Source organism: Rana temporaria, chromosome 7 (genome assembly GCF_905171775.1).
Source record: "Rana temporaria chromosome 7, aRanTem1.1, whole genome shotgun sequence".
Classification (NCBI taxonomy): Eukaryota; Metazoa; Chordata; class Amphibia; order Anura; family Ranidae; genus Rana; species Rana temporaria.
This window is the reverse complement of record NC_053495.1, coordinates 37,661,836-37,783,731: the sequence shown is the minus strand read 5'-3', so window position 1 is coordinate 37,783,731 and position 121,896 is coordinate 37,661,836. Positions and strand designations below refer to the sequence as shown.

At 44.7% G+C, this 121,896-nt stretch overlaps 3 protein-coding genes across 4 annotated transcripts in view; 1 reads left to right on the top strand and 2 right to left on the bottom strand.

Annotated features, from left to right (window-relative positions):
* Positions 1-4,740: 4,740 nt before the first annotated feature.
* On the top strand, positions 4,741-64,122 carry APPL1 (adaptor protein, phosphotyrosine interacting with PH domain and leucine zipper 1). The gene is made up of 22 exons (XM_040359241.1): positions 4,741-4,904; positions 11,444-11,542; positions 18,375-18,434; positions 21,048-21,119; positions 22,746-22,833; positions 24,219-24,260; positions 26,428-26,486; positions 29,029-29,175; positions 30,752-30,834; positions 33,994-34,152; positions 37,626-37,814; positions 41,365-41,407; positions 45,051-45,107; positions 49,657-49,745; positions 53,269-53,457; positions 53,709-53,755; positions 56,177-56,351; positions 58,726-58,762; positions 60,925-61,071; positions 61,264-61,314; positions 61,399-61,488; positions 63,638-64,122. Exons 1-22 carry the CDS (start codon positions 4,851-4,853, stop codon positions 63,785-63,787), a joined length of 2,127 nt encoding a protein of 708 aa, XP_040215175.1. The 5' UTR covers positions 4,741-4,850; the 3' UTR covers positions 63,788-64,122.
* Positions 64,123-78,752: 14,630 nt separating this feature from the next.
* On the bottom strand, positions 78,753-110,291 carry ASB14 (ankyrin repeat and SOCS box containing 14). Of its 2 annotated transcripts, none has more exons than XM_040359239.1 (10): positions 109,977-110,291; positions 104,197-104,350; positions 101,311-101,363; positions 96,349-96,480; positions 92,692-92,850; positions 92,371-92,616; positions 89,281-89,452; positions 88,193-88,736; positions 81,964-82,117; positions 78,753-79,216 (listed from the first exon to the last, which is right to left on the bottom strand). In XM_040359239.1, exons 1-10 carry the CDS (start codon positions 110,023-110,025, stop codon positions 79,038-79,040), a joined length of 1,842 nt encoding a protein of 613 aa, XP_040215173.1. In that variant the 5' UTR covers positions 110,026-110,291; the 3' UTR covers positions 78,753-79,037. The 2 variants fall into 2 exon arrangements, with proteins under 2 accessions (XP_040215173.1, XP_040215174.1); XM_040359240.1 differs by having other exon boundaries at positions 104,197-104,337; positions 109,977-110,280.
* Positions 110,292-119,594: 9,303 nt separating this feature from the next.
* Positions 119,595-121,896, bottom strand: part of DNAH12 (dynein axonemal heavy chain 12) — a 156,725-nt gene continuing 154,423 nt past the window's right edge. Inside the window, exons 69-70 of the mRNA XM_040359238.1 lie at positions 121,440-121,507; positions 119,595-120,267 (exon numbers count right to left, since the gene is read on the bottom strand). Of these exons, the coding sequence (XP_040215172.1) occupies positions 120,077-120,267; positions 121,440-121,507 (259 nt within the window). The 3' untranslated portion in view covers positions 119,595-120,076. The remainder of the gene's footprint in view (positions 120,268-121,439; positions 121,508-121,896) is intronic.

Genomic DNA, 121,896 nt, shown 5'->3' with positions numbered 1-121,896 from the left:
AGAAAAAGTGCACTTGTAAGACCGCTGCGTAAATACGGTGTGACAAAAAGTATTGCAATGACCGCCATTTTATTCTCTAGGGTGTTAGAAAAAATATATATAATGTTTGAGGGCTCTAAGGGTTTTCTAGCAAAAAAAAAGTTTTAATCTTGTAAACACCAAATCTGAAAAACAGGCAAGGTCCTTAAGTGGCTAGCCACCACCGCCTGACACATGGGACAGAACATTGGCCCAGATTCAGTAAGAATTGCCCTGCGCCCCCGCAAATTTGCGCCGCTGCCCTCGATTCACGGAGCAGTAGCTCCGTAAATTGCGAGGGCGCGCCGGCAAAATTGCCCGGCGTAAGCGCACGCAATTTAAATGATCCCGCAGGGGGCGGGAATCATTTAAATTAGGCTCGTTCCCGCGCCGATTGTAATGCGCATGCGCCGTCGGGAAGCTTTCCTGACGTGCATTGCGGCAAATGACGTCGCAAGGACGTCATTTGCTTCAAAGTGAACGTGAATGGCGTCCAGCGCCATTCACGAATCACTTACGCAAACGACGTGAAATTCAAATTTCACGACGCGGGAACGGCGGGTATACTTTAGCATTGGCTGCCCCTACTATTAGAAGGGGCAGCCTTACGCTAAAGACGCCGTACGGAAACTCCGTAACTTGCGTACGCAGGGCTCGCGCAACATTGTGAATCGGTGTTAGTATGCAATTTGCATACTATACACTGAGCACAATGGGAGCGCCCCCTAGCGGTCATCGCAAGAATGCAGCCTAAAATCTGCGTGGCATAAGAGCCTTATGCCACGCAGATTTTAGGCTGCAGTCGGCGTTACGATGTTCCTGAATCAGGAGCATTCGTAACGCCGGCGCAAGCAAGCAATTGCGCTGCGTAACTATGGTTACGCAGGCGCAATTGCTCTCTGAATCCGGGCCATTGTGTTTTTTTTTGGAATGCCCACAGAACAGACGGAGTTCCGTGAATGACCAAGGGGAGGTGTGGCTCATGAATAACATTAGACCCATAATTCTCATATCCAGAGCAGGCTGGAAGTACCAGAACAGTGACATGGACATTCATTAATACTGAGCAGAGGTAACATTTGCTTTTACATAATAACTAACAAAAATCTCTGTACCTAAAGGTGTGCTTTAAAGCGGAGGTCCACACAAAAAGTGAACCACCGCTTTTCGGAACTCTCCCTCCCCCTCGAGTGTCACATTTGTCACCTTTCAGGGGGGAGGGGGTGCAGATACCTGTATAATACAGATATTTGCACCCACTTCCAAGTCACGCTTCCCCCCCGCTGTCTTCTGGGAAACACACTGGTCCCAGAAGAGAGCGGGGACTAGTGAGGACGTGCCGCACCGCTCGCGCATGCGCAGTAGGGAACCGGGCAGTGAAGCCGCAACGCTTCACTTCCTCGCCGAGGATGGTGGCGGGGCAGCCGAGAGACGAGCGTTTGCTTGGGTTCGGCTGCCGACATCGCCGGCACGCTGGACAGGTAAGTGTCCATTTATTAAAAGTTAGCAGCTGCAGTATTTGTAGCTGCTGGCCTTTAATATATTTTTTTTCGTGGGACCTCCGCTTTAAATAAATGGTATTATACCGTGCAGTTTTCTTAGATGAGAAAGAGAGAACACCAGTGTGTAAACTACAGAAAAGATCTCGGGAATCACAAAATTCAAACAGGACACCACCTACTGATAAATCTTGGTACTGCAGCCTCCTTCCAATATTAATCATTTTCATTTGTTTTAACAAAGCTAGGGCAGTTTATTTTCCATGGGTCCATGCACACAGCTTTGTAATAGTAATTAAACTTGCGCTGTGTTCACATCTGTAAAAAAAAAAAAAAAAAATACGATATACGCAGTAACTCTGTACACAGGGACAGGGCTGGGACAAGGGGTGGGCAGGAGGAGAAGCTGCCCTGGGCACTGTAGTATCAGTGGCGTCACTAGGGTTGGTGTCACCCGGTGCGGTAAAACATGGTGTCACCCCCCTCTGTCTAAGCTGCCCAGCACCAAGCAGGCAGCGCACGGGCATGGGGCGCACCCCAAACCAGCCCCTGTAAATGATAGTATAGGGCAGTATAGTGGCAGGTTAGGGTAGTGGGGTGGTATAGGACAGGTTAAGGTGGTATAGGGCATGTTGGGGTGATATAGGGTAGTTTGGGGTGGTATAGGGCAAGTTAGGGTGGTACAGGGCAGGTTGGGGTGGTATAGTGCAAGTTAGGGTGGCATAGGTCAAGTTGGGATGGCATGGGAAAGGTTGGGGTGGTACAGGGCAAGTTAGGGTGGCATTGGGCAGGTTGGGGTGGTATAGGGCAAGTTATGGTGGCATAGGGCAGATTGGGGTGGTACAGGGCAAGTTAGGTTGGCACAGGGCAAGTTGGGGTGGCATGGGAAAGTTTGGGGTGGTACAGGGCAGGCTGGGGTGGTACAGGGCAGGCTGTAGTGGCACAGGGCAGGCTGGGGTGGTACAGGGCTGTTTGGGGGGGTACAGGGCAGGCTGGGGTCGTATAGGGCTGTTTGGGGTGGTACAGGGCAGGCTGGGTGGTACAGGGCAAGTTAGGTTGGCACAGGGCAAGTTGGGGTGGCATGGGAAAGTTTGGGGTGGTACAGGGCAGGCTGGGGTGGTACAGGGCAGGCTGTTGTGGCACAGGGCAGGCTGGGGTGGTACAGGGCTGTTTGGGGGGGTACAGGGCAGGCTGGGGTGGTATAGGGCTGTTTGGGGTGGTACAGGGCAGGCTGGGGTGGTACAGGGCAGGTTGGGATTGCACAGGGCAGGCTGGGCATGTCAGCTAAAAAAAAACGGGATGGTGTCACCCCTCTAGCGGGTGTCACCCGGTGCGGACCGCACCCCCCGCACCCCCCTAGCAACGCCTCTGTGTAGTATCATGTGAGGTGAGGGGGGGAATTGTGTTGAGAGGGGGAATTTGGGGGGGCGGCAGGGTGTTCGAATTGTTCTAGGTGGGAAAATTTAGGAAGGTGTGTTGAAAGTGGCGAATTGGGTTTTTTTTTGTTGGGAGGGGGAGAGGATTTGTGCTAGAAGTGGGATTTGGGGGTTTGTGCTATAAAAGTTATATGGTAGAGGGGAATTTTTTTTGGGGGGGGGGGATTTGTGTTGATAAGGATGATTGGAGGGTATTTGTGCTAGGATAGGGGATAGGAGGAGGGGAATTTGTGCTGGAAGGGGGATTTGGAGTGGAGACTAGGGCCCGGATTCTCATACGAGTTACGCCGGCGTATCTCCAGATACGCCGTCGTAACTCCGAGTCCGAGCCGTCCTATCTATGCGCCTGATTCTTAGAATCAGTTACGCATAGATTTGTATTAGATCCGACCGGCGTAAGTCTCTTACGCCGTCGTATCTTAACTGCATATTTACGCTGGCTGCTAGGGGCGTGTACGCTGATTTGCGCCTAGAAATATGTAAATCAGCTAGATACGCGAATTCACGAACGTACGCCCAGCCGACGCAGTACAGATACGCCGTTTACGTTAGGCTTTTCCTGGCGTAAAGTTACCCCTGCTATATGAGGCGTAGATGCGGCATACCAAAGTTAAGTATGGACGTCGTTCCCGTGTCAAATTTTGAACATTTTACGTCGTTTGCGTAAGTCGTTTGCGAATAGGGCTGGGCATCATTTACGTTCACGTCGAAAGCATTGGCTTCTTGCGGGTTAATTTGGAGCATGCGCACTGGGATACTTTCACGGACGGCCGTTCGTAAAAAGCGTCATTTACGCGGGGTCACATAAAATTTACATAACACACGCCCACATCTACCACATTTGAATTAGGCGGGCTTACGCCGGCCTATTTACGCTACGCCGCCGCAACTTTCGTTTGAGAATACGGCACTTGCCTGTAAAAGTTGCGGAGGCGTAACGTAAATAGGATACGTTACGCCCGCACAAAGATACGCCATTCTACGTGAATCCGGGCCTATAACTAAACCAATCAATAAACGCTTATTGCGATTTTTTTTTACCAAAAATATGTAGAAGAATATATATTGGCCTAAACTGATGAAGAAATGTGTTTTTTAAAAACATTTTTGGGGATATTTATTATAGCAAAAAGTTAAAAAAAAAAAATATTTTGTTTTCAAAACTGTTGCTCCTTTTTTTGTTTATAGCGCAAAAAATAAAAAAATGCAGAGGTGATCAAATACCACCAAAAGAAAAGGACGCAACTTTTGTTTGGGTACAGCATCGCACGACCGCGCAATTGTCAGTTAAAGCGACGAATTGTGAAAAGTGCTCTCCCAGAGCACTTTTCACAATTCGTCGCTTTAACTGACAATTGCGCGGTCGTGCGATGCTGTACCCAAACAAAAGTTGCGTCCTTTTTTTCCCCACAAATAGAGCTTTCTTTTGGTGGTATTTGATCACTCCGGGGCTGAAGTAGTTAATTAAGCTTTGGCAATAAACCCTGGAAGCTGATTGGTTTCTATGCAGATTTTGCCCTCTCCCCCATGCATTGTGTCTCCCTGGTAAGGCCCTCCCTCCTCCCCCCGGAGTCTGGCACCCTCCCGGCTTGTTGTGTCGGCTCTCTGTCACGTTGTATCAGCTGTCATTCCTCACCCAAGCTCCTCCCACCACCCTTGGCATTGGCATCCTCTCGTCATCGCGACAACTTCCTAGTATCCCCGCCCCTTAGTTACAAGAAAGTGATGGACGCCTCCAGGAACCAACAGGATCGCAGATCTTCTGAGAGACAGCTCTGTCCACCCAATGAGCGCCCGGCGAAGCGGGACATCCGCCGTGTGTGTTCCTGGATGCAGATCAGCTGCTGTGACTGTCGCCCCGGTTCAGGTCTCGTCTAACCCCGGTTTGCCCCCCGCCATGCTCGGTATTGACAAATTACCCATCGAGGAGACGCTGGAGGACAGTCCTCAGGTTAGAGGCGTGGCTGGGCGGGGTTCCCATGGCAGTGGGCTGTGTGTCAGTCTGTGACTCAGGATGTATGGAGGGGAGAAGTCATCTGTTGTGTCTGGAAGGCTATTAGAGCCTTTATATGGCCTTGTAGAAGGCGACTGTCTGTGCTGCTTTGCTTTCCTGGATCAGCCAATCACAGCTGAGCCATGGGAGCAGACAGCCAGGGGCCCAGCCTGACCCCCAGGGGCCCCTCACCTGTACTGAACACTGGACTAAAGCTTCTTTATCCATTAACTTCTTGCAGCCCATATATGTGTGCCCATGGACCGCTGCGGGTACTTGCCGCACCCCCCAGCACAGGGACTGAGCTGTCCTAGACAACTGGCCGTCTCCAATCAGGAGTGGCTTCTGATCACTGTGACAGCCAATCACAACGGTGAGAGTCTGACCTGCCCCCAGGCAAAAAGACCCACCCCCAGGCAGAAAGACCCACCTAGAGGGACTAGAAGGGGGTTAAAGCCGGGGTCTCAAACTGGCGGTGATCTGCCGATATGGTTTCCGGCTATCGTCAGGCCCGTTGCTACAAGGCAGGCAAACCAAGCAATTGCTTGGGCCTCCGTGCTGGCCTGGGGCCCCAAGCAGGGCCCTTGCCGCGCTTCCTATATGCTGCAGCCGCCTGAGCGCTCTATAGAGAGCCTGCAGCACTGCTGCCTCCAGTCGTCACTTCCCCTTCTCTGTAGCGTGGCCGAGCTCCTCTTTCTTCCTCCTGTCAGTCCGGACTCCGGCCGGGTACCACGCGGTACAGGAAATTCAGTTTCCTGTTCCCGGCCGGACTGACAGGAAGTGCACACTGAGTGCTCACTTCCTTTCAGTCCGGCCGGGAACAAGAAACTGAATTCTCCTGCCGCGCGGTACGGACCCGGTAGGGAGGGGGGGCGTAAAAAGAACATAGGGAGGGGGGGCCTGGGGGGAGTAAAAAGAACATAGAGATGTGGGGGGAGTTAAAAAAAAGGGGGGGCTTTGGATGCGTGTGGGGGGGCCTCCATGTCCATTTTGCTTGGGGGCCCCCAAATTCCTTCAAACGGCCCTGGCTATCGTGAAAGTTCCTGCGCAGGCGCAATCTGATCTGCCGATATGGTTCCGGCTAACGAGAAAGTTCCTTTAGGACTGCGCAGGCGCAAACTTGCCGACGGAAATCTCCGAACCTCGGCCGGCATCCTGGGCGACTTGGAAATTGGGGGAAAGTGGCCAGTCGGCCACACGTCCTCGCTGTGCTCGCTCGGCCTCCTGGCTCTTTTTTTATCATCTTCCAATCCACGTGGATGTTAAAGAATGAGCCTGGATGCCGGGCGAGGTTCGGAGATTTCCGTCAGCAAGTTTGCGCCTGCGCAGTCCTTGAAGGAACTTTGGCCCAGATTCACGTAGAATGGCGGCGGCGTAACGTATCGTAGATACGTTACACCGCCGCAAGTTTTCATCGCAAGTGCCTGATTCACAAAGCACTTGCGAGTAAACTTACGCTGGCGGCCTCCGGCGTAAGCCCGCGTAATTCAAAGGGGCGTGTGCCATTTAAATTAGGCGCGCTCCCGCGCCGGACCTACTGCGCATGCTCCCTTTTGAGTTTCCCGCCGTGCTTTGCGCGAAGTGACGTCATTTTTTCGAACGGCGGCGTGCGTAGCGTACTTCCGTATTCCCGGACGTCTTAGCAAGAAGGAAAAATTTTAAAATTTCGACGCGGGAACGACGGCCATACTTTATACAGCACATACGTGGGCTGTGTAAAGTTAGGGCACCCAAAACGACGACTAACTTTGCGACGGGAAACTAGACTAGTGGCGACGTAGCGAACGCGAAAATCCGTCGTGAATCGCCGTAACTCCTAATTTGCATACCCGACGCTGGTTTACGACGCAAACTCCCCCCCCAGCGGTGGCCGCGGTATTGCATCCTAAGATCCGACAGTGTAAAACAATTACACCTGTCGGATCTAAGGGCTATCTATGCGTAACTGGTTCTATGAATCAGTCGCATAGATACTCTGAGAGATACGACGGAGTATCTCTGCTGTGAATTTGGCCCTTAGCCGTTAGGGGAACCTTAAGGACAAGTCAGCAGCCCTCCAGCTGTTGCAAAACTACATGTCCCATCATGCCTCTGGCTGTGCGAGTCACGCTTGTAATTGTCAGCCTTGCAATGCCTTGTGGGACTTGTAGCTTCACAACACCAACTTTGTGGCACCGCGCTAATTTGCAAAAGATTGCCGATTTCGGGTGCGGCTTCAATAGACATCTGTGTATGATAAGTCATTCAGGTCGCCCCCCCCCCAAAGTCACACTGAAATGCGGCTTTGGTTTCAGAGCAAGTCGCACAATTTCCATGTGAACGAGGGCATAGTTTGGATGGAATGGGTGATGGTTTTGGATGCGTTCACACCATACAGGTGCCACCCAGCACACCCACATTAATTTTCATGGGCTGCCCTATGCATAAGGAACGTGCTAAAGACCCCAGCTTTATGTGTTTTAGCGGACACGGAAATGTGCGTTAGTAGACGCATGAGAGTGCCATTAACCATTAATGACACCGCTGCGCATCTACTAAAGCGCTGTTTCTGTGCGTGTCATGAAAGTGCTTGATTTTGCACATACCTGGCACACACTTTTTTTTCATTTTGGTGTCTCTGATGCATTGGGGAGATTTCTCTTCACTTCCTGTCCTGTAGATCTATCAGGAAGTGAGAGAAATCTCTCCATAGTGAGGGAAAGCCCCACTCTTGTGGCAGACCTTGCCGCAGTTCCTAAACCCACAACAGTAAAATCGGTGTGTATATGCAGTAAAGCATGCTTGTTATACTCACTGGGGAACCTGCGGTCCCTTTCACACGGGCTGTCCAATCAGGTCTGCCTGTCAGTTTTTCAAGCGGACCTGATTGGACATTGCACTCTCTCCATCCGCCGCTATCCAATCCTGTCTGCCAAATCCAGACAGATGGTGGTTCTATTTTTTAAATCCGTCTGGCGGATCGGCTGAAAATTGACAGGCGATCCGTTTTGACCAAATTTCCCCATACAGGAGAGCGGGATTGGGTCTTTCTCCCCTCTGCCCAGTGAGCAGACATGGACCTGTCACCCAGCTGTTCATCAGTGATCAGCAGAGTGATCCCCCCCTGAGCAAGCAGAGCCTGCCAAACAGAGGCACCTGTGTGAAAGGGGTTAATTCTCTACATTGTGTAAAAAGGCTGTTTGATGCTGACTTCCCTGATCCTCCCCTTCTTCCACTGTCCCCAATCCATCTGCTGATAGTGTAGGGCCTTGGGGCACCCTGCACATGCTCATTTTGGTGTGTATTGCTAGAGTGCTTTTTTATTTATTTTCCTTGGCGGGTGCATGTGTGATCAGCACTGTCCAGACAGAGGGTCAGGGGTAATGCAGCCTCATAGGACAGTCAGAGTAAAAAGTTAAACTCCTCCTGCAGGGGAGGGCTGGCGGCGTTAGGCCTGGGGGGCAAGTTCAGTCAAGTGGCCATTGAACCGCCAAATCAGCTCACCATCTATGGCCCATCTGGTTTTTCAATGCAGCCTCACCAGTGCAGTCAACTCCAGTGCCCATCAATGCAGCCTGATTGATCACTGGGGCAGGTTACATTGGGGGGTCAGCTATGGGTTTCAGGGTCTCACCCCAGTGATCTCAGCAGGTCCTTGCATGCCACAGCCTCCTGGGGGGGTAATGCTCCTGGCCCCAAGTTGCAGCTTGTAGCCAGCACCCAGCCCTGTGTCCCGACTCCCTGAGACACCCTGCCTCTGCCTGCTTACAAAAATCCAGTCTCCGGGAGTTGTAGTTTACTCTGCGCTGCTCTGTTTTCCTCCTACCGGGAGCTTGAGCGTGGATTACAACTCCGGGAATGCGACAGCCCAACTTCCTAGACCAGAATAAAAAAAATGGTAGTGGGCAGCGGCTGCTGGACATTTTAAACATAAGTCAGGGCGGCCTGGGAGGCAATTGCCACCCTGCCCCCTGGCCCAGCCCTCCCCTGTCCTCCTACAAGCTTTAACCAGACACTGATAGGAGTCACAAGACTGCTATATACTGCTGATGAGAAAAGGTATTTAGCAGTTTATAATTTATTTAATTGCATGTTCTGTGTACTGTGGGAGACCAGATATAGTGAGCACATTAATCGCTTTTCAGAGGCGGGGAGAAAGCTGCATGTCATCTCCTCGTCGCCTGTTTTAACCCTGTAAAGTCCTCAGCACCACACTGCAGCGCAGCTCCATTGACGTGAATGAGTCGTGTTCGGCACAGGGACTGCCCCCCACAAAATGCTAGAGGCTGCGGCCTCAGTATGTTTACCTCAATCCTGCAAATTCTGGGATGGGCAGTAAACATGAGGCTCAACCACCTATTTTTACCACCCGCTGACCACAAGTGTAAAGGAGCACTTCCTGGCAGGATCTCTGCTGTGCAACAGATTCATAAAAACAATTTGTCTCAGGAAGTACACAGTAAGGCTTGATGTCGGAGGAATAGATTTTGGTATACATAGTAGAGCTGCACGATTCTGGCTAAAATGAGAATCACGATTTTTTGGCTTAGAAGATAGATCACGATTCTCGCGGCGTAACATCATCTTTCACAGTAAAACAAAAGAAATTGAAGTGTATTTTTTCCCCAAAAAAATGCATTTGAAAGACCCCTGGGCAAATACAGTGTGACATAAAATATTGCAGCAATTGCCATTTTATTCCCCAGGGTCTCTGCTAAAATATATATAATGTTTGGGGGTTCCAAGTAATTTTCTAGCAAAAAATATTGATATTTAAGTTAAGAAACAAGTGTCAGAAAAAGATTTACGTAGAAGCACGCATCTTTGTCCGGGCGTAACGTATCCTATTTACGTTACGCCTCCGCAACTTTGACAGGCAAGTGCTGTATTCACAAAGCAAAGTTGCAGCGGCGAAGCGTAAATAGGCCGGCGTAAGCCCGCCTAATTCAAATGTGGAAGATGTGGGCGTGTTTAATGTTAATTATTGTGACCCCACGTAAATGACGCTTTTTACGAACGGCGCATGCGCCGTCCGTGAAAGTATCCCAGTGTGCATGCTCCAAATTAACCCGCAAAAAGCCAATGCTTTTGACGTGAACGTAAATTACGCACAGCCCTATTCGCGAACGACTTGCGCAAACAACGTAATCGACGGAAAATTTTACGCTGGCCCGACATCCATACTTAACATTGGATGCGCCTCATATAGCAGGGGTTACTTTACGCCGGAAAAAGCCTTACGTAAACGGCGTATCTGTACTGCGACGGCCGGGCGTACATTTGTGAATAGGCGTATCTAGCTGATTTACATATTCTAGGCGTAAATCAGCATACACGCCCCTAGCGGCCAGCGTATATATGCAGTTAAGATATGACGGCGTAGGAGACTTACACCGGTCGTATCTTAGAGAAATTTTGGCGTATCTGATTCTTTGAATCAGGCGCCAAGATACGACGCATCACACTCAGAGATACGACGGCGTATCTCCTACGTGAATCCGGGCCACAGTGTTTTACTGCTAACTCCCGCATCGCCGCAGTGTGAAAGGGGCCTTACTAAAACTGGAGAGTGCAAAATCTGGTGCAGCTGTGCATGGTAGCCAATCAGCGTCTAACTTCAGGTTAGACAAAAGGTTTGACAAACCTGGAAGCTGATTGGTTACCAAGCACAGCCGCACCAGATTTTGCACTCTCCAGTTTTAGTAAATCACCCCAAATCAATGGCCCGGATTCAGATAAATTTTCGTATCTATCGGCGGGCGTAACGTATCTCAGATACATTACACCGCCGCAATTTACGGTGCAAGTTCCGTATTCAGAAAGAACTTGCGCCCTAAGTTACGGCGGCGTAGTGTAAATGTGTCGGCGTAAGCCCGCCTAATTCAAATGTGGATGATGTGGGCGTGTTTTATTTAAATTACTTGTGACCCCACGTATTTGTCGTTTTTTTTTACGAACGGCGCACGCGCCGTCTGTGAATGTTTCCAAGTGCGCATGCTCCAAATTACGCCGCAAACTGTCAATGCTTTCGACGTGAAGGTAACTTACGTACAGCCCTATTCGCGAATGACTTACGCAAACGACGTAAAATACGACGCTGTTCGTTCGTTTGTTTCCGACGTTCATACCTAACATGACTTACCCCTGCTTTATGAGGGGTAACTTTACGCCGGAAAAAGCCTTACGTAAACGAAGTAAAAAAATGTGCCGGGCGGCCGTACGTTTCTGAATCGGCGTATCTACCTACCGTAATTTGCATATTTGACGCGGAAGTCTAGGGAAGCGCCCCTAGCGGTCAGCGCAAATATTGCACCCTAAGATACGACGGCGTAGGAGACTTACGCCGCTCGTATCTAGGCAACATTGAGGCGTATCTGATTCTATGAATCGGGCGCCGAGATGCGACGGCCCGCACTCAGAGTTACGACGGCATATCTGCTTTCTGAATCCGGGCCAAAATCTTTCTTTGTAGAACTTGTGTTGTTTTCATGTATCTCATCGTATTCTTCCTTTTTTAGACCCGGTCTCTGCTGGGAGTTTTCGAGGAAGATGCAGCCGCGATCTCCAGTTACTGCAGTCAGCTGTATAATGCGATGCGCAGGATTTATGATGCTCAGGTACGGAATCTAAACTGCTTTATCTTCAGCAGATTCTTCGTTTATAGAATCAGAAAATGGAACTTGTAAAATTGCTCAATATAGGGCCAGATTCACGTACTTGCGCTGCGGCGTAACGTATCCCCTTTACGTTACACCGCCGCAAGTTTTCATCGTAAGTGCTTGATTCACAAAGCACTTGCATGTAAACTTGCGGCGGCGTAGCGTAAAGCCGTCCGGCGCAAGCCTGCCTAATTCAAATGGGGCGTGTACTGCGCATGCTCCGTTTTGAAATTTCCCGCCGTGCTTTGCGCGAAATGACGTCGCCCTGACGTAATGTTTTGAACGGCGACGTGCGTTACGTACTTTCGTATTCCCGGATGACTTACGCAAAAAAAAAAAATTAAATTCGACGCGGGAACGACAGCCATACTTTAACATGGGCTGTCTATTGTTACACCACCTAAATAGCAGCCGTAACTTTGCGACGCGAAAAGCCGACTAGCGACGACGTAAGAGAAAGCCGACTAGCGATCACCGTAAACAGCCAATTAGCATACCCGACGCGGAAAACGACGCAATCTCCACCCAGCAGCCGCTGAAGTATTGCATCCTAAGATCCGAAGGCGTACGCCTGTCGGATCTTAGCCAAATGCCGTCGTATCTTTGTTTGTGAATTACAAATAAAGATACGACGCGGCAAATTTGAAAGTACGCCGGAGTATCAGCAGATACTCCGGCGTACTTCTTCTCTGAATCTGGCCCATAGTTTATAAGCCATTGGATCCAAATCTGATATTGTAGACTTGAGCAGGCGCCACTTGATGAATAAATGACTAGGTTCTTGTATCTCTCTGACACCCCAGAGTCATCATTTCCCAACAGGGGTTTGTTTCAGTATCCTTACAAAGCAGGAACAAAGGGCTCTCCCCCCAAGGAGGGGTCTCCCCAAGGATGCTGCTCTATAATTTGTTATTTTATAGAAAGTTCAGCAGTGCGGAGTGACATCATCATTTGGTGCTATTATGGCTGTAGCATTTAGGGGCATCCAGTCATTTTTTTTGAAACATACACTATATTGTCAAAAGTATTGGGACACCTGCCTTTACACACACATGAACTTTAACCACTTAAGACCCGGACCAAAATGCAGGTAAAGGACCCGACCAGTTTTTGCGATTCGGCACTGCGTCGCTTTAACTGACAATTGCGCGGTCGTGCGACGTGGCTCCCAAACAAAATTGGCATCCTTTTTTCCCACAAATAGAGCTTTCTTTTGGTGGTATTTGATCACCTCTGCGGTTTTAATTTTTTGCGCTATAAACAAAAATAGAGAGACAATTTTGAAAAAAATGCAATATTTTTTCCTTTTTGCTATAATAAATATCCCCCAAAAATATATAAAAAAAAAATTTTTTTACTCAGTTTAGGCCGATACGTGTTCTTCTACCTATTTTTGGTAAAAAAAAAATCGCGATAAGCGTTTATCGATTGGTTTGCGCAAAATTTATAGTGGGGTAGATTCAGATAGAATTTACGCCGGCGTATCCGTGGATACGCCGCGTAAATTCAAATCTGCGCCGGCGTATCTATTTTCTGTATTCAGAAAGCTAAATACGCCGACATTAGCCTAAGATACGACTGGCATAAGTCTCTTACGCCGTCGTATCTTAGGGTGCATTCTCACGCTGGCCGCTAGGTGGCGCTCCCGTAGTTTTTAGAGTAGAGTATGCAAATTACCTACTTACGCCGATTCACAAACGTACGTGCGCCCGGCGGTTGTTTTTTACGTCGTTTGCGTAAGTCGTTTTCGTCGTAACGTTGCTCCTGCTATTAGGAGGCGCAGCCAATGTTAAGTATGGACGTCGTTCCCGCGTCGAAATTAGAAAATTTTACGTCGTTTGCGTAACTCGTCCGTGAATGGGACTGGACATCATTTACGTTCACTTCGAAACCAATGACGTCCTTGCGACGTAATTTAGCGCAATGCACGTCGGGAAATTTTAGAGACGGCGCATGCGCAGTACGTTCGGCACGGGAATGCGCCTAATTTAAATGATCCACGCCCCCTACGCGGATCATTTGAATTAGGCGGGCTTGCGCCGGGGGATTTACGCTACGCCGCCGCAACTTTACAGGCAAGTGCTTTGTGAATCAAGCACTTGCCCGTAAAACTTGTGGCGGGGGAACGTAAATGTCATACGTTACGCCGCCGCAGATTTGCCCGATTCTACGTGAATCTGGGCCAGTGTTTACAAAATAGGGGATAGTTTTATTGCATTTTTATTAATCATTTTTTTATTACTACTAATGGCGGCGATCAGCGTTTTTTTTTTTTTCATGACCGCGACATTATGGCGGACACATCGTACAATTTTGACACATTTTTGGGACAATTGTCATTTTCACAGCAAAAAATGCTATAAAAATGCATTGTTTACTGTGAAAATGACAATTGCAGTTTGGGAGTTAACCACTAGGGGGCGCTGAAGGGGTTAAGTGTGACCTCATATGTGTTTCTAACTTTAGGGGGCGGGGCTGGACATTTGACGTCATTGATCGTGCTTCCCTATATGAGGGAACACACGATCAATGACAGCGCCACAGTGAAGAACGGGGAAGCTGTGTTTACACACACCTCTCCCCGTTCTTTAGCTCCGGGGACCGATCACGGGACTCCATCGTCGATCGGGTCCACGGGTCCCGCGGGCACTTAAAGAGGACGCACAGGTACGTGCTTGTGCCCAGCCGTGCCATTCTGCTGACGTAAATGTGCAGGAGGTGGTCCTTAAGTGGTTAATGGCATCCCAGTGTAAAGCCTCGTACACACAATATGATTGTTGGCCAACCGAGCATCAGATTTTTGCTCTTGTCTTGCATACTAACGATACACAATTTTCGTGCCACAAACATAGGGACGTACTTTGAGGAATTTCAGCTTTTGAGCGCCACCCTTTGGGCCCCTTCTGCTAATTTCGTGTTTGGTGAGCATTGATTCCGAGCATGCGTGTTTGTACTTTCTACTTTTGTGTGACGGATTTGTGTACTGACCATCAGAAAATCTGACGTCAATCCGTTGTCCACCGAAAATTTGTTGTCATCCAACATTTGTTGCCCGAAAGTTGGACAGCAATTGTCAAAAGGAGCTTTACTAATGGTAAGATTTTAGGACAATAGTCTGTTAATAGACAATCCCCTGCCAACAATCGTATCGTGTGTACAAGGCTTCAGTCCGTAAGGTTCTATATTGAGTTGGCCACCCTTTGCAGCTATAACAGCTTCAACTCTTCTGGGAAGGCTGTCCACAAGGTTTAGGAGTGTGTCTATGGGAATGTTTGACCATTCTTCCAGAAGTGCATTTGTGAGGTCAGGCACTGATGTTGGATGGAAAGACCTGGCTCACAGGCCCAGATTCTCAAAGGGCTTACGACGGCGCAGCGCCATGTACGCCGTCGTAAGTCCTAATCTGGGCCGTCGTATCTATGCGACTGATTCTTAGAATCAGTTACGCATAGATATCCATTAGATCCGACAGGCGTAAGGCTCTTGCGCCGTCGGATCTTAAATGCAATTTTTTTTTTTTTTCCGCTAGGTGTCGCCTCCGTCGTTTTCCCCGTCGAGTATGCAAATTAGCTAGATACACGAATTCCCGAACGTACGCGCGGCCGACGCAGTAAAGTTACAACGTTTACGTTAGGCTTTCTCTTTCGTTCATAGACGGACACAGCCTTCATTGACCTTAGGGTTATGCTTCTTCCTACCAGGAGAAAGCGGATATAACCCTAATGTCAATGAAGGCTGTGTCCGTCTATGAACTCAGAGAAATGGATTTTACGGTGAGTACAAAAATCCTTTTTTTCCCGGCGTAAAGTTGCCCCTGGGTCTATGAGGCGCAACCAATGTTAAGTATGGCCGTCGTTCCCGCGTCAAAATTTATAAATTTACGTCGTTTGCGTAAGTCGTCCGTGAATGGGGCTGAACGCCATTTACGTTCACGTCGAAACCAATGACGTCCTTGCGACGTCATTTGGAGCAATGCACCCTGGGATATTTTACAGACGGCGCATGCGCAGTACGTTCGGCGCGGGAACATGCTTAATTTAAATGCTACACGCCCCCTACCCACCTAATTTCAATTAGGCGGGCCTGCGCTGGGTGATTTACGCTACGCCGCCGCAACTTTACAGGCAAGTTCTTTGTGAATAAAGCACTTGCCTGAAAAACTTGCGGCGGCGTAACGTAAATGATATACGTTACGCCCGCCCTAAGTTACGCCATTCTACGAGAATCTGCCGCACAGTCTCCACTTTCATTCATCCCAAAGGTGTTCTATCGGGTTGAGGTCAGGACTCTGTGTAGGCCAGTCGAGTTCCTCCACCCCAAACTCATTCATCCATGTCTTTATGATCCTTGCTTTGTGCACTGGTGAGCAGTCATGTTGGAACAGGAAGGGGCCATCCCCAAACTGTTCCCACAAAGTTGGGAGCATGGAATTGTACAAAATGTCTTGGTATGCTGACGCCTTAGGAGTTCTTTTTGTTGGAACTAAGGGGCCAATCCCAACCCCTGAAAAATAACCCCAAACCATAACCCCTCCCTCCACCAGTGCACAAACAAGGTCCATAATGACATGAATGAGCGAGTTTGGGGTGCCAACTTGGTGCCAGTACATGATTTGGCTCGGGATATAAAGCTGGTCATACACAAAATTCAGTGGGTTATGCAGGGGCCGGACAAATTTCAAACAGCAGGTTGCCACCCCTGCTTGACCGGGTATAACTCTTCCCCACACTTTAATCACTGATGTGTGTGCAACAGCACTGGGCACTAGAAATGAAAGTCGATTACGATGGATCTACTGTAAAGTGCTTTTTTTTTTTTCCCTTCAAAGTAGCAGATTCATGGTGGAAATGTAGTATACTGTGGGGAGAACAATAGCTAGATTCAGGTAGCTGTGTGTATCTTTGCGGCGGCGTAGCGTATCGAATTTACGCTACGCCGCCGTAAGTAAGTGAGGCAAGTGCTGTATTCACAAAGCACTTGCCTCCTAAGTTACGGCGGCGTAGCGTAAATGGGGCCGGCGCAACCGTGCCTAATTCAGATGAGGGAGGCGTGTTTTATGTAAATGGGTGGTGACCCAACGTGATTGACGTTTTTTACGAACGGCACATGCGCCGTCCGTGTACATATCCCAGTGTGCATTGCTCCAAAATACGCCGCAAGGACGTATTGGTTTCGACGTGAACGTAAATTACGTCCAGCCCCATTCACGGACGACTTACGCAAACGACGTAAAAATTTCACATTTCGACGGCCATACTTAACATTGACTAGGCCAGCTATTTGTTGGAATAACTTTACGCCGGAAAACGCCTTACGTAAACGGCGTATCTTTACTGCGACGGGCGCACGTACGTTCGTGAATCGGCGTATCTAGGCATTTGCATATTCTACGCCGAACTCAGCGGAAGCGCCACCTAGCAGACCAGCGTAAATATTGCACCCTAAGATACGACGGCGTAGGAGACTTACGCCGCTCGTATCTTAGCCTAATTTAAGCGCATCTGGTTACCAGAATACGCTTAAATTTAGGACGGCGTAGATTCAAACCTTTCTGAATCTAGCTACAAGTCTTCTTACAAAGCATGTAGAGGTCTGTCGTTTTTATCATAGGTAATCTTCAACTGTGAGAGACAAAATCTAAAACAAAAATCCAGAAAATCACATTGTATGATTTTTAAGTAATTAATTAGCGTTTTATTGCATGACATAAGTATTTGATCACCTACCAACCAGTAAGAATTCCGGCTGTTCTTTCTCTGTCATTGGCTCCTGCTGCTGTCAAATCCAGTGAGGCAGGCCTGAACCGCACTGTGTGTATCTATGGACTCACAAAGCCTGCACATACGCCCCATAGCCAGCGGCTTGCTATGGTGGCGCACGAAGAAGGGGATAAGTCTAGAGCGGTGGGGGAAGGGGGACCCCAGAAGAGGAGGTTATACTTCCCTGCACAGGACAGGTAAGTATACAATTTTTAATATTTTAATTAAAGGGGTTGTAAACCCTCTTGTTTTTTCACCTTAATGCATCCTATGCATTAAGGTGAAAAAACACCTGGCAGTCACCGGCCCCCAGCCCCCTGTTTTACTTACCTGAGCCCCTTCATCTCTCTGGTGGGGGGGCGCACTGTCCCTCTCTCCACGGGGTCCCTTGTCTTGATTGGATAGAATGACAGCAGCGCAGCCATTGGCCCAGATTCACGTAGGGAGCACGTATTTGTGAGCGGGCGTAACGTATCCTATTTACGCTACGCCTCTGCAAATTTGACAGGCAAGTGCAGTATTCACAAAGCAAAGTTGCGGCGGCGTACACACAGAGCCGCGGCTCGGCCCCGCCCCCTCTGTCTTCTGAATGGCTCGCTGGCTGTGATTGACAGCAGCATGAGCCAGTGGCTCCCACTTCTGCCAAAAGCCAATCAGGAGTGCAAGTTCCTGGAGAAGCACGGCTTTTGTGGACATTGGATCGAGGGGGGGGGGGGGGGGTCAGGTAAGTATTAAGGAAGGGGCTGGGGGACTGCTGCACACAAAGGGTTTTATTACCTTCATGCATAGTAATTAAGACTTGACTGACTAGATGTTTTTTCCAAGTCCAGTAGTAAATCCGTGTCAGGATGACAGCTCTGGGGCATGTGGCTAAGTCGGAAGGTTTACTTTCTTATTTTAAACAAATCCACAGACCCTTCCAGTAGCTCTTGGTGTTAATAAACCATCATCAATGAAAAGTCGTTTTTTTTTTTTTTTTGTTTGTTTTTTTAAATATGTTTGTCACTTTTTTTTTTTTTTTTTTTCAACAGAATGAGTTAAGTGCATCCACGCATCTGACGTCCAAGTTGTTAAAGGAGTATGAAAAGCAGGTATGTGGAACCAATTTTCTTCAATGTTGTTGGACTGGATGCTTGCAGCACACTAGTCTCCTGAAGGTGATCTAAGTGCAATGTGACGCTAAACACATCATTGCTGACCATACATATTTATGGGCGAACATATATTTTTTATGCCCTAGGTTTTTTTTAACTCCTCTTCTTCTTTTTTTTTTTTTTAGCAAGTTCAGACATCCCTGCCAGACACCATAGCCAGTCCTTGCCTGCTCTGTGCTCCTAGCGCCCTCTGCATTAGCTAAGCAATGCAGACTGGTGATCAGGGTCAGCCTGTGATTGGACAGTGAGTTAAATGCCACTTGATAGTTTACACTTGTCTAATTTACAGCTATCCAGATCAATTATACAGCCTCAAGCAGAGCCGGCAGGTTAAAGTGATTATAAAGCCTTAAAGCGGGGGTTCACCCTAAAACATCTATATACTGTTACATCCAGCATACTGCTGACATCAACAGTATGCTGTTTTTTTTTCGCTGTACTTACGTTTTTTTTTTTCGTTTTTTTCACCCGGCTTCCGGGTTCTCGCTCCCCCGGGGAGTAGGCGTTCCTAATACGAGGCATAGATGATTGACGTGCGGGTAAAGCGCGTCACGCCTTCCGAAAATATCCGAGATGGGACTCTGCACTTTACGGCGCCTGCGCAGTCAGCTCTACACGGCAGGCGCCGTATAGCGCCGTAAAGAGCCGAGTCCCCCTCAGATATTTTCGGAAGGCGTGACGCGCTTTACCCGCACGTCAATCATCTATGCCTCGAGCACAGAGCGTCTCCTGGGAGGATCAACACTCACTCCCAGGAGACATTGCACAGAGCTCCCCGTCGGGGAAAAGGAGCGACACGCCCACTCCCCGCAAGGAAGAAGACCCGGAAGTGAGGCTGAAGACAGGTAAGTGTACACATTTAAAAAAAAATGACAACGCTACAAGCCTTTATTAAGGCTGCAGATAGGTTAGCTAAAAAGTTCATTTTGAGGGTGAACCTCCGCTTTAAGGGTTTTTACCCTAATGCATTCTATGCTTTAAAGGCAAAAAAAACTTCTGTGCTGCACGTGTCCCCCCCCGCCTCGCCCCCTTATACTTACCTGAGCCTGGTCCAGATCCATTGATCCTCATAAGAGCAGCACCTCTCCCGGATCTATCACGCCTCACTGCACAGATTGATAGCATGGCTGTCAGTCAAATTCTGTGACGAGGGGGCGGGGCCAAGCTGCCCTGTCTGTGGACACAGACAAGGCGGCTCGGAAGCCAACCTGCATGAGTGCCCCCATAGGAAGCGGCTTCCTATGGGGCCACTAGGCGAAGAGGATGATCTGTCACTATTATGAACAAACGATCGGCACTGTTTGTTCATTCTTAATAGTACAAAATCACTTAGAGTTGCTCTGTGTAATGTATCTGCAACTGCTTGTACACACACACACACACACCAGTAACTTTACACAGAGACAAAGATCCGAATGATCTTTTACTATCGTGAATGCACTGCTGATTGTTTATTAATAATAGTGACACATCAATAAGCCTAGAGAGCGGGTGGAGTTCTGTGATGGCTGTACCTCCCTCCACAGAAATGCCAATAATTTGGGGTTTAAAGTGGGGGGCGCTACAGCCACCATACTGAGGTGCAGTTTGGGGACAACAAGGCCACCAATCAGAACGAGACCAAGTATATCCACTTGTTCACATGGGGAGTTAAATACAATTTTAAATGTTAAAGATGGTTCTCCTTTAAATGAACACCTCTGTAAGAAGTAAATTTATATAAAAAAATAGTAATTATATATATATATATATATATATACCTCTATCACTGAGAATCCATTATACATTCCCTATAGGTAAACATTAATCCTATAATAAGAATTGTGATTTTACTTCTACAACTTCTCATTATATCATATAATGTTAATAAGTAGAAAGCAGTCTCAAACTCTTACATTATACTTCCATTATGTTTATAACTACGTAAGTATGGTTTAAAAGAATAAATCTCAGCGTTTTGGTACAAAGTACAATGTACAGGGGTTGCTAAATTGCAGGTTATACTATAGCCATAAACAGTCAGCAGCGCACCTTTTACCAAGTTCACCTTTTGAATCATGTTACAATTTACACCTATATTGAGGGTGTAACATTGAGGGTGGAGGGGAGAAATTTGCACCCTAAAACAGTATAAACCCCCCCCCCCCCCCCAACACGTGATAACAGGTGGGAGTTCTTTCCCCCCAGAGCCATTCTCGCATTTAAAATTGGCACGTCTATGGTGTAGGGCTCCACCCGCACAACAACATCATTAATTGATTCATTCATAGGAATCTGTGAATGAATAAACTACAAGTCCCTTATTCCACAGTTTCAGATGGATTGGTAGTTCTCAATGAACTACAAGTGCAGTAACCAGTTTAGACAGTGTTCCCAGCTGGTATAAAGACAGCAATATCAAGTTGACAAGACTTCTACAGTTCTCCACACTATGCAAAATGGAAAAAAATAATAGCTTTAGATATTCTTTACAATAATATAATATCAATCTTGTACTAATAATGGTAAACTGATAACAAAAGCTGTTTGTTTTTTTTCTTGTGGTTGCAGCGGTTTCCTCTAGGGGGCGATGATGAAGTGATGACATCAACATTGCAACAGTTTTCAAAAGTCATTGATGAAGTAAGGATTTCCCTTTATAGTGCTCAGATTGCTGTTTGCTAAAATGCATACATTGTCCCATATGGCTTAAAGTGCGTGAACATTTTTTTTTAAATTTTCTTTAAATTTGTGCATTATAATGCATGCTTTTAAACTTATATAAAATTACACACGACAATGCATTTTTAGCATAGAATTATAATCAGATTTAAATGTCATATATTGTTTACAATGACAGTTTGCACTGACTTTCAAAGTCTCAGTGTATTTTGCTGCAATTATTTTTGATCCTGTCAGGAGAACTTTTCAGTAGCCACTTCCATGCATAGGGTGACTACACTGTGGCTATCGCATTAAAATTGGAGGTGTTGTCACCTATGTACAGTGCCTTGAAAAATAATTTATACCCCTTGAAATTTTCCATGTTTTGTCATTTTACAACCAAAACATAAATTTATTTTATACGACGGGGCAGATTTCTAGAATAAAAACTTCAGCTTCTGTACAAGTGTACATAATATTGACCCTCAACACTGGTGTCATGCCGCGTACACACGGTCGTTTTTCGGCATGAAAAAAAAATGACGTTTTTAAAAACGTCATTTAAAATCCTCGTGTGTGGGCTTCACATCGTTTTTCGGCTTCTGAAAAACTACCAAAAAAAACATGCTGCATTTTTTAACGTTGTTTTTTAAAATGTCGTTTTTCGTGTTGTAAAAAATGATCGTGTGTGTGGGCTAAAACGACGTTTTAAACCCGCGCATGCCCAGAAGCGAGTTAGGAGACGGGAGCGCTCGTTCTGATAAAACTACCATTCATAATGGAGTAAGCACATTCATCACGCTGTAACAGATAAAAAAGCGCAAATCGTCTTTTACTAACAAGGAATCGGCTAAAGCAGCCCAAGGGCGAATAGAACGTCCCCTTCAGAGTGCCGTCATACGTGTTGTACGTCACCGCGCTTTGTTCATAATTTTTCAAAAACGATGGTGTGTGGGCAACATCGTTTTTAATGAGGAAGTTGGAAAAACGTTGTTTTTTGGACATGCTGAAAAACTAAATTTTTTTTCATGCCGAAAAACGACCGTGTGTACGCGGCATCAGTTTCCAGTTTCCGCACTAAAAACTCACAGCATTGGTGCCATTTCTGCAATAATAGCCCCCAACATTGGGACCCAAAGGCCGCCAGCGGGGGACCTAAAAAGAAGAGGATCAGGTAAGTATAACATGTTTGTTATTTTTTTTTTTCTTTTAAATATTCTTTCCTTTTTAGAATCACTTTAATCCCTTGTATTTATAGCGGAACTAAACCCATCAACTGAACGATTTAAAAAAAAAAAAAAAAAATTCTTTCCCGGCATGCCGGGAATGTAACTGTTACATTTGTTCGTACTGTTAACCAAACTGTCAAACCATCAAATAGCTGGAATCATAATCGATCACATGTGCAACACCATGACAGTTGCAGATTAAACAGACGCTACAAGGACAGCTTCAATCCCTGAAAAGCATGGGAGGGTTTAGTTCCACTTTAAGTATTTCAAAAGACAATTTCAATTTATTTATTTTTCTCAGTTGCACTTGATTGCTACCCAAGTCTATAATTTGATGTGAAAGCTTTGATCTTTATATCTTCTTGTCTCACAGCTGAGTTCCTGCCATGCAGTGTTGTCCACGCAGTTAGCCGACGCCATGATGTTCCCCATTAACCAGTTTAAAGAGAGGGATTTAAAAGGTACTTTGCTGTTGTTTTTTTTTTTTTTTATGTGGTTTTCTGCCAGGACAATTAACTCTCTCCTTTGCTCCCTTTTGGTCTGCTCTATATACCATTAAGAGTGTTTTGGTGTATCTGCTTGAAAATACATGTTGATCCTGCCAGCAGTCTTGTGAGCTGGCCACTTCCTATGCTCTTTGCCTGTGCACAAGAAAGAAATATGGAGATGGCGAGTACAGGAGGAGATGAGGAGAGATCTGTGTCCTGTAATCCATCAGAAATAAGTAGGCATGGCTGACACCATATTAGGATTTCAGAGCTGTGTTGGCATGTGTAAAAGATGTGTAATGTATGTATATCTGCAAACCTTAAACTAATACAGATACATGGCAGACGATCTGGTCTCAGGCAGCTAAAAGCTCTCTCTGTACGCTGTATAAGGAGAATGCCTATAAAGTACTGTATTTTTGGTATATGACACCAGATGTTCTCCATGCTATATATCCATCCAGCTCAGATAGATGTTGGCGTTGCCAGGGAGCCAAGGGTACTTTGTACCACATATACTGGACCTGCCCCAAAATAGTACCGTTTTGGACGGAAACTCAGCAGTTGCTGTCTCGCCTCCTGGGAGTACCGGTCCCCTGGTCCCCAAAACAATTTTTACTAGGGCTGTCACCCCTGCTGATCCCCAAATCCTCCAAAAAATTGATGAGGCATGTATTAACGGCCGCGAGGTGCCTGGTCGCTCTCCATTGGAAGCGCCTGTCCCCCCCCCCCCCTCTCAAACTGACCTGTACGCCAGGATTAAAGATGTTGAACTGATGGAGAAAATGACAGCTAGGCTGCAGGATAGATTGGAGAAGCATGACGAGATTTGAGAAGCATGACGAGATTGGAGAAGCAGGCTCGACCCGTGGCTCAGGGCGGATGAGGATCCGCCCTGAGCCACGGGTCGAGCCTCCCCTTACCCCTTCCCTGCCTTCTCTCTCCCTACCTCCCTGCGTCTGCAGTCCCCCTTCCTGTTCTTTCTTCATTTCCCTTCTGATCCCTTCCTTTTATTTGTTTTTTGTCTCTATTATTCAAGAGTTTTTTTTTTGTGTGCTATGATTCGACTTCCGGCAGAATGTGCTGGTGGTTTAGCCGCCAAGCTCCCCCCGATATCTGCCTTGTAATGTGCTGCAATATCATATGCACTGTTTTTGCTAATGTTCGGAAGTTTTCTTTTTGTATTGTCTCCTCTGTGACTCTGGGGTTACCCTGTGTCTAATAAAATTGTTATTTGAAAAAAAAAAAAAACTAATACAGATTTGGTTCACTGCCCTGTTATTTCAGTGTAACACCAATTATTGTGCTGCCCGGTTTTATGCTACTAAATAACCAGGCCGTCATTTTTCTCATTGCAGAGATCCTGACTTTAAAAGAGATTTTTCAAATTGCCAGCAATGGTATGTATACCTTACTGAAGAAATTAAGTCCAGTTAAATATTACTAACTGACTTTATAAAGACCCTGTCATTAATTTCAAAACATTCTGGTAAAAGCAGAGAAAAATCAAGCATTATAAATGCTTACTTTTTTTTTTTTTTTTTCCCCTTTCTATAAAATAAGTTTTGTGGAGCTGCGGTGGCTCAACGCGATTGGCACTGCGCTGACAAGCCATTCACCTCTGCAGCTAGGGGTTCGGATCCCGGTCTCAGCTACATGTGAATTGAGTTTGGTGGTCTCAGCCCGGCTCCCGGTGGGTGTGCTATGCGAGGTAAGCCTGCGCTTAGTACGCTCACCCCCCTCCCACAAAAACCACCACACTTACACGCATTCGAAATTGGGTTAACATCACGCACTTTGACCACGCGGTCTCTAAAAAGAGAGGCGAAGGACTAACGGGGCTGGTTGAGCGGGCTAATCCTCTCACTCCCTTATAGGGAGTCCCTCTGCCCCGTTGGGCTTCAAAGCGGAGCAGGTAGGGCGGGCTGTGTGGGAGGATCCCCTTACACACCCGCAATTGCCACCCGGGACATGGAGAAAGGTGGCAGATTGCCTCTGGGGGAGGCCTGCCTACTCCCAACTCCTGCAGTCCGGCTCCTCTCTCGAGTACACGCACAAAATACACTTTAAAAATAAAAATTAAAAAAATAAAATACGTTTTATTAACTTGCAATGTGCCTTTGAGTTTGCTTTTGACTACCCCAGGAGAGTCCATTCTCTAGCACAGCCCCTCCCTCCTTGCACACCCTAGCCCTCTCCCCTTCTGGGAGTGTCTAATAACTCTGTGCTGTCCCAGCTCCTCCTCACCTCCCAACATAACTATTTATGTAGCTGCTGGGAGAGGAGTGAGGGGAAATACTATAGCGTCACCTAAATGACAACTCTGAGTCTTCTGGGGCTGCTGACTTCACATCCAAGAAGCAGTGGGAGGTTTTTACAAGTAAAACCTGTTCAAAATATGTTAAATTCACATGTTCTCTTATGGAAAGATTGTGGTTTCAATAAACGGTCTTGAAACAAGGTCTCTTTAACCCCTTCCATACAGGGCATTTTCACCCCCTTCCTGCCCAGACCAATTTTTAGTTTTCAGCGCTGTCGCACTTTGAATGACAATTGCGTGGTCATGCAACACTGTACCCAAACTAAATCTTTATGTTTTTTCCCCCCACAAATAGAGCTTTCTTTTGGTGGTATTTGATCATCTCTGCGGTTTTTATTTTTTTGCGCTATAAACAAAAGAAGAGCGACAATTTAAAAAAAAAAAAAAACACAATATTTTTTACTTTGTTATTTAATAAATATCACAATTTAAAAAAAAATACGTTTTTTTTCCTCAGTTTAGGCCGATGCGTATTCTTCTACATATTTTTGGTAAAAAAAATCGCAATAATCGTATATTGATTGGTTTGCGCAAAAGTTATAGCGTGTACAAAATAGGTGATAGATTTATGGCATTTTTATTTTATTAATTTTTTTACTAGTATTGGCAGCGATCTGCGTTTTTTTTTTTTTTTTATTGTGACCGTAACATTGCGGCGAACACATCGGACACTTTTGACAGACGTTTTTGAGACCATTGACATTTATACAGCGATTAATGCTATAAATATGCATTGATTACGGTGTAAATGTGACTGGCAGGGAAGGGGTTAACCACTAGGGGGCGCTGAAGGGGTTAATATGTTCCCTAAGGTGTGTTCTAACTGTAGGGGGGAGGGGACTCACAAGGGGAGGAGACCGATGTGTGTTCCTCTGTACTAGGAACACGGCATTGGTCTCCTCACCGCTGACAGGAGGTGGATCTGTGTGTTTACACACACAGATCCACACTCCTGCCGTGATTACCGGCAATCGCGGCCACCGGGCACCCGCGCCGGGTCACGAGCGTTGCCGCGTGCGCGCACCCCAGATCGCCGGGAACAGAGGACCACCCGGATCGAGAGAGGGTCCCTGCCGGGGTAATTTTACAATGAGCCGGTAGGGAAGTGGTTAATGGTTATGGTTTTATAGTCTCGTTATGGTTTGGGGGAAAAAAATGGCTGAAGTTCCATTTTAATTCAGCATTTTGTGGGGTCATTTGGGATGCATGGCTTTAGTTGACTGATATGATTTTATTTTCTTGTTTAGATCATGATGTAGCAATCAATAGGTACAGTCGATTGTCCAAGAAAAGAGAGAATGAAAAGGTTAGATGGTTAGACGCATGCTGCTATTGTTTTTTTTTCCTATTGTAATTGCTTATCCCTCCAGTGACTGTTTGTTACCTTGGTTTCAAGTCTTTAGAGAAGAACACTTGATTAGAGCCCATCTCCCGCTTATGAGATTATATATATATATATATATATATATATATATATATATATATATATATATATATATATATATATATATATATATATATATATTGTGTAAATATAATATTTTTTTATTTTTTTTATACTAAACACACACTTTAATTTACATTGTTTTTCTATTTCTGTATGTGGATGATGGCACTGTAATTATTTTAATAAAAAGTACTTTTTTCCTATTTGATATACAGCTGTCACATGTTCCAGCTCTTTCCCAGCCTGTCTGCAGGGAAACATAAGCAGGATAATGAATAATGTTAATAAACATTTGACATTGGCATACAAATATATATTTGAAATCAAATCTTTATTATTTTGTGGAAATAACATGGTGTGGGCAGATTTCTGGCAGTCACAGGCCATGCCTTGCCCCTCCAGCCTGTGCCTTAGAATAAGAGGGAGGTGAAGCCTTCATGAATCTACATGTAATATCCCGCCCCCTATTGTGTTTAGCTAATTAGTGGGCATGGAGGAGGAGGGAGGGTGTGAGCTGTAATTTACCACTTTGTGTACGCCCACGTGTGACTCTATAGTCACATGGGCTACTCGGATGTTATAAGGAGGAAATGCTCAGCATAGAAACTCGCTGACAACTGAGCATGTGCAGAGCTGCCAACACTGCTCTGCAAAATCCCTAGCTGAACTGGGGATCTGGACAGAAGGTGGAGATGGAGAGCAGCAGGACCAACCAGTTTTTTTGCATAATGCAGAAAATGAATCTCATTGACTGAGTGAGTATGAACAGCATGTAATACATCATTTATTGATGTGGGTTTAGTGACACTCTATAGCAGGGATCTGCAATTAGCGGACCTCCAGCTGTTGCAGAACTACAAGTCCCATCATGCAAAGCAAGACTCTGACACAAGGACGACACCCAGAGGCAGAGGCATGATAGGACTTGTAGTTTTGCAACAGCTGGAGGTCCACTAATTGCATATCCCTGCTCTATAGAAAGTACTCCTGCTTCCCAAGTTAAAGCGGAGTTCCACCCAAAAATGGAAATTCTGCTTTTCGGAATCCTCCCTTCGGTGTCACATTTGGCACCTTTCACGGGGGAGGAGGGAGCAGATACTTGTGTAATCCAGATATTTGCTCCCACTTTCGGGCATAGGTCGCGCAGGGACCTACGCCATGTCTGGCGCCTCCTCCACCCCCCCCCCGCTGTCTTCTGGGAGACACACAGGTCCCAGAAGACACAAGCGGCCCGGTGAGATCGCACAGCAGGATTCGCGCATGCGCAGTATGGAACCAGGAAGCGAAGCCGCAAAGCCTAAGATGGCAGCACCTCCAGCCGAGGGGCAGAGTTATGCCTTACTGTACGTCTCGCACCTATTTGCTTACATACGTTCCCCCTTGGAAGTTAATACAGTCTAGGCGGGGTGTGAGGAAAGGGCATGTATGAGGACACTGATAACCAGGTGATTACCTACAGCCATGGTCATAGTGGCGCTCCAAATAAGCATTTTAATAAATAAATAAATAAATAGTAAGGGCTTGAAACATTACACTGGCTCCCAGCTGTTGATCATTGTTATTAAAAATTAAGGGCCAGATTCTGAAAGGACTTACGACGGCACATCGCCATGTACGCCGTCGTAAGTCCCAATTCGACCCGTCGTATCTATGCGCCTGATTCTTAGAATCAGTTACGCATAGATATCCATTAGATCCGACAGGCGTAAGTCTCTTACGCCGTCGGATCTTAACTACAATTTGTTTTTGACCGCTAGGTGGCGCTTCCGTCTAATTTCGCGTTGAGTATGCAAATTAGCTAGATACGCGAATTCCCGAACATACGCGCGGCCGACGCAGTAATGTTACGACGTTTACGTTAGGCTTTTCCCGGCGTATAGTTGCCCCTGCTATATGAGGCATAAGTGCGGCGTACCAATGTTAAGTATGGCCGTCGTTCCCGCGTCGAAATTTGAAAAAGTTACATCGTTTGCGTAAGTCGTTCGTGAATGGGGCTGGACGTCATTTACATTCACGTCGAAACCAATGACGTCCTTGCGGCGTACTTTGGAGCAATGCGCACTGGGAAATTCCACGGACGGCGCATGCGCCGTTCCGCAAAAACGTCAATCACGTCGGGTTACAGTAGTTTTACATAAAACACGCCCCCCTGATCCAAATTTGAATTAGGCGGACTTACGCCGGCCGATTTACGCTACGCCGCAACTTACGGAGGAAGTGCTTTGAGAATACAGCACTTGCCCGTCTAAGTTGTGGAGGCCTAACATAAATCGAATACGTTACGCCGCTGACTGAAAATTTGGCCCTAAGTGTTTTTTTTTGTGGGGGGGGGGGGGTGTGAGAGGTTAAGCAAGTTGCCTGCATGATCAGGGAGTAATATGGGCTCTTTATTCATTTGTAGACCAAGTTTGAAGCCACAGAAGACGTGTACACCGCCAGGAAGAAGCAGCACCAGACGATGATGCATTATTTCTGCGCCCTGAATACCATCCAGTACAAGAAGAAGATTGCAATATTGGAACCACTTTTAGGTTATATGCAGGCTCAGGTACGCCTTATAACTTCAGAAATGAACTGAAAGGCACTTTATCTAAATGTCAGCCTTCTTCTGAGCGATTAATAATATTGATACATCTTAGCCACTTGACCTCTGGAAGATTTACCCCCCTTCAGGACCAGGCCATTTTTGCGATCTGGCACTGCGTTATTTTAACTGATAATTGCGCGGTCATGCGACACTTTGCCAATAAAATGTTCTTATTTTTTGTGCTATTAACCGCTTAAGGACCGCCTCCTGCACATATACGTCGGCAGAATGGCACGGCTGAGCACAAGCACGTATAGGTACGTCCTCTTTAAGTGCCTAGCCGTGGGTCGCGGGCGCGCGCCCGTGACCCGGTCCGAAGCTCCGTGACCGCGGAGTCCCGATCGCCGCTGGAGTCCCGCGATCGTTCTCCGGAGCTGAAGAACGGGGAGAGCTGTGTGTAAACACAGCTTCCCCGTTCTTCACTGTGGCGTTGTCATCGATCGTGTGATCCCTTTTATAGGAAAACACAATCAATGACGTCACACCTACAGCCACACCCCCCTACAGTTAGAAACACAAATGAGGTCACACTTAACCCCTTCAGTGCCCCATTGTGGTTAACTCCCAAACTGCAATTGTCATTTTCACAGTAAACAATGCATTTTTAATGCATTTTTTGCTGTGAAAAAGACAATGGTCCCAAAAATGTGTCAAAATTGTCCGAAGTGTCCGCCATAATGTCGCAGTCACGAAAAAAAGTAGTAAAAAAAAATTTAAAAAAATAAAAATGCAAGCAGATTGGTTCCCCTAAACCAGGACTCCGCCCACATCAGGCAGCTTTGTCTCGGAGGATCTTATAATTCCCCCTTAAGGCAATAAAACTCTCCCCTATTTTGTAAACGCTCTAAATTTTGCGCAAACCAATCGATAAACGCTTATTGCGATTTTTTTTTTTTTTTTTACCAAAAATAGGTATAAGAAAATGTATCGGCCTAAACTGAGAAAAAAATATTTTTTTATATATTTTTGGGGGATATTTATTATAGCAAAAAGTAAAAATTATTGCATTTTTTTCAAAATTGTCACTCTATTTTTGTTTATAGCGCAAAAAATAAAAACCGCAGAGGTGATCAAATACCACCAAAAGAAAGCTCTATTTGTGGGAAAAAAAGGACGCCAATTTTGTTTGGGAGTCACGTCGCACGACCGCGCAATTGTCAGTTAGACACAGTGCCGAATCGCAAAAACTGGCCAGGTCCTTTAGCTGCCTAAAGGTCCGGGTCTTAAGTGGTTAAAGTGGTTGTAAACCCATAAAAAAAAAAAAAAAAACAGTGACAGTAGAGATGCACCATACTTCTCACTTTTTATGGCATTTGCCACTTGCTATTCCCATACATCACTTTCCATACAGAATGATCAATGATTTCCAGTAGGAAAAATTGATTTTTCCATGTAATGACTTTACAGGCCCTAAACACAAATGTATGTATTTTTTCAATCTATTTAGACTTTGGTTTTGAAGTCCAGTTTTAACACAAAATACCGCATCTAATAAAATGTTTATGCTGCTTTTTTATATATATATTTTTTTCCACAGATCAGTTTTTTCAAAATGGGCTCTGAAAACCTTAATGACCAATTAGAAGAATTCTTGTCCAACATCTCAACTAGCGTGCAAAAGTAAGTGTTTTGATTCTTTGAGGTGGACTTCAAGGCTTGAATTGGGCTTAAAGAGGAGCTCTAGTCATTTTTTGTTAAAAGTCAGCAGCTACAAAAACTGTGGATTCTGACTTTTAATAAATTTGACACTCAACTGTCCCAGGAACCAGTGATGTGCTCACCCAAGCCATCCTTTCCCTTCATCTTCTGTGCCCAGCGCCGGGATCTCAACTGTGGGCACCTGGCTGTGACAGCTTGTGGCTTCATAGCCGTGTGCCCACTGCGCATTGTGAATGGTCCCCCAGTCTTCTGGGACCTGTGACGTGTCCAAAAAGACTGCAGGGAGGGAAGGGGAGTGGAGAACTTCTGTGCGAATTGCCTAGGCAACCTGGGGCTCTCCAGCTGTTACAGAACTACAAGTCCCATCATGCCTCTGAGAGTAATTGTAACTGCAAGCCTTGCAATGCCTCATGGGAAATGTAGTTCCACAACAGCTAGAGGCCTACCCCTGGCCTAGGTAATCTTAGCCCCCCCAGTGGCGTCACTAGGGTTGGTGTCACCTGGTGCGGTAATACTTGGTGCCACCCCCACCCCCTGGCACTAAGTAGGCTAGTGCGTCGGTGCGGTTTTCCCCCTTAACCTACCACAATGGATGGAGCTGGGATGGAATTGGCTGGATGGATGGAGCCGGGATTGGATTGGGGTGGTGGATAGAGCTGGAATGGGATCAGGGGAATGGATGGAGTAGGGATGGGATCGGAGGATGGATGGAGCGGGCATAGGATCAGGGGGGGTAGATGGAGTGGGGATGGGATCAGGGGGATGGATGGAGCGGGTATGGGATCAGGGGGGATGAATGGAGCCGGGATGGGATTGGGGGGGATGAATGAGCGGGTATAGGATTGGGGGGTGGGTGGAGCTGGATGGGATTGGGGGTTGGATGAAGCCGGGATGGACCTTTGATTTGGGGGGGTTAAAGGATATGTGCTAGGGGGTGCTTTGGGAGGGGAGAGACATTGCGCTGGTGGAGGGGTCAAACTTCATATCTGCCCCCTCCTACTTTTAGTACAAGTCCGACTCCTCTCTAACCCAAAACAAAGAGCACCCCCTAGCACCTATTCTCAAACACCCCTAAAATAACTCCTGGCAGCATAATTGTTACCTGCAAATGCCCCCGCCAACCCTCCAACCACTATATCCCCCTCCTCTGCAATACAGCACTCCTGTAGCATACCTCAGAGAAGGCGCTGACTGTAGCGTGGATGGTGTCACATGGTGCCTGTGTACACATCCGAGCTGAGGAGAAAGCAGCAGTGAGAACAGAAATCTAATTGTGGCCGCGCTGTGCGGAGGTGTGTGTGGGGACGGTCGAACCCCGGGCACCCAGTCTGTCTCTGCCTCACTCCCTCCCCCCCCCCACTCTCCCCGCACATCGCATGGAGCAGAGGAGATCCCAGGAAGGGAAGGAGGGAGCTGCAGCGCCCCTCTCAATGCGGCGCCAGTCTGAGCCGGGTATCGCCGTGTGTGTGGGGACGGTCGGACCCCGAGCACCCAGTCTGTCTCTACCTCACTCCCTCCTCCCCCATTCTCCCCCCACATCGCATGGAGCAGAGGAGATCCCAGAAGGGAAGGAGGGAGCCGCGACGCCCCTCTCAATGCAGCGCCAGTCTGAGCCGGGTGTCACCCGGGTGCGTGCCGCACCCCCATAGCAACGCCACTGCCCCCCCCCCCCCCAAACAAAGTGGAGTTCTGCTTTCACTCCCTTCTGACTCTTATTCTAACTACTCTGTAAAAAGAAGATGCTTATACTTGCCTATTCCCAGGGCGCTCTCGTCCGGTCACATGGGCTTCACATAATTTTTCAGGTTCTGAAAAAGACAAAAAAAAATTCGAACATGCTGCATTTTTTAACGTCGTTTTAAACGATGTCGTTTTTCGGGTTGTAAAAAATGATCGTGTGTGGGCTAAAACGACAAAAACAGCCCGCGCATGCTCAGAAGCAAGTTATGAGATGGGAGCGCTCGTTCTGGTAAAACTCCCGTTCATAATGGAGTAAGCACATTTATCACGCTGTAACACAAAAGCGCAAATCGCCTTTTACTAACACGGAATCAGCTAAAGCAGCTCAAAGGCGAATGGAACTTCCCCTTTATAGTGCCGTTGTACGTGTTGTACGTCACCGCGCTTTGCTAGATCATTTTTTAAAAACGATGGTGTGTGGGCAACATCGTTTTAATGATGAAGTTGGGAAAACGTTGTTTTTTAGACATGCTGAAAAAACTACGTTTTCTTTCATGCTGAAAAATGACCGTGTGTACGCGGCATCACGGTTTCCTTCATCCATGCTATACAGCACATGTGGACAAATCTTACGCTTTGCCTCATGTTTTCTGACAGGCAGGAGCAGTTGTTAGAATACTTGCACAGCAGCTGCATCTGATTGGATGCTGTCCCCGAGTAGTTCCGAGGCTCTCCGGCGCCCCCCCACCTCTGGCCACATTGCATGCCATAGAAGTACATGCGGAACAAATTATCATAGTTTCCATTGACTTCTATAGAAAAACTCGATTTGATATGCGAGTGCTTTAGATTAAAAGCATTCTCCTGGAACGGATTATGCTCGTAATCCAAAGTTCCACTGTAGTAAATACAGAAGGAGCTAGAACATGCAGGAATGGCAGGAAGATCTCCCTATTGGAGTCTCCATGACCTGTAGGATGCCAGGGGCTGATCTAATTTCCCAGGCTTCACCTGCAAACAAAATATTTATTTTGGTTGGAATGACCCTTTCGGATTTATTTTCTTAATACAGTCATTTATGTAGGATGCTGACTGTACATGCTGTAGGCATGGAAAGGGACAGAAAACATGTCAAAATATAGAAACCTTACCTAAAACATGTTTACATGGCTATAATATTAACAGTGAAAAATGAGAAATATTTTCCTTTCCGGTATTTTAATTTGTGTTGCTTACATTTCCAGACTTAACATTTCACTAACATTTATTTTACTTCCTTTCTTTATTTTCTTTATAAATTTCATAAATTCCAGAAAACCACACTATTTAGTTTATTGTTGAGCTGTTTATGACATTGTACTGAGTGTTTATGAGTTACCCTCAGAGGGTTGTGATTGATGAATAGGAGTGAGAGGTGACCTGTGTGACATTTCTTGGCAGTGTCCGGCGGGAGATGGACAGCGATGGGGAAAACATGCAGCAGACCATACAGGACATGGAGGTGGCCAGTGAGCCTTTATATTTACCAGATCCAGACCCAAAGAAACTTCCCATCAACCGAAATTTAACCCGGAAAGCCGGCTACCTCAACATACGCAAGTATGAGAAAGCTTATGGGCCGTCAGAATAACTTCTAACCCCAGTGGATCTATAATGTTATCATTTGTTTTGGATAGTAATGAAGTGTTAAGACACCTCAACTTATGTTCTGGTGACAACGCCCGTATAATGCAAATGCTTCTTCCTTCTTTCTTCTTTCTTCTTTCTTCTTCTTCTTTCTCCAAAATGCATTTTAACACACATTAAAGTGCATTTTGCATTTTTTTTTCTGTGTGTGTATGTATGTATGTATGTATGTATATGTATATGTGTATATATATATATATATATATATATATATATATATATATATATAAATATATATATATATATATATATATATATATAATATGGGTTATACCGATACTAGTATCGGTACCGATACCAAGCACTTGCCCGAGTACTTGTACTCGGGCAAATGGTCCCGATGCTTCACCCGATACTTGTACTGTCAGCGGTGATCAGTGTGTGGCGAAGTTATAAGCACCGATCACCGCTGATTTTAAAGCAGCTGAAAGCCGCCGTGTATCCCGCCGTGTGTCGCCGTTTGTATCTCCTGTGTGCCGCCGTGTGTATCCCGTGTATGCCGCCGTGTGTATGCCGCCGTGTGTATCCTGTGTATGCCGCCGTGTGTATCCCGTGTACGCCGCCGTGTGTATCCCGTGTACGCCGCCGTGTGTATCCCGTGTATGCCGCCGTGTGTATCCGGTGTATGCCGCCGTGTGTATCGTGTGTATGCCGCCGTGTGTATCCGTGTATGCCGCGTGTTTCTCTCCCCTTCGGTGCTCCTCCACCACCCCTGGAAATATCAGGATGGAGAGCGAGGTAGGAGCCGGTAAATCTGGCTCCTTACTGATCCGAATGGACAGAGTCAGTGATCACTGACTCTGTCCATTCACATAACTGAAACACTGTAACCTGTGTTTACAAATGTTTCAGTTTATGAATGAAGAGAAGACGCTGTCTTCACTCCATTCATTTTCAGCAGAAAGGGACAGGGGAACATGTGTCCCTAGTCCCTTTCCCTATCTCAAAGGGAAGATGTCAGAGGTCTGTTAGGACCCCTTATATCTCACCAAAGCCCCCCCCAACAGGGCTGAAAAAATAAATAAAAAAATAAAGAATAAAAAAACAAAAGAATAAAAAAAATGATTGTAGAAAATAAAAAAATGAAAGAAAAAACACACTGACACAGTCCACCCCCCCCCCCCTTAAAAAAAAGAAAGCATTTTAAATAAAAAAAAATGTAAAAAATTAAAAACAAATTGTTAAAGATAAAAAAACAAAAAAACATACTGACACATGTGCAGCTGTCAAAAGTATCGGTATTCGGTATCGGCGAGTACTTGAAAAAAACGTATCGGTACTTGTACTCGGTCTTAAAAAAGTGGTATCGGGATAACTCTAATTAATATATATATATATATATATATATATATATATATATATATATAATTATTTTTTTTTACTGTATGCTGTTAACAAGCACTGCAATGCTTGGCGATCCATTATTGCATTTGGGTTAACATGTTGTACTGCAGGAAATTGCAACTGCTTTGTGTAATGCTGCTGGTGTTAACAAGCCCACACTTCCAATTTTTCATGTAAGTGAGAATGATGTCCTTCCTGCCGGAAGCCTCCTGGGATACCTACATTGCGCATCCCAAGAGGCTTTGGGCCAAGTTGAAGACACTGTACATGCGCGGTGGGTGTCACCAGGAGGTTGGCTGCTAGGACCTTGGAAGAGACAGCCAGCTTTTTATTGATGTCACCAAGGAAGATAGTGTAGGGCCCAGCATGCCTGCAGGCTTGCAGCTGATGACTGCAGGACGGGAAGGCCAGTAATGGGGTGAGTATATCATTTCAGATCAACCCAGCAGACCAATTAAGAAGGGATTAACTACAAAATTAGCCCCAAGGGGTGAAGTTCTTTTAAGTAAATGTGAGATATTGGGTTTGATATACTAAAACTGGTTCACACAGAATCTGGTCCAGTTGTGCATAGTAACCAGTCGGCCTTCTTTTTTTTTTTTTTTTTACATCTGTGTCCTATTGGGGAGATTTTCTTTCATTTTCCTGTGCCATAGCCAAAACACCAGGGTCTCAGGAACTGTCCCCATTGGAAGATTTCTTCTCTATTACTATTCAGATGACAACCCAAAATTTGGGATTTTCTTTCACCTCTCTGTGATGACCATAAACGGGAGGGGCCAGGAGCTCCGAAAAGAGACCAGAGAAGAGGAGGATCTGGGCTGCTCTGTGCAAAACCACTGCACAGTGCAGATAAGTATAACATGTTTGTTATTTTTAATGAAAAAAAGAAAGATTAGACTTTAGTATCCCTTTTTAAATTGTACTATATATGTATATGTATGTATATATATATATATGTGTGTGTGTGTGTGTGTGTGTGTGTGTGTGTGTGTGTAATATATATATATATATATGTGTGTGTGTGTGTGTGTGTGTGTGTGTGTGTGTATGTATATGTATATATATATATATATATATATATATATATATATATTATACCGTATTCATCGGCATATAACACGCACCCTAACTTTAAGAGGGAAGTTTCAGGAAAAAAAACTTTCTACAGCCCCCTGCGTATAACACGCAGGCACAGTTTACCCTCTATTTTCAGGGTAAAAAAGTGAGTGTTATACGCCAATAAATACAGTATATATGTGTAATATATATATATATATATATATATATATATATATATATATATATATATATATATATATATATATATATATATATATATGTATTAAAAATTTATATTTGTTAATTGCTTCCTAGATATTTTAACCTTCTATATCCTAGTGCCCTAAGACTCCTTTCACACTGAGGGCGTATTGCAGGCGCTATAGCGTTAAAAATAGCGCCTGCAATCTGCCCTTAAAAAGCTGCTCCATTGTCTCCAGTGTGAAAGCCCAAGGGCTTTCACACTGGAGCGTTGCGCTAGCAGGATGGTAAAAAAGTCCTGCTAGCTGCATCTTTGGAGCGGTGAAGGAGCGGTGTGTATACCACTCCTCCGCTGCTGCTATACCGCCCGCAATGCGCTGCTTTCTCGGCCGCTAGTGGGGGTTAAATGCGCCCATATCGTCGGCGGTAAAAATGTTAACATTTTACCGCTGACGCTATGGGTGGCTCAGTGTGAAAGGGGTCTAAAGTTTGGTAATTAAAAAAAAAAAAAAAAAGTTTGGCAATTGCTGACATATTTAAGCAAAGAAATTATGTTTTTCTTTGCATTAAAAATCTATAAACCTTATAAAAGATGATTGGCCTATCAGCCGTTTATTAGATTTTATGTTTTTTAGTGCAGAATGATTACCATAGACAGCAAGTGATCTTTTTTTTTTTTTTTTTTTTCATACAGACACTTTTGATACACAAATTCTGTTGTCTCTGCAGTTTTCTTTTATTTCTGGATTTTATCTAACTGGTTTGTTTTCCTGTTTCAGTAAGACGGGTCTGGTGTCCTCATCTTGGGAACGCCAGTATTTCTTCTCTCAGGGGGGAAATCTCATGAGCCAAGCCAGAGGAGATGTAGCAGGGGGCCTGGTGATGGATATCGACAACTGCTCTGTTATGGCTGTGGACTCTGAAGATCGGAGATACTGCTTCCAGATCACCTCCTTTGATGGCAAAAAGTTGGTATTTTTTTTTAATCTGGTAATAACAACCCACCCATACTGACAAGTAGAATAGGCAAGAATCAAAAGAAACTGTTGAAATGCACACGTTAACGGTTTGAAATTGTATTCAGGCGTTCTCTAGCTTCACACATAGACCAATTTTTCTCCAATTATTTTTTTTAACCCCATAAATATTGGTAAAGGATCAACCTTATCTAGTGGCAGAACTATAAAAGAGCGTCAGTATACTGATGAGTTAAAGTGTTACTAAACCCAGGACTCTGCATTCACTATATCGGGTCTCCCACAGTACACCGAGCATTATTTTAGTAAATATAAACGGCTAAATACCTTTTCTCATTCGCAGTATATAGCAGTCTTTTGACTTCTATCAGTGTCTGGCCGAGCACTGGTTAAAGCTTGTAGGAGGAGTTTTCATTATCTTCTGACTGTCATATGAGGCTGCATGACCCCTGACCCTCTGTCTGAACAGTGCTGATTGGTCCTGTGCTGATCACATGCATCCTTACCAAATTAAAAAAAACTCTCTAGCAATGCACACCAAACTGAGCATATAATGAGTGCCTCCTAGGGCTCTGTAATATCAGCAGATGGATTGGGGACAGTAAAAGAAGGGGAGGATCAGAGATGAAAGGATCAAACAGCCTTTCTGCACAATGCGGAGGATTAACCTCCTAGGTTCCACACTGAGTGCCACAAGCATGCTTTACTGCATATACAGACTGATTTTACTGTTGTGGGTTTAGTAACACTTTAACCACTTGCTTACTGGGCACATATACCCCCCTCCTGCCCAGGTGAAATTTCAGCTTCCAGCACTGCGTCGCTTTAACTGACAATTGCGCAGTTGTGCGACGTGGCTCCCAAACAAATTTGGCGTCCTTTTTTCCCCACAAGCAGAGCTTTCTTTTGGTGGTATTTGATCACCTCTGCGGTTTTTATTTTTTGCGCTATAAACAAAAAGAGCTAAAATTTTGAAAACATTTTTTAATATTTTTTACTTGTTGCTATAATAAATAGCCCAATTTTTTTTAGAAAAACGTTTTTTTTTCTCAGTCTAGGCCAATACGTATTCTTCTACATATTTTTGGTAAAAAAAAACTGGTTTGCGCAAAAGTTATAGTGCCTACAAAATAGGGGACAGAATTATTATTATTTTTTATTATTATTTTTATTTTTTTTACTAGTAATGGCAGCGATCTGCGATTTTTATTGGGACTGCAACATTATGGCGGACATATCGGACACTTTTGACACATTTTTGGCACCATTCACATTTTATACTGCGATCAGTGATATAAATATGCACTAATTACTGTATCAATGTGACTGGCAGGGAAGGGGTTAACACTAGGGGGTGAGGGGAAGGGGTTAAATGTGTACCATGCATAGTGTTTCTAACTGTGGGGGAAGGGGACTGACTGGGGGAGGTGACCGATCTGTGTCCCTATTTACACACACAGATCCACATCCTTGTTTGTGTAACCGTCGATCGCGGGTGTCTGGTGGACATCGCGGCCGCCAGGCACGCGCATCGGCATCTCAGTGATGCGGCGGGCACACGCGCACCACTGGCGGCGCTCGCGCGCCCCCCCAGTGGCTGGAGGCCGTATATAGACGGCCTCCCGGCAATTGGCATCCACACAGCGGCCGTACAAAGTCATACGGCCGTCAGGAAGTGGTTAAAGTGGTTCTAAAACCTAAACATTTTTTACCTTAACCACTTGCAGACCGCTCACCGTACATACACTGCGGCGGGGCGACCGCTCTGCGCCAGGTCACGTACCTAGTATGTGATCCAACACTTCTGGGTCTGTAGCATGCATACATGCCACCTGCGACCCGCTCCCACTGTGATTAGACACAGCGGGAGCTGATCTGCAGGTACCGTGGACTCGATGTCTGCCGGCACTCGCCGATCATTAGACACAGAGCCAGAACGGCGATTTGCTTATGTAAACAAGGCAGATCGCCATTCTGTCAGTAGGGAAGGCATGCAAAGCAGGAATGTGGATCAGTGCCTTCCCCTAATAAAAGCACCTCCCACACTGTTAGAAAACACAGGCTAGGCACATAGTTAACCCTTTTAAACACTTGTTGTTTAACCCCTTCCCAACCAGTGTCATTAGTACAGCAACAGTGCATATTTGTAACACTGATCACTGTATTGGTGTCACTGGTCCCTAAAAAGTGTCAGTGTCGCCTGCAATATCACAGTCCCAGTATAAGCTGATCGCCACCATTGCTAGTTAAAATAAATAAATAAAAATATCCCAAACCAATCAGTATACGCTTATTGGGATTTTTTTCATCAAAAATATGTAGCAGAATACATATTGGCTTAAATTTATGAAGAAATTTGAATTTACCAAAAATTTTTTATTGGATATGTTTTATAGCAGAAAGTAACATTTTTTTTTTTTTTTCCTTAACCACTTAAGACCCGGACCAAAATGCAGGTAAAGGACCCGGCCAGTTTTTGCGATTCGGCACTGCGCCGCTTTAACTGACAATTGCACGGTCGTGCGACGTGGCTCCCAAACAAAATTGGCGTCCTTTTTTTCCCACAAATAGAGCTTTCTTTTGGTGGTATTTGATCACCTCTGCGGTTTTTATTTTTTGCGCTATAAACAAAAATAGAGCGACAATTTTGAAAAAAATTCAATATTTTTTCCCTTTTGCTATAATAAATATCCCCCAAAAATATATAAAGAAACATTTTTTTTTCCTCAGTTTAATATTTTTTTTTTACTACTAATGGCGGCAATCAGCGATTTTTTTCATGACCGCGACATTATGGCGGACACATCGGACAATTTTGACACATTTTTGGGGCAATTGTCATTTTCACAGCAAAAAAATGGTATAAAAATGCATTGTTACTGTGAAAATGACAATTGCAGTTTGGGAGTTAACCACTAGGGGGCGCTGAAGGGGTTAAGTGTGACCTCATATGTGTTTCTAACTGAAGGGGGGCGGGGCTGGACTGGACGTGTGATGTCATTGATCATGCCTCCCTATATCAGGGAACACACGATCAATGACAGCGCCACAGTCTGGCAGAAGTTGGTCAGTAGAATGGGACTGCTGGAAAACTTTCATTCGATCAGACACTGCAGCCATTCATCTACATCGCTGATCAGTGTATTGTGACAGCCGAGAAGTCCTGCTGTCAGAATACAATACAGAATACAATAGCACAGCGAGGAGAATTTTTGCATCTTCCTCGCTTGTGTGGATGCAGAAATATATATATATATTTTTTTTCATTCCGCCAGCTGAATGGGAAAAAAAAACTATACATGTATACCAACCTTTGATTGACAGCTTTGTACAATGCACTAGAGGTTGATTGATATAACAAGAGCCTAATGTATAGAGAGATTGGGATGATATTTTAAGGAATAATTTTATTTCTTGTTCTTATTTCAATAACACAGGGACGATGGAAGGATTTTTATTGAATGCATACATTTAATACCTTAAACATTTGACTATAGATCTGTTTTATATGACTGTATATATTATTATTTTTTCTTTTCAGGTCTGTAATTTTACAAGCAGAGAGCAAGAAGGACAGTGAAGAGGTATAATTACCAGTTAACTGTGTGTGCGCGCGTGTACGTGCACGGTGTGAAAAAATCTTTGTGTTTCTTTCCCCAGCTGCATATTTTAGGATTTTTTTTCTTCCTAATCTGTCCATAATTATTCTATAGAAAATAGGATTGCTAAACGGGTAGATATTCTTTATACGCTTTGAATAGATGGCGATCTTGAAAATAGGGGGAATGTAAGTTCTATTATTCTAACTGACCTGGCAAACTGGAGTTTTCTATTGTTGATCCAGGATTACTGGCGGTCACGAGGTACACCCAAAAAAACTTATTATCTGACTACGAATAGGTGTACCTCATAAAATTTGGGCTTTTTCAAACTCACAGCTGCGTCCCACTATATGTACCATCAACCGAGACAACTGCTAAAGTGCAAATGATGCCTGCTAGCTTTATTCATTAGGGCCTCACTGCCGGGTTTATGAGAACAGCTGTGAGCATAAAGCCCCATAGAAAGCAACGGGGGTCTCACAGCACTTGCAGACATTTACATGTAGTCCAGCTACATACGAACGGCTGTGGCCACTGTCGGGCTGTTATTGCATGGGACTTCCCACCTGCAGCTGTTTTTTTTTTTGTTTAACCACTTAAGACCCGGACCTTTAGGCAGCTAAAGGACCCGGCCAGTTTTTGCGATTCGGCACTGCGTTGCTTTAACTGACAATTGCACGTGCGACGTGGCTCCCAAACAAAATTGGCGTCCTTTTTTTCCCACAAATAGAGCTTTCTTTTGGTGGTATTTGATCACCTCTGCGGTTTTTATGTTTTGCGCTATAAACAAAAATAGAGCGACAATTTTGAAAAAAATTCAATATTTTTAACTTTTTTCTATAATAAATATCCCCCAAAAATATATAAAACATTATTTTTTTTCCTCGGTTTGGGCCGATATGTATTCTTCTACCTATTTTTGGTAAAAAAAATCGCAATAAGCGTTTATCAATTGGTTTGCGCAAAATTTATAGCGTTTACAAAAAAGGGGATAGTTTTATTGCATTTTTATTAATTATTTTTTTTTACTACTAATGGCGGCGATCAGCAATTTTTTTTGTGACTGCGACATTATGGCGGACACTTCGGACAATTTTGACACATTTTTGGGACCATTGTCATTTTCACAGCAAAAAATGCATTAAAAATGCATTGTTTACTGTGAAAATAGCAATTGCAGTTTGGGAGTTAACCACAAGGGGGCGCTGAAGGGGTTATGTGTGACCTCATTTGTGTTTCTAACTGTAGGGGGGTGTGGCTGTAGGTGTGACTCATCGATTGTGTTTCCTTATAAAAGGGAACACACGATCAATGACAGCGCCACAGTGAAGAACGGGGAAGCTGTGTTTACACATAGCTCTCCCCGTTCTTCAGCTCCGGGGACCGATCGTGGGACTCCAGCGGCGATCGGGTCCGCGAGTCCCACGGTCACGGAGCTTCGGACCGGGTCGCGAGCATGCGCCCGCGACCCCACGGCTGGGCTTAAAGAGCCACGTACATGTACGTGGTTGTGCCCAGCCTTGCCATTCTGCCAACGTATATCGGCGTGAAGGGGTCCTTAAGTGGTTAAATAACAAACATGTCATACTTACCTCCACTGTGCAGTTCGTTTTGCACAGAGTGGCCCCGAACACCATTTTCTGAGGTCCCCCGGCGGCTCTCTTGGCTCCTCACCGCTTCTGCTAACCCCCTATGGGAAGCGCTCCTCCAAGGGGGTTACCTTGAGGGCACGCTCCCAAGTCCTGCATTCGGCGTCCATAGTCGCAGAGTGCAGGACTCTGTCCCGCCCCCCCACGGCTCCCGCATCATTGGATTTGATTGACAGCAGCAGGAGCCAATGGCTGCGCTGCTATCAATCTATCCAATGAAGAACAGAGAACCCTGGGGGAAACATCAAGCGCGTTCTCGACACTGGACTTTCCAGGGCTCAGGTATGTAAAACGGGGGGCTGGGGGATAGGATAGGATGCATTAAGGTGAAAAAACATGAGGGTTTACAACCCCTTTAAGCTGGGTACACACCAGCAGGTTGAAGGGAGAAAAAAAAAACTAACAGATTCCTGCATCCGCACAAGTAAGGTGGATGCAAGAATCCTGTCTGCTGTGTTATTGTCTTCTGACCTCAAGGACTCCTCCGCTGTTATAATACACTGATCAATGCTGCAGCCGCTGAACGATAAAGGCTTTCCAGCAGGATTGTTCGACAAAAAAGCCGATCTAAAAATCGGTTTCACAGGGAGGGCTACACACAGATCAAAATTTGACTGCTCCCTGCTAAACCGGATGAATTTTCATCTGTGGGCACCGGACTCTACAGGAGTTTTTTTGGTATAACCTCATACAAGAAATTTTATTTTAGGACCAGAACGTGGCGTGGGAAACCCACATTCCGTACACATTTCCTGCACTGTGTTCAAAGCACACTGCACTTGTGATCTGCAGCAGGGGTCAGTACAATGCTAACGACGTTTGCCTACATCCAATCACATGGTACTGAAGTACTAGGCGAATTGGTTGTCATGCGTTTTATAAAATAGTGCAGGTACTGCTTTGGCTGTTGTCCGACATGATTTCCGCGCAGATTTCACCCAGAATGCACTGCACGCTCCTGCGTGATTCATGGTGTGTACCGGCCCTTAGCGCCATTGTAAATTTATGAAAAGTTACAGGCCACTACTTGTTTTAAAACTAATGCTGCCCCTTTTTTTTTTTTTTTCATTTTGCTAGATACTAATACATATGACGCTATGGTGTTGATTTACTAAAGGAAAATAGACTGTGCACTTTGCAAGAACAGTTGCTCCAGAGCTTAGTAAACGCGCAGAAGCTCTGCTGACTTCCATCATCCAATCATGTGCAAGAAAAAATGCATCCTTTTTTAATTTTTTATATTCATTGCATGCGATTGGGTATTCTTTGCAAAGTGAAAGTTCATCTCATTTACTAAGCTCTTTTTTGCCTTGTAAATCAACCCCTTCGGTATGTATATAAGTAAAAAGTTAACGTTTTGATCTATAGCTGAAATGTTATGAAAATTGTTCTGAGCCTTTAGGGCCCTTTCACACGTACGGACAAACGGTCCGTTTATTACAAGTCCGTTTACGGACTTGTAATGCTTCCCTATGGGATTGCAGACGTTAGCGGATGATGCATCCGCAAACATCCGCGTCCGCAAAGATCCGCTTTTGCGGACGGAAGAAAACCCTATTTTTCTTCCGTCCGACGGAACGGATGAATACGGACACACGGTCCGTATTCATCCGATTCCCCATAGGGGAGAGCGGAGGAGGGACAGGGCGGTCTCTGCACTGTGTGCGGGGACCGCCCTGTCCGCCGACAGCTCAGCGGGGATTAAAGGAGGAATCCCCGCTGAGCCAAACGGGCTAACGGAGCGGATCAATTACGGATCCGCTCCGTGTGAAAGAGCCCTTAGCGGTATACAGATGCTGAAGTGGTTTATTTTAGATAGGCAAGTAACAGAAGTGTATATGTTTTTTTTATATTATATTAAAAGTTTGTCACATGTCAAACATGAATGCATTTAATAAAAGAACTTATGAGGTGCTGTCTCATATCTGTGGTTGCATTTATTCATTTATTTGCATTTTTTTTCTCTCCTTGCACAGTGGATAAGTACAATAAACAACATCTCTAAACGCATATATCTAACGGAAAACCCAGAGGTGAGTTATTTTCCGATGATTACGCAAATGTGCTTCTAATAAATGGCTGTTAAAAGCGAAGTCCATATTAACCACTTAAGACCCGGACCTTTAGGCAGCTAAAGGACCCGGCCAGGTTTCGCGATTCGGCACTGCGTCGCTTTAACAGACAATTGCGCGGTCGTGCGACGTGGCTCCCAAACAAAATTGGCGTCCTTTTTTTTCAACAAATAGAGCTCTCTTTTGGTGGTATTTGATCACCTCTGCGGTTTTTATTTTTTGCGCTATAAACAAAAATAGAGCGACTGTTTTGAAAAAAATTCAATATTTTTTACTTTTTGCTATAATAAATATCCCCCAAAAATATATAACACAATAAAAATAAAAAATGTCCTCAGTTTAGGCCGATACGTATTCTTCTACCTATTTTTGGTAAAAAAATTCGCAATAAGCGTTTATCGGTTGGTTTGCGCAAAATTTATAGCGTTTACAAAATAAGGGATAGTTTTATTGCATTTTTATTAATTCTTTTTTTTTTTTTTTTTACTACTAATGGCAGCGATCAGCGTTTTTTTGTTTTTTTTTTGGGACTGCGACATTATGACGGACACTTCGGACAATTTTGACACATTTTTAGGACCATTGTCATTTTCACAGCAAAAAATGCATTTAAAATGCATTGTTTACTGTGAAAATTACAATTGCAGTTTGGGAGTTAACCACAAGGGGGCGCTGAAGGGGTCATGTATGACCTAATATGTGTTTCTAACTGTAGGGGGGTGTGGCTGTAGGTGTGACGTCATCGATTGTGTATCCCTATAAAAGGCATCACACGATCGATGACGCCGCCACAGTGAAGAACGGGGAAGCTGTGTTTACATACAGCTCTCCTCGTTCTTCAGCTCCGGGGACCGATCGCGGGACTCCAGCGGCGATCGGGACCCACGGCTGGGCACTAGCACAGGACGTACCTGTACGTGCCCAGCCGTGCCATTCTGCTGACGTAAATGTGCAGGAGGCGGTCCTTAAGTGGTTAAAGAAAATAATAATAATATGAATATGAATATTTGCTGCAAGAAATGCACATTTAATATTTTTTGCAAATGGGCTTGCAAAGCATTGCAACCATGATCAACGGATCGCATGTGTATTACACAAGCTCCTGCAGACCCTTGCTTTAGCTCCAAGGTAAAGACTGTTCACAATGAGAAAGCAGGGGGGGAGGATAAAATCCTGATGAAATTCTGTTTTAACCACATAAAGATCGCCTGCCATACATATACTGCGGCAAGGCGGCTCTATTGCGCAAAATCACGTACCTGTACTTGATTTCGTTCAATAGCCACTGGGGGGCACGTGCTGCCGGAGCAGCAATCGTGCGCTGATTGGCCAAGGGAAAGCCAATCAGTGGACCCGGTGGATGCGATGTCCGCCGGTTACCCACGATTGCTCCCCACAGAGACAAGAAGGGTGGTATGCCAATATAAACAAGCAGACCGCCATGCTGTCAGGCATGGACACTGTGATCTAGTGTTCCTGGTAATCAGGAAAACAGATCAGTGTCCATGCAGTGTCCCCCCCACAATAGGGAAAAACGATTAGGGAATACACTTAACTCTTTGATTGCCCCTGATGTTAACCCCTTCCCTGCCAGTGTCATTTAGGCTGGGTTCACACTACGGTTTTCCCGTCCGTCAGCCGCATACGATTTCAGTATTGAAAACGTACGGGCCCGGACGGGAAAACGTATAGATAGAGAATGCATTGCAAATCGTATGCACTCAGATGCATCCGGGTGCGTACGATTTGCTGGCAAAACGTTTTTTAAACGTCCGCAAAACCGTGTTCAACCACGGTTTTGCGGTCGTTTTTAAAACAGTATGGCAAACGCATACGTTTTCCTTTAACATTAATGTTAATGGAAAACGCACATGTGTGCGGTTCCATACGTTCCCGTCCGTTTCAGCCGCATACGGTTTTCCATATAAATGGTATGCGGCTGACGGACGGGAAAACCGTAGTGTGAACCCAGCCTTATTCAGTGTCAGTGCATATTTTTAGCACTGATCACTGTAATAATGTCACTGGTTCCCAAAAAGTGTCAACTGGGTGTCCGATCTGTCCGCCGCAATGTCGCAGTCCTGCTAAAAATCACTGATCACCGCCATTGCAAGTAAAAAATTTTTTAAAAAAAATGGCATAAATCTATCCCCTGTTTTGTAGACGCTATAACTTTTACGCAAACCAATCAATATACGCTTATTGTGATTTTTTTTTTACCAAAAATATGTAGCAGAATACATATTGGCCTAAATTGGTTAAGGAATTCGATTTATTTTTTATTATTGTATGTGTTTTTTATAGCAGAAAGTAAAATTTTATATATATATATATATATATATATATATATATATATATATATATATATATATAATTTAATATTTTTTTTTTAATCGTTCTTTTATTTTTTTGTTTATAGCGCAAAAAGTAAAATGATATGGGTACAGCGTCGCACGACAGTGCAATTGTCCGTTAAAGTAATGCAGTGCCGTATCGCAAAAAATGGCCTGGTTATTAAGGGGGTAAAACTTTCTGGGGCTGAAGTGGTTAAACTATTGTAGTATTTTTTTTTTTTGGTCTGTTAGAAATTTTATTCATGCACCCCTGCATACTGGTTGTTCCACTTTAAGAATTTTATGACTAGAGGTGAACTTCTTTCTTTACACTGAGTGCTCACTTCATGGTCCGGTGTACACTGACATACCTTTGCATCAGCTAGAATACGGCCCTTTCTTTCTCGTACATCACGGGACACAGAGCGGCATATTCATTACTATGTGGGTTATATGGAGTACCTTCAGGTGATGGACACTGGCAATCTCAAACAGGAAGTGCCCCTCCCTATATAACCCCCTCCCATAGGAGGAGTACCTCAGTTTTTTCGCCAGTGTCTAACCGGTCTCTAGGGTGATTTAGTACAGGGTCTGGAAGGCCTATGTAGACTGGTGTGAGTCCAAGCTATGGCTTCTCGTAAGTTTACCATTGATAGAATATTTAGTTTGCTCCAGCTAGGAGTGGATAAGGGACTGGCATTAAGCACTATCAAAGGATAGATTCAGCTTTGTCAGTATGGTTCCAGCGGCTGCTGGCCACCCACTCGCTGGTTAAGACCTTCATTCAAGGGGTCTTACGTATTAATCCTCCAGTTAAATCCCCGCTTTGTCCGTGGGATTTAAATCTTGTTCTGTCAGATTTACAGAAACAACCTTTTGAGCCGTTGGCTGAAATTCCTTTGGTTCTACTGACAAGGAAGTTAGTATTTTTGGTCGCCATAGTTTCCGCCAGAAGAGTATCGGAACTGGCAGCCTTATCCTGTATGGAACCATATTTTATTTTGCATAAGGACAAGGTCGTTCTCCGCCCTCATCCTTCCTTCCTACCGAAGGTTATATCCAGTTTTCATCTAAACCAGGATTTGATACTACCATCCTTCTTTCCTAAACCTACTTCCAGAAAGGAAGGGTTGCTGCATACCTTGGATATTGTCAGGGCCATGAAGGCCTATCTTAAAGCTACAGAGAAGATCCGGAAAACAGATGTGTTGTTCATTTTACCGGATGGGCCCAAGAAGGGGCAGGCAGCTGCAAAATCCACCATCTCGAGGTGGATTAAACAGTTAATCACTCAGGCCTACGGCTTGAAAGGGTTGCCTCCTCCGTTATCATTAAAGGCTCATTCTACTAGGGCCATGGGCGCCTCCTGGGCAGCGCACCACCAGATCTCTATGGCTCAAGTTTGCAAGGCGGCAACCTGGTCTTCTGTCCACACGTTTACAAAATTCTACCAGTTGGACGTAAGAAGGAATACTGATACAGCCTTTGGGCAGGCAGTGCTGCAGGCTGCGATTTAAGACCCTCAGAATCGGGGGCACCCTTGAGATAAAATTTAAATTTAAGTTTAATTTTTCTCGACTAAGTTGGATTTATTATTATTTGAGAGTATCTCTGAATTAAATCCTTTTGTCTTGGAGATGTTCTCCCTCCCCTCATTGTAAGCATTGCTTTGGGACATCCCACATAGTAATGAATATGCCGCTCTGTGTCCCGTGATGTACGAGAAAGAAAAAGGGATTTTTAATACAGCTTACCTGTAAAATCCTTTTCTTGGAGTACATCACGGGACACAGAGCTCCCACCCCTCTTATGGGGACCATTTTTGGGAGGCATACTGCTTGCTACAAAACTGAGGTACTCCTCCTATGGGAGGGGGTTATATAGGGAGGGGCACTTCCTGTTTGAGATTGCCAGTGTCCATCACCTGAAGGTACTCCATATAACCCATATAGTAATGAATATGCTGCTCTGTGTCCCGTGATGTACTCCAAGAAAAGGATTTTACAGGTAAGCTGTATTAAAAATCCCTTTTTAACAGCCAAAAGAAAGAAGCAGAGACCTGCTTGTTTTTCTATGCGTTGCATCTACTAAAAATGTATTATTATTTTATATGCTCTTTGCTTTTGTATAAAGATGTCTGTGGAATTCTAAGTCTTTACAATCTATTTTCATGTTAGGAAACTGCTGCCAGAGTAAACCAAACTGCCCTGGAAGCAGTGACCCCATCGCCATCTTTCCAGCAGAGACATGAGAGCATGAGGCCGGTGTAAGTTTATCACTCGTGACATTTGATCATCCATAACCTTATCCTAGAAGCAGTGTTGCAGAGTACATGAATGCTTCAGACCTTACTCTAAGGCCCCTTTCACACTGGGGCAGGAGGTGCGGTGGTGGTATAGCGCCGGAATTGCAGAGGTATTCGGCCGCTAGCGGTGCGGTTTTAACCCCCGCAAGCGGCCGAAAAAGGGTTAATACCGCCGGCAATGCGCGTCCGCAGAGGCGGTATAGCCACGATGTCCGATTATTTTCAATGGGGAGGAGCGGTGGAGGAGCGGTAAACACACCAATCCCCTCACCGCTCCAAAGATGCTGCTAGCAGGACTTTTGGAGCGGTCTCGCCAGCGCATCACCTCAGTGTGAAAGCACTGATCCGTTTAACCTCCCTGGCGGTATGATTCTTTCAGAAAAAAGGTGCTGAAAGCGGTACCATTATTTGCAAGGAAATTTGGCGTTTTATACTGTAGGTCTGTAATTCTTAGGAATAACTCACTTAAATCGGACCAAACAAGATTCTAATAGGCATCCCGGGTATGACATTTTTTTAAAAACAAAATTATAAATTATAATATAATAAATAATTATAAATAATTATAACAAATAATAATATAATTATAATAAAAATTATTCAATAATGTAATCAACTCAAAATCACTGAAATTTGCTCAGTTGCAGAATTGTCGCTGTCATTACTTTTTTTTTTTTATGACGAATTTCCCCACAAATCGCTATCGCACAATTCTGCAAGTGTATATAATTTATTATCGCTGTTTTCTAGCTGCTCTAAAACCATTTTTTACATAAAGGGACACTTTTGGTTGCTATGGACAATCTACAGTTTGCAGGCAGAAAGAACAGTTTTTATTATATAACAGTACATGTAGGGTACTGGGCAGACCACTAGGGACAAAGGGGGGTGTGTATTTTTTACATACAGTACTGTAATCTATAAGATTACAGTATACTGTATGTAAGGTGTTTGTTTACGTTTTTGAATTTGGCGCCATTCTCCGCTCCCGTGCGTCGTAACGTCGCAGGGAACAGAGATCGGTGGCACAGGAGGACGCTGTGTGAATCGAGCGAGGTCCCGCTCGCTCACACAGCGCAGTGGCATCGCTGGATCCAGGGACAAGGTAAGTAACTTTGTCTGCTGCTGCAGCGAGGCAAGCCCGAGTCTGACTCGGGGTTACCGATCCTAGCACAAAAATCTAACCCCGAGTCAGACTCGGGAATACCGCCAGGGGGGTTAACATAAATATCTAAAAACTATTAAAATTCCTATACATTCACTTTAAGACAATGCTTTCACCTGGTATGTCAACTTGAAAAGAAATGATGCAGCCAGCAGTCTGTGCTTTTTGCTCATTTTCTTGTCGGTGGTCATCTGATCCTTTAGCAAAGCTTCTTTATTGCTTCATGATCTAATGAAGGGATCGTTTTAAGGATTGTCATTTGTCCCTGAAAGTGGGTACAGATTCTTGTCATTAGGAGGGATAGATCAAAGGACTGCACATTAAACCTCTGCTATGTCTGAATACAGACAGGAGCTTTCTGGTGTGTTTACTTGAGAAGCAGAAGACTTAGGACAGACCTAGTAATAAGGCACGCCTGGCATTGCAGCCCATCCAGTAATCTCCATCCTGTGGGGTCTGTTTTTTTTCTTGTTTCTGTGATATCTTTTGGCACAAATGTTAGGCCTCGTACACACGGACAGACTGACGGACAGTTTTCATCGGTCAAACCGATCGTGTGTGGGCGCCATAGGTTATTTAACCTTCGGTTAAAAAAAAGCCAACTTGCTTTAAAAGTTAACCGATGGATTGCTAACCGATAGGTCAAAACCGATCGTTGGTATGCAAAACCATCGGTTAAAAACCCACGCATGCTCAGAATCAAGTCGACGCATGCTTGGAAGCATTGAACTTCGTTGTGTTTTACGTCACCGCGTTCTGACACGATCGGTTATTTAACCTATGGTGTGTAGGCGTGACGGACCATCAGTCAGCTTCATCGGTTAGCCTAAGACAACTGTCCTTCAGACCGTTTTCATTGGATGGACTGATCGTGTGTACGAGGCTTTACATAGTAAGAACCAAAGGGCCTTCATGACCTCCGTTTTTCCATATCCCTAAGGCTGCTTTCACATTCCTGCGTGGAGCCGCGGTGACGGTATAGCCGCGATATTTGTAGCGCCGCTATACCGTCGTATTTACCGCGATATTTGGGCGCTAGCGGTGAGGTTTTAACCCCCGCTAGCGGCCGAAAAACGGTTAATACCGCCCGCGTTGCGGGCGGTATTACCGCGGTTTCTCGTTGATTTCAATGGGAAGCCGCGGTATAGCAGTAAAGATGCGGCTAGCAGGACTTTTGGAGCGCTCCTGCTAGCGCACCGCTTCAGTGTGAAAGCCTTCGGGCTTTCACATTGAACACTACAGGGCAGGTTTTTTCATGCGGTATAGCAGCGCTATTTTTAGCGCTGTACCGCATGAAAAACGCCTCAATGTGAAAGGGGTCTAAGTCTGCCTTCTAGAGAAATTGGCATGATGTGACAACCTGCTTAGAATATACAATATGAAGAAAACATATTTCCAAAGAAAAATTCATCTTTCCAAAAAGTAAAATGTTACTTTGCATCCACAGCAGAAGACCGTATACAATATCCTTATTCTCCAAAACAATCCATACACGCCCTCTACTTAAAGATGACCTTCACACCCCCCCCCCCAGATCTTCCAAGGCTATGAGTATGGCCGCTACCCTCCACACTATAAATCAGCACTTTTATTTATTTATCGGATCTTTGTTTTTTTAATCTTAGGCCTGGCCCCGCCCACCTACCGCTATTCTCCATGTTGCCTCCTGGGAATTCCCATTACTAAACATTCCATGGTTATCTCGGGAGCGAGGATGAGAGGGTGGCTACATTCTTGCCTACAGTGGGACAATGGATAACAAACATAGCCAACCTATAAATTGGAAGTAAACCCTTGTATAATACAAAAAAAAACATCCTGCAAGACAAAGACATAATGAGCTCATTATGTATTAACTCAGATTGAAGCCCCTGCAGCGGTCCACGTCTACCCCTCCAGCCATCGACATGTCATCCCAGAGTTACTTCCAGGTATCGCGGCTCCGGCGCTGTGATTGGCCGAAGCCGTGATGACGTCACTCCCCCTCATGCGCGTGGGAGCCGCCGTTAACAGCATGCAGACTGAAGCAAGGGCATCTAGATGCACATGCAGGGGATAGGGAATATCTCCTAAACCATGTGTGTTTAGGAGATATCCTTGGTAGCTACAGGTAAGCCTTAAAATAGGCTTACCTGTAGCATAAAGTTGGAAAAAAGGGTTTACAACCACTTTAACAGGAAGTCAAAGTTCCATGGACCGCTGGTTGAGAGAGGCTGGTGTAAGATGCTCCAGCCCCTTTAGTCTAAAATGCTTACAGATGTGGTATGCAGCTGTTTTTTTTTGGTCTGTTCTAATCATTTTATACCCTTGTTTCTGCAGGCCTCCACGCTCAAACCCTAGGACCACACGTACAAACAGCACCAGTTCCGTGGGCTCTGACTCCTCTGTTCTCACTGCTCTCTCTCTGGACTCCATCGTAGCTCCAGACACTCCAATTCAGTTTGATATCATCTCTCCAGTGAGCGAGGACCAGTCTGGACAACCCAGAACTCCGGGGCAGTCTGGCAGGTACATAACCTGAAAACCAGGGTCAGCTGTATAAAGACTGGGAGAAATTAAGGAATTGACCCCAAAAAAATAATAAGATTGTAGCTGACAGTTTTCAAGTATGATGGAAAAAAAATATCTGAAGGCGCACTACAGAGTGCGCCTTCACTTGTCCCAGACTTTATAAATGATCTTTATGTGTGTGTTGGTGCTAGAACGTAGTATAGATAAGAATCCACTTACACCTACGTTGTCTTTATTGACCCTTACAGAAGAACTAACCCTTTTGGAGAATCAGGAGAAAACCCTGTGTCTGAAGGTAATCTATACTCATGTATGTCTGTTTCTATAGCGTATTTATCGGCGTATAACACGCACAGGCATATAACACGCACCCCAAGTTTAGAAGGGAAGTTTAAGGAAACAAAACTTTTAGGAGGGAAGTTTAAGGAAACAAAACTTATATTTTAAGTCTGCATCAATGCAGCCTTATCAGTGTCCATCTGCAGCCTTGCCCATCATTGGCAGCATGATCACTGTCCATCTGCAGCCTTGCCCATCATTGGCAGCAGGATCAGTGTCCATCTGCAGCCTTGCCCATCATTGGCAGCATGATCAGTGTCCATCTGCAGCCTTGTCCATCATTGGCAGCATGATCAGTGTCCATCTTCAGCCTTGCCCATCATTGGCAGCATGATCAGTGTCCATCTTCAGCCTTGCCCATCATTGGCAGCATGATCTGTGTCCATCTGCAGCCTTGCCCATCATTGGCAGCATGATCAGTGTCCATCTGCAGCCTTGCCCATCATTGGCAGCATGATCAGTGTCCATCTGCAGCCTTGCCCATCATTGGCAGCATGATCAGTGTCCATCTGCAGCCTTGCCCATCATTGGCAGCAAGATCAGTGTCCATCTGCAGCCTTGCCCATCATTGGCAGCATGATCCGTGTCCATCTGCAGCCTTGCCCATCATTGGCAGCATGATCAGTGTCCATCTGCAGCCTTGCCCATCATTGGCAGCATGATCAGTGTCCATCTGCAGCCTTGCCCATCATTGGCAGCATGATCAGTGTCCGTCTTCGGAGTTTAGAATTAATATCTTAATAATAATAGAGTGTTTTCTTAATTGTTCAATAAAGTGGAATCAAACCTCCCCTGAATTGCCTCCCACCATCCCTTTGCTCTGCCATTGAGCCGAGGAGGGAACAAGCGCCGCCGAGAGATACACAGAGCCGGATGTCCTGTGTACTCGGCTCCTCTCAGCTCCTCGTCTTGCAGTCCCGCCCCTTGGCCCGACTCCTATGATGGACATAACACCGGTCCAACACGCGCCCGTGATTTCCCCTTGATTTTAAGGGGGGGGGGGGAGTACATGGTATATGCCGATAAATACGGTAATTATCACTTCTGTACAGATCCACTAGTAAACGTTCTTTAGATGCACCAGTATGGAATTCTTAGGCCTCTTTCACATGACTGCTAAAGCTGGCCATAGATGGGTGGAATCGGCCAGCTCAGCAGGGACAGGTTGATTGGCTGGTTCCATCTATGGGCATGCTGATTGTACCCAAGTTAATCCATCGATCGACTCAGGTACAACAAGCATATTGCACTCGTGGTTGCAGGAAAGCAAATCTCATCGTCTATGGCCTGCCTTTCACCTGTAGTCCGAGAATGAGACTTGTTTTTAACTAGTTGGAGTTGTCAGGTGCTGCCTGCAGGCCGCCCATTAATGTCTATGGGATTGCAGCGGCTGCAGACACATTGCCCAATATGACAGCCATGCAGGTGTAAGTGAAAGGCCTCAAACACACAGACAGCCAGCAGCTGATTAGCCAGTTGAGACCATCCCAAATAATTGTATCATACACTACATCAATTAACTAAAGTCACATCAGTGAAAGATTTAGGCCCGGATTCAGATAGCAGTTACGACGGCGTATCTCCGGATACGCCGTCGTAACTCTGAGTTGCGGGGTCGTATCTATGCGACTGATTCATAGAATCAGTTACGCATAGATTTCCCTAAGATCCGACTGGCGTAAGTCTCTTACGCCGTCGTATCTTAGTTGCATATTTACGCTGGCCGCTAGGTGGCGCTTCCGTTGATTTACACAAGGAATATGCTAATTAGGTAGATACGCCGATTTAGAAACGTACGTCCGCCCGGCGCATTTTTTTTACGTCGTTTACGTTAGGCTTTTTCCGGTGTAAAGTTACTCCTGCTATATGAGGCGTATCCTATGTTAAGTATGGACGTCGGGCCAGTGTCAAATTTTCCGTCGATTACGTCGTTTGTGTAAGTCGTTCGCGAATAGGGCTGTAGGTAAGTTACGTTCACGTCTAAAGCATTGACGATTTGCGGCGTAATTTCGAGCATGCGCACTGGGATTCTTTCACGAACGGCGCATGCGCCGTTCGAAAAAAAAAAGGTCAAATATGTGGGGTCACAATTAATTTAATTAAAACACGCCCACATCATCCAGATTTGAATTAGGCGGGCTTACGCCGGACCACATACGCTAGGCTGCCGTAACTTAGGGCACAAGTTCTTTATGAATACTGAACTTGCGCCCTAAGTTACGGCGGCATAACGTATCTGAGATACGTTACGCCCGCCGATAGATACACTATTGTATCTGAATCGGGGCCTTAGTTCTGCTTGATTTAGTCCTGTAACCTGCTATTGATCCCTTTTTAGTTTTTACATTCAAATTCTTTTTTTTTTTTCACACTATAGATTCAATCCTCCACCAGTTATTTATTGTAAGGTTTCTTGGATCTATGGAAGTAAAGACAGATGAGAACCCTGAAGTTGTATATGAAACTATGCGCCAAATCCTAGCTGCACGTGCAATACACAATATCTTCCGGATGACCGAGTCCCACCTCCTCGTGACCTGTGACTGCTTGAAGTGAGTTGTTTTCACATCCCCATCCGATAGCTCCGTATGAGAACAAGGCCAGGTTGCTGTGCCATCTTGTGGGTCAGTGTTATGGTACGAGAGTTCATAACTACTGTCTACTAGTCCATAGTGTACAGTAATTAGCTTTGGTGGCACCCAGGATAGAAATCCTTTATTATATATACAATCACAGGCTAAATACGCAGTTTAACCAGTTAACGCCCGCCCACTGTATATATACGTCCTGTTTTTAAAGATGGATATCTCGGTAACGGCAGCAGCTGCTTCCACAACCGAGATATCCATCTCTTCAGTAGGCGGTCCTGTCAACGATAACGGCGGTCTGCGCAGCGGATTGGCCGCGAGATCGCCGTTATCGGTGGCGGGAGAGGGGCCCGCCGCTCTCCCGCGCCCTCCGCCGCTAACCGGGGCCGTCGATAGCGGCCGAGGCGATCGGGTCCTTTCACGTGCTGTGTGAGGATGCGAGTGAGGGCAAGATGGCCCCCACCAGTCCCCATAGCATTGCTGGGCGGAAGTGACGTCAAAACGTCAGTCCCGCCCAGCGTCTTAAAGAGACATTTTTTGTTGTCATTTTTTCAAATGACAACATTTCCATTTTTTTTTTTGCATTTAAGTCTAAATATGAGATATGATGTCTTTTTGACCCCAGATTTCATATTTAAGAGGACCTGTCAGGCTTTTTTCTATTACAAGGGATGTTTACATTACTTGTAATAGGAATAAAAGTGATAATTATATATTTTTTTTATTTCAGTGTAAAAAATGATAAAAAAATAAATAAGAAAACCAAAAAAAAAATTGTTTTAACGCGCACCGTCCCGACGAGCTCGCGCGCAGAAGCGAACGCATACGCGAGTAGCGCCCGCATATGAAAACGGTGTTCAAACCACACAAGTGAGGTATCACCGCGATCGTTAGAGCGAGAGCAATAATTCTAGCTCTAGACCTCCTCTGTAGCTCAAAAAATGAAACCTATAGAATTTTTTAAACGTCGCCTATGGAGATTTTTAAGGGTAAAAGTTTGACGCCATGCCACGAGCGGGTGCAATTTTTAAGCGTGACATGTTGGGTATCATTTTACTCAGCGTAACATTATCTTTCACAATGTATAAAAATACATAAAAAATATAAAATTGGGCCAAATTTATTGTTGTCTTATTTTTTAATTAAAAAAAGTGAATTTTTTCCAAAAAAAGTGCGCTTGTAAGACCGCTGCGCAAATACGGTGTGACAAAAAGTATTGCAATGGCTGCCATTTTATTCTCTAGGGTGTTAGAAAAAAATATATATGATGTTTGGGGGTTTTAAGTAATTTTCTAGCAAAAAATATGTTTTAGTCTTGTAAACACCAAATCTGAAAAACACCTTCTGTCCTTAAGTGGTTAAATTGCATGTTATTGTGCCGTGAGCGTTATAATGATGCCAGTATAGAACTGTGGTCATAGAGAAGCAGAAAATATATTTCTCTTTCGTTCATAGACGGACACAGCCTTCATTGACCTTAGGGTTATGCTTCTTCCTACCAGGAGATGGAAGAAGCATAACCCATAAGGTCAATGAAGGCTGTGTCCGTCTATGAACTCAGAGAAATGGATTTTACGGTGAGTACAAAAATCCTTTTTTCTCTTTCGTTCATAGACGGACACAGCCTTCATTGACCTTAGGGTTATGCTTCTTCCATCTCCTGGTAGGAAGAAGCATAACCCTAAGGTCAATGAAGGCTGTGTCCGTCTATGAACTCAGAGAAATGGATTTTACGGTGAGTACAAAAATCCTTTTTTTTTTACTTGTCATTCTGCGTAGCAAAATATGGCAGTTTGCACAAGTGAATTCCGAGCCTTTATTCACACCTAAGCAAAGCGTATTTCTGGTGATTTTGAAGCAATGTTTAGGCATTTCATACTTCTTTTATTTATCGGGAGGAGAGAATCCTTCAGGCACAAATATACTTATCACACAATCACAGGTGCTCCCATTGAAGTCTATGGGGCCAAAAACACCTAGAAATGCTTAGAACGTATGGCAGCTAAAAGTACGAGTGTGAACAGAGACAATTGGAAAGAACGGGGATTCTGTATGTTGAGCAGAGTCAGGCGCAGGGAAACAAGCTGAAAAAGACTGAGAATGTGAATGCGGCTAAAAGCAGCAAACTCCAAATGTGTCTTCTATGGCCTCCATGAATTTGGTTGCAGTATTTCATAAGCATTTACAGTAGAAACGGCACTACTCGGACCCTGGTGGTATTAGGTGTAAAAAAACATTCTTGAGTACGAAAGACTATTCCTCTTAGAAGTTTATAGACAGTTATTTTATTGCATTGTGATTTTATAATCTTTCTCTTATATGTTGTGTTCATTTTCAGATTGATTGATCCACAAACACAAGTTACACGATTAAGGGTGAGTGTTTATATCGTGGTCGTCTTTATGTGATGCTTCCTATAGTGCAGGGGTCTCCAAACCTCGGCCCGCGGGCCACATCCGGACAGCTTGTGTGTTTTCTCTGGCCCTCGGCTCACCCAGACTCTGCCAACACAGCATTGCCAATGTCCTAGCAACCAGTGACGTCATGAGCATGGCACCTTTCCGGCTTCCCACCCGCTGTTTGTATTAGAAGTCATTCTGCGTGTAGCAGCGGGCAGGAATCGGGAAGTGCAGGAGAGCTGAAGTCTGCAAGAGGCTGATGGGGACTCTGCTGGGGAACTTGATGCTGGGCACACTGATGGGGACATTGATGCTGGAGACACTGATGGGGACATTGATGCTGGGGACACTGATGGGGAGCATGATGATGGGCGCACTGATGAAGCCATTTAAGCTGGGGACACGGATGGGGAACTGGGTGCTGGGGGCACTGATGGGGAACTGGATGCTGGGGGCGCTGATGGGGAACTGGATGCTGGGGGCGCTGATGGGGAACTGGATGCTGGGGACGCTGATGGGGAACTGGATGCTGGGGGCGCTGATGGGGAACTGGATGCTGGGGGCGCTGATGGGGAACTGGATGCTGGGGGCGCTGATGGGGAACTGGATGCTGGGGGCGCTGATGGGGAACTGGATGCTGGGGGCGCTGATGGGGAACTGGATGCTGGGGGCGCTGATGGGGAACTGGATGCTGGGGGCGCTGATGGGGAACTGGATGCTGGGGGCGCTGATGGGGAACTGGATGCTGGGGGCGCTGATGGGAAACTTGATGCTGGGGACACCGATGGGGAACTTGATGCTGGGGACACCGATGGGGAACTTGATGCTGGGGACACCGATGGGGAACTTGATGCTGGGGACACCGATGGGGAACTTGATGCTGGGGACATCGATGGGGAACTTGATGCTGGGGACAGCGATGGGGAACTTGATGCTGGGGACACTGATGGGGAACACTCTGCTGGGCACACTGATGGGGAACACTGTGCTGGGGGACACTGATGGGGACAAGATGATTGGGACACTCTGCTGGGGACACTGATGGGGAACACTCTGCTGGGGACACTGATGGGGACAAGATGATGGGGACACTCTGCTGGGGATAAGATGATGGGGACAGTGATGGGAACATTCTGCTGGGGACAAGATGATGGGGACACTGATGGGAACATTCTGCTGGGGACAAGATGATGGGGACAAGATGATGGGAACATTCTGCTGGGGACAAGATGATGGGGACACTGATGGGAACACTCTGCTGGGGACACTGATGGGGAACACTCTGCTGGGGACACTGATGGGGAACACTCTGCTGGGGACACTGATGGGGAACACTCTGCTGGGGACACTGATGGGGAACACTCTGCTGGGGACACTGATGGGAACACTCTGCTGGGGTCACTGATGGGAACACTCTGCTGGGGTCACTGATGGGAACACTCTGCTGGGGTCACTGATGGGAACACTCTGCTGGGGACACTGATGGGAACACTCTGCTGGGGACACTGATGGGAACACTCTGCTGGGGACAAGATGATGGGGACACTCTGCTGGGGACACTGATGGGAACACTCTGCTGGGGATAAGTTGATGGGAACATTCTGCTGGGGACAAGATGATGGAGACACTGATGGGAACATTCTGCTGGGGGCAAGATGATGGGGACAGTGATGGGAACATTCTGCTGGAGACAAGATGATGGGGACACGATGATGGGGACAGTGATGGGAACATTCTGCTGGGGACAAGATGATGGGGACACGATGATGGGGACAGTGATGGGAACATTCTGCTGGGGACAAGATGATGGGGACACGATGATGGGGACACAGACGTGTGGAAAGGCTCTGGCGGCGACACAGACGCGCGGAAAGGCTATGATGAGATTATTTACATGTTATTCATTTATTTATAATGAACACATTTTTTTCTGCCCGTGAATATTTGTAAAATCTACAATGTGGCCCTCGGGATAAAAAGTTTGGAGACCCCTGCTATAGTGGAAGAAAATAAAAACGCTTTCAATAGGGACAAAGACAAATGTATTCAAGCAACCAAATCTATGCTTGTCTCTTTGCTTTTAATAAATGTATTCGTAGCGTTTAATGTAACAAAGTTTGGTTTTGTTTCCTCTACAGTTCCCATTGCCAAATGTGGTTTTGTACTCCACACATCAGGAAAACAAACGATTATTTGGGTTTGTTCTGCGTACAGCGGGAGGGCGTTCAGAAGGTCGCCCTGTTTCCGTGTGTTATATTTTTGAGTCAAACAATGAGGGAGAAAAGGTAATCATAACCTGCTTTGTAGTAGAATTGTGATATTTCTGAACATCATCCAGATCATAAGCTGCCCTTTCACATCCATTTCAAAACTGTATCAGATGTGGATTGACAGTCAGGGCCACAATATGAGACCTGGATTTGTTTCTAGCCCTGCCAGTGTCAGATATTTAATATCCGTTTATCATTTGTTCACAGATTTGTGACTCCGTTGGTCTAGCTAAGCAGATTGCACTCCACGCTGAATTGGTATGTATATTCCTGACTTATACGCGATCATGTGGTTATGGTTTCTACAAACCCCGCAATATCTTACCCTTTTTTCCCCCAAAGGACCGAAGAGCCTCTGAGAAACAGAAAGAAATCGAGAAAGTCAAAGAAAAGCAAGAAAAGGAAATCAGCAAACAGAAACAGATAGAAAAGGTAATATGAGGAAACCCAGGAGCACTGGCTGCTTTATAGGCGCAGGGGGTAATCAGAGTTGGCCATTGATCAAAGCAGACTTAAGCGGTATTAAACACAAAAGCAAACATTTTATTATATTGCAACTTACCAATTCTTAAAAGGTGATCAATTTGTTATTGTATCTAAATTTGCTAGTACATTGAACATTCCCCTCCCCCAGACTGATAATACTGCTGTCCAAAGGTGCCCCCTGTGCTCCTTCATTCAGAGTGGGGGAATTCTAATACAGGAGGTGTGTTTCTGGCCAGATCACCAGGTGAAAACAGAGGAGGGAAATGAAAACGAACTAAAAAAAAAGAAAAATGCAGCCATCAAATCTGATTGGTAAACTGCAATCCATTTTTGGTTTTGGGTTTAAAACCACTTTCAGTTCCTTGTTTACATTTTTAAGAAATTGGTAAAACGTTGTAATTGGTGCTCTTGACATTTCAGTCCTTTATATCGTAAATCAGCTGTATCTAAGAATCTGAGTCTGGTTGCTATGGGCAACTCCATGTACACCCTGTTTTCTTTGCAACAGCATTAATCAGCCTTTATGTTTGCGAGTTCCCGCATCGCACCCGACACGCACAGCAGTTCACACTGCCATATGCGAACTGCTGGGGAGCGTCATATCTTAATGACAACCCCAATTTCAGCTCTCGTATAGCAGTGCAAACCGACAGTTCTGACATGAATCGGATCGCGTGTGTGTAATATATATATATATATATATATATATATATATATATATATATATATATACATTTTATATATATATATGTTTGGGGGTTCTAAGTCATTTTCTAGCAAAAAAAATGATTTTAAACTTGAAACCTACAAATGTCAGAAAAAGGTTTGGTGTTTAAGTTGTTAAACGTTCATAATTTACACGCCAAGTCTATTTCTCTGATGTAAAAGACAAATTGTTACAATGTTTAGACTTAGGCCCCTTTCAGACTGGGGCGGGAGCTACGGTGGCGGTATAACGCCGCTAAAAATAGCGGCGCTATACCGCCGGAATTGCCGCGGGTATCAGCCGCTAGCGGTGCGGTATTAACCCCCGCTAGCGGGCGATAAAGAGTTAATACCGCCCGCAATGCGCCTCTATAGAGGCGCATTGCGGGCGGTATTGCCGCGGTTTCCCATTGTTTTCAATGGGAAGGAGCGGTGAAGGAGCGGTATACATGCCGCTCCTCTCACCGCTCCAAAGATGCTGCTGACAGGAGATTTTTTTGTCTCCCGCCAGCGCATCGCCTCAGTGTGAAAGCCCTCGGGCTTTCACATTGAGTCTGCAGTGAAGGAGTTTTTCAGGCGCGATAGCAGCGCAATTTTTAGCGCTGTACCGCCTGAAAAACTCCTCAATGTGAAAGGGGCCTTAAAGGGGTTGTAAAGACAAAAATATTTTCCTCTTAAATTAAAGTCTGACAGTAGCTGATAAAGTAAAAAGTAATGTTTTGCATTATAACTAGTTTGATACCTGTTGAAATCGAGCTTTTATTCACCTCCATCACTCCTGAATCATTATTCTCACTGACTTCCTGGTTTGCGGTGCGCATTTATTCTTGCTACATCACGGCCTAATGGGAACTACAGTTCCCATTAGGCTTAGCCTCCATGGCTGTGAGGGATAAGAGAGCATCTTCACGCAGGGCTGTAGTCATAGGGTGGGGGTGAGCACATTCTTCTTTCCACCATGAAAAACGGCTCAGATGCTGGTGGAAAGCAAGAAGACGAGAGACAGGAAATGGCATTTTCAAACCTGGATTACTGTATTTTGGAGGTCAAAAGGAAAAACGAGGTAAGTGATATTTAAATGCTCAAGCTTACAGCAATCAATTGATTTAATAAAAAACAAACCTTTAGTGTTCCTTTAACGTTCCACCGATACAGAATGTTGTGATACTTGGCAGACTCCCTGGATTTTACAGCTGTGGCTTTAGCAGAGCAGAGAGAATTCTCTGCATAGGAAGATCGGGAAATACTTTGTCAAGATCTCAACAGGAAAAAAAATCCTATTAACGATTCTTGACGATTAATTAGCTCCTAAGCAGCACTGACCAATGCAGAGGGTTTCACACGAGTGCCAAGTGCCTCTAAAATATATTTTTAATGTTCTTTCTTCTAGGACTTGGAAGAGCAGAGTCGCTTAATCGCTGCTTCCAGTAGACCCAACCAGGCCAGCACAGAAGGACAGTTTGTAGTCCTCAACTCCAGCCAATCAGAAGACAGCGAGCCCAGCGAAGACGGAAAAAAGAAACGAGAGTCAGAGGCATGAGAGCAGAAACAAGCAGAGACTTAGCGGCAGTTGATGCTACGGCACAATTAGCATGTGAGGCAGAGAGATATACCAGAGCTCTTTTCTATTATTATTTGATTATTCTGAAAGCCTTTTTAATGAATATATGCAGCCGTGCGTTATTTGCCCTTAAAATCCGAATTTTTGCCATGATTTTGTGACAAGTACAAGGACACTTGATCGCACTACAGAGCGAGGTCAGGTTTTTGTTATTCCTTCTGCTCTGAAATGCTCCAACAGACTGAAGATTTGGTGTTTTTATGTCTTTTTTTTTTTTTCTGGTTTACGTCATCTCTTATGCCACGTACACACGATCCAAATATTGTACGAAAAATGTCGTCCGAGGAAGAATCGTCCGATAATCGGATCGTTAGTACAGGGCTGGACGAGCCAATCATTTTAGTTCATCCGATATTATTTTATCGGACATGCACGAAAATCTGTCGTCCAATTTTCGGATCGTGTGTACGTGGCATTAGGCTTGTAACTGGGAGTGGCATTTGTTATATTTTCCCTTTATACTCCATCATTGTTGGTTTTTGAACAATGCAGATCTTCTGTATAAATTATTAGCTTTTAAATAATTTTAAGAATGATATGGATTAAAGAGGTTCTCCAGGAAACAGCAGATTTTGCATCAGCCTACCATTGAAGTTATGAGCTGAGTACCTTAAAACCACTGAACCGCCTTTCTACACTAATGACCGATTTTCCAGATAACCTCTTTAATCACAAGCAAATATTTTTCTTGTTCTCTATAGTACCATTAGATTTATCTCATTTACAAGGGTGTGAGGAACTCCTCCGAGGGATATACAGTGGAACCTTGGTTTAAGAGTAACTTGGTTTGAGAGCGTTTTGATTTGCGAGCAACTTTTGTTTTTAATTCTGACTCGGTTTGCGAGTGTTGACGAGCAGAATTCAAGCTAAATAGGCCTACAGTACCTCATTTGGCCAGAGGTACGGTGGCGCAGAGCAGAGCCGAAAATAGGCCTGCAGTACCTCATTTGGCCTGAGGTACGGGGGCGCAGGAGCTGAGAACAGCTGAACATTGGCCTGCAGTACCTCATTTGGCCTGAGGTACAGGGCCGCAGGAAACAAGCCGAAGTGTCATCGGAGCTTTTCGGCGATCTCTGGCACCCCCCCACCTCTGGCCGCATTCGGTATTGCATCCCAAAGAAGTCAATGCGGAACAAATTATTTTCGTTTCCATTGACTTCAATGGGAAAACTTGCTTTGATATGAGAGTACTTTGGACTACGAGCATTCTCCTTGAACGGATTTTGCGCGTAATCCGAGGTTCAACTGTATCTGAATTTTAGGCCACCACCTCTAACCTGTTTTTGAATAGTGTAAAAAGGTTTCTTCAACACGAGGCATTAATGGGGGTGGTACAGTGGAACCTTGGATTACGCACATAATCCGTTCCAGGGGAAAGATTGTAATCCAAAGCACTCGCATATCAAAGCAAGTTTTCCCATAGAAGTCAATGGAAACTAAAATAATTAGTTTCACATTGATTTCTATGGCATGCTATACCGCACGTGGCCAGAGGTAGGGGGGCACCAGAGAGACTCGGAGAACGTTTGGCTTCCCTCGGAAACACCCCCGGAAAGGCTTGGGAACAGAGTATTTCCGATCGGCTCCGGCGCCGCCCCACACCTCTGGCCAAATGTGATACTGCACACCACATAGGCTTAAATCCTGCACGTATTGCAAGACAACAATCGCAAACCGAGTCAGGATTTAAAAAAAAATATTGCTCGTATTGTGAAACGCTCGTTAACCGCGTTACTCGCAATCCAAGGTTTTACTGTACAACTTTTATGCCCTTTTAGGATAGCTGAAACACGAGAAAGGGTCGGCAGTTCCTGATTATGTTGAAAGTTGATACAGCTAAAAGTGAAAGGCAACGTTTGTCATCATCATGAAGTCCCTGAATGATCGTATGTTTCTTATTTTACTCGTGTGCATTCGGTGAAGAACACACAGGCCAAGGAATCTTGAAGAATGTTATTGAGTATCAGCCAAAGGGAATTTTACACACTTGTGTCATTTAGGGGCTATACAAAAATTATTATTGTTGGGATTTAATTAGGGGCTATGCGCTAAAAACTATTATTGTTGGGATTTATTAAAAAAATAAAATGCATTTATGTTTTCAAATTAGCAGTTTTTAGCTATTCACAGTTGAAACATCTTTAGTTCCTAAATCCTTACTAAATTGTATTGTTTAATGATAGGCATTAGCAGCTAAGCTTTATAGTCGGTGGCCTCTGTAGACCGGACCATGGCTGGTTAACATGCAGGAAAAAATGCAAAGAATGAGCAAATTTCAGGTGTAACAGCGTGTACTTTATTAGCTAGATTCAGGTAGGGCGGCGCATCTTTCAGGCGGCGTAGCGTATCGTATTTGCACTACGCCGCCATAAGTCAGAGAGGCAAGTGCTGTATTCACAAAGCACTTGCCTCCTAAGTTACGGCGGCGTATCGTAAATGGCACCGGCGCAAGCGCGCCTAATTCAAATGAGGATGAGGGGGGCGTGTTTTATGTAAATGATTGGTGGCCCGACGTGATTGACGTTTTTTACGAACGGCGCATGCGCCGTCCATGTACATATCCCGGTGTGCATTGCTCCAAAGTACGCCGCAAGGACGTATTGGTTTCGACGTGAACGTAAATTACGTCCAGCCCCATTCACGGACGACTTACGTAAAAATTTCAAATTTCGCCGCGGGAACGATGGCCATACTTGACATTGACTAGGCCAGCTATTTGTTCGACTAACTTTACGCCGGAAAAAGCCGTACGTAAACGACGTAAAAAAAAATGCGCCGGGCACACGTATGTTTCTGAATCGGCGTATCTAGTCATTTGAATATTGTACGCCGAACTCAACGGAAGCGCCACCTAGCGGCCAGCGTAAATATTGCACCCTAAGATACGACGGCGTAGGAGACTTACGCCGCTCGTACCTTAGCCTAATTTAAGCGTATCTGGTTTCCAGAATACGCTTAAATTTAGGACGGCGTAGATTCAGAGTTACGTCGGCGTATCTACTGATACGCCGGCGTAAAGCTATCTGAATCCAGCTATATGTTTTTGCAGTGCTTTTCCAGAGAAGAATTAAACTTTCTACTTACAAAAAAGCTGTAAATAACTTAGGACGCTGTAAGAAAGCTGAGGGCTTTGTGACAGCTGAGCCCATATCTGATGCCCAGAGTCTTATTTTCCCCAGTTCAGGCGTCTTGGTTGCTAGGGAAAGGCACATCACAGGTAACCGTACACCTGAGAACCTTTCATCTCCTCCTGGTTGATCTCAGTTAAGGGGCCGGGTCTTATGCTGTTGCGGTTCTCTAGTGGTGGGAGGAATATTGCCGATTGTTGGTATTAGTAGGAGGAATAGTGCCCCATCATTTGTATTGATGGGAGGAATTTTTCCAATCATTGGTATAAGTGGAAGGAATTGTTCCCCGTCAGTTGGAGTAATAGCGCCTTGTTGTTGTCAGTGGAAGGAATATGCCCCAAGGGTTGGATAAAGGCAAACAATGGGCCATATCTTGCCCGCAGTTTGGAGATCACTGATTAAGAGGAAAGCCGTGTTGAATGAATTAGAGGACTACAGGGGCAGACTGACCATTTGGGCACTCGGGCACTGCCTGAGGGCCCTATGCCACTAGGGGGGCCCATCAGGGTTGCCAGGTTCATTAAAACCAGGGACAGTATGTAAAAATCTGTGTTTTTTTTTTTGTTTTGTTTTTTTACATCTGTCCTTGATATGTCCGATACCGACATGCTCTTGATGTGAAAATCCTGAGATTTTAGCTGCTCCCGCCTCTGCACTGCCTCCTGGCGTGGTGGCCATCTGTAAGCACAGGGGCCCCATAATCTTCTATTGCCCGGGGGCCCCATGAGTTGTCAGACCGCCCCTGGAGGACTGCAGACCTCTTTCTGAAAATGCGGGTGGTTTGGCCTCATTATCTTCACTGTCATTGACCAGAGCAGTCAGAACAGCTGATCTGCATACTAGTTCCAGGTCACTGACGCAAAGTATTAATGCTAAAAGATCGGCACGATGGCCAGCAAACTAACATTTTCCAAACTGTCCTCCTCGTAATGTGGAATTTTCTTGGATAACCTCCCGTACTACCACAAAAGGCGCTTTGCTCTTAGTGAGTTTTTTTAAATGTTTTGTGTATGGCCTTTATATGGCAATAGCCGTTTACAGTGTTTTTTTCAGGTTCTGTGTTTGTATTGTACACGATGAACATGTAAAGAAGGTGGATGTGACTTGCGTTGTCCTCATGATTCCTTGATAGAAGGTTCAATGACTAACCATTGAATAGAGGAAATATGTGCCTAAAGCCTCGTACACACGATCGGACTACCATTAACACATTGAAGCTTTGTATATTCTGTTCTTGTTTTCACCTTTCTGCTTCTAGGGATACCTAGATCACAAACTTGGCTAAACAGAATAACAAAACCTTGGATGGGTAAACCTCCGTGGATTTTGGTCCGAAGGGCGCTGGCTGTAAACTTGTTCTGTATACACACGGCAGAACATTTTCAGCCAACATTCACCAAACTACGTGGTTTTTCAGCTCTTTACCGCCACCCTTTGGGCAACTTCTGCTATTGTTTTCTGATGTTTAGCATTGGTTCGGAGCATGCATTGGTTCGGAGCATGCATTGTACTTTGGATTTTAGTCCGATGGACTTGTGCACACACAATCGGATGATCCGACGAAACACATTTGTTGTCGGAAAGTTTGAGAGCATGCACAGCCAACATTTGTCTGTGGAAATTCCGACAACAATTGTCCGATGGAGCATACAGACGGTCGGATTGTTCGATAAACCGCGTCCGTCAGTTGTATACTTGGCCTTGTTTTCTACTCAAACACATAGCTCCCACTTGTCATAGATTTCCAGGGACATTCCCAGATTTATAGGATTTGTCCATAAAATTGTTGGTTCCTGCTTATTGGCTTAGACCACTTTTTATGGTAAAATCTGAGGGCCAGATCCAGAGAGAGAGTACGCTGGCATATCTACTGATACGCCGGCGTACTTTCAAATTTCCCACGTCGTATCTTTAGTTTGAATCCTCAAACCAAGATACAACGGCATCTGGGTTAGATCCGACAGGCGTACGGCTTTGTACGCCTTCGGATCTTAGATGCAATACTTCGGCGTCCGCTGGGTGGAGTTCTTCGTCGTTTCCCGTGTCGGGTATGCAAATTAGCTTTTTCCAACGATCCACGAATGTACGCGCGGCCGTCGCATTCTCTTACGTCGTCTCTAGTCGGCTTTTTCCGGCGTATAGTTAAAGCTGCTTTTTTGCGGCGTATAGTTAGACTTGCCATGTGAAGTATGGCCGTCGTTCCCGCGTCGAAATTTGAATATTTTTTTTTTTTGCGTAAGTCGTCTGTGAATCGGGATGGACGTAATTCACGTCTAAGTTAAAAAAATTACGTTGTTGCGACGTCATTTAGCGCAATGCACGGCGGGAAATTTAGAAACGGTCCATGCGCAGTTCATTTGGCGCGGGGACGTGCTTCATTTAAATGAAACACGCCCCCTACCCGCCGATTTGAATTACGCGCCGAGAGATACACTACGCCGCCGTAACTTACGGCGCAAATTCTTCCTGGATTCGACTTCGCCTGGGCATTTCTATGTGAATCTGGCCATAAGTTTTTGTCATCTTTGCATATTGTATTCATTTTATATGGTGATCCTTATTAGAGTTTTGGTTGTGTAATTGTATTTTTTTTTATAAAGTGACGGAAGAGACAATGATGTAAGGCGTCCTTTGATGGCTGAGGGTCACAAGCTCAACGGCAAACTATCCCTAAAAAAACATTTGAAAATGTTGGCTGCTTTTTATTTTTTTTTTTTTTTTTTAGGAAGATTTTTTATTTTTTTTGTCTAGATTGCACACAGTAAAAAACGTTTTATGGTCCGTTTCAGAGAAACGGGCACCAGTAGTACTAGGCTTCATCCATAGTTCATGCAGGTCCTATCCACAACAGTGATGGAAAGAAAGCCTGCCTTAAATGTCTCACCAGCCAATCAGAAGCAACAATTCCTCCAGTACTGCAGGAGAGAAAAAGTCAATCTGATTGGTGGTTTGGGCAAAACGGACTATTCGTGTTTCAAACACTTAGTCAAATGAGAGACAGCATGATACACTTATTCTACAACCAAATTCTTTTAGATTTACGTTCTGTAACCTCAGAACCAACATTATATAATTTGTGAATGTAATCTTTTGCACTAATCATTGTAAATAATACTGTTTACCTATCTGTTATATAATTTGATAAGGGAACCTAATAAATGATTTATTAATGTGATAATTAATTATCCATAGTTAGCGGATTAACTGGTTTATATTGGTGGCAGATTGCTTGGAATGCCAAGTTATATTTTTGGGAAGAAAGTTATATTTACGTCTTCTGTTTAAACTGGTTGTATGAGAGATCTACTGGATTTAAATACTGTAGATGAACTATCACATTAGTATATAGAATTATTCCCATGATAATGATCTCCATGCCATTAAGGTGATGAAATCAAAGTCTGGTGAAACTCCAGGCAAATGGCTTAACACAATATAGTGATAAATACGTATGCATGGTCTTGTGGTTTCTACACGGCATAGACAGGTGACACCTTTATTTCATGGTTCAGCTTTGTGTCTTCCAGTGTCCCCTTGCCCGTACTAACCTGCTAGTGAGACACGTGATCACATTGCTGATTCCTGCTTGAGTGACCTGGAAGATGATAAAGCTGTAATGCTGAACCAAGAGTTAGAGGTGGCATCCTCTTGGGTAAACGGTGTACCAGAGTATGCATAAGATACGAAGAAAGAGGATGGATAGCCGCACTCCAATGACCAAACGGTTGTCTTTTATTCAAAAAAACACAGCAAGTACATCACTTCACAAGGTGCAACAAAGGAACAGGTAGATAGCCTAGTGCTTAATCATGGCTATCCATCCTCTTTCTTTGTATCTTATGCATGGTCAGTACATTGCCAGCACCCACGGTATCCTGAGTCAGTCCATCTCTACATAGTGACCCACCTGGAGCGGTGATCCCTTCTCTTCCCTATTGGTTTTGGTGTACCAGAGTACTGGAGTCACAAGACAGGCTGAACAGAATTATAGTCCATTGGTAGGAAAAAAATATATATATTTTATTGTGCATATAGCTGTTTAGCTGGGGTCCTCCTTTAAAAAGCAACTTCTGGGTGTGTGGTCAGGAGCACCTAGTACACACTTCCTACTCGCTTGAAAGTTCTTTAAAAATGTAATTGTATCTGTTAGATCCAGCCGGCCATAGCGACATGATGGCTTCACTCCAGCCTCAGCTCAGGATCCTTATATTATTTCATCCTCAACTTATAACAAAATTGTTGCCGAAGCCTTGAGAAAAGGGGGAGTCCTTTCCCCAGAATCGTGTTGGCTGTATCTGATGGTCTTGGCTAATACAGGACGTGAGCAAATTTCAAGCAGGATGGAAATTTGTACTAGGCGCTCCTATTCACACACATCTGTTGAGCCATTCGACTTCCATGAGTAGAGAGGCAGCAGGCCAGGCCCAGAATTGGGTCTTTACTTCACCAACAAGCTTAAAGGGGTTGTAAAGGTTTGTTTTTTATTTTCTAAGGGGGTAATCCACAAAAGGGATACGCCGGCGTATCTACTGATACGCCGTCGTATCCCTGTTTCTATCTATGGAACTGATCCACAGAATCAGTTTACCATAGATAGGCAGAAGATCCGACATGTGTAATTGAATTACACTGTCTGATCTTAAGGATGCAATTCTAGGCCGGCCGCTAGGTGGCGAGGCCATTGCGGCCGGCCTAGAATATGCAAATGAACACTTACGGCGATCCACGAACGTTCCGACGGGCCCTTCGCGCTAATTCTACGTCGTTTACGTCGAGTTACGCCGCGTAAAACTAGGGCTCAGCCCTAGCTCTCTTAAGCCATGTTAAGTATGGCCGTCGTTCCCGCGTCGAAATTGAAATTCTACGTCGTTTGCGTAAGACGTTCGTGAATGGCGCTGGACGCCATTTACGTTAACGTCTAAGCAAATGACGTCGGAGCGACGTCAGTTAGCGCAATGCACGTCGGGTAAGTTACCCGACGGAGCATGCGCAGTACGTCCGGCGTGGGAGCGCGCCTAATTTAAATGGGAATCGCCCATTTGTATTAGGAACGCCTTGCGCCGGACGGAGTTAAGTTACACCGCCGCAAAATTTCCAGGTAAGTGCTTTGTGGATCGGCACCTAACTTGGGAGATTTGCGGCAGTGTAACTTAACTCTGAAAAGTTAAGTTGCGCTCGGCGGCTGTGGATCAGGCCCTAAATGTGTTCCTTTAAGCTAGTGCATTGTTGGTTCACTTTCTTTTTCCTTCGATTTCCCTTCTAAAAAATTTTTTTTCTTTGTCTGAATTTCTCACTTCCTGTTTCTCTGCAGTAAGCTTTCCACCATCATCCAAGCTGTTCTGGCTGGGGGTTAGTCAGCGTGCTCGTCCTCTCCCGCGTGACTACATCCCATGCGGGGAGACGCTGGGTAGGAACAGGAAGTGAGAAATTCAGACAAAGAAAAAAAAAATTTAGAAGGGAAATCGAAGGAAAAAGAAAGTGAACCAACAATGCACTAGCTTAAGGGAACCTATTTAGGAAATAAAAAACAAACCTTTATAACCCCTTTAATTCCAGTGAGGATAACACATTCTTTACTAAAACTAATCACTACCCTTAAAAGTCCAGCATTAACGCACACTTATCAGACCTGCTTCAAAAAGCAAGACGAAGCAGCTAATATACTGTCCAGGCCTCTAAAAATGGTGCTCTTTGTAGCCATGCATTTTATTTAGAGGAGACAAATCATATATCCCATGATATAATATATACTGAGTCAAAATAATGTGATCTTTTTTTTATGCAGAAAAGCTTGCATTTTTCTAAATTTATTATGGCTATATGGTCGTGTTGTGTTAATACATTTCTTTTATTAGAGATGCTCAATCTTTGGAAACACCACTTTGGCTCTTCAGTTCCTTAAAAAACATACGTGTGCCACCTAAGATATATCAAAATTTGAAAATACATTACTGGCTTTAGAGGGGACTTTACTATATAAAACGATTATTTTGGTGCACGGTAATGAGGATTATTTTCATTGTCTCCGTACTCCCTTGGGATGATCTCCTCTTGCACTTTCTTACCCATAGTAAGCCCATGAGATATGCACGTCGGGCCCATTAGCTTCCCTGAGGGTTTATTCCAATATATAGACAGCCACAAGAGTGGGGACACATGGACGGTAAGAGATTGGCTGGAGCTAGGCTGCTTCACTCTTCCGTTCTTGGTAACTGTTGTATTTGGTCTCTCTCCTTCTTTTTGGTTCCTTGCATGGTTGGAGGAACCTGTTGTGCTATGCTGCTTGACTCTTCAATACTGTGCATTGGGTAGCTGAATGTCTTCTCTGTTTCATTAAACAGGAGGAAATGGGCCTGAATAATCCCTCTACTTAAAGTGTAAGTAAACCCAACTATCGTTTTTAGCTAAGGAAGCTGCCATCTTTGCCTCTGTTTATTCTGCAACTGCCATGATGCTGCACATGTGATCAGTTATGAAACCAGCCATTGGATGATTTGACAGTTTGGTTGAGAGCACAAGCAAATTTGACAGCTAGCATTTCCGGCATGCCGGGAATGTTAACAGTTTTTTTTAAACTATCAAATCGATGGGTTTACTTCCACTTTAATTGGTGTACCACGTTCGATGAACCACCTTGATTGGTGTGAAGCTTTTTTTTTTTTAATCAGCCTTTATGCCATTTTTGTATTAGTACTTTTACATGGACTCATCTCCCTTTATGTGGTAAATAGGTTTATATGAGATAATGTATTAAGGATGAGATTTTTATAATATTTTCTTGTATTTTTCCTGGTCATGCCAAATCTATTTTTTTTTCTTTCTTTTTGCAATCTGGGTTTTGTTTCAAATGAGTAATGTTAACGTTTTTGAGATACTGTTTTATGTGGTTAATTGTAAATGTGTAATCAGTTTGGAGCATGTTAGATCCAAGGGGAGTCAGCACAGGGAACACGTTTTACAGAACATTATGGACAATATACTAAAAATGTGATGTGATTTGGGTGTACTATGCAGGGCTTTGAAAGCCCCTAATGCTTATTGGACCAGCCCAATCCAAATTGTACGCTTTTAATCAATTCTGGAGATTTAAACCACCAAGCAGATGAGTTCCCAGGTCTCCACACCTGCTGTGTCCAGTATTAGAGGCTTCCATTTTGCATTTATTTTATTATATGGAGAATGCATTAGGAGGATCTGGAACATAAAAGTGGTCAGGAACACCTAAAACTCTCAGAAGATCTTACACCACCAGACTCCACCTTTTAATCCAAATCTCACTTTTGGGAAAGTCATTTCTTGAGCAAACCTGAACCAAAGCCTTTTCTTAAAAATTGTATTAAAAGTAGCATTTAACATACTTTTAAAAGTTTTCAAAGTAGCTTGGAGCCCCTGCTCTAGTTCCTCTGGCTATCAAGCCAATAAAGACTGTAGGCGCTGCCATATTGATTTTGACTTGTGAGGCCGTGTGGTAGAGCTGGCTTTCAAATAGCAGGATCGACTTTAACTGCCTTCCAAGCCAGCCATTGTAGGACCATGGCAGGGAGGGGAATAGTTAAGTGAACACTTAACAAAAAAAAAAAAAACACACCCTCCTATTATACCTGCAGCATTTACATTTGTAGCAGTCCAGAAATTCAACAGCAACTACAGTGAAACCTTGAATTATGAGCATAATCCGTTCCAGGAAAATGCTCGTAATCCAAAGTACTCGCATATCAAAGCGAGTTTCCCCATTGAAGTCAATGGCAACGAAAATTATTTGTTCCGCATTGACTTCAATGGCATGCAATATCGCATGTGGCCAGAGGCGGTGGGGGGCTGGAGAGCCTCGACAACGTCCGAAAAGACCCAGACACTTCGGCTGACCTTTGCAAATCTCGGGAACCAAGTCTTTGAGGTTTGCAGAGTTCAGCCAAGCTGTCCTTGGGCCTTTTCATGCATTTCCGATCGGCGACGTTTGGCTCTGCTCAGCTTCGGCACCCCCCCGCCCTCCCCACCCCAGGCCAAATGCGGTACTGCAGGCCCCATTAGCTTGAATTCTGCTCGTTTTGCGAGACAACACTCGCAAACTGAGTCAAAATTCTTTAAAAAAGATGCTCGTCTTTCAAAAAGCTTGTTAACTGAGTTACTCGTAAACAGAGGTTCCACTGTATACTATTTGGTCGAAATACTCATTCTCAAACAAAACTAGCAAACATACTCACCTAGGTGGATGCTGCAACTGTCCCCCGCCACCTCTAAGACCAAGAACTGAGCAATCGAACACTGCTGATTGCTCAGTTCTCAGTCCTTAGTGAGCAGAGAGCCTGTGACCAGTCACAGGCTCTCTGCCCCTCCAGCGCTCATTGGAGTTCCGGGCTGTGGAACTGGCAGGAGCTCTAGAACCTGGGCCAGCTGTTGGTCAGGCATTTGGGTGGATCTCGCTATTAAAGTTGGGATCCTCCCAGGGGCTGGACCAGCCTGGAGTTGGGCTTTAATGGAAACCTGTCAAAGGAATATGAGAGATCCTATAGCTGACCTTATAATGCACATTCCAGAGATTTCATCTTTATCCTCCTGTCAATAACTTGGCACTGAACAAGTATCAAGAAACCCAACAGACAGGTGTTTGTCCCAAGTCAGCAACTCAGTAAATGGTGAAACAAACATAAGTATGACAGTCCTGGAACCTCCACCTTTAAAAACAAGTCGGCAATGGCTCTTCCCAAATTTCTATCCTAATAGGTTGATTTACCAATTGTTGTCCATTAACCCTCACATTTCCTATTTATTGCCCTTTGTGCCCAGCTCTATAGCGTTCCTAACAAAGTTTATTTGTGAGCATAAGGTAAGCGGTTATAATTTTAAAATGCTTAGACAACATTCTGAATGAACTACCTTTGAGGAAAGTTGCTACAAAGAGAAATTCTATATAATACATTGGCTTATTGAAAAAAAAGTAGTTCAGAGTACTTGTAAAAAGCTGTAGCAACAAGCAACCAATCCCAATACATCTGTCATTGGAACTGTCAAAACAATGCAACATGATTGTTAATTGGTTGCCATGGGTTACTATGCTCCTGGCCTTTTTTTGTTAGTGAACTGATTATCATGCCTTGTGATTTAAGTGGCTGTGATCTGTAAATAACACTATTGTTTATAATTTGTATGACTCGCTCATAACTTTTTTGAAGTCCTGTGTATGTAAATGTTATATGAGTTATTGGAAAGATAAAAAAAAAAGTTTTACTAAACGGACTTTGTGGCTTTCTTTTCCTCCAGACCTTGTTTGTCGAAGTATCAAATGAGCATGTCAGCTCTTCCATTTATCTGTATAGAGCAGTGATGGCGAACCTTGGCACCCCAGAGGTTTTGGAACTACGTTTCCCATTATGCTCATGCATTATGCAGTGGAGCTAAGCATCATGAGAAATTTAGTTCTTAAGGGTTAACTCAGGCATTGCTGGGGTAGAAGCTTCTGGTTCAGGCTCCATGTTGTCCCACCGCTATGCCTCCCTAGCACTGCAAGGCAGAAAAACCCACCGGTCACCTCCCGGCTGCAAAACAGAAGGCAGGGGACCCCCAGGGAACTCACCACCCCACCCGGTTGCAGTGTGAGCTGAAGTGCTGAGACGTGCTGGCTGCGCTGTCCCTCAGGAAGTGATTCGCGGGCTTTTGCTGCGCTATTTCAGTCACTAGAGACCAAGACTTTTCCAAGATGGCCGCCGTCTGAGGTAAAAAAACACCACGCGGGCTACAATAAAAAAACACAATGACACAGCAACAAACACGGCCAGCACATACAGCAACTCCCCAAATGCAAAAAAACATAGCACCTCACAACACACGGTCCCCGGTAGCGATAGAACCCCAGGAGGGCCCCCCCTTACAGCCGCCACCCAGCATGGGGAAGGAGGGAGAGGAATGGAGAGAGGAAAGCAGGGTGGATTCTCATTTGACCTCCCCAGGGAAGCACCAGCCATACCACCTTGCCAGGGCAAGGGGCCTACTTACCCGTCCTGCGACCACCGGCTGGAGGCATTCCGGACAGAACCAACGTCCGCTAAACGGCATGGCTGTTGGTCAGACACACTGTGACAAGGCCATAGAGACCGGTCATATGTGTGCCCTGGAACATGTAGTTCCCCGGCCGCCCCTGGAGCAACGGGGCATGTCGTGGACGACCCAGAGCTGAGCTGAGCTGAGGGCTGGCACACGCTCGATGGCCGAACATGGGGGGACTACAAGAGTCAAGACCCAGCCTGTCACCCAGTCGGCAGTTGATGGTAGAATCTCAGGATTCAAAAAATGCAGGAACAAAACAAAATAAAAGCGAAAAATCGCAAAAAAAATCCAGAGTACATGGACTCCAGAAGGCCATGTCTCTCCTGACGCTAGGCAGAAAAAAACTGGAGCTGCTGAGGCAGAGAGTGGGATGTACCCGGGGGACCACGCCCCCTGGGAGGAGCTGTACTGAGGAAAGTGTTTTTAACACTTAAAGTGCTGTTTTCTGCCTAGTATCTTCTGGTGGAAGGAAGGATAATACCCCAAGGCTGCTGTGTCCGTCCATGAACGGAAGAGAAATAGTGGTGTGTACTAGGCTTAAGGGTCTGTGTCAATGGGCTTGTGTCAATGGCATCAGTTTAATATCGGTGTAAGATGCTTCTGAGATCATTCAGAATCCATTGACGGCTGTATATGACCTATTTTAAGCAGGTTTTGCATTCCTATAGATTTGTATGGGAAAGCAAAACTTGCTTGATGTTACCAAAAGCCCATCGACAAAGACCCTACAGCAGATCTGCCCTGCATCTGAGGTCTGATTTTGGGTGTAATAGATAAGGGGCAAGGGGAACCCACAGAGAGTTTTAATACAAAGGACAGATGATATAAGACTCCATCATCAATAGTTTGTTATAGTGATCATTAATTGTACATCTATCTTTGCTTTTCTCGTCTGTATATTTATATATTACAGATGCTATTGGAGTACCCTGTACATGAAAAAAATACCATTGCTCTTATTGCACAAAGCAGTGCCCCACACTGCTAAAACAGGTCACTTGCCAATATAAACTTGTACAAAGATATCTTTCTCCAAAACTTGCTTTATTTCACAAAGACTCATTAATAGTATCAGAATAAACATTTTTATACCTCATGATGTAATATGTATACATTATATACCAGGAGATGCTCCTTCTTTTTTTTTTTTTTTTTTTTCAGACATAATAATCAACTAGACTAGAGCATAAAATGAGCTCCCCCCTTTCCAAAACGTTCCCTTAGCCTGGGTTCACACTGGTGCGGTGCATTCACCATTACCTTACCCATTGACATAATTAAGGAAACCTCCTGAGTTTATTCCACCAACACAATTCTATTTATCCTGTATGCCAGAGACATTCTAACTATGAATGTGTCCATAATTCTTTGATCGCACCTTAATGGAAGATGAGGATATGTGCTTCTGATTGATGTAAGCATAATCTTAGGAGTTGGGAGGCATCTTGTGAACAATCCCTAGAGGCAAGCGGCCCAGTGGGTAAGAGGTTGGGTGATTATCAATCCCTATTCGTGGGCTCCAAGCACATGCAATTAAATCCTCTCACTGTTATTAGCCCATGCCACATAATTTTTCTCGGCAATTCCCAAAATCTGGAACCCAGTTCCAACCAAAACCTCATTGACATTTTATAATAACTTGCATACACATCATTATTACCAGGTAACCTACCATGTCTCTAGCCAGTGAAGAAGGACCATCTGCAAAGAAATTGATATTAATGAAAGTACATTTAAGAATAGCCTGTTTCTATGATAGAAGAAGAAACAATAAAACCCATTTGGCTTGCTATAAGCTGAATGATCCAAATAGCTGCTGAATCATGGCAATATCCATTAGTCACACATAGCAAATATGTCCTTGTGCCAACTGACATACTGCCAAAAGGAGTAGGTCTTCCATCCTTACATTTGCTGCTATTTTCTCTTCCAAAGGCTTTCTGGCAAAGTCAGAAAAGTCCACCATTTTTTTTTTCCCCATTATGATTAGTGACTCTTCACCAGTTCCGTGAAAAGTTCCCTTGTCCAAACAAGTCATATTCTTTGTACGAGATGTAGTCCTTCAAGGGATTTGGTAGAGGAAGGAATGACATAAAAACAGGACAGCGCAGGTGAAGTCGCCCCATACATTTCCTAATCTTCAAGCGGCACAGATGTTTCAGTGAGCGTGGATTCGCTGGAAAAAAACACCACATAATGCTTGAGAAGTCTTCAAATATTCTGATATAATGGTCATAAAATGATCACATAGTCTAATAATTTTCTGTGTCATACAATGAAGCTGTCAGTATGTTGTCAGCAACCTGCAGGCGAATGCTTTCTCATTATGTACAATTCCACCAATTGTACTGTGGACATGAGGAAACACACTTTAATGCCGTACACACGATCGGAATTTCAGACAACAAATGTTCGATTATCGCGTGTAGGCTCCATCAGACATTTGCTGACGGAATTTCCGATAATAAATGTTGGAGAACAAAGTTCTTGTCGGAAATTCCGATCGTGTAGTGGAGCCATTTCCGACGCACAAAAGTGTTGCGGTAGCTCGGAATCATTGTACTTAATTTTTCTTGGCTCGTCGTAGTGTTGTACGTCTCTGCGTTCTTGACCATCGGAGTTTCCGAGCAACATTTGTGTGTAGGCAAGACAAGTTTGAGCCAACATCTGTCTGAAAAACAAAAACAGTTTTGTTGTCGGAAATTCCGATCGTGTGTACGCGACATAAGGCCAAGAAGTACATCTGACCATCATACCTATAAGCTTGTTGGTCTCCCCATTCCAAAAAATGAAGCCCCCGTTCCTTTGTGGTTCCAACAGTCTCCATTCCTCTGGGAAGACTTTCCACAAGGTTTTGGAGTGTCTGTGGAAATTGGTGCCCCTTCAACCAAAAGAGCAATGTGAGGTCAGGTACTGATGATGGACAAGATGACCTGGTTTGCCATCTGCATTTCAGTTTATCCCATAGGTGTTGTGTAGAGTTGAGGTCAGTGCTCTGAGTAGGCGCACCAAACTCATCAAACTATGGCCCGGATTCACAAAGCACTTGCGCCGACATATCTCGATATACGCCACGTAAGTGCACATATGCACCGTCGTATCTATGCGCCGGACTCAGAAACTAAGATACGCCTGAAAATAGGCTTCACTCGACCGACGTAACTTGCCTACGCCGGTGTAGAGTGGGCGCATATTTACGCTGGACGTATTTGGCGCTCCCATTGATTTTACTATTCACATATGCAAATAAGGGAGATACACCGATTCACGAACGTACGTCCGTCCGACGCAGTGCGCGTAAAGCAGTGGTTCTCAACCTGGCGGCCGGGACCCCCTCGGGGGTCAAATGATGATTTGTCAAGGGTCACCAAATCCTGGGCTGTTCCTGAAGCCTGCACTGTTCTCTCAGGAAGGGAAATGATAAGAGGGGGAGGAACAAAGAAAAAGGGAGAGAAAGGGAAAAAAGAGAGAGCAAGAAAGACAATTAGAGGGAAAGATGGGGGAAAAAACAAGGAATTAGAATATAGAGAGATGAAAGGAGAACAGAGAGAAAGAGAGGTATATCCTAAACTGTACCACAAGGGGTTTTAATACTGTACGAGTGGAATGGACTAAGGGAGCGCTAAATGTCCGTGGGTTAGGGGTGCAAATTACTTATCTTGCCTTGGGTGCTTTCAACCCATGCTATGAAACTCATTTTACTGTTAGGGGTCCCCACAACTTGGGAAATTTTATCAAGGGGTCATGGCACTAGGAGGTTGAGAACCACTGGCGTAAAGTTATGCCCCATAAAGGAGGTGTAACTCAGCAGCATCCATGCAAAGGACTGCACCAGGGAACACAAGCGGATGTATTTTACGTAGTTTAAGTAGGACGTGAATATGACTAGGCGTAGGTTACGTTCACGCCATAGGCAGTGATCCGACATATCTTAGGCAGTTGTTTTCCGACGTGATTGTGAGCATGCGCACTGAGATGGGACAGCGCATGCGCAGTTGGCGATACGTATCTGTCTGGCGCTCGGCCCATCATTTGCATGGGGTCATGCCTCATTAGCATGGCTCACACCCAATTCCACTTGCGCCGACTTACGCCTGAGAAACCCAGCGCAGATTTGGGAGGAAGTGCTTTGTGAATTCAGTGCTTGCTTGAGTCTGCGTAGCGTAAAGGAGATACGTTACGGCGGCATAAATATGCGCCAGTGTCTATGAATCCGGGCCTATGTCTTTATGTATTTAGCTTTGTTCTACAGGGGGACAGTCATGCTGGAAGAGAAAATGCCCTTTCACAAACTCTTGCATAAGCTTTGAGCCCTAATGGGGACATTGGCTAAGCCTCATTGGCTAATACAGCTCGAAGTTAACAGGGGAATTATGAATGTATAAAAGACCTCACCCATCATCTCTAAAAATATCATAATGTATTCTGGATTAGGCCATATTACAATAAAATTGAAGCATTTGCTAACTAAATGAAATATATAGAAAAAAATTCAATCCGGATGGCCACACTCCATCAACGATTTCTTTATTGGTTAAAAACCATACAGCAAAAGATGCAATCAACAGCTGACATGTTTCAAAACATGTCAGCTGTTGATTGCATCTTTTGCTGTATGGTTTTTAACCAATAAAGAAATCGTTGATGGAGTGCGGCCATCCGGATTGAATTCTTTTCTATATGTTATTTTGCATACTGAGCCAGCACCATCATTTTGAGGAGGAGAATATTTTTTGTGACCCAGACACCTGAAGCGGGTTATTTTCCCTGTTTCTACATGAAACATATACTGGATGGAGGACATCAAACAGGTCAGGACGAGTAAAAGATTTAAAACCACTCATGAGAAATGTAAAAAACGAAATAACTGTGGGCCTCTCTTTTACTTGTACCTTATAATGATATATTCAAGATATTACTCACTTGTTATGTAGTGGATTTCAGGCCAGAGCTTCTGCTTCATAAGAGTATCTTTCAATTTACAGCAAAACTCCACATGGTCAACATAGTCTAACATGACTCGGACCACATTACCAGAGAGGTGCCGGAGCCAAGTAAGGGTTATGACTTCGCAGAACTAGACAAAGGAAAATGTCAGGCATAAGTAACAGATTACATCCCCTTCTATATGCTGTCCAGAGCTGTACCACCAAGAGACACAGACATGAAAAAGGACTATACTAAGTGATTTTACTGAATGTCCACTCATAATTTTACTGTCAATGATAGAAAATAAGGCAAGTTCTCCTGAAGAGTATTTATTTATCGTACACCACGGGACACAGAGACTAAGGCCCGGATTCACGTAGAAGCGCGCATCTTTGTGCGGGCGTAACGTATCCTATTTACGTTACGCCTCAGCAACTTTGACAGGCAAGTGCAGTATTCTCAAACCAAAGTTGCGGCGGCGTAGCGTAAATAGGCCGGCGTAAGCCCGCCTAATTCAAATGTGGAAGATGTGGGCGTGTGCTATGTAAATTTAATGTGACCCCACGTAAATGACGCTTTTTACGAACGGCTCCAAATTAACCCATAAGAACCCAATGCTTTTGACATGAACGTAAATGACGCACAGCCCTATTCGCGAATGGCTTATGCAAACGACGTAAAACGTGAAAAATTTGACGCTGTTCCGACGTCCATACTTAACATGTCTACGCCTCATATAGCAGGGGTAACTTTACGCCGGGAAAAGCCTAACGTAAACGGCGTATCTGTAATGCAACGGCCGGGCGTACGTTCATGAATTGGCGTATCTAGCTGATTTACATATTTCTAGGCGTAAATCAGCGTACACGCCCCTAGTGGCCAGCGTAAATATGCAGTTAAGATACGACGGCGTAGGAGACTTACGCTGGTCGTATCTTATACAAATTCTGGCGTATCTGATTCTTTGAATCAGGCGCCAAGATACGACGGCCCAGACTCAGAGATACGACGGCGTATCCGGAGATACGCCGTCATGTCTCCTACGAGAATCTGGCCCAAAGTCTTTACATAATGGGTTATATGCTCACCAGAGGTGATTGGACACTGGCACAACCAATCAGAGTCAGTTCCCCTCCATATAGCCCCTCCCATCCGGGAAGTACCTCAGTTTTTCCGCCAGTGTCTAAGGTGTAGGACGCATGGAGAAGTGCTAAGGAAAGCTCTTCTAAAACAGACCCTTCGGGGGGTAAGGAGCTATGCCTTTTTTTGGATCCATCCAAGAGGAGCTATGCCTTTTTATGGATCCATCCAAGAGGCTATGAAGCTATGCCAAAAGTGGAATGGATCCGGGTCTCCTGCAAAGTGGCGTCGCCTGTAATGTCTCTCTTCGGAGGAGCACTTTTTGTATTAAGACTTAAAGTCCTGGTCAGAGTCTTTTACAAGGCTCAGGGGGAAGTATCCTTTAAATAGGAAACTCGTATCCCTGAAGGTTTGGCACACAAAGCCCGCAAAGAGGGGTGAAGATTGGTACTGTCTGAAAAATATTTCAGCAGAAAAACCTGCAGCGGGGATTAAGGTAAGAGAAAAAGGAGCCTAAGGATTTTCAGAAGGACCTTTTTAAAAATTTTGAGGGGTGTCTTCTCAAAATGGGCCACTAGAGGGAGTAAAGAGCTGAGGTTGTCTCACCTCATTCAGACAGTGTCAGATCCTTGGACAAGCACACTTCCTCCGCTACAGAGCTCTGCTAAAGACATGGCACCGCTGTTCTCCTCCTCAGATGCCGGTAAGAAGCCCCCAGGAAGCAGGGGGGAGGCTGGCTTGGCTTCCAGGCAGTCGCCATTGCACCAGGCTAGCAGGGGCGCGCGCACGCCATTTTTTAAGGGAGTGGAACTTTTGTTACAGGCAAAAGATCCATCCTGAATGCCAGCAGCAGCAGAGATCCCACGGGACACAGCATCTTTGGGGGCACGCTAACTCTAGGTGGCTGATAGGGCACTACCATATGAGAGACAACCACTCTATGCATTAGTCTGTGTGTTTGAAGTTGCATACCTAAATTGTTAAACTCGGCACAGCAGTAGATGCATTTTGGTACCTCGGCGTCTTGCTCAGTAATATGTCTTCCACTAAAAAGGGATCAGGGACTAGGAGCAAGAAAACAGCGCCGCCTGAGACAGGAGGATCTGGCCGCACCTGCTCGGTACCTTCCTCCCCTGTAACCATTGATTTACCAGTTCAGGAGGAGTCATCGCCACGTTCAGGAGTTTCTCCAGTGGCACCTGGGCCTGCATATGTCACTAAAGACACTTTTTTTTTTTTGCAGCCATGGGAAAACTAGAAGGTCAGATCGCTAAGTTAATCGCTCAGTCCTCTAAGACAGACCTAAAGTGAAGCAGATCTCCTTTAGTGATTATTGATCCTCTTTCAGACAGATCTGAAGAGGACAAGGATGAGATTTTACCTGCAGAGGAGTCGGAGGGATCAGGCTTTTCAGGGGAACCCTTCTCTGCATGTCATATGCTAAAGTCGCAGGTACAATATTACGCTGAAGTCGTACGTAATACATTCAGGTTACCTCCTTTGGAGTTAACTGAATCACCTGTCTCCTCCCTGGGGACCCTGTACACACTCCTTCCCAATTCACCCATTGCTAAAAAAGCTAATGTTTGCAGACTGGTTACACCCAGACAAAATTTCTCTTCTCCTAAGAAGTTTACTACTCTTTATCCCATGGAGGAAGAGTTTACAAAGTAATGTAGTCTGCCTGCTCTAGATGCAGCTATATCTTCTGTAAATAAGAACCTGACTTGTCCAGTGGATGATGTACAGGTATTCAAGGATCCTTCAGAGAAAAAGCTGGAATCCGTGGCCCAGATTCAAGAAGCAATTGCGCCTGTGTAACCATAGGTTACACAGCGCAATTGCTTACTTGCTCCGGCGTTACGAGTGCTCCTGATTCAGGAACATCGTAACGCCGACTGCAGCCTAAAATCTGCGTGTCATAAGGCTCTTATGCCACACATATTTTAGGCTGCATTCTTGCGATGACCGCTAGGGGGCGCTCCCATTGTTGCGCGAGCCCTGCGTACGCAAGTTACGTCGTTTCCGTATGGCGTGTTTAGCGTAAGGCTGCCCCTTCTAATAGTAGGGGCAGCCAATGCTAAAGTATACCCGTCGTTCCCGCGTCGCGAAATTTGAATTTCACGTCGTTTGCGTAAGTGATTCGTGAATGGCGCTGGACGCCATTCACGTTCACTTGGAAGCAAATGACGTTTCTTGACGGAGCATGCGCTCTACGCTCGGCGCGGGAGCGCGCCTAATTTAAATGATTCCCGCCCCCTACGGGATCATTTAAATTGCGTGCTCTAGCACCGGGCAATTTTGCCGGCGCGCCCGCGCAATTCACGGAGCTTCTGCTCCGTGAATCAAGGGCAGAAGAGCAAATTTGCGGGGGCGCAGGGCAAAATCGTTGCCCTGCGCCTCCGCAAAAAAAGCGCAAATCTCTTTGAATCCGGGCCCTTGTTTAAATCTTCCTTCCTGCTTGCAGGATCAGTTGCCCAACCTGCAGTTGCAGCAGTAGGCATGTGTCAGGTCATCAAAGACCAGATAAAGAGGGACTGAAGGAATTGACTCCAGAGCAGTCCAAGGCTTGGGAAGATTTGCCTAAAGCTTTATGCTTTACAATAGATGCTATGAGAGATTCTATCCCGCAAGCATCTCTTACATTCCAGCTGGTGCATAGGCGCAGAATCCTTTGGCTAAAGCATTGGTCTGTAAAAAGCTTCTGGCAAGTTTCCCTTTTCACCGAGAATGCCTTTTTGGGGAGGATTTGGAAAAGTATATCCAAAAGATATGTAGCGGAAAAACTACGCTATTACCAGAGAAGAAGAAAAACAAGCATCCTTGTTTTAAACGTTCTCTCTCCCCAGGTCCTGGTAAATCTACTTCCAGCCAGTGGCGACGGCATTTTCAGCCAGCCAAATATAATAAACTTCCAACTTCCGAATAAAGAGGTGTGTGAATGGCCACATAGGCCAACATAGAGGTGCGTTTGCAGGGTAAAAAAAAAACAAAAAAACGATCAAACCTGTAAAAGTAGCATTTTTTATGTCCTGTGCGCATGAGGCATAAATAATTTTTTTTCTTTTCTTTGTGGGAATACATTGGGCATTTTTTTAATGTCTTCTGGTATTTGCACCCATTTTCATTGCTGGGGCTTTTGTACTGAGCACATAAGAAGTTCTGACAGCTGTTATGCCCCGTACACACAAACGGGTTTTCCGACGGGAAAACTGCGAGGAGAGCTTTTGGCCGGCAATCCCAGCCATGTGTATGCTCCCTCGCAATTTTTCCGAAGGTAAAACTGCCAAAAAACGCCGGACAAAAAAGAGAACCTGCTCTCTTTTTTTCACGCCGGGATTCCCGACTGACTTTTTCCCGTCGGAAAACCTAGCCATGTGTACGAGAAAACTGGCGTTTTTTTGGCAGTTTTCCTGTCAGAAAAACTCAGATGGAGCATACACTAGGTCAGGATTCCCGAGGAAAAGCTCTCATCGTCTGTACGGGGGAAAAGTAGAGAGCAGGCTCTCAGGCCCGGATTCACGTAGAAGAGCGCATCTTTGTCCGGGCGTAACGTATCCTATTTACGTTACGCCTCCGCAACTTTGACAGGCAAGTGCAGTATTCACAAACCAAAGTTGCGGCGGCGTAGCGTAAATAGGCCGGCTTAAGCCCGCCTAATTCAAATGTGGAAGATGTGGGCGTGTGTTATGTAAATATATTGTGACCCCACGTAAATGACGCTTTTTACGAACGGCGCATGCGCCCTCCGTGAAAGTATCCCAGTGCGCATGCTCCAAATTAACCTGCAAGAAGCCAATGCTTTCGACGTGAACGTAAATGACGCCCAGCCCTATTCGCGAACGACTCACGCAAACAACGTAAAACAAGAACATTTTTACGCTGGCCCGGCGTCCATACTTAACATTGGTACGCCTCATATAGCAGGGGTAACTTTACGCCGGAAAAAGCCTAACGTAAACGGCGTATCTGTAATGCGACGGCCGGGAGTACGTTAGTGAATTGGCGTATCTAGGCGTAAATCAGCGTACACGCCCCTAGCGGCCAGCGTAAATATGCAGTTAAGATACGACGGTGTAGGAGACTTAAGCTGGTCGAATCTTATACTAATTCTGGCGTATCTGATTCTTTGAATCAGGCACCAAGATGCGACGGCGTATCTGGAGATATGCCGTCGTATCTCCTACGTCAATCCGGGCCTCAGTTTTCCCCTCTGGATTTCCAACAGATCTTTTCCTGTCGGGAATCCTGCTTGTGTGTACGAGGCATTATAGTTTCCCTAGACCCCAAGCCTACATCCCCTTCTACTGAGTTTTAATACATCAACTCAATTATATATATCCTACCCATTAGCAAATTAATCTGCCTTCATTTGGTTACTCTGGGGGTAATTCACAAAAGGGATACGCCGGCGTATCTACTGATATGCCGTCGTATTCCTGTTTCTATCTATCTATGTCCACAGAATCAGTTTACCATAGATAGGCAGAAGATCCGACATGTATAATTGAATTACACTGTCGGATCTTAAGGATGCAATTCTAGGCCGGCCGCTAGGTGGCGAGGCCATTGCGGCCGGCCTAGAATATGCAAATGAACACTTACGGCGATCCACGAACGTTCCGACGGGCCCGTCGCGCTAAAGCTACGTCGTTTACGTCGAGTTACGCCGCGTAAAAATAGGGCTGAGTCCTATTTGACTAAGCCCTATTAAGTATGGCCATCGTTCCCGCGTCGCAATTTTAAACTCTACGTCGTTTGCGTAAGACGTTCGTGAATGGCGCTGGACGCCATTTACGTTAATGTCTAAGCAAATGACGTCGGAGCGACGTCAGTTAGCGCAATGCACGTCGGGTAAGTTACCTGACGGAGCATGCGCAGTACGTCCGGCGCGGGAGCGCGCCTAATTTAAATGGGACTCGCCCCATTAGATTCGGCACGCCTTGCGCCGGACGGATTTGAGTTACACCGCCGCAAATTTCCAGGTAAGTGTGTTGTGGATCGATACCTAACTTAGGAAATTTGCGGCAGTGTAACTTAAATCACTTAAGTTACGTTGCGCTGCGGGGCTGTGGATTTGGCCCTCTGTTTCATAACCAGGACACAAAATAAAATGCACAATTTTTGCCTTATATGACTATACCAGTGTGTCCTTGATGACAGCAGGAGTCCATCCTTCATATCCATATATATAGTGCACTTTATTCCCGTAAGGGCAATCAAAACATTTGAGTACATCATATCCATTGTTCAGCAACATCCTCAGCATAACCTCATCCTTGAGAGCATACTGTAGGGCTGAAGGAAAGTGGAGGGGGTTGACTCGGCACACATAGTTCACATTAGCTCCATGGCGGAGCAGCAGGTTAACCAGCTCATAGTTCGCCATTCGTAATGCCACTTGAAGGCAGTTAACAGGGTCTTGGTTTGGAAGAGCTCCAGCATCAAGGAGAAGCATAGCTGAAGAAATATCACTGTTTGAAACAGTAAAGTACAAGGCAGACTTCCTCTCATCGTCATAGCCCTTGCGGACTCTTTGGGCCAGCATGAAATTTACATCAAATCCAGATCTGAGGAGAAGGTCCAGGCACTCGGGGTGTCCACCTGCTGCCGCTGAATGAACGGGGCTTATGCCACTTCTTTTTATTGTAGTCATGTCTGTAACTGGGATAAGCAACCGCAGAGCTCTGTGAGTGAAGAAAATAATAGAGATTACTATTCAGTTATGTGACCAAACTGCCTTTTCCTTTGTAGTATTTCTATTTTACAAAACATTGCAACAAACCAAAATCAATAACCAATTTATACAGGATTATTCAAAAAGATGGAGCAGATCTCAACTTTTTTAGGTAGATTCAGGTAGAATGGAATAAAGTTACGGCGGCGTAGCTTAGGCTATGCCGCCGTAAGTTAGCTAGGCAAGTAATGATTCTCAATGTACTTGCCTGCTAATATACGGCAGCGTAGCCTAAAGCAGGCGGGCGTAAGGGCGCCGAATTCAAATCTGTGTTAGGGGGGCGTGTTTAATGGTAATAAGGCTTAAATGATGTAAAATTGTAAACAATGATTTGGGAAGCCCCTAGCCTTGTCTGTTGAGACGATGGTGCCAACAAAACAGCCTAAGCCACTTCCTTTAAAACACTACCTGGGATACTAACATAGACTGTTGGGATCAGATGGCACCGGCAGTCAGGCTAAGGGCCTTTGGTCAACCTCTGTCCTGGTACTCACAAGAGATGTCCTCTGTAGGCTGCCCTATGTATAGGCAAGTGTCCGGAGTGCTTTGGTACATTGGCGTCAGCTCCGTATTCCAGGAGTAGTGACACAGCATCTGGATTACCAGCAGCAGCAGCTTCAAAGAGGATTGATGCAGAATCAGATGCTTGGGCCATGACACTGGCTCCTATTAGGGGTAAAAAAAGACTGGTTTGTTGCAAATATTGTGTAAAAATGGCAGTCACTTGAGATTAAAAATCTATGGGGTAGATTCAGGTAGAATTGGGCGGGCGTAGCGTATTTCAGATACACTACGCCGCCGTAAGTTAGAGCACCAATCCTGTATTCACAAAGAACTTGCGCTGTAACTTATGGCGGCGCAGTGTAACTGGACCGGCGTAAGCCCGCCTAATTCAAAATAGGCTGGTTGGGGGCGTGTTCTATGCAAAATACCAGTGACCCCACATATTTTAAGTTTCTAACGAACGCCGTGGACGTATCCCGGTGCGCATGCTCCAAATGATGTCGGCAAATCGTCAATGCTTTGACGTGAACGTAAATTACGGCCAGCCCCATTCACGAACGAGTTACACAAACAATGTAAAATTTGAAAAATTTGACGCGGTTCCAACGTCCATACTTAACATTGGCTGCGCCATGTTTTTGGTGGTTTATCTTTACACCTAAAAACCCCTTACGTAAACGGCGTATCTTTACTGCGACGGCCGGGCGTACATTCGTGAATAGGTGTATCTAGCTGATTTACATATTCTAGGCGTAAATCAGCGTACACGCCCCTAGCGGCCAGCGTAAATATGCAGTTAAGATACGACAGCGTAGGAGACTTACACCGGGCGTATCTTAGCAACATTTAAGCGTATCTCAGTTTGAGCATACGCTTAAAGCTGCGAAAGCGCGGATTCGGACTTACGACGGCGTATCTACTGGTACGCCGGTCGTAAGTCTTTATGAATCTGGCCCTATGTGTGTATGTCTCTGATAAACTCTACATTCTGGGTTGGATTTACCATTAGCTACAGTAGGCTTATGCCTATAGGTGGTGGAGAAATAGGCTGCTTTACTTGTATAGATATAAAACAAAACAAAAATCCAACACCAGTAAAAAAACAATCAGCTCCGAGAATTAATTTACACAGTTTTATTATACTAAAAGTGACCATCCACACATGGCCCTGTCTGCAATGCCTGGTTCAACAAAAGTAACATTTTCAATTGACTTTTGTCAAAGGAGCTAGGTGGAAAATTGTCAGCTGAACTAGCCTTAAAACTGCCCCCTTCTTTACACCCATGCTGACTAATCTGTGTGAGAAAGATATATACACTTAAAGTGGATGTAAACCCCCAAAAAAATGTTGTTGTTTTTTTGAGGTCACAATGTAGAGTATAAGATTTCCTATCATCTGTGCCCAGTCTTGCCACACAGAGTTAATCCAGTGCTGAGCAATCCTCTTTTAATGTTTAGTGAAAATTAACAGAATTCCAGATAAAAACTTGCCAAATTATAAAGTCTGTTTCTCTGTTCTTGCTTTGTGTTACAGATTATTTACATATCCTGGTAATATACAATGAACTTTGGATCACCTCATATTATGATAAACATAACATAACATATGATAAACATGTCCAAGCTCTAGATATGTAAATAACCTGTAACACAAAGAAAAAACAGAGAAACGCTGGATTAACTCTGTGTGGCAAGACTGGGCACAGATGATAGGGAATCTTATACTCTACATTGTGACATCAAAAACAAAAAAATGCTCAGAAAGAATTCAAAGCATGTTCGGAAGCATTGAACTTCATTTTTCTCGGCTCGTCGTAGTGTTGTACGTCACCGCGTTCTTGACGGTCACAATTTGGTGTGACCGTGTGTATGCAAGACAGCTTGAGCGGAATTCCGTCTAAAAAAACATCCGAGTTCACTCAGACGGAAAAACCGGTCATGCGTACAGGGCATTAGATTGAGAACCACTGATATAGACAATGAAGCCTTGGGCAATAAGCTAAAGACCCCATTCTGAATGGTATACAGACACCCAGATATTGCTTTTAAGCCGTAAAATAGTGGCCCCACACTTCATATATGAAACACCTTTTGGTACTGATGCAAAATAGGTTTCATCACTCCCACATACTCTATTCTACATTCTGGTACAGTGGCTGATACCAGAAGCCTTCCAATGTAGAGTATGTAATGAACAGGACATGCTTCCAGAACATTCCTACTGCAACAGTGAATACACATTAAGGCCCGGATTCACAAGATACCTCAAGATACGCCGCGTAAGTCTAACTATGCGCCGTCGTATCTGTGCACCGTGCCCACAGTCTGAGATACGCCTAAAAATAGGCTTCCTACGACCGACGTAACTTGCCTACGCCGTCGTATCGTGGGCGCATATTTACGCTGGGCGCATTTTCCGCTCCCATTGATTTTCTATGCACATATGCAAATGAGGGAGATACACCGATAACGAACGTACTTGCGCACGGCCCATAATATACGCGGTTTGCGTAAGTCGTACGTCCGGCGTAAAGTTATTCCCCATATAGAAGGCGCAACTAATGCAAAGGTATAGACCAGGGAACACAAGCCGGCGTGTTTTACGTTGTTTACGTAGTACGTGAATAGGGCTGGGCGTAGGTTACGTTCACATCGTAGGCAGTGATCCGTCGTATCTTAGGGAGTAGTTCCGACGTGATTCTGAGCATGCGCACAGGGATGCGGCCACGGGACGGCGCATGCGCCGTTCATTTTAAGTACTTCTATGGCGCTTGCCCCATCATTTGCACAGAGTCACGCCTCATTAGCATGGCTCACGCCCACTTCCACCTACGCTGGCTTACGCCGAGGAAACCCAGCGTATCTTTAAGAGCGAGTGCTTGGTGAATCCAGTGCTTGCCTCTGTGTGCTGCGTCGGTGTAGCGTATATTAGATACGCTACGCCTGCATAAATATGCGCCGATGTATGTGAATACGGGCCTAAATGTCTAATTAGTATCCTGCACCCCTGGTTCTGCTTATTTTTTTAGACATATGACCAATACATGTTTGTGAATGGGGTGATGGAGAAGCCTTGTTACCTTTCTGAAGGAGGAGTTCTATAACATCTGTGTGTCCATGCTGTGCAGCCAAGGCCAGTGGTGTAAGCCCAAAGTTACTGGTCCAGTCCAGGTCAGCTCCAGCCTGGAGCATAAGCCGCGTGATGTCCTTGCGGCCCAGTTTTGCAGCCTCATGAAGAGCCGTTCTGTTATCAGCACATGGTAAGTTTACGTTTGCATTGTGTCGCAACAACAAAGATGCAATATCATAGGACCCATGACGTATCGCTGAAAAAAAAACAAGAAGCAGTTTAAAAAATAAATTAATACCAATAAGTATATAATATTAAAGACATTCATTACCTATAACAAGGGGTGAATCCTCCGTATCATTTTTAGCATCAGGGTCACAGCCATTGGATAGCAGGAAGGTGACGTTGTCTAGTCTACAGTTGTCTACAGCCAGGAACAGTGGGGTTTCACCCTTTAAGGTTTCCTGCTCCCAATTATCATAACTAGAAGCTGAAAAAAGATATATAATGTCATTTGTTGTCCTGATTCAGTCCTGAATCAATTTACCAAAATACAAGGATTAACAGTTCAAATTACAGGGGAATGTAGGCTATACAATGTTATCAATAATAATAAATAATAGACCAATCAAAGATGGTGATAAATTGGCCGCGGCACCTTTATTGGTATAATTTATAATACAAACATTATATCTATTTAAATAATTATCTTTATTAAAATCTCAATAAATAAATATTTAATTTCAAAGATATTTTCCAAATCTTTCAAAACATTCTCACTCAGTCATAAGACTCAAGTGATTGCCATAAATAAAATATCAACCAAGTCCCCCCTTGATTCAAGGGTGACAGACCACATAAAAGGTGCAGCGATAAGGGTGGGGGGGATGGGGAGCTCTTAACCTGATGAGGTAAAAAAAAAATTGTGCCCTGACCCTCACACCTGTGGGCTTTATATACCCCTCTGCCTCACGTGTATGAGTCATCAATACACATGTTTTTCCCGCCTGAACTCACACGACCTTCCCGCTCAAAAACACGTGAAAATCCCGCCCAAATCCTGTTTTCCTACCTCACAATTTTGTGTTCACTGAAACCCAGTTTTTTTTTTTTTTTTTTTTTAACTATAACCCAATTTTAAATTAACTATTATGATAGCCACAATCCCATGTAGTGGGCACTGATGATGCCCCCTTTTTCATTTGTGAAGGGGAATTACAGCTTATATATAATGTTGCTTTTAAATAATACTAAAATGCCAAGGCTAGCAAAAGCACTAACATAATGATCAGTAAGATATTTGTGCTGCTGTACAATGGTAAGGAGAACATTAGAGGAATGCATAAACAATCCAACTATCTATGCTGTTATTCTAATAAAGAATCCTATAGGAAATCCTAGGCCATCTTTGATAACTAATACAGGGGATCCCCGACTTCCGAACACCCGACTTCCAAACAACTCCTACTTAGGAACGGGACGCTGCGTGACGTACCTGCCGTTCTGCGCAGGCGCGGCCATTTTCGGCGGAACATCAGAAAATGACGTATCTCCCGCTCTGCGCATGCGCGGCCATTCGACGGAACATCGGAAAATGACGCAATTGCCGTTCTGCGCATGCAGTCCCGACATTTTTGACTTAAAGTGGATGTAAACCCCCAAAAAAATAAAAAAAAATTGATGTCACAATGTAGAGAATAAGATTGCCTATCATCTGTGCCCAGTCTTTCCACGCAGAGTTAATCCAGCTCTGAGCAATCCTCTTTTATTGTTCAGTGAAAATTAACAGACTTCCAGATAAAACCCTGTCTAAATTAAAAGTCCGAAAGCCTCTCTCCTTGCTTTGATTGACAGGTTATTTACATATCTAGCTTGGACATGTTTATTATATGTTATGTTTATCATAGTATGAGGTGATCCACAGTATAAAAAGTGAGAAATCCTCCCCCACATAACACATCCTGGTAATATAAAATGACCTGTGGATCACCTCATATTATGATAAACATCCACTTTAGGAACAAACCTACAGTCCCTAGCCCGTTTGTAAGTCGGGGACCCCCTGTACACTCCCTGATTGCTGCCCGAACCTACACTACATTTTAAAAAGTATTAAGATGCCTGCCGTTACATGCACAGGCCAGTCAAGTTCCTCCAGTCCAAACTCGTTCATCCATGTCTTCATGGACCTTGCTTTGTGCACTGGTGCGCAGTCATGTTGGAACAGGAAGGGGTCATCACCAAACTGTTCCCACAAAGTTGGGAGCATGAAATTGTCCAAAATATCTTGGTATGCTGAGGCCTTAAGTGTTCCTTTTACTGGAACTAAGGTGCCAACCCCTGAAAAACGATTTTGGACCAGTGCACAAAGCAATGTCCATAAAGACATGGATCAGCGAGTTTGGGGTGGAGGAGCTTGACTGGCCTGCACAGAGTCCTGATCTCAACTCGATAGAACATCTTTAGGATGAATTAGAGTGGAGACTGTGAGCCAGGGATTCTCGTCCAACATCAGTGCCTGACCTCACAAATGTGCTTCTGGAAGAATGGTCAAACATTCCCATAGACACACTCCTAAACCTTGTGGACAGCCATCCCCGAAGAGTTGAAGCTGTTATAGCTGCAAAGGGTGGGCCAACTCAATATTGAACCCTACGGACTAAGACTGGAATGCCATTAAAATTCATGTGCGTGTAAAGGCAGGTGTCACAAAACTTTTGACAATATAGTGTATCAAGGTCACAGGTATCAAATAAGAGACATCTAGGCTCATTGTGTATTTTAAATCCACGTTCTTCAGTTTTGGGTGGATAAAGTGGATTGAATCACTAACCAACTTCATCTCTTGGGGACTGCAAAAGCAGCATTTCAGAGCAAAGAAAGGCTGTTGGGCAGATTTGGCCACTGGTATCCTCAAGAGATATAAAAATGCATTTGTTGAGTCAATGGTCACTGAAATATTATTTAGATCAGTGGTTCTCAACCTGGGGGTCAGGACCCCCTCGGGGGTCAAATGACAATTTGCCAGGGGTCACCAAATCCTGGGCTGTTCCTGAAGCCTGCACCGCTCTCCTAACCTTTTTGCAGCCACCCAGCAGGGCTGTCCCTGGAGCCTGCGGCCGCCCACTCAGCCTCTTCACAGCCACCCACTCAGTTCATGGCATGGCTGGGGGGCAGAGACTAGAGGTCAGCTGACTGGTAAATAATGAAGTGGGAGGGGCTGGAGGGAGACCCTATCTCCTGATTTCATCATAGGTGTCACTGCTGCGAGACACCACAAAGTCGGAAACACAGTGAGTAACACTACCTGTGATTATAGTTGCCATTAAACAACAAGAAAGATGGCTAGAGAGAGTGAATGGGGGGGGGGGATTAGGATAGAGAGATGAAAGGGAAAGAAATTAAAACAAATTTAGGTGGTCCATCCTAAAATGTAGCATAATGGAATTTAATGCTGTATGTGTGGAAGAGACTCGGGGAGCGTTAAATGTCCGTGGGTTAGGGGCACAAATTCCTTGTCTTGCCTTGGGTGCCGACAACCCACGCTACAAAATAATTTTACTTTAAGGGGTCCCCACAACTTGGGAAATTTTATCAAGGGGTCACGGCACTAGAGGGTTGAAAACCACTGATTTAGATGGACTGAACCTTTAGGCTCCATTCACATCTATGCGACAAAACGCCGGACGCTTCTGCCACTACAGGGGAGAATTCCCATTGCTGTCTATGGAGATGGTTCACATCTCATAGACGCCGAACGCCTGTCGCCTGAAAAAAAGTCCCGGACCCTTTTTTTCAGGCGACATTGGCGTTCCCCATTGACAGCAATGGGAATGCTTTGTCAAAAAAAAAAAAAAAAAGTTTCACACTCGCGGCAAAATACGCCGCGTACGCCGTTGTCGCATAGATGTGAATGGAGCCTTAAAGTTCTTGTTTCTTGTGCGTCTTCATATTCTGTATTCATAATAAAACAAAAAAAAAAACTCACATTTAAATGTTATTTCTAAAACAGTTTTATCTTTCTGAGCTGCAGCCTCATGAAGTGGAGTCCATCCTCGATCATCCATCTCCCGGAAGGCAGAGTGGTGGTCACTCAGTTTTGTTAAAGTCTTCTCATCACCTGTAAGACAAACAGTACATAGGGCTAGGAGTTCAAATGCAATGTAGTAAAAATGCTGTTTATCAAAGTAAACCTGTCGCAAACAAAATATAAATGTACATTAAAGTGATCCTTCTGTAAACTACTAAATCCACTTATCTTTTCCTTCCATTTCCCTTCCAAATGTTTTTTTTTGTCTGGATTTCTCACTTCCTGTTTCTCCTCCGTAAGCTTGCCCCCATCATCCAAGCTGTTCTGGCTGGGGGTTAGTCAGCCAGAACAGCTTACTGAGGAGGAACAGGAAGTGAGAAATTCAGACAAAGAAAAAAAACATTTAGGGCCAAATCCACAGCCAGCGGCGCAAAATAAGTTTTTACTAACTTATGTCATTTAAGTTACGGCGCCCTAAGTTGGTGTCGTAATTGCCGTATCCACAGCGCATTTGCGCCCAAAAGTGCGCCTGCCGTAACGTAAATACGGAGGCGTAAGGCGGGGTTATGGCAAGTGGGAAGGAAGTGGGCGTGCTTCATTGTAATGAGCCGTGACCCCATGCAAATGAAGGTCCGGCCGTACTGCGCATGCGCGCACGAATCTGCTGCTCACTGCGCATGTGCAGAACTTTGCTTGGCGCAATCAGTGAGATAGGTAAAAGGCCAAGTGTACTTAGTTTGAGGATCGCACTGTGCTTAACTAGCTCCAGTCAAACACACTTCATTTGCAAAAGTATTTCCCTGTGTTCCCTTCCATGAGCAATTTGCTTCTGCTCTTAGTTTGTCAGTGTTTGTTGGTAAGTTGTGTTTGATAGAGAAGTGTTGGAGGAGTAGTAGATAGTAGTTGTTGTTTGTTTGTGATTAGTGTAATTTTTGTTTGATTTTTTTTGGTAAATTTTTTTGTTTGTTTTTTTTCTGCTTGTATTTTGTGTTTGGTTTTTGTGTGTTTGTATTTGACTTTGTAGTAGCTGTCTGTGTGTATTTTTGTGTATTTGTTTGGTGTGTATTTTTGTGTGTTTGTATTTGACTTTGTAGTAGCTGTCTGCTTGTGTGTGTATTTTTGTGTGTTTGTCCTGTTTGGCTTCTTGTTGCTGGGTGGTGTCTGTGATGGCCCCCAAACGCAGGAAGCTGAATTTTTCACATGTTGAAAAGCAAATCCTAGCCAGGTATGTCATACAATATGGAAGATATCTACATGGGCCTGATAGCCGGAACACCTCCCCGGCCCAAAGGAAGAGGATATATGCCAAAATCACAGATCACATAAATGCGGCGGGGGGAGGGGAGACGAGGACCCCCGCTGGCATTAAGAAAAAGATCAATGATCTGAGGAGCGTGGTCCGCAATAAGGTGGCCAAGCTCAGTGCGCATAGGAGGGGCACTGGAGGAGGGGGACCATGCCCCATCCGGCTGACTGAGGAGGAATGGGCAGTGGCCCGGTGTTTCGAGCCAGAGCAGGTGGTGGGCCTGCCTGGTTATCAGTCTGATGTTCCTGTGAGGCCAGGTAAGGTTTTTTTTTTTTTTTTTTTGGTGATTAGCATGTGTGGGTGGGGGAAGGGAACATGTGGCAAGTGTGTGGATCCTCAAACCTGTGATTGTTTGGTGTCTTCCACAGATGACCAGGAGATTGCTGGGCCATCAGGCCAGGCTGCTGCACCACCCCAAAGACAGGAGCCTGCTGAGGAGTCCCCAGGGGAGGGGAGTGGCCAAACCTCCCCTCATGAGGAGGCTGAGGGGGAGGAGGATGAGGGGGAGGAGGAAGAAGATCTCCAGATTGGCCGGGAAATCATTATTGCCACAGATCTGATGACCTTTGATGATACCCTTGAGGCTAGCCTTGAGGCTCCCCTTGAGGCTACCCCAGAGGCTCCCCTTGAGGCTACCCCAGAGGCTCCCCTTGAGGCTACCCCAGAGGATCCCCCAGAGGCTGGCACCAGTCAGGCCACCATCAGGGGTAGCCCCTCCCACTCCTCCCACAACATGCCGCAACCCACAAGGGTCACTCTATCCCCTCCTACCTGGCCACAAGCCTCAGGGGCAGGCAGGATGGCGACCCAGGACACCAGGGTGGGGTCTGAGCATATGCCGGCCAGTCTGCTGAGGGACAATGCCAAGCAGACCCGCAGTCTGGGTGACATCAAAAAAACTTTGGCCAAGATGGAGCACAGCCTGGATGTAATGAGGGAGTCACTCAGTGATGTGGCCACCAATTCATTGGGTGTCATCACCTGTTTGTGGTCCCTGCATACCGCCACAACAGGCGTGGGCCAGGAGGTGACTGCCCTCACCCGGGCTGTGCAGGACAACACCCGGGCTGTGCAGGAGAACACCCGGGCTGGCCAGGCCAATACGGCTGCCATCACTGCCTGCCTGACCAGGATAGCAGTGGCCTTGGAGGGCAGGCCAGCCGGAGTTCAGACACCAGGGGAGGCTCCTCCCTCCCCTGTTCCCCCCCCAATGAAGATACTCCCTCCCCTGCTCCCCCCCCCAATGAAGATACTCCCTCCCCTGCTCCCCCCCCCAATGAAGATACTCCCTCCCCTGCTCCCCCCCCCCGTGAAGATCCTCCAGGTGGCCGTGCCCGTGGCCGTGCCCGTGCCCCTGCCCGTGGGCAGCCTAGACGGAGCACTCGCCGCCGGACTTAAATACCAGGGGTACTTTTTTTTTTTTTTTTGGATTTAAAACTTTTGGTTATTATACTGTACTTATGATTTGGTTTATGTGTGTGAATGATGTGTGAATGTGGGGGGGTGGCATTCCTGACAAAATAAGGGTGTCCCCCTCAGTTTTGGTGGAGAAGGGATCCCCAGGACCAGGGAAAAGTCATCCTAGGTTCCTGAATGGTGTATGAATGCACAGTGACATAATTGGAGCCGTGGCGGGGCGTTACTGCTCCCAAGTACCAAAGGGGGGGGGGGTACTTGGATCTAATCCAATTCGATGTGCATGTGATGTGTTTGTGCTAGGGACCACAGTGGTGTGCATTCATGCATTCTCATTGTGACATAAATCATGTGCGTTTCCAGAGACAAAAACATTCTCAATGTGTCATTAAACATGTGCGTTTACTGTGCAAAGCAACAATCTCATTGTCACATAATTCATGTGCGTTTGCAGTGAAAACAAATAATAACATTGTCACATAATTCATGTGCGTTTGCATCGGAAAAAAAAAAAAACCTTGTGACATTTTTTCTGGCCATTTACTGAGAAAATATGCCTTCTGCCAGGCGTCTCCTGGCTACTGTGCCCTCAGTAGACCGGGTAGAGTGGGCTAGGGGGGGATTGCCTGGGTGGGGGGTCAGGTCAGCACGTAAGTTAATCTCCAGTCCCCTTCTCGTTGCAAAGTTATGAAGAATGCAACAAGCCCCTATTATTTGGCACACAAAGTCTGGGGAATACAGCAGTGTACCCCCAGTCTTGTCCAGGCATCTGAAGCGGGACTTCAGCAGGCCAAAAGTACGCTCCACTACTGCCCGGGTGCGAATATGAGCCTCGTTGTAGCGTTGCTCTCCTGGGGTTTGGGGGTTCCGGAATGGGGTCATCATGTGAGGGCCCAGGGCATATCCAGAGTCACCTGGAAGGGAAAAGACAGGAGGATATTAGTCATGCATGTGCCCCATGTGATGTCTGCATCATGGGGGGGGACATACCTGACACACATGTCACTCACCAATCAGCCAGCTGTCTCCATACACGTTCTGCTCCAATTCACGTGATATGTTGGTCTGCCTAAAGATGTAGCTGTCATGGCACGAACCTGGAAATTTGGCACACACATGCCAGATGAGGCCATGGGCATCCACGATTACCTGGACATTGATGGAATGCCAGTTTTTTCGATTCCTGAACAGGTGCTCTGTATCATGGGGGGGCTGTAGTGCCACATGGGTACAGTCAATGGCCCCGATGGTCCGTGGGAATCGTGCAATCTGATAGAAATCAGCCATGCTCTTTATTCGCTGGTCCTCCTGGGTGGGCTTTTCAAATTGACTGCCCATGCGTCTCAGTATTGCAGGGACAACCTGGTGCACACACCTGCTCATCGAGGACTGTACCATCCCAGCCAGACCTCCACATGTTCTCTGAAAAGACCCAGTGGCCAGAAAATGCAGGGTGGCCATAACTTTAATATGAGCTGGCAGGGCATGGGATCGTTGGGTTGGGGTGTTCAGATCATCCTGCAGGATCCTGGTTAAGTCCAGGATGGCTTCCTGGTTTAATCTGAAGTGGCCAATGACCTCAGACGCAGTCATGCCAAAGAGATCTTGGCGTGGCCGGTAGATCCTCTCCTGTGCCCTCCTCCTCCTCCTCTGTGCCCTCCTCCTTCTCTGCGCCTGTAAAGTGGCGAGTGCCGTTATTATCATTGATGGCCCAGGCATTTTGGCAGTCACAATGAAGTGTTGGCAGCTCTTCCTAAATCGTGTTGCTTCAACAGACCTTTACAGGGCTGGTGTAAAATTAGGGCTGCTTTTATAAAGTCTAATTTTGCTCCAGAAAACTAACAGGTGCGCACAGGGCGTTATCTACGGCGCACAGGGCGTAATCTACGGCGCACACACTTAATTTTGAGGATCGCCCTATCTCCCTCATTTGCATCTTTGCCTATCAAATAAAGCGGTGTGACTAGCGTAATTTGCGTCAGAGGATGCGCCAGAGTAATTATTTTAAGTAGGACGTAAAAACCGGATTTTTCGTTTTGAGGATCGGGCGCAAAGATACGCGCGGAGTAAAATTAGAAATCTCGAGTTAAGTCGGCGCATCTGCTTTGTGGATTTGCCCCTTAGAACTTAGAAGTGAACATGAAAATGTACTGGAACAATGCCATAAGACAAAAACATGTAAAGCTAAAGTCACATACCGACTTGAATGGCAGCCACAATCTTGTTGTGTTCTGAACTCATGGAAAAGGGCCTGAAAACAACAAATGATTACATACAAGTTATTATTATAAAATGTGTACAAGTATCACAGGGATTTAAACATTTTGGGCCAGATCCACAAACGAATTACGCCGGCGTATCTATGGATACGCCGCGTAATTTCAAAGTTCCCCCGTCGTATCTTTGTTTTGTATACACAAAACAAGATACGACTGAATGAGGGATCGATCCGACAGGCGTACGTCTTAGTACGCCGTCGGATCGTAGGTGCATATTTACGCTGGCCGCTAGGTGGCGTTTCCATTGAATTCCGCTTCGAGTATGCAAATTAGCTAGATAGGGCGATCCACGAACAAACGTCCGGCCGGCGCATTTTTTAACGTTGTTTCCGTAAGGCTTTTTTCGGCGTATAGTTACCCCTGCTATATGAGGCGTACCCTATGTTAAGTATGGCCGTCGTTCCCGCGTCAAATTTTGAAAATGTTACGTCGTTTGCGTAAGTCGTTCGCGAATAGGGCTTTGCGTAGAATGACATCACCGTCGTAAGCATTGGCTTGTTCCGGTTTAATTTCGAGCATGCGCACTGGGATACCCCCACGGATGGCGCATGTGCAGTTGAAAAAAAAAACGTCATTTACTTTGGGTCAAGACGTAAGTTACAGCGGCGTAGCGTATCGGAGATACGCTACGCCGGACGGAGGAATGCGCCTCGCTACGTGGATCTGCCCCTCTGTTTTTTATCATATACAAAGTGCTCTATGCAAGTACTTTAATTCATCCCCTTTTATGCAAGCAATAAAAAAAATAGAAACATCAGTAATCGCCACTTGGAAATGTTTTTTTTTTTTTTTAATTAATTTAATAAATAAAAAACAGTACGGTTTTTCTTAAAGTGGAGTTTCCATCCCAAATTTTGTTTTATTGTGCTCATTAGACCTAAAAAATAAAAAAATCTTTTTTTTACTCATCTGGAAATGCCTGTTGCTATGTGGTCCCACAAAATCTGCCTTTGGAATCACCTAGGATTCTGACATCATCTCCCTCTAATGCTCCTGGGAAATGTGTGTCATCATTTCCCAGGATGCAGTGCGCTACCCAATTATCACTCCCCATCCAAGACTTCCAGGAAGTAAGTGCTTGTGGGCTTCACAATGCCCTCAAGCAAAATGACAACGGTGTGGACATAGTTTTATAAATGATCTTTTTTGAATAACTATGCGGAGCGGCGGCGGATTGTAAAATAGTAAGTGACCGGATTTATATTATAAAAACGCAGGATGAAAGGACATACATTTAAAAATGCTAATTGTGGTTGGAACCACACTTTAATTTATGCAAAGTGTGTTTGATACTGACATAACCAATATACTCAGAAATCTAAAACAATACTATTACTATACTACAGTGTATTACCTTAATAACCTATTCCTCCATGCTTCGAGACTAAAGCAATTCCTTCAAAACCAGATAATATTTCAGTATCCAAACCTTTTGAAATGTTATATAGAACTTTCTGTATACTGATACTTGTACCATTAGATTTCTTATTATCATAGCTTCCTCTTTGTAACTCCATTATAAATTTTACCTTTTTTTTCTGTTTGATTATATTATTTTGTAATTTTTTGGAAAACCAAAAAAATTACATAAAAAAATTAAATTAAAGGGGTTGTAAAGGTAATTTTTTTCCTAAATAGCTTCAATTACCTTAGTGCAGTCCTCCTTCACTTACCTCATCCTTCCATTTTGCTTTTAAATGTCCTTATTTCTTCTGAGAAATCCTCACTTCCTGTTCTTCTGTCTGTAACTCCACACAGTAATGTGAGGCTTTCTTCCTGGTGTGGAGTGTCGTGCTCGCCCCCTCCCTTGGACTACAGGAGAGTCAGGACGCCCACTAATACATAGCTCTTTTCTCTATCTGCAACGTAGAGAGCGTCCTGACTCTCCTGTAGTCCAAGGGAGGGGGCGAGCACGACACTCCACACCAGGGAGAAAGCCTTGCATTACTGTGTGGAGTTACAGACAGAAGAACAGGAAGTGAGGATTTCTCAGAAGAAATAAGGACATTTAAAAGCAAAATCAAAGGATGAGGTACCGTATTTATCGGGGTATAGCGCGCTCCCGCGTATAGCGCGCACCCCTAAAGTTGCCCCCATTCCTGTGGAAAAAAGAGTTTTTTGTACTTACAGTTTTGGTGTCTTGTGCGGCGTCCATCGGCGAATCCGGCGTCCGTCTGCGGCTTCGGGTGTCCTCTTCGTCGGGTCCGGCGTCCTCCCTGCTTGTTTCCCGCGCCGAGTTTTGAATACTGCGCCAGCATATACCGAGCGCAGTACACTCGGGCAGGCTCGGCAACTGTCGCGCTCACGTCCTGTACGTCCAGGACGTGAGCACGGAAGAAGCCGAGACTGGCCGACTATACCCGAGTGTACTGCGCTCAGTATATGTCGGCGCAGTATTCAAAACTCGGCGCAGGAAAGTGGGTATTTGTTGTATATTGCGCACCCACGATTTAAGTGCGCGATATACGCCGATAAATACGGTAAGTGAAGGAGGACTGCACTAAGGTAAAGGAAGCTATTTAGGGGAAAAAATTACCTTTACATCCCCTTTAAGCCCCATAAAAATCCATACATCTTGCCATACAAAACTGCCACAGAAGTTTTTTATTCTGATGTTTCTAAATTGACATGAAGTTAAATCTGATTTGTTGCCAAGGGATATTGTACACCAGTAGTGCACTGCCTTATTGAAAAAAGCTCTCACATTCTAAATAAAAATATTTTTCTTTGGATATCTGATATTTAGTTTAAATGTATCCATTCATTCATATTCATTCATTCATATTGATGCAAACAAAATGTTACCTGCTATTTTCTATGGCCTCCACAACAGACTCCTTTTTGAAGGCTTCTTGAAGACTTTGATGTATAACATACTGGGCTGCAACATCATCATCATCCAGATCATCACCGAATGTAGATAAGTCCATCGTGTTTTGGAGAACGCTGAAAGAGAAATCTAGTTTGCAAAGAAAGCATAGCAATGTATTATAATGTCATTTTTTCTCACACAACGCTGGGAATGACACAAGAGATGGGGGATTATTTACTAAAGGACAATCCACTTTGCACTATAAGTGGAAACTATGGCCCGTATTCAGAAAGATTGCCGTAAGTTTAGGCGGGCGTAGCGTATCTCATATACGATACGCCGCCGTAACTTTGAGAGGCAAGTCCTGTATTCAGAAAGAACTTGCGCCCAAAGTTACAGCGGCGTAGCGTATATGGCCCGGCATAAGCGCGCATAATTCAAAATAGGCTGGTAGGGGGCGTGTTGTATGCTAAACAGTCGTGACCCCACGTAATTGACGTTACTAACGAACGGCGCATGCGCCGTCCGTGAAAGTATCCCAGTGCGCATGCTCTAAATGATGCCGCAAATAGTCATTGCTTTAGACGTGAACCTAACTTACGCACAGCCCTATTCGCGTACGACTTACGCAAATGACGTAAACAACGCAAAATTCGACGCTGGCCCGACGTCCATACCTAACATTGGCTACGCCTCATAGAGCATGGGTAACTATACGCCGAAAAAAGCCTTACGTAAACTACGTAAAAAAATGCGCCGGGCGCACGTACGTTTCTGAATCGGCGTATCTAGCTCATTACCATATTCGACGCCTAAATCTACGGAAGCGCCACCTAGCGGCCAGCGTAAATATGCAGCTAAGATACGACGGCGTAAGAGACTTACGCCGCTTGTATCTAGGCAACTGTGAGGCGTATCTGATTCTATGAATCAGGCGCCGAGTTGCGACGGCCCGCATTCGGAGTTACGACGGCGTATGTGGAGATACGCCGTCGTAACTTCTTTCTGAATCCGGGCCTACAAGTGCAAAGTGCACCTGAAATTGCACTGAAAGTGCACTTGGAAGTGCAGTCGCTGTAGATCCGAGGGGGACAGGCAAGGAAAATAAAAAAACAGCATTTTAGCTTGCACATGATTGGATAATAAAATCAGCAGAGCTTCCCCTCAGATTTACAGCAACTGCACTTTGCCTTTTGTAAATAACCTCCATGGTGCAATTAACGGCCTCTGTGACTGTACTCTTCGCTGGTTTTCTTCCTACTTATCCAACCACACCTTTAGCGCTTCTTACAACTCTACTTCCTCCTCTCCTCTTCCTTTCTCTGTTGGGGTCCCCAAAGGTTCTGTTCTTGGACCTCTCCTATTTTCAATCTACACCTCCTCCCTGGGTCAGTTGATAGCCTCCCATGGCTACCAATACCACCTCTACGCTGACGACACCCAAATCTATTTCTCTACCCCTCAGTTCACTCCCTCCGCCTCCTCACGTATCACAAATTTACTATAAGATATATCAGTCTAGATGTCACACCATTTCCTCAAATTCAATCTTTCCAAAACCGAACTTATAATTCCTCCTCCCCATGTGCCCTGATCTCTCTGTCAAAATTGATGGCATAACTATAAGCCCATCTCCGCATGCCAAGGTCCTAGGAGTAGTCCTGGACTCTGAACTCTCCTTCAAGCCCCACGTCCAATCACTGTCCAAATCCTGCCGCCTCAACCTCTGCAACATCTCCAAAATACACCCCTTTCTAACCAATGACACAACAAAGCTCTTAATTAATTCCCTGGTCATCTCTCGCCTCAACTACTGCAACTCCTTTCTCATTGGCTTACCTCTACATAGTCTAAGGCCCCGTACACACGACCGAGTTTCTCGGCAGAATTCAGCCAGAAACTCGATGGGAGCTGGAGTCTGCCGAGAAACCCGGTCGTGTGTACACTTTTGGCCGAGGAAACCGACGAGGATCTCGTCGGGCCAAATAGAGAACATGTTCTCTATTTCCTCGTTGTTCAATGGGAAATTTCGTCTCACCGAGATCCTCGGCAGCTTCACAAGGAACTCGACAAGCAAAACGATGTGTTTTGCCTGTCGAGTTTCTCGGACGTGTGTACGAGGCCTATCACCCTTTCAATTCATCATGAATACTGCTGCCTGACTTATCCATCTTACCTCTCTGTCAATCTCTCCACTGGCTTCCGCTCACCTAACAAATGAAAGTCAAAATACTAACAACAACTTACAAAGCCATCCACAACTTAACCCCTCAGCTACATCACTAGCCTAGTCTCTAAATACCAACCTACTCGTTCTCTTCGTTCCTCTGAAGACCTTCTGCTCTCTAGCTCCCTTGTCACCTCCTCCCATGCTTGCCCCCAGGACTTTTCCAGTGCCTCTAAAATCCTATTAAACACCTTACCCCAATCTGTCCGATTATCTCCTACTCTTAGCTTTTTTTTCTCCAAATCTTTTATTTAGTCTAAGGCCTCGTACACACGATCAGTCCAAACCGATGAAAACGGACTGAAGTTCAGTTTCATTGGTTCATCGATGAAGCAGACTGATGGTCTGATGTGCCTACACACCATCAGTTCAAAAACCGATTGAGTCCAACGCAGTGAAGTAAAACACAACGACGTGCTGAAAAAAATGAAGTTCAATGCTTCCAAGCATGCGTCGACTTGATTCTGAGCATGCCCGGGTTTGTAACCGATGCTTTTGCGTACTAACCATCGGTTTTGACCTATCGGTCAGGCGTCCATCGGTCCAATTTTAAAGCAAGTTCTCTGTTTTGGGACTGAAGGACAACAGACCGATGGGGCGTATACACGGTCGGTTTGGACCTTTTTTATCGGTTTGGACTGATCGTGTGTACGAGGCCTAAGACCCGGTTCACACTAGGGCTGCACGACTTCGGGGGCGACTCGGCAAGGCGACCTGAAGACGACTTCAGATCCGACTTGCAAAATGACTTCTGTATAGAAGTCAATGCAAGTCGCCCCGAGTCGCCCCCAAAGTCGTACAAGAACCTTTTTCTAAGTCGGAGCGACTTGCGTCGCTCCTATTAGAAACGGTTCTATTCACTACAATGGGACGCGACTTGTCAGGCGGCTGAGTCGCCTGACGAGTCGCCCCAGTGTGAACCGGGTCTAAGGGTATGGTCCCAGGACACATTACATTGTATAAACATAGCATCACTTTTTACAGAACAACCAAATGTTGTTACAGAAACATAAATATTGACTGTCAACCAAAAAGTACATTGTTCAGTATGGTGAGTCCATGTACCCAACCCAAAGTGTTTTCAAACTTCTGTAACAAGAAAAGCATCCTTGAGCCGTGGACATACGGAACAAGGAGAAAGCAGAAAATATTGAGGAAGAAGCAAGGAAGATAAAGTAAAGGAAGAGGCGAAGATAGAAGGAGGGTGAGGGAAGGAGGGATTGGAAGGGGGGGAAATGTGAGGTCGCGAATCACACAGACAGAATCAGAATGGCATGTTCGGTATTCTGAGGTATCACAGGTATCTAGAGTCATCCTTGGGGTAAATTTAGTCTACCGAATCATTTTCAAAAAGTGTTCGACCATCGTCTGAATAGACTAACGTGTTCCACATCGATTAAGTCTTGGAATAGCGTTCTTGTTGGTGACGTGCCGTACTTTCCTGAGCTACATCCCAATGGTTGGAGACTGTGGAGATTTCCATTTGAGAGCAATGCATGCTTTGGCAGTGTCAAGAAGATGGCAAATGTCCGGAATTTCCGAAAACAAATATTTGAGATATGGTTCTCAATTTTTCTGACAACAAAAGTTCTTGACGGAAATTCCAATCGTCTGTATGCAATTCCGACGCACAAAAATCCTATGCATGCTCGGAATCAATTTGATGCATGCTCGGAATCATTGAATTTCATTTTTCTCAGATTTCGTCGTAGTGTTGAACGTGACCGCGTTCTTGATGTTTGGAATTTCTGAAAACATTTGTGTGACCGTGTGTATGCAACACAAGTTTGAGCCAGCAATCCTTCGGAAAAAAATCCACGGTTTTGTTGTCGGAAATTCCGATCGTGTGTACGCGACATTAAATTTTTCGTGTGAAAATTGTTACAAATGTTCTAAAATCTATTATAGTCGGCTTTTTAATGCATTTTTTGCTGTGAAAATGACAATGGTCCCAAAAATGTGTCAAAATTGTCCGAAGTGTCCGCCTTAATGTCGCAGTCACGAAAAAAATCGCTGATCGCCGCCATTAGTAGTAAAAAAAAATGTTTTTTATAAAAATGCAATAAAACTATCCCCTATTTTGTAAACGCTATAAATTTTGCGCAAACCAATCGATAAACGCTTATTGCGATTTTTTTTTACCAGAAATAGGTAGAAGAATACGTATCGGCCTAAACTGTGGAAAATAATTTTTTTTTATATATTTTTGGGGGATATTTATTATAGCAAAAAGTAAAAAATATTGAATTTTTTTCAAAATTGTCGCTCTATTTTTGATAGCGCAAAAAATAAAAACCACAGAGGTGATCAAATACCACCAAAAGAAAGCTCTATTTGTGGGAAAAAAATACGTAAATTTTGTTTGGGAGCCACGTCGCACAAACATGCAATTGTCAGTTAAAGCGTCGCAGTGCCGAATCGCAAAAACTGGCCAGGTCCTTTAGCTGCCTAAAGGTCTGGGTCTTAAGTGGTTAAAGTTCACTTGTTTCAAAAGTGGGCGCATTAATCTGATCTATTCTATGATGAAAACATGTAAATGAAATGAAAATAAGCACAGGTGACCTTCAGTAAATCCTGCCTACCAAACTTAACATTTACAGAAGATGTTGGCATCTGCTTATATTTCCAATTGCCCATCCCTCTCCTTTTCTACTGATTGTTTTGACATGTGGTCCTCAGTGCAGGTAGCCTTTTGCTGATCCATATTTTCATCATATGATCAGTTTGAATTTCCTGGGGCAGATCCACAGAACGAGTACGCCGGCGTATCTACTGATACGCCGGCGTACTTTCAAATTACCCGCGTCGTATCGTTGTTTTTAATCCTCAAAACAAGATACGACGGCATCTGGGTTAGATCCGACAGGCTTACGTCTTCGTACGCCTTCGGATTTAAGATGCAATTCTTCGGCGTCCGCTGGGTGGCGTTCACGTCGTTTTCCACGTCGAGTATGCAAATTAGCTATTTCCGACGATCCATGAACGTACGAGCGGCCAGCGCATTCCTTTACGTCGTCTCTAGTCGGCTTTTTCCAGCGTATAGTTAAAGCTGCTATTTCGTGGCGTATAGTTAGACCTGCCATGTTAAGTATGGCCGTCGTTCCCGCATTTATTTTAAAATTTTTTTTTTTTCGCAAGTCGTCCGTGAATCGGGATGGACGTAATTCACGTCCTTGCGACGTCATTTAGCGCAATGCGCGGCATGAAATTTAGGGACGGCGCATGCGCAGTTCATTCGGCGCGGGGACGTGCTTCATATAAATGAAACACGCCCCCCTAATCGCCGATTTGAATTACGCGCCATTACGTTGCAAGAGATAGACTACGCCGCCGTAACTTATGGCGCAAAATCTTTAAGGATTCAAACTAAAGCCAGGTAAGGTACAGCGGCGTAGCGTATCTCTGTGGATCTGCCCCCCTGTGTTTACATTAAACATAGATGGTTTCTATAGTATAACACACTTTGTAAATCTGTTTCCTTTGTACTTTGCAGAATAATCTCAATTATAAATTATTGGTAAAACCCCAAAAACTGAAGACTCTTACCTGCTCTGTCAGTATTTGTTGGCGCTAAGTAATCCTCTTGTCGGAGCATAAACTGATCAGGTCACATTTTCTTAGGATTATCACTGAAAACTGCACTGTTAAAGTGGAGGTCTAGACTTGACCGTCGGCTCACTCCTCAGCATAACCTCATGTTTATTTAGATGCAGACACCCAGAGTCTTCACCGATGACCTATAAATATCGGATCATGGGACAGTCGGCCCCCTCTCACGTGGGTGAGCTATGTTTGGTAACACAATCAGGTGGATTACAGCAGAGGAATTAGAAGAGGCTGCAGATCCTGGACTCAGAAACTCAGACTGGGCTGGAATCACACAACCATTACACAGGCAAAAGTTGCAATACCAGAAGAATTTACAAAGCAATTGCAAGCTTCTACGGGTTCCGTTTTGTTCCAATATCAGCCTTATTAACGTAGAACAAGATAATGGTACAAAACATTATATCATGGATTCAGAGAAATGCAGTATATACAAATAAAAATTATTAGGGTTTATGACAAAATAATACATTGTGTGATAAGATTATTTCTTATGGTTAGAACAAGTGGTAATCAAATGATCAAGTAATATTTTGGAATATGGACTTATTTTCTTTCCTAAGTGAATTGGTTGAAAATAGGGGGCCAGATTCACAAAAGAGATACGACGGCGTATCTCCTGATACGCCGTCGTATCTCTGTTTCTAACTATGTGACTGATTCATAGAATCAGTTACGCATAGATAGGCGGAAGATCCGACAGGTGTAATAGTTTTACACTGTCGGATCTTAGAATGCAGTACCGCGGCCGCCGCTGGGGGGAGTTCGTGTCGTAAACCAGCGTCGGGTATGCAAATTAGGAGTTACGGAGATCCACGAAGATTTTTCCCGTTTTTACGTCGTCGCGAGTGTTAGATTTCCGTCGCAAAGATAGGGCACCTTTAATATGGTGTAAAAGTACTCCACCATGTTAAAGTATGCCTGTCTTTCCCGCGTCGCTTTTGAATTTTTTTCAAATCTTTTATTTTTCCCGGCGTAAATCTTTTTTGACGTTGCGATTGACAAAACGTTGGCGCGTCGTAATTTCGTGCAAAGCACGTCGGGAAATTTGCGACGGGAGCATGCGCAGTACGTCCGGCGCGGGAGCGCGCCTAATTTAAATGGTACTCGCCCCATTCTATTTGGCCCGCCTTGCGCCGGACGCATTTACGATACACCGCCGCAAGTTTCCAGGTAAGTGCTTTGTGGATCGAGCACTAAACCTGAAAACTTACGGCGGTGTAACTTAAATGGCTTACGTGTCCCCGGCGCAATTGGATGTGAATCTGGCCCAGGATTCCTAGCTAGGATTTAAGAGGTGGTCTGAGTGTATAAACCATGGGTTCCATTTTTTTTCCATTAAATGTATAGTATAGTAAAAAAAAATCCATAAGGTAGATATTATTTATTCTAATTTTCAGTTGAGTTTTTGGTAACAATGAAGATTTCCAATGGTAAGCTATTAGCCAGTGGATGGATACATAGATTAATGGAATGGAAAAGGGTAAATTCTGCGTTAATAGTGCAAAAAATTGATACAGTAAATAAAGTGAGAAAAGCTGCAACACAAGAAACATGTGATAATCATGTAATGAAGTGGATAAAGATATTATAGTTGCGCTAAATAAAACTAACTAGGTGCATGAATGAAAATATTGAAAATACCCATAAATAAAACAGAATACAATGTACCACCAATGACAAATTACACTGTTCATGTTGGTATAAATCCACCAAACATAGGTGCAAAACAGCAAAGATAAATGTGAAATATGTAAATACATCAAAAATGCTGAGAAAAAATAACTTATATCTCAAAGAAATGTAAATGACAGCGATAAGTGTCCGTGTATCAAACAAACAAAAAAGTGTCCAAAAAAAGAAGAAAATAGGTGACGACAAGTGAAAGGACAAAATCCGTTATGTCCAAAGAAGGATGATCCAATTCCACACGAGTGGCAAGTTAGGAGTGCAAGAACAGGGAGTAAAGCTGCTGTACACCACCACCACACTGGATTCTTCCTCAGGTGTCACACAAAATAATAAGGGGGACCGGGGGACCCTTACCAGATATGTTGGACCTCAGATGGCAAGGTCATGTGCGCTTGTGCAGATATTTACCTCTGCGAGGTTTAAAATGGTGAACCGGAATGTCCAAAACACCGAGCTCCTCAGGGTCTCCTCCTCTGGGGTTAGCAATGGGGGTCCCGTAGTACCGCTCTCTCCGAAATGGACAAATCCACAGACTCCCAAATTTTGTATCGAAGCTGCATCACTTGTCACCACAGGAATAGGACTGTGTGCTGGCGCACTAAGTCCAGTTCAACTTGGTCTAAGTTCCAGCAAGCTCAAAGATGAGCACGGCCGTGCTCATCTTTGTGGGAGAATGTGGGAGATGCTCCAAAATATGAAAATATTCGTTATTTTTTCAATACAAATATTTAATGCATGCATGCAAATCTGTTTTCCTTGTGACCCTCTTGACAACTGTGTAGACACAGCCATAAGTTCTAGGATTCTCTATGACCTCTATGACCTCTTGGTTTAAACCCTGCAAGCTGCACAGCTCAGTGGTCACAGCTCAAATACTTTGAACACCTTCTTCTATCTGCAAGATAGCATATGGATAACAAAGTATAGATCAAGCAAAAAATAACACATTAGCAAGTACACATCCCAGCGTAATGTTTATGTAGCACTACCCCCGTAGGAGCTGCTGGTTTAGATTTGGGTCTTGCACGTTACCTCAACATTTGTCGTCTAGGGGAAGAAAGTCTGAAAGAACTCCACTCCAATGTCCACACAAGTTGTAAAACGTGTGAAGGTAGAAGGATGAAGGGGGAGGGAAAGGTTCAGGTACATGGTACAGATCACTGGGGAAAAACCTCTATACTCCAAAGTCATTCTCCATTCCCTCTTGAGTGGGTATTGCTCACCCGGATAGATGTGACCATCACATCAGATCATTTTCTTCCCCATTCTATCCACCACTTTAATATTTTCCCTCTATCCACTATGTATTTCACTCTGGTCTCTTACTGTGCTTAGTTCCTGTACCTCCACCCTTCCTTTCCCCACCTTATTGTCTGCTCCCTACCTCTACTAACCATGTTCACTTGTAAACCATCTTTCCATCTCAGTCTCATCTAAAGCACACCTTGCTATCTGCAGCAGCCTATCCTGGTCATCGTCTACAAGCCCCATGCACAGCTGCTCCTGTGTATTTTTATGCATGTAATTCCCATCTCATGTACAGCTGACTATGGGTATCTGTCACTCTAGCAGATGGAATAAAGTAGTAGAACACTGCCTTCTGTACAAGGCTGGAGCGTAACATTAAGAATCCAAATTGTTCAGAACGTACTCTACACTGGACAGAATGGTGTCAATTTATATGACTCATACATAAAAACATCAAGGTCACGAAAACCGATAAAATATAACTGATTGCTACTAAACCCACTTAATTCTGCAGCCAAATTGTGAATATACACTAATTCTTATAGTGCTACAAGATGAATTTATGTCAACAGGTGCACTGAGACTGAAAAGTTCCATACTAAGACAAAGTTCTATATCTAACCCTGAGGACAGGCCAACTGGATCTAGAGGGTACAGTAGCATTTTCATTGTGGAGTTCTTCCAAGTTCCAGTTCAAGCGAAGATCAACAAATGCTTGTCACATTTTGTACTACAGAAGCCTTCTGTGCAATGTAAAGCCTGCTTGAAACCTTCTTGACTTATTACTGTAATTGTAGCCAGCCCATTTATACAGTAACATCTGCTCTTCTTTACTCTTTATTTAAAGCGGGGGTTCACCCTTAGAGGGCACTTTTCCCCCTTAGATTGCTGCTCGTTTTTACTAGGGGAATCGGCTATTTATTTTAAAATATGTGCAGTACTTACCCGTTTACGAGATGCATCCTCTCCGTCGCTTCCGGGTATGGGCTTCGGGAATGGGCGTTCCTTCTTGATTGACAGGCTTCCGAGAGGCTTCCGACGGTCGCATCCATCGCGTCACGATTTTCCGAAAGAAGCCGAACGTCGGTGCGCAGGCGCAGTATAGAGCCGCACCGACGTTCGGCTTCTTTCGGCTACGAGTGACGCGATGGATGCGACCGTCGGAAGCCTCTCGGAAGACTGTCAATCAAGAAGGAACGCCCGCTCCCGAAGACCCATACCCGGAAGCGACGGAAGAAGATGCAGCTCGAAAACGGGTAAGTACTGCTCATATTTTAATACAAATAGCCGATTCCCCTAGACCGAACGAGCAGGAAGCTAAGGGGAGAAATTTTTTTTTTTTACAAATGGGTGAACTCCCGCTTTAACTGGTAAGTGATGAAGTAAGGTTTAAAATATCCTCTGATGCAGAAACCCGGAGAGTCAGGCCTCGTACACACGACTGAGGAACTCGTCGGAAAAGACACATCGTTTTCCTCGACGAGTTCCTTGTTAGGCTTGTCGAGAAACTCGACAAGCTTTCTTTGCGTACACACAGTCAAGACCAAATCTCCTTGTTCTCAAACACGGTGACGTACAACACATACGACGGCAGGAGAAGTTCGATTCCACTGGCACAACCCTTGGGGCTGCTTTTTGCTCTCATGTTACTGCGTTTTAAGTAAAAGTTTGGTAAGAGACGATTTGCACTTTTCAGTGTGACAAATGTGCTATCTCCATTACAAACGCTACTTTTACCGAAGGTGCGCTCCCGTCTCATACTTTATTCTGAGCATGCGCGGGTTTCTAAGCATACACACGATCGTGTTTCTCGTCGAAAACCAGCCCGACGAGGAAATTGAGACTCCCGTCGAGGAAAAACAGAACTTGTTCTCTTTTTTTCTCGTCGAGTTCATCGACAGGTTTCTCGATGAAAAGCATACACACAACCGTTTTCCTCGGCACAAAAAGCTCTGCCACCAAGTTTCTTGATGGATTCTGTCGAGGAAAACGGTCGTGTGTACGAGGCCTCAGACCACAACTCTCAAATACAGCATTGGTCCAGGTCCCCCAAATAATGTGCCAATCAACAGCCCTGCTCAGGTAGCAAAGGTGCTATTGATAGGTGTACTGTTTGGGGGGCCCGTGTGACACTGGTTGATAGAGCACAGGGAAGTTTAACCCTTGCTGCAGGACTTACCAGTTAAATAAACAGTAAACTTCAATATGCAGATGCCCAACAGACAACCATCGATATATGTCAATAATTAATCCACTTGATTGTACTCAGTTACCTTACAGGGAAACTCCAACTTTATGGAAAAGTATTAGCAAAAAAAATATACAATTGCTACAGAAGCTATGTTGTAATTTAATATTATTAACAATTACCTTTTGCTTTTCAATCTGCACGGCTGTAATTTTCGGTAAAATGCAATGCTTTATGGCAACCTAAAGGCATTCTGTAGACTGTTGATGTACAGAATGCCTCCAAAAATGTAATTTTTCTGCTTGTGTGATTGGCTCATTGATTTTCCCAGAATTCTGCACTAATATACAAGTCAAATTTTGCAACAAATTTCAGTTTTGGTGGGGTCTCCTCCCAGGAGGGATGAGTTTCTATAACAGTGGTTCTCAACCTTTCTAGTGCCGTGACCCCCTTGATAAAATTTCCCAAGTTGTGGGGACCCCTAACAGTAAAATTATTTTTATAGCGTGGGTTGTCAGCACCCAAGACAAGACAAGTAATTTGCACCCCTAACCCATGGAAATTTAACGCTCCCCCGAGTCCCTTCCACTCGTACAATATTAAAACCCTTATAGTACATTTTAGGATGTATGACTCTTTCTTTCCCTTTTATCTCTCTCTATCCTAATTTCTTGTTCCCCATCCCTCTCTCTAGCCGTCTTGTTTTTTTTTCTCTTATTCTTTCTCTCCCTTTTTCTTTGTTCCTCCCCCTCTTTTCCTCTCCCTTCCATGTATTCTCTATTTGTATTCCTTCTCTTGCTCCTTGGTGGTGGTGGAACTGTAGAGGGAACATTTAATGGCAACTATAATCACAGGTTGTGTTACTCACTGTCTCTGACTTTGTGATATCTCAGAGCAGTGACACCTATGCCAAAATCAGGAGACAGGGTCTTCTTCAGCCCCTCCCACTTCACATTCCTCACCAGTCAGCTGACCTCTAGTCTCTGCTCCTCAGCCATGCCGTGAACTGAATGAGCGGCTGCGAATAGGCTGAGTGGGCGGGCCGCTTCAGGAACAGCCCAAGATTCAGTGACCCTTGGCAAATTCTCATCTGGCCCCTGAGGGGGTCCCGACCCCCAGGTTGAGAACCACTGATCTATAAGAAGCAAACTCTTTCCGCACCCTAGTGCCCATACAATACTGTCATAACAAAGTTTAGTTGCGTTAGGCTTCAACAGACAAAAAATAGGTTATAAAATGCTCAGGCACAAAAACATAGCATTCTTATTACACATCCTTGAAGATGGTCAGATATTTGTATTAACGTGTGGATAAAACAATGCTTATACATGAACATTCCCAAAAGAAATGTCAAAGCCAAACATTTTTTTTTATTTTTTATTTTAACCAACCATTGAGCATAAAAACGCAATATATAAATTGTATGACCAGAAAAGACAAGAGAGACTAAACAGAAAGTTGTCACCACAGCAGTAACCACATTAATAAGTTATAAAAATAAGATTTTCTTTAAACAGTACTTAGTCATCACATCACTTATAAAATAAGATTTTCTTTGTATGAATTCCGGATCTTGTGAAATAGTCAGAATAATCATTTTGCAAAAGCTATTTATAAAATATACATTAAAGAAACTGAAGAATAAGGCACTGCTGTATTGGTGGTTAATATTAAAGAGGAATTGTGGTCATACATGAAGTGGTTTCCTTACACTGAAAACTATACATGGTGAGTGATCTATCAGTGCTTGATGGTTTGCAAGCATAGGGCGCATTGTACCAATGTTCTTCATGCAGCACGCGAGTGGAGCAGAGGCCATTTGCTCTTTTTTTTTTTAAGGAGAAAAGAGAATGATCACAGAGTCCTTTATCAGGATTAGAGATCAATGAAATGCTTATAACTGCTCATTATCTATTTCCTAATTGCCTTTATATGGTGGCTCTAAAGTCAACCTGTGTCAAGACTATTCACACCAAGCTATTTAAATATTCTAAACAAGCTGCAAAGATACTTTAAACCAAGCTATCAATTACCTCTGTAGCAATAGGCATTGTGAAGAAATTAATCTTCAAATTTCATTACAGAAGCACCAAAATCTCAGCTAGATTCTATGGATAAAAGGCAGCGCGCCAACCCTCTTGTAAGGAAGGTTGGATTCATGTCAGTAGAAGGAAATCAGTGCAGGCGTATGCATGTCATCATTAAGCTGCCAACACTTCTGTGCATAAGGTTAATACTGTACATACATAAATGAGTAGGCACGCACACATCAATGTGCGCAAAAATTATTGTGCACACTCGATACTGGTATTGGTGGCCTATATAAACTACAGTTCTGCAGAAGGAAGTTGCTGAGTGGTCTTCAACTTGTCCCGGTTACCTCTTGATTTAGTACCATGCTGCCCATCTGTTACTGACCTTGGCTTGTGTCCTAGACTTTGTCTCCTGATGCAGTACCGCATTGATCCTGTCCCTGGTTCCTGCTCTATGATCCTCAGTTTCCAGTTCTACACATTTGGCTGTAACATCCAATTTGGCCTGCAAACTCTGGAGCTCATGCCACTCTGTGCCCTCACACTCTCTGTCACCACCTTCAGAAGCAGTGGGCAGGAGGTGCAAGAGAAGCCCCCCTCATCTAATCAGTCTCCCCAGTAAACGATACCTTTAATGTAAATTGACTGAAACTGTATTCAGTCTTTGTTGCCATCTTTGAAGATCTTTAAGCATGAATAACTTCACAGCACAATTAGTTCTAGAGGTCAATGATGAATTGTTTTAAAGCTCATTGATCGCTTTTAAAGATCATGTAAATACTTTAATGTCCATAGTCTGGGCACAGGTGCACTTTAAAGTGTAATTACCATTCTTAAAGTGGTATTAAAGGTTCATTTTTTTGTTTTCTTTTAAATAACAAACATGTCATACTTACCTCCACTGTGCAGTTTGTTTTGCACAGAGTGGCTTAGATCCTCCTCTTCTGGGGTCCCATGGTGGCTCTCACGGCTCCTCCCCGCAATAGCTAACCCCCTCTGGGAAGATCTCTCTTGAGGGGGTTACCTTGCGGGCACGCTCCCGTGTGATACACTCGGCCGCCATAGCTGCCAAGTGTAAGACTTGGCCCTGCCCCCCAGCGGCCGCATCATTGGATTTGATTGACAGCAGCGGGAGCCAATGGCTGCGCTGTTATCAATCTATCCAATGAAGAGACGACAAGCCGTGGGGAAAGCGACGCGGGATCGCACCCATGAAATTCGGGGCTCAGGTAAGTAAAACGGGGGCTCAGGGTGAAAAAACACATGGGTTTACAAACAATTTAATTGGTAAGTTTACCTTACAGAAAATCCATAAGGTGAACTTACACTGGACCCCCTTCCCCCCCCCGGTCCCGCTATACAGAAGTCCTGTGATCACCCGCTGTGACACATTCGGTCACCACTTTACTGGTCCGGGGATTTGAAATCCCTGCCGCCTAATCTTCTAAACGTACCTCGTGAAGGTATGTATAGGAGGCATACTAATTGGTCCCAATCAAAACCCACCTAGCCTGTCCTGCCAGCGCTGGAGAAAAAGAGAGAAAGACGCAGAAATTTCAAATCCCTGGACCGGTAAAGCGGCGACCTGATGTCTCACAGCGGGTGATCAGGACCAGGGGTGTGGAAAGAGGGTCCACTGTAAGTTCACCTTAAACATACATTTTAACTTGCCATTTGGTCTCATTCAATAAAGCAGGATAAACAACAACATTTTCAAACTGCAGTAAACCATAGCAGCCAATTAATTATTCCCACTTAACTGATCTGAACACAGCAAACAAAAACTGCATACCCTGTTTCTCCGAAAATAAGCCCTACCCCGAATATAAGACCTAGCGTGAGTTTCTGGGATGGCTGCAATATAAGCCCTACCCCAAAAATAAGCCCTAGTTAAAGTCCTTGTAAAAACTTGTAATCCGTTCTGTAAAAAGATTATATAATGTGCAGTGTGTCTCCCTTTTGTAACTTTATTGTGGAAAATACCTTATTTACAGCACTGCTGGGCACTCACGTGACCTGCCGGTGCTCTTCTCCTCTCCTCCCGGCTGATGTCAGCTGTTTTTTTTTTCAATAAAACTTTATTAAGCCCCTACCCACTGCAGTACTCAGAGTGGGGCTGACGTCATTGGGCATCTTGGTCCCTCCCTCTGCAGTATTTGAGCTCCAGCGGGTCACGTGAGCGGCAAGCGGCACTGTAAATAAGGTATTTTCCACAATAATGTTACACAAGGAGACACACTGCACATGATATTATCTTTTTACAGAACGGATTACATCATTTTATAAGGTCTTTAAACAAAGAATTATTTTTGGGATTACAGAATTTCACAATGCTGACTCCAGAGCAGACAGGGGGAGAAACTTTTTTGTACATACCATAAATAAATAAGACATCCCCTGAAAATAAGCCCTAGTGTGTTTTTTTTAGCCAGAATTAATATAAGACCCGGTCTTATTTTCGGGGAAACACGGGTAGGTAGCAATGGGTTAGTGTACTTTGTCCATCCTAACTGCTATATAAGAAACCTTGTTAAATAATTGTGATTGTCTGGCATGGACAAGATTTCTTAGTGGTAACTACCTGTACATGTGCATTAGAAATTCTGAATTCAGTTATACAGAAAATAATTACACAGATTTTGAAACTAGATATTACATTACACAACAAAGTTATTATATAATGACAGTATAATTTTTCAAGAATTTAAATTTGGGTGTACTACTATTTGGGTATGCTATAAAAATGACGTTACAAGCCAATTCAAGTTATTACTGCACTTGTTTTCTAAAAGTGGCAGTAAAAAAATGATAGATGAGATCTGGTAGAAAGATATGTGCTAAGATCTCTTCTCCAATGTAATTCGTTGGTGAGCATGTTCTTAGTCATCAAGCTGGCAGAGGAGGGCGACCCCTCTCTTTATCCAGTGCTGGACTGGTTTATCTGTTGGCAGCAGCATGGCAATGACAAAGTTGGTGGAATGGCCTGTGGTGGACAGGGTGCCCTTCCGTTCACTGGTCTTGTAAAGAGGACACACGTATGACTTGGTCCTCTTTATATCAGATCTTTTATCTAGAGACACAAAATATAATACATTTTATAGCATATCATCTGAAAATATGGGCATACATTTGGTATTAGATTTCAAGGTACCGTTAGAATAAGCCATATTTCTTTCAGTTTCTACAGTTCTTCCTAATTTAATATGTCATACTTACCTGCTCTGTGCAATGATTTTGCACAGAGCAGCCCAAACCTCCTCCTCTGGGGTCTCCTGCCGGCTCTCCTGACTCCTCCTCTTCAGGCATTGCCCGAATAGGAAGCTTTCCAACTCGATCCTGAGCTGAATTGTCTGAGTTCATAGACATAGAGCTACATAGTTCCCACTGCTACCTCTTTGTCCTGTGTGGAGAGAGAGTTGAGGGAGCTGATGCTCTCAGGCACAGCACTGGATCGAGATTGGGAAGGAAAATGATTTGGGGGCCTGGAAGGGATACTGTTTACAGGACTTTTTACCTCAATGCAGAGAATACATTAAAGAGGAACTGCAGTCTGCTCACATAATTTTAACCCTAAATGAAAATTAAGTCACTCAGCAGGTAGTATCTGTCACTAGGTGAATTTATATGTACAATTAAAGCGGGAGTTCACCCGAAAAACAATTTTTAACATTAGATTGATGCTCATTTTGTGAAGGGGAAACGGGTGTTTTTTTTAAAAATCTAAGCAGTACTTACCGTTTTAGAGATAGATCTTCTCCGCCGCTTCCGGGTATGGTCTTTGGGACTGGGCGTTCCTATCTGATTGACAGGCTTCCGACGGTCGCATACATCGCGTCACGAGTAGCCGAAAGAAGCCGAACGTCGGTGCGGCTCTATACGGCGCCTGCGCACCGACGTTCGGCTACTTTCGGAAAATCGTGACGCGATGTATGCGATTGTCGGAAGCCTGTCAATCAAATAGGAACGCCCAGTCCCGCAGCCCATACCCGGAAGCGGCGGAGAAGATCGCTCTCTAAAACGGTAAGTACTGCTTTGATTTAAAAAAAAACACCCGATTCCCCTTGACAAAATGAGCATCAATCTAATGTTAAAAATTAAGTTTTTGGGTGAACCTCCACTTTAACATGTTTGACTAGAGAGTCATTTATTCAACATCACAGCAATAGATGTTTTATAAAATGTTTTACCTGTAGTAACATTAGATAAAATACAGAATAATCATTTATCATACAATTCACTTACTTGGTTTTATCCAGATTATCGGCACCAAGTCAAATAAGATTTTGGGCTGTTGTTCTGCCATCACGCCACTATGGAGGTTCATTCAAAAAACAAAGAAAGAAAACCAAATCAGACAACATTTACAAAGTTGGATGAAAATAGCATGACAGAAAAGCATAGTACAGGCATACCCCACTTTTAAGTACACAATGTGGTTTATTTACTAAAGCTGGAAAGCGCAAAATCAGGCTCACTTCTGCATAGAAACCAATGAGCTTCTAACCCCAGCTTGTTCAATTAAGCCTGGTAATAAAACCTGGAAGCTCATTCGTTTCTATGCAGAAGTGAGCCTGATTTTGCGCTTTCCAGCTTTAGTAAATAAACCCCATTGTGTACTTAAAAGTAGTAATCTGGGGATTGATTGGCTGCAGTCTGCTTACTGTGATCAAAACAGACAGTTCCTCTTGTTTTGAAAATT

Coding starts and splice junctions, on each gene's coding strand:
- ASB14 (XM_040359239.1), bottom strand. CDS start 110,025: ATGCTCCGACAAGAGGATTACTTAGCGCCAACAAATACTGACAGAGCA. Junction 92,851..96,348: donor TTTAGAAATAACATTTAAAT/GTGAGTTTTTTT, acceptor ATCTTTTTTCAG/CTTCTAGTTATGATAATTGG. Junction 88,737..89,280: donor GCCTACAGAGGACATCTCTT/GTGAGTACCAGG, acceptor CTTCACTCACAG/AGCTCTGCGGTTGCTTATCC.
- APPL1 (XM_040359241.1), top strand. CDS start 4,851: ATGCTCGGTATTGACAAATTACCCATCGAGGAGACGCTGGAGGACAGT. Junction 18,435..21,047: donor TAAAGGAGTATGAAAAGCAG/GTATGTGGAACC, acceptor TTGTGGTTGCAG/CGGTTTCCTCTAGGGGGCGA. Junction 58,763..60,924: donor CACAAGTTACACGATTAAGG/GTGAGTGTTTAT, acceptor TTTCCTCTACAG/TTCCCATTGCCAAATGTGGT.